At 39.0% G+C, this 122571-nt stretch overlaps 3 protein-coding genes and 1 long non-coding RNA gene across 4 annotated transcripts; 1 reads left to right on the top strand and 3 right to left on the bottom strand.

Annotated features, from left to right (window-relative positions):
• Positions 1–1133: 1133 nt before the first annotated feature.
• On the bottom strand, positions 1134–24030 carry acsl3b (acyl-CoA synthetase long chain family member 3b). Its single transcript, XM_088346464.1, has 15 exons — positions 23827–24030; positions 18842–19273; positions 17339–17516; positions 17159–17268; positions 15817–15955; positions 13317–13467; positions 11937–12060; positions 11777–11848; positions 11574–11713; positions 9734–9906; positions 7641–7715; positions 7334–7525; positions 4132–4246; positions 3909–4066; positions 1134–1471 (listed from the first exon to the last, which is right to left on the bottom strand). Exons 2-15 carry the CDS (start codon positions 19190–19192, stop codon positions 1311–1313), a joined length of 2139 nt encoding a protein of 712 aa, XP_088202590.1. The 5' UTR covers positions 19193–19273; positions 23827–24030; the 3' UTR covers positions 1134–1310.
• A 20943-nt stretch (positions 24031–44973) lies between these two features.
• On the top strand, positions 44974–83983 carry pax3a (paired box 3a). Its single transcript, XM_088319680.1, has 9 exons — positions 44974–45195; positions 45269–45504; positions 47963–48092; positions 48265–48402; positions 66697–66896; positions 68988–69153; positions 69623–69849; positions 77136–77399; positions 83059–83983. Exons 1-9 carry the CDS (start codon positions 45111–45113, stop codon positions 83074–83076), a joined length of 1464 nt encoding a protein of 487 aa, XP_088175806.1. The 5' UTR covers positions 44974–45110; the 3' UTR covers positions 83077–83983.
• A 23031-nt stretch (positions 83984–107014) lies between these two features.
• LOC148376345 (uncharacterized) lies at positions 107015–109785 on the bottom strand. Its single transcript, XR_015847072.1, has 2 exons — positions 109497–109785; positions 107015–109421 (listed from the first exon to the last, which is right to left on the bottom strand). It is a non-coding gene; the product is annotated as an uncharacterized LOC148376345 (long non-coding RNA).
• A 3377-nt stretch (positions 109786–113162) lies between these two features.
• LOC148376344 (uncharacterized) lies at positions 113163–120966 on the bottom strand. The gene is made up of 10 exons (XM_088319661.1): positions 118695–120966; positions 118497–118541; positions 118314–118373; positions 118139–118198; positions 116142–116201; positions 114739–114798; positions 114389–114448; positions 113592–113648; positions 113433–113462; positions 113163–113300 (listed from the first exon to the last, which is right to left on the bottom strand). The coding sequence occupies exons 1-10, from the start codon at positions 118704–118706 to the stop codon at positions 113169–113171; spliced, it is 576 nt and encodes a 191-aa protein (XP_088175787.1). The 5' UTR covers positions 118707–120966; the 3' UTR covers positions 113163–113168.
• Positions 120967–122571: the final 1605 nt, after the last annotated feature.

The raw sequence follows: 122571 nt of genomic DNA, 5'->3' as shown, positions 1-122571 counted from the left end.
ACATATTTTGAACATTTTCGGAGCAACACTCCTTACGCTTGCTTTTTCAAAATAAAATACTAAAAAAAAAAAACTATTCCAGTGGGTTCTATGGCTATGGGCCACCCAATGCCAAAGGGATTTTTTACAAGTGGATTATCTGGGGGAAATTCTTGGACATTTTAGGGCTGACACCCCTGAAGCTTGATTTTTCAAAATAATTATTCTTTAAGAAAGAACAATTCTAATCTGCATGTGGACCTTAGGTGAAAATGCTTGGACATATTTTAAAGATTTTTGTGTCGACACCCCTTATGCCTCGATTTTTCAAAATAAAATAGTCTCCTAAAAACCCTGTAGTGGGTCCAATGGCTATGGGCCACCCAGTGCCAAAGGGATTTTTGTATATGTGGATTATCTGGGGGAAATTCTTGGACGTTTTTGGGCTGACACACAATTAGCTTTATTTTTCAAAATAAAATATTCCTTAAAAAAAACTACTATTTAGTGGATTCTATGGCTATGGGCCACCCGATGAGGATTTTGATGTATGAGGAAATTTTGGGGGAAAATCCTTGGACATACGTTGGCCATTTTTGGGCCAGTATGCTTGACTTTTCAAAATAAATATTCTTCAAAAAAGACTGGTTCAATTCTATCCATCCATTAGCAGCACCGCTTATCCTCAGTAGGGTCGCGGGGGTGCTGGAGCCCATCCCAGGAATCATTGGGCAGTGGGCAGGGGACACCCTGAACCGGTTGCCAGCCAGTCGCAGGGCACACAGAGACAGACAACTCACTCGCTCATTTACACCTAGTGACAATTTGGACCGGCCAGTTAACCTGACATGCATGTTTTTGGAACGTGGGAGGAAACCGGAGTGCCCGGAGGGAACCCACGCAAGCACGGGGAGAACATGCAAACTCCACACAGGAGGTTCGATCTCATGACCTCAGAACTGTGCCGCCGTGCTGCCCGGTTCTATTCTAGTGGGTCTACAATTTATGAACAATGGGAAGGTGATTTTTCTTTGTATGTGGACCTTAAATGAAAATGCTTGGACATATTTTTTTTAACATTTTTGGGCCGACACCCCTTCTTTCCTTCAAAATAAAAGATTCCTTGTGCTCGCTTGATATCAATCTTTAACCACTGATGAACCGGCAGATTTGAAAATCTGCCACTCGCATTTATTTTTTCTAAAAAGTCCGCAGATGTAGTGCCGCACCTCGACCTGGTCGTCGCCGGTGTCCTTAGTTGCCACGGCAACTCCGAGCCGAGCGGGAAATCGAAAGGTTTTTTTCCCCCGTGCGTGTTTTTGCGTTTGACGTCATTTCCCTCCGTACATCCTCTCGATGTCTTCCTGGTAGTGCGTTTTCAGCTCTTTGCGTTTGAGTTTGAATGCGTCCGTGACCAGGCCCGTCTCCGGCGTCCACGCTTCCGAGCTCAGCCGAACCTTTTTGGGGATCTCGAAGCGTTCCAGCAGGTTGGCTGCCAGAGGAAAAGTCAAGAAAGCAGAGTGAAATTCAGATTCTTTTTTTAACATTGTTTCTTAATTGTACTTAAAAGCGTGGTTAAGAGTTTGTTGCCATCTACTGGTAGGTCATTACAGTACACCCCTGGGTTATAGTGTCACTAGAATACGATATTTTCACATTAGAATTTGGAATGACGTTCTTTCGACTCCTTGTTTTGCCGTTTCCCCCCACAATTATTTTACGTGCATCATACGTCTTTAAGATGCATGTCTGCTGCTGGTCAATGTCATGTAGACACTTGTCTCCTATTGTTTTGTTTTGAAATGCTGATATGCTACTGGCTGATCTCCCTCCCAAAATACCTTTCTCTTTCTTCATAAAGACTTTCAAGTTGGCTATAAAATACTGTATTTTTTTGGTACTGTTTTTACAAGCTATGGGTCCAAATGGTGCAGTGATGCTAAAGGGAGAAGTAAGACAATGCCTACGAAGCTTGCAATTATTAATATATCTACATCCATCAATAAGGAGGCGATTAAAGCCCCAAAGACTTCTAAGAGCATGACAATCCTTGCAAACGGAAGTTTTAATTTGCATCTGCCCACGAATCCACTGTACTAGTTCAAGTCATGTCACACCAAAGGTGAATAGAATTTCATTTTTCCTTTACATGTTTATTTCTAATGTCTTTTAATCATATTGTTTACACGTAAATTACAAAAAAGTAGTACTAACTATATACTATTTTGTTATTTTAATGTTTTTATCTGGGATAACAGAAACCGTTAGCGAATTACCCATAGGTTTCTCTGCGTAATTTTTCCAATTTTACGACAACCCCAAAACAGGCCAGGATCCCGCAACAGTGGAGCAAGCTGTCCAGAGTTGCGTCCTCAGTGGAGCCTCGAAGACCCAGGCAATTAATGGATCCCAGAACCGCTACTATATTGCAAACATTTTGGCTAAAAATGGACCACATAATTTTTATTCCACTCTGTTTTACGGATTTATAATCCAAGAATTCATGCTTGTGTACATGCTAACTTGATCCTTTATGATCTACTTCGCACAAGCTAACTTGATGATTTATGATCGTTTGCGTACATGCATAAGTATACGCTAACTTGATGCCTTTATGATAAACAGTATAGTGTAATCTAAATTGATGGCTGTGACATACCGTGTTCATGCTGACAACAAGGTAACTACATGTCACAGCCAAAGCTGGGAGCAAAACAATACTTGCGCTGGTCAGAAAGCTGAGGAAAAGAAAGCGGCCATCGGTGCTAGTTGTCGTCATGTAGTGTGTTTCGGTGCCAGAATCTTAGAAAAAACATTAGTAATCGTAAAGGATCCAAGCGATACTCCTGATCAGAGAAAAGAGTTGTGGTTAATGCATTCAAGCTGAAAGATTGGACCGAGGCACTCATCAAAAATGATCGGGCTTGCAATACACACTTCATATAAGATGAGAAATACGGGTATGGTCCAAAGTAGTCGTCTCTGTCTGAAGTTGCTATGTGTATTGTGGGTAGATCGAAGACATGCATTTGCTCTGAAAGGCCTGACTGAAACCACATCACCGTTTTGATAGTTCTGTTATTGTGATCGTGCCATGTTGCCATGAAGAAAATTGGTGACTTATTAAAAAAGACAATTGATAAATGTTATTATATCTTTTTAGTTCGAACATATTAAAATCTTATTAACACTTTTAAGACTTTCGAAACTTGGATTTAAGACATTTTAATGCCAGTTAATGCCTTATCTTTTGAATAATAAATTGAATGTCTTTTAAGATTTTTCAAAGATCCGCGGGAACCCTGTAGTAAATGGACTTGATAACAACAATCATAAATGTTTAATTCCTCTTACAGGATATAAGAGTGCGTTGCAAACCCGAGCATTGTTGATGAGTGCCTCGGTCCAATATTTTCCCTTTATTGCATTTAACTAAAACTTTGTTGATAGGAAGTGTCCGCTGGGATCCTGTAAAACTTCAATTTAAGATCACTAACCTTTTTCTTCGATTCTGGCACCAAAACACACATGATTGACAGCTAGCAGCAACAAGTCTTCTGACCAGCGCAAGACTTGTTTTGCAACCAGCTTCCGCGTGACGTAGGTTATTAAACCGTAATGAAACAGAGCTAAACATTTAGCGCGTACGCTTTTAACGTATCGTCTCACAGTAGTTTTTGCCTGAGGGCTAAGCCCCGCCTTCCGGATACGTCACAATGTTTACAAACAACTTAAAGGGGCCATTGTGTAAATGCTAACTATAAGCTAATTTGCCGCTTGAGGATCTGTCGCATAAATGTCAACTGTAAGTTACCTTCATGCCCAATGATCGATCTATAATGTACTCTGCTGACTTGCTATTTCATGATCTATTGTGTTCAGGCTAGCTTAACATGTTATTTCATTTTTTTCTACGGCGAATTCCCCACATGAGACGGCAGCCTCGGTGAGAATGCGTAGCACTTCCGTCTCCATCTGTGGGTGGTTACAGATCTCCTCCCAGGTGCCTTGCACTTGCAAGCGCTCTGCCAATGCAGTCAGTACTTTCTGGTTGGGCACCACGAAGCTAATCACGTACGATTGGTCACTGAAACACAAAATGTGGAAGGATAAAGGCGATTTTAAAGAATAATGGATGTTTTCGTTCTCTACCTGTTGGCATAGGCACAGATGTTGTCGATCAGTGGGCAATTCTTCAGCACGGCCTCCACCTTTCCCAAGGAGACGTACTCGCCTGCCTGGAGTTTCACCAAATCCTTCTTGCGGTCTGCGGAAAGGCAATGTGTCGTATAATAGAATTGATACCATTTATTCATCACTTACAACTATGTTTTATCTTTATTTTTATCTTATTGCCTTAACTCAACTCAAGTTAATCTTGTATTCTTTATCTTTTAAAATTCCAAATGTTATTTTATGTATACATGTATATAATTTCTTGAGTTTCTATTTTTATGCTGGTAACTGTGTGGACATCAAAGTAAGAATTTCATTGTGCAGGGAAACGTGGTTCTTTACTGTGCATATGAAATTTAACACTTTGAATACGTTATTATTATTTATAAAATTAGCTGGAAACTTTAAAGTGAGGGTAGGAATTGAGCCATGTTTCTAAATTGTGATTTTTAAAACGGACGAATAACTTGTTACTAATCCCATTGAATGCCACAATTAACTGATTAATTAACTATTCAACTAATTAATTATCTCTGGCTAGCCAGCACCGGCTTTTAGTCGTTTGAATCAACCCCTAAATCTGATATTGAAAGTGGGAGTTATAAGAGTCATTTTGAATTACCAAAAGCAGGTGCTGACTATCAATTTATAATTCGTTAGAGAATTAGTTAATCAACTAGTTAATTGGTACATTTAAGGCCATTCGTATTTTTAAGAATCAATATTTACAACATTTGCAAAATATTTTGAATTATGGAATTTAAGAGTTAATTTGAATTACTCAAAGCAGGTTATGACCATCAAATGATAATTAACTAATGAGTTAACTAGTGCAGCACGGCAGCGCACACAATTTTGAGGTGCCAGATGAGATGAGAGATGGGATCAAGCCTTCCTGTGTGGAGTTTGCATGTTCTCCCTGTGCTTGCGTGGGTTTCCTCCGGGAACTCCGGTTTCCTCTCACATTTCAAAAACATGCATGTTAGAGGTTTATTGGCCGGTCCAAATTGTTTCTAGGTGTGAATGAGCGAATGAGTTGTTTGTCTCTGTGTGCCCAGTGACTGGCTGGCAACCAGTTCAGGGCGTCCATTGACATAATTGTTTAATTCTTGTAAATTAAGGTAGGAATTTAAGTGTTCATTTGAATAGGTCCTGACTATCAAATGAAAGTAATCTGAAATTTGAGGGCATGTGTCATTTTTCAAAATAATCCTTTAAAAAAATGGTTATATCTCATAGTAATTTAAGATGTAATTTGAATTATTCAAAACAGGTAATGTCTATAAAATAATAACTTAAATATGGTGGCAGTCAAGCACATTAGACACAAGCGATTTGTCTTCAAAAAAATCCTCAATTCATAATTTTGTTAAATTCCTACCCTTACTTTCAAGACTCACGAGTTAATTTGAATTATTCAAAGGTGGCACTAACTATTAAATTACAATTAACTAGTAAATAACAGTATCATTTAAGTACATTAGTCACAAACTATTTGTCTTATTTAAAAATCAATAACAAAATGTGTTAAATTACTACCCTCGATTTCAGAATTTAAGAGCCAACTATTCAAAGCAGGTTCTGACTATAGAAAGATTATTGAGTAGTTAATTAACTAGTTAGTTGTGGCATTCATGCAAATTAGTCACAAGTGGTTTGTCTTTTTTTAATTCCCCATTCAGAAAACCTTCTCAACAAAATTGAAGAGTTTAAGAGTTAATTTAAAATACCTTTGTAGGGTTTGTTTAATTTGTGTAATCAATAAAACTTTTTCAAAAATGTGCATTGAGTGGAGTTTATCTATTAAAACCGTAATCTTTCAGACCAGGGGTATCAAACTCATTTTAGCCTGGGGAGGTCACCTTGTAGAACAGACATTCTGACGGGGGCCAGACTAGTACATGAATGGCATAAAAAAGTGTGCCTTAGTTGCGGGGCAGGGGGTGTTTTTGGAGGTTCACAACTAAATGATGATTCATGGATGTAAGATTTGATTATAAATGGATTATCTAGGTATTTATTACTTAATATGTTTTCCTTCAATCTTGTAGTGTGCAAAACAAAATTTGAATTAATTTCCGCTAGTATTTTTAACTTGGGGAAACTCATGCAGACTGGAATGTGAAAAACAGAATAAAAACACAAATTGAAAAAGTAAAGTAAAGTATTTTTGCTGTCAATTTTAGGTGGTAATGATTACCTGAATATAGGGACTTGGTTGTTAGATATGACAAATAATATAGAAAGGAGCTAAAGCTTGTTTAAACTTATACAAAGACACCCAGGTGCTTCCTTTTTTAACTCTATATTTTCCAGAATGCCTTGAACAGAGCCTCTCTGACTTGTTCATGTAAGAAAACATGGAGAAGAGTTTTCTAAAATGTTCTTTGGTTGATTAATGATAGTCAACAAATACAGCTACAATGGGCGCTTTGAGACTGGCACCTGGCTTTGGCGTCATCCATTGGATATATTTAAAACTGCAGCTTGATGTTTGACTCATTTTTATCTTGAGCTCCTTTGAGCATTGTTTCGCAGGCCGCATAAAATTATGTGGCGGGCTTTGGGTTTGACACATTTGTTTTAGACTTGGTGATGTAACTCAAAATGCTATCATTTGTCTGGGCTACTGTAAAACTAAACATACAATGGAAGGTCCATTTTAAAGCACCATGAATTTTCTTCTCAGTCCAATTTTCCTTTTTTCCTGGTCTACTGCTGGTTTACTAGTGATCCCAAGAGCCAAGAAGAGATCCGAAGGTTCGAGAGCCTTCGTTCGGGCCCCAGTGCTGTGGAATGCTCTTCCCCCTGAGATTCAATCGCCAACCTCAGTGGAACTGTTTAAATCTAGGCTTAAAACACACTTCTATTCGATAGCATATGAATAACCTATATTTTATGTTGACAATATCTGTGTATTATTTGTCATTGCAACATCCATTGCAGCCTGGTCATCCTGGAAGGGGGATAACCTCATGTGCGGTTCCTTCTCAAGGTTTCTTCATTTTCCTCATGTTGAGGTTTTTCTTGCCCTTGTGTAGGTTTTAGATCAGGGGATGGTGTAATGATAGTCAGTGGTTTGCAATAATCTGTGGTCTGTGCAGCCTTTTGAGACTCTTGGTGATTAAGGGCTATACAAATAAACATGACTCGACTCCCCCCCATTTCCTAAACTCACCGATGATTTTGAGGCAACCATCACGGTGAAACTCTCCAATGTCGCCGGTGCAGAACCAGCGCTGTCCATTGACGTCCACAAAAAAGTCCTCGCGGTTTTTGTCTTGGTTTTTGTAGTAGCCCATGGTCACGTTAGGGCCACCGATCAGGATTTCCCCTCGTGGGTTGGGCTTGTCCGTGCTGTAGTAGCCTCCTGCATACAGATGAACATTATCTTTTTTTTAACGTTTTATTATATTTTCAAAATATTCTTACATGCATTAATACTATATTTTTAATATTTGTATTTGACTTAAATCTATTTGTACCTTCTTCCCAGTCCTTGAGCATGATTTCTGAGCAGACAAGAGGCGCGCCTACCCGTCCGGTGCTGTAGTCCCAAACTGGAAAAAAAGGTCAATAAATAATAAATAATAGGTTTTGCTGCTAAAATGAATTTGATTAACTACAACAGGACCTGTTAAAAATCTACAAACTAGCTCATATATTTTTAACCTTTATTTTCAAAATGTAAACTGTGCCTTTCCACCAGTGAAATTGTTATTCGTGCCCGGCCCGAACCCGGACGTGATGATTGACACTTTAAGCCTGGCCCAAAGATCTTCCATCAAGTCCTAAGTGTCGTATTCAATTTTCTTCTGTAGATTTGTAGTTAAATTCCTATGAATATTTGCGTGTGCCTGTCCTGATTAAAATATACAGAACCTTCTGTGTAAGATTAAATTGTGCCTCTAAACACACTTTAGATTTTGAGATTAATCACAAGGTTCGCCAAAAGCTTTTCCTGACAAAAATATCCAAAAATGGCTTTGGTGCTCCAAAGGGCAAACATTTGTTTTGCCTCCTTAATCAATTATTAAATCATGTTGATTTATAGACCTCTCAAATACGCGATACGACCACATTTTCCTGATTATAGGTCGCATTCTTTGTCATAGCTTGGCTGGGGGTGAAACTTTTACTCTACTTCATCGATTTATTCATATTCAACTGGTCAACTCTGTTCAGACTCGGGTAGCACAATACGCTACGGCGTTAGCATCCATGAGTACTTCTGCAAACAATGGACGCATTGCGTGTAGCGTCACATGTCCACTTCTGCACAAACAAAAACTTGTCGCATTCACACAGGAGATCGCATAGAAATCACACGCTTATTCAGGGACGATTTGGACTGACCTGTCCACCTTTCATTCATATTTTTGGAATCCTGGAGGGAAAACACGCAAGCACAAGGAAAACATACAAACTCTGCACAGGGAGGCTGGGATAGCTGAAATAAAACCCTGGACCGTCGCACCGTGGGGCGTGCGCTATCCACCCGGTCGCCGAGCTGCCCAGTATATCATCTCACACATTATTTCCGCACTAAACCACAAGAGGACGCTCTAGGCCAGTGAGGATAAATTCATTATGCCGGTGTTGTGCCAAAAAATGTCCCCCTGCGTGAAATGCTCCCCCCTAGCAGTTTTTGGGGTAAATGTAAAGTAGGCTTAAACTATTTCCTCAAAAGTGTGTATTTCTAATCAGATTGTATCACGTTTTTCTGTTTTAAAATGTTGGTACCGCCTCAGGGGGAGGGGCAAAGGGGTGTTTCTTTTCTTGTTTGTCTTTGTCCAACCTGTTGTGACTTAAATAAAATACAGTGTAGTGGGGCAAGGGCTTCAGAGGGAAGGAACGCGGCCAGAGAGATGAATGCGGGTACATTTCTCCTCTCCTGGCCCCTCCCCCTCTCCAACTGGCAGTTGTAAAAGTCTAATGCCTGGTGTATTTTTTAGAGCTAACTTTTAAAAAGCTCTCCCACATGTGGGAGGTCGATTTAGACCCCACAGTAATGTAACAGAGCAATAAAAGTTCATTAAAGTTCACAGTTCTGAGGTCATGGGATTGAACCTTCCTGTGTGGAGTTTGCATGTTCTCCCCGTGCTTGCGTGGGTTTCCACCCAAATTCCAAAAACATGTATGTTAGGTTAATTTACCAGTCCCTAGGCGTGAATGAGCGAGTGAGTTGTCTGTCTCTGTGTGCCCTGCGACTGGCTGGCAACCAGTTCAGGGTGTCCCCAGCCAAACTGGCCAAAGATAGCTGGGATGGGCTCCAGCAACCCCGCGACCCGACTGAGGATAAGCGGTGCAGATAATGGATAAATGGACATTTCCACCAAAATGTGACTTATACACCAGTGCGACATATGTGTTTTCCCTCTTATTTATTTTTTGACTGGCGCAATTTAGAATCCCGAGTCATTTATATTCCAAAAGACTTTGTCGAATATTGAAAATGTATTTCATAAGGTACTCCTACTATTTCAACTTGATGCACATTTAAATCCAGGGAAAATTGCATTCATATAAACAACATAAGATAATAATGGTTAATTAATATAAGAACAATGTTGCTTACCCTCGCTGATTGTCCCGGCGCCACAGGTCTCGGTGAGTCCGTAACCTTGTCCCACAGGGCAGCACATGCACACGTTGATGAAGCGCTGTGTGGCGGCCGACAGAGGCGCGCCTCCCGACAGCAACACCCGCGTTTTGCCCCCGAGGAGGGCCCGCACCCGCTTGAAAACCAAACTGGACAAACGGGAAAGAAATTGGCATCAAAAACAGACGGAGAAGCGGATTCAGCAAGATAGCGCTATCTCATTTGAAATATAAAATACAAATCATGGCTCGGTTAGTGGCAAAGGACGAGCATTCATTTAATAGTTTGTGCACAAAAAAGTGTATTTTTCCTACAAGTGTTTCTTTTTTTTCCACTCCCATTTTCTCTGTCTGTTTTTATCTCGGTTTTTTTTAGGCTCTCGTTATTTTCTCGCCCTCTTGCTCTTTTTTCTGTTCCTCCTTTTCCATCTTCTTCCTTGCTCTTTTTTGTCTACTCTTTCTCTTGGTCTTACTTTCTCTTTTGCTGTTTATTTCTCAAACACTTTTTTCTCCCCTTTTCTCTCTTTGTTCTTCTTTGTCTAATACTGTCTCTCTAGTCTGTCTCTTGTTTTTTTCTTTTTCTCGCTTACTCTATTGCTTTTCCTTGTTTCCTCTTGTTCTTTGTTTTTTTTCTTCTTCAGTAACTGTTTCTTTTTCACTCCTTTACTTTTCCTTTCTGTCTTGTACAATTTCTCGCCCTAACTTTTCTTTTTTTCCATTATATTTGTCTTTTTCTTGCCCACTCAGTCTTTTTTGCTACTGTTTTCATCATTTGTCTCGCTTTTGTCTTTTCTTATCACTTCTTTCTCGCTCCCTCTTTTTTCTACTTCTTCCCCACCTTTTTTCTCTTCTCCCTACTTTCCCTTCTTATAATTCTTTTTTTTCCGTCTGTTGTTTTCATTTCTTTCTCTTCTTCTCTCCCAATAACTTATTTTTTCCATGTAATTGTCTTTTTCTTGCCCTCTCGATCTCTTTTCCCTTCTTTTTTGCTCCTGTTTTCATTATCTATTTTGTCTCACTTTTTTCTCTTCTTATCACTTCTTTCTCTCACCCTCCCTTTACACTATTTTCTCCTTTTCTATCTTTTTTCTCTTTCCCTTCTTATCATATTCTTTTTTCTTTTCCTCCTTTGCTTTACTTTTCTCATCGCTTTCTCTCCCCCTTTCCCACTCTTTTATCATTTTCTTTGTCTCTACTTTTCTCCTTCATCTCCCTTTTTAGCTTTTCTCTGTTTATTTTTTGTACTATTTTTGTGTCTCTTTTTTTCTTTCCTAATCACTCTTCTCTCGCCCTCATTTTCTACTCCTCTTGGCTGTTTTTCTATCATTTTCTAGTTTTCTTTTGTTTTCTCAACCTTTACTCTTCATTTTCTGTCTTTATCTAGTACTTTTTTCTCCGAATTTTTTTTCTTCTTCAAATAGCCTTTCTAATTAGACTCAAAAAACACCAACCACTGTTTCCCAGTTGCTATGGTGACTCTTTACATTGAGAAGCCATTAACGCAGTCTTTTGGAGTCATCGTGAGCCATGCAAAACCACATTGCGTTGCTCGAAATTTCTCAGATCTGCAGCCCTGTAACCTAAAAGCCAATGTGTACTATATTTGGGTGAGGCAACTCAGAAGTTAGGGTTTGTTAAACTTCTATATTTCCCTCTAAGTAACCTTTCTAATTGAAGACTCACAAACGCCACCCACTGCATCCCTGTTGTCACGGTGACTTTTCAAATCAGATCTTCATCAGTATCGTCTTTATAGAGTGCCGGAAAACCTCTATTGTCAAACGGACCCCAGATAATTCTGTTCCTTTTGACCTCACCTGTCACAGAGAGGCGTGCCATAGCCTTTGGATATCTGCTCCATCTTGTAGTTGTACGCCAGCGCAAAGAGAGTCTTCTGGAATCTGCTCATGCCCTCCACTTTGGTCATCACATTCTTATAAATACGGTCCATGATTTCCTAGAAAAAAATCAAATGTTCACACCTGATTCATTTGTAGAGTGTCGAATTTAACAAGCTTACCGGCACAGTGGCCATGAGTGTCGGTTTCAACATGCTGGTGTCCCCTTTGCTGCCCTTTTTGATTTTGGTGGACTAAAACGTCATAAAATAGACAAAAGAATTCCCTGTTAAAATAATTTATATAGGTAGAATCCTCAGTAGTATGTTTCCAGACGCCCACCTGATCGGCGAGGGTCTGAGGGGAAGAGTATCCAATGCGGCAGCCGTGGGAGACGCACACAAGTTCGGCGCTGAGCTCCAGAACGTGAGCCAAAGGCAGGTAGCCGATATATGTATCCGTTTCGCTGCCACGACACAAAAACATTACATTTTAATTTTATTCAATCAGTTTTTTCCTAATATGGAAGATTTATGAATTGATAAAAATCGCTTGGTTTTATAAAGTGACTAGAACTGTCAACCACTACACTAGAATTGGCACACAGCATTTGCTGCTACTCTCACCGAAAATTTTTTATTTCCAGTAGAACTAACAAAGACTCAAGGTTACAGCCTTTCCATGTTTTTATGTTACGATGTGGAATTCTATGTTTTTTCGACCCTTCATTACAGCATTTTCACCTGCACACAATATCCATAAATACTTTTGCGCACCCAAAAATGTACAAAATTCAAACTTTGTTGGGTTCATGTGTATCTCTTCAACTTGCATTCCTTATACGCCTCTAAGATGTCTTTTGGCTATGGGATGCTGGTCTGCTATTTGTTTGTCTTGGCGTCATGACGATGCTAATATGCTATTGGCTAAACTCCCTCCCACAATGCCCCTTTCTTCTCTCTTCACCCAGTTCAGTTAAGAATCCTGTGTAAACCACTTGTTTAGCTATGGGTCCCAAGACTTGGAGTAATGCCTAAAGGAGAAGCAAAATAACTATGACCATGGAAAGTGAACTTGAAATAATAAAAGCCCACTCATCTTTGCCCTTTAAGTAATATGGCCTTAACCATTATACGGAGCCCATCCCAGTCATCTTCAGGCAGTGGGCAGGGGACAGCCTAAACTGGTTGCCAGCCAGTTGCAGGGACAGAGACAGACAACTCACTGGCTCATTCACATCTTGGGACAATTTGGACGGGCCGATTAACCTGAATGTGGGAGGAAACCGGAGTTCCCAAAAGAAACCCATGCAGGCACGGGGAGGACATGCAAACTCCACACAGAGAGGCTGCGGTAGCTGGACTTGAAACCTGAACATCCGCGCAGAGGGGCTGCGTCCTAACCACCCAGGTGCTGTGCCGCCCTGATTTTTAAAAAAATTGTTTTTTTTTTACAAAAACAAAGCCAAAAAAGGTAAGTAATGTAAATGCTTAATCTGATTTTTATTAGAAATAGAATTAAGAAACTGGTTAATGAAATTTGTTGTATTTTTTTAATGGTTATTTTTTTGTAAAACATGTTTTTTTCTGTAAAAATTAGAGATTGGTTATTTGAAACTATTGTCTTTTTTAATTAGTATTTTGGCATAAAATCTCCCTTTCCTGTGTGTATCTAAAGTGGCAGCCATCATGCGACTTTGCGGTGGATTTGCTTTTAGCATACTTGAGGTTTGGGATCCTTTGCGCCATCCCGGTGATGCCGGCGATGATGTTGCCATGAGAGATGATGACGCCTTTGGGGATGCCGGTGGAGCCGCTTGTGTACATGATGACCGCAATATCCGACGACCGAGGCTGCTTGCGCTCTGTCGATACTGGGCACAAACACACCACATGGCAGGTCTGGCTTAGGAGACCTTTCATTTTTCTAGAGAACAATAATTCTTAATTTAAGGAAACCAGATTGGAATCAATAATACAAGAACAATCTGTTTTTTTCCTACCAATAATGATAACCGATAAGATAAGGTTTCTGGAGACCAATCCCATAACTCAAATTCAATTATCTTTTTGGTTTACGATTTCAATAACATTGTACAGCTTCGGTTAAACATGATTGTAAAAAGTAGTGTTGGAAAGCGTAAAATATTTAAACAAATCACTAAATCCCTAGTTTGTCAGGATTAACTATAATGACAGTATATTCTTATGAGCACCATAACACTGACATAGATAGTGCATATTATTGTGTTTATTATGTATAATGTTTAGGAGTGATGCAAGCTCACAAGTTCTCCCATACAGACGCTCCCTTAATTACGACCATTCGACTTACGTAAAACGGTAGATATGAACATTTTTTGTGATGTCGAAGGATTTCCTGTAAGTTAGATTTTGTATTGTGTGCACCTTTTTCTGAGTGCAGGACATTATTGTAGTGCTTCTATCCAGCATCCACCCCGAAGAAAAAAAATCAGCTTCCTCTTCCTAGTTCGTATGTAAACGTTCTATACTGTATATCTGATCTAAAGTGTAAAGAAGAGGCGAGCTCTTTCCTTTGAAATGAAAGTGGAATAAGAAAGCTTGATGCGGTTGAGAAAATGGTTCGATCGCTTTTTCCGGCCACTCTCTACCACAAAGGAGGACCTCTTGAAGCTTATCTTCCAAAAGCAAGTTAAACTTCTCTTTATTTATCTTTAAAGGGCATATTAGTTCATGAAAGGTTTATTAAACAATACAGGTTACTTATACAAGCTTTAAACATACTTATATAAAGCTTAAACATACAAATTATAGCACTGAAGCAACTTACAAACAAATCCAAATTACGAACGATCGTTTGTAAGTAGGGCAGTGTCTGTACTTGGTCACAGTTTTGATTCCCGGCTCCCCAGAGTTATATGTCGAAGTGTCCTTGGGCAAAACACTAAATCCCTAATGCCCCCAAATAAGCAGGTAGGCGCCTTGCATGGCTGACTCCCTATTGTTGTGTGAGTGTGTGTGTGAATGGGTAAGTGTGAAGCACATTGAAAAGCACCTTGGGAGGTCTTCATTGACTTGAAAAGCGTTATATGAATACAGACCATTACCCATCTACCATTTACACGTGCCTTGGCAAAGACAAATCTTATAAATCTTGGCTGTACACACAAGTAGCTAAGATAAATAAAAACGTTTGTACAAATGCTAATGCAACTACTTTGGAAATATGTAATTTTTGGCCCAAAACATCGATATGCATCTATATGCACTACACTTTGTGTATATGTGGCACAGAGCATTAACAGAAACACGTTTGTGGGCAGCTGTCAATCTTAATCAAAGAGCTGTCAATCCTGTGTTCATGCGTAAACACAAGGGGGAGTAAAACAACAACAAAAATCATGAAATTTGCAAGAACTTTTCAGCCTTCAATGTTTCCGGTGAAGGTATCACATGATTCGAGTCATCGTGGCAATCACGAACGTGCATGAAACATCATCCCTCTCTCTCCTGACAATGATGAAGGGACTTTGTCATCTTTTTTCAAAAAGAATAATGCTTTAGAGCGTTGATTATTGGGGCGGCAGTAGCTCAGGAGGTAGAGCGATCGTTTTAGGATTAAGGGATCCCAGTTCGAATCCCGGCTTGTCCGTGTTACATGTCGAAGTGTCCTTGGGTAAGACATTGAACCCCCAATTACCCCCAATAAGCAGGTTAGTGCCTTACATGGCTGCACAGATCACGGCCGCTATTGGGAAATGTGAAGCACAATGTAAAGCGCTTTGGGAAGTCATTGACTTGAAAAGCGCTATATAAATTCAGATCATTTCATTTCATGATTATCTGTACTTATATCTTTGCTTTTCCCACCACAATGCGCGTACTGTAATCATCTATCATATCGTAATCATATGGTGGAGTGATGAAGAAAAACTAGAAACTAAGCGGGTTTACAAAGATCTGATCAATGCCATTCCTGCCATCTAGTGGTAATTTTTCATACTGAAATCATTTCAAACCTTATAGCACTAATTGAGTTAAGAGGAACATCAATGTTTCAAATCTTTCTAACAAGTAGCATCAGGTGGTTTGATATAATGTGGCATCAAGTGAATATCAGGTCGTTTTGGTCCATCAGCCTGATAACTCTGTAGTCATATTTGGTGGTTAACGGATTACCCCGCTCACATCCACCACAGCAGAATGAAAAAGCTTTGTAATGGTGTTATGCTAACGCTCACAGTTTTCCGGCTTGGATCCCATCTCGATGACTGCGTCCAGAGTGTGGACGGTAATACCTCTGGGGATGTCCTGCCAGCTCGACAGCTTCTTGTCCACGACAATGACGTACTGCAGCCTGGGAATGTCGCCCAGGATGGCCTGATGGGAGCAACAAAAACTGATTTTGATGCGGGTTTACTGACCTTATATTGAGTCAAGATTTCACTTATGCAAGGTGTCATCTTTCATGTAACATTGGGGAGTATCTTCCATGCCCAAGTCATTATTCAAAGTCCAGTTTTCATTGTTCATTTGTTGTGTCCTTATTTTTCCTGCATTCAATTTTTTTTCCACTTGTCCATGAATTGAGTCGCCTGTATTTTAATTTGAAATGTGGTCCATTACAAATAATTCTTCCAAGGTCAGGGGCTCTTGATTATACCATAATCTTGTTATTACTTGTTTGCTAGCGGTTAGAATTTTTTTTGTTTCAGTAGTTCTTCTGTTAGTAGAGTATTAGTTTTATTTTTTAACGGAATATTTTTTTTTAAACTAAGAAACAGTTATAAATATTCGTTTTACAAGTATATTTTAAAGTTTGGTAAATGGTATTGCAGTCCTTTCCACTGCAATACCGTTACAAGGCAAAATTCTTTCATTGCACCATTTTTATACTTAGGCCAGTCTCTAAGCACTACTTTGTTAATATTTTTGCCTATTCATCCTGACAGGATTTTATCTCATTCTTCTCTTTGTAGTCTGCGTCACATGTTTATCCTGGAGGGCCATGTCTAATCTTACTGTGTACAATGTTTCACAACATTTGATATTGATGATAAGGACAATTCAATCTACATGTTACATTTCTTGTTCTATTTGTTTTGCTAAGATTCGTATCATCAAGTTGGTTTTGAGACAGAGGGGACATTTAAAAAAAAAACACATTTTACCATGCAATTTTATACAGGATTATCGACATTTTTAGCTGTGTCTTTTGATAAGGCACACAATTTTAATGTCCAAAATATACATCCTGCAATCCCTTTTTCAAATATATATATATATTTAATATATATATATATATATATATATAAATATGATATCACATGGTAAGTCCCCTTTTATAAATAATGTGCTTTTGTGGTTGACTGAGCTCTTTTTTAGCCTAACTTGAAATAATTACCTAGTAATAACATGGTAACAACATAGTAATGACAAGTTATTTTGGAAATTCATACCAAACAGGTAGCCCTACGCATTGATCAGTAAGAGTAGCTCGCTTGAAAAGCGCTATATAAAAGCAGACGATTTACTCTCAATGTGATTGAATCTACAAAAACCACGAAAGATACAAGCAAGTACCTTGAGCCGTCTCTGCAGCAGGTCTTTACTGGTGATGATGTGCGTGACCTCGGTCTCGTTCAGTCCATGGGCGATGGCCAAAGGTCCAAGAGTGGCGTACAGTGTGACCACTGCAGGAAAAATACATCCCAAATCAGAAAAAGAACATCGACATCCTGCTTGGGTGTGTTTGTGACTCACGTGGGAAATTGTACATGAAGCAGGCTTGAGCCGCCACAATCCACTCGGCTCTTGTCTCGCAGAAGATTGCGATGTTGCATTGAGGTTTCTGGCCCAGGGACGCAAGCCCGCTTCCAAACATCCGGGCCGCTTGGTAGGTCTCGTCGTACGACAGCCAGTTGTAGTTCCCCAGAATGAACTGCGCATGTGAAAAAGACACTGCACGTGTAATTTCAGATCATCATGAAAATTTTAAAAATAAAAATATAGAAAAGCCTTTGGACGTTTTACACTAGGTTCAATCATTGTTGGCTGAAGACAGGGTAACTTTGTCCACATCTAGTCAAACAGTGGCCCCTACTGGCCACTCACCGCCATAACAATGACTGTCCCGAGTGCACAAAAACTGCTTTTGTCTTCTCTTGTATAAACTGAACCCAGTGTTCTTGTTTGTGTAAGCATGCTAATTGATTACACAGTCATGGAAATGATGGAAAACATTTTAAATTGTGGGTTAGTAGTGTAATAAAGTATCACCCTCCTCTCTACTAGTCCAAAAAGAGGCAGAAAAAGTACAATAGACCCCTGGGATACAGCAACCCGCCTTACGACAATTTCACTTTACCGTGTGAAATACGATGTTTTTTTCCCGGCCCCTTGTTACAGCATTATCACCACTATACAACAAATTATTTTGTGGTGTTTATGCATATGACGAGTCACTTCTATAATATGCCTGTCGGCTATTGGTCGTTTGCATGAAAGACTCTGGTCTGCTATTGTTTTTTTGTCCAGCATTATGAAAATGCTTCTATGTTAAAGGCTGAACTCTCCTGCAACGCTCCATTCATCTCATCCTCAAGTTCGGAATCTCACCTCCTTCGTAAATACTGCGCGAGTTACAGGGGAAAATACTGTATTCTTTAATTAAGAGTCCCAAAATTGTCAGTGATACAAGAGGGAGAAGCGTAAACATGATAAGCAAGGAAAAATTTCCGCAATTATCAAGAAGTACGAGAAAAGAACACACATAGCTACCTTTTCTAAGTTCCATGGCTGCTACCAATTGACAGTCCAGATAATTCTTAAAAATAAGGTAGAAATTTAAGCACAGAGATCTTTCTAAGGGCATGACAAACTTTACAAGTGGAGGTTTTATTATCCGTCCACTACTCCACTGTACCAGCTCAAGTCATATCACACCAAGTATAAATACAATTCGATTTTTATTATTAGTGTTATAGTGATTTCAGGCATACGCATGTGGTTCTTTTATCTTAGGATGAAAATGGTCAAAGTAAGAAAAGGAATGTTCTAAGTACAGTCCAAATGACAGCACAAACCCTAAAACGATTTTTAAAGGGAGTCTGTTCGAGCACATGGAAGAGAGTAACATACTTGCACGCTCAAACACAAAGAAGCTTGACAGAGGCTGAAATGATGATTTCAGCCAAAAGATGTACAATATTTTGAAGTTACGGACATCACCTTCAAGTGTAATCCCCAATCCGAAAGTTCTCTCACCTTTTTAAAGACTTTCCCATTGGGTTGGAGCTCGTCCTCCTCACTCAGCACTTCCCTGGTGCCCAGACAGTCCCGCTGTGGGAACCTTTTGGCCGCATATTCAAAAACTTTATCCAGTGTGTCCACTCCAGGGTGCAGCCAGGCAACCAGTTCGCTTTGGCTGTTGACGGCCCGGTACGGCCCGGCCGGGTTCCCACTGATGGAGCGTGCCTTGATGCGGCGGGCCCGTTCCAAGTTGGTGCCTGCCCCGGAGAGGAAGTACCAGGGGATGAAGGTGATCACAGAGTACACCCAGACCACAGATCGAAAGACCTGCAGGAGGAGAGGGTTGATGTCCTCCTTGAGTTTCATCTTGAAATATCACTTCCGGCTGACGAAATCTGGTCGAGAGGTGGCGAGTGAGCTTGCTTTCTGTGAATGAGTCAACCCGACCTGCAACAGAAAGGTGAACCATAGAAAGGACAACATGCATCAGCAAAATCGAAAAGCGGAAAAACGATGCATTCCTGCAGACAGGGATATTAATCCTTTACGCCCACCTGTCTATTTTTAGCAACCCTTTCTGCCAGCCACATTATTATAGCGGACCTAAAAGTGGCTGATATAATTTAGTATCAAGGTGACAGAGTAATAATTCCTTACTAGAGGTCATTGTAGCGAAGAATGGAGCTGTGTGTACATCCGAAAAAGAAACTATGGAAGCCAAAACTCTTTTCCCTTTTTTTTTGTGAGAAAACAGATGAATTTCAGGCAGCAACAAGACATGAAAGCTGGTAAGTGACAACAAAACGACCGAGCAAGATGGGTACACCTGGAGCAGCTGAAAAGAGAGAAAGAATGAAACGTAGGGAAAAAAAGAGGAGGATGTCTGAATGACAGGAGTCTGCGATGTTCACATAACCATTAGATGGAAGGCGAGTGACACTGAAGGACAAAGCAGGAGCAGCTAACAAGAGTGGGTAGTGTCAAGCCATTGCCTGCAGCCATGTGGATACCATGAGAGTCAAGAGAAGTAAACAGCACAAAATGACAAACGCCAGTAGATTGAATAACAAAACTAAAATGAATGGCTAGAAAAGAAAAGAATGGGAAAGGCGTTGAGACCCTTAACAATGTAACTGACTATGGTAGGCAAGCTACACTGATGGACAAAGAAAACATTATTTACAAGGGATAGCTAACAATAACAATAGTGGTTAGCTATGAGCCATAGCCTAGAATCAATGGCTACTGTTAGATTATTTAATGTGTCACTGGTAGTGTTATCATAATTGCATGAGTTTTCCTGTTATATTAGATACATTATTTAATCATCACAACATTACTTTGATAATAACACTATTCATTTAGTTGTTATAAATGCACATTTTGTTTATCCACATAATTAAATCAAGTATTTACTTTTTTGTGTTGGGTTGTGTTGCTTTTCATTCAGAACTTTCCAAGCGATGGTCTTCTGATTAATATATCCTTAGCTTATAATACGGCCTTCAAAAATCCAGCTGGGTCCACACACCTCTTTCCTATAAAACAGTGGCAGGCCATTTTTTGATACTTTTTTGAGGGAGTTTTTTTCCCCTTGTAATGAAAGTCCTCAACTGAACTGTTCTCTTCAGCTCTTTTTTTCCCCTTTTTTTCCCAAATACCTGGTCCTAATCTCTGAAGTTGAACACACAGCGAGACACAGATTGACAACGCCAACACTATCTTGAGTGGCTGGAGAAGGAAATAGTTGAAAATAAAAGTGGAAGATAACAAGCACCAGAATCGAAGGAGTAAAACAAATGGCTGGTAAATGAAAAAATAGAGAAAAAGAGCAACAATGGAAAGTGTCGAGACCCTGAATCATGTGACTTATACTAATTTACTTGCATAACCAATCCTGGAAGCCAAGTGACAAAGATGCAAGAAGCAAGCTTTATTTACAAAGAGTCGCTAACGATGACGATACCGGGTAGCGACAAGTCATAATCTGCAGCCAAATCGCTAACATGAGTGGCTAGAGAAGAAAACAGTGGAAACAAGCAGAAGATGCCTAAGAAACGGGACTCAGGAACCCTAACATGCAGGGCTCAGTTGTGTGGAATTAAGGTATTTTAAATGCTAAAAGCACCACTGGGACAAGGTACTTTTGCAAAACTGTCATTTGGGCTTCTGTAGTAGTAAGATGGCCACCAAACAATTTTGCTTCTTCAAGTTGTGTAATACAACTACAAATTTCTAAACCTTAAAATCTCTGAGTGTGTTTTGCTTATTTTATGAATCAGTAATGTTTTACTATAATTAATGAAGTATTTTTAAAACACTACAAGACACTTAATAATACACATTAAGGGCTTTAATGAATGTCAATGTATTTAATGCTTCCACCATTTGATCATGGGAGCCGATAATCCCAGTTTGACCCGATCTTTGATGCCGATATGAAATAATGATAAACTAAATGCGGGAGAGTTCTGAGGTCATGGGATCAAATCCAGCTACCAGCCTTCCTATGCGGGGCTTGCATGTTCTCCCTGTGCTTGCGTGGTTTCCAAAAACATGCCTGTCAGGTTAATTGGTGACTCCAAATTGCCCCTAGGTGTGAATGAGTGCAAGAGTTGTCTGTCTCTGTGTGCCCTGCGACTGGCTGGCAACCAGTTCAGGGTGTGGGATGGGCTCCAGCACCCCCGCAACCCTACTGAGGATAAGCGGTGTGGATAATAGCTGGATAAATGTGGGAGGAGGATGTTGGTTGAGTTTCATCAAAATAATGTAACAGCCCCTAGAAGAATGTAACACTGCCCAACTAAAGGGTTGGGCAAGCGTGATAGAATGTAAACTATCTCCAAGTATGTGGTTAGAGAGCATTCTCTATTTAGACTTAGTGATTTAATAAAAACAAAACGTGATTGTGTCCGTTCCTTTAATCTGGATTTTATTCCTGTTTTATTTCCACTTCTCTGATTTGTGTGGCATTAATTGTAATACAGTAGGCCCGGATACAGCGGAATAACTATAACTATTACTATAAAACATCAATAACAAATTATTTTGCGTGCCCAGAAACGTACAAAATTCAAACCTTGCACTGATCATACATACATATATAGTTACGTCTTAAAGAGGCCTGCCTGCTATTAGACAAATTAATTTAAAATGCTGGTCTGCCTGCTTAAAGAAAGGGCAAAATTTGCTATTGGCTGAACAACCTCCCACAATGCCTTTTTCTTCATTCAGTGTCAAGTTCTTTGCAATAATTACCCGAGTTATAGATATTTATTTGCTATGGGTCCCAAGGCTTTTAGTAATGCTGAAGGGGGAGGTAAGAAACATGATTATCGCAAACTTCGTTTCTATGGGTATCATGCAATACGGAGAAGGTACTCAAATTGTTACCACTTAGGAATACGACCATTACCAATAAGCAATCAGGTCAATTATTATGAATAAAGAGAGAATTATAACAAGAAAATCCTTACAAGTAAAAGTTTTTGAATTACTTTAGTTTTAAACCTTGGGCAGGATACTGCATCCCTAACGCCCCCAATAAGCAGGTTGGCGCCTTGCATGGCGGTACTGCCGCTATTGGTGTGCGAGTGTGTGTGAATGGATAAGTGTGAAGCACATTGTAAAGCGCGTTGGGAAGTCTTCATTGACTTGAAAAGCACTATATAAATGAAGACCATTTACCGTTTAAAATGTCTCATTCTCCAAAAGTTTTACCATGTGACTCCACTTTACCAGCTCGAATTACATCACACTGTCATTTTTCCTTTATTCGTATATTTATTCAGGTTATTCGGTACTATACACGTATATTACACATAAATATAATTTAATATCTTTTGTTTTGTTATTTTAATGTTTTTACTTTGGGAACCAGGGGTTATGAACGTAGTAACTACGCATTTCCATAGGCTTCCATCACCCACTATACACGAATTTCACCTTGCGATCCCCACTTAAGAACTGATTGTATCCTGGGGTCCACTGTACTGATATTTGTAGTCTTATCAAAGCCTGAGTGGACTTCACTACTCTTTAACACCTGTGGGCCTGGTGAGAATATTTTGTGATAAAAGACTATTGAGATACACTGCAGTGGTTAGCACATTTGTCCAAAATGCGAAAGGTCCCTGGTTCGAGACATGTTGGCCCGGAAAGGGATGGGTGCCACCAGGCTGTACTTGCCCAAGACAGACCGCAGGCAATGACCCCTAGTGGTTAAGTGATCCAACCAACCAAACTGTACTCTGCTTGACTTCTAATCAAGATGATCTGATCAAGTATTGATTGCTTTGGTCGTATGAGACTACTTGATAAGGCACACAGACTTATACTGTAATTAATTCGGATGCATTCAAGATGAAAACATACAGTTTTTATATAAATACATCGCATACTTAATATAAAGTACATGAAATGAATGAACAAATAGGGCAGCACGGCGGCGCAGTGGTTAGCGCGTGTGCGGCATAGTCCTGAGGTCGTGAGAACTAACCCCCTGTGTGGAGTTTGCATGTTCTCCCCGTGCTTGAGTGGGTTTCCTCCAGGCACTCCGGTTTCATCCCACATTCCAAAAACATGCTTGTCAGGTTAATTGGCCGGTCCAAATTGTCCCTGGGAGTGAATAAGCGAATGAGTTGTCTGTCCATGTGTGCCCTGCGATAGGCTGGCAACCAGTTCATGGTGTCCCCTGCTCAATGCCCAAAGATAGCTGGGATGGGCTCCAGCACCCCTGCGACCCTACTGAGGATAAACGGTGCAGATGATGGGTGGATGGATGAATGAACAAATAAAAACTGGCATATTGGGGGCACGTACAAATGAACGCATCTTTTATATCGAATTCCATTCACAATAACATCGGCTGAAGATGTGATTTAAAATAAGTTGCATGCACGAAACGTACATTTTCCTTTACACTTCGTCATAAAATCGCAGAGTGCCGCGCGTTTTAGCATCCCGCATGCTAACATGCAACCTTTTTAATACATTCTCACCTCGTCGCTACGTCGCAGCGTCCGCCGGTTCGATCCAGGTACCGCTATCCTTCAATGCAACATTCCCTCATTATCTCGAGATGGTTTTAAATGCACTGCATATTCAGTTTCAGTAGAACTTTAAAATTATTTATAATAAAAGGAGTAAAAACGGAGAAAAACAGTACATTTTAACGGCAACCAGGGTCGCATCCAATCCCGGAAGCGATGATATGACGTAGTAAGAATTGGCGGCTTCTGATTGGTTTAGTGTAGGTGGCGCGTGCTACGGGAGCGAGGACGTCAGTAGGGTTACTATCGGTCAATATCACAAAGACAGGCGGAAGTGGGACGCGGTTTATTAACCTCATCTTTTTTCGCATCGCATTCATTATTAAGCATTGTGTTGTATTTTTTTCGTGACTGGTAGATGAAAAGTCATACCAGTGGGATGCTCTTTTTGATTTTGCTTTTATATTATCATACCTGTCAACCTGTACGGTTTTGCCGTACAAAGTACGTTTATTAGCATTTTAAAACGTGTACGACGTACGAGAAAATCTGTATGGAAAAACGCAAATTTATCAATGATGGGTACCATCCGGTGTACACCGACTATCACGAAACGGCAAATCAATCAAGTCAAACGAGTTCGCCGTTTTTTCTTTGCAAACGAAACGAGCGGTTTGATGTAGTGAAAGGAAGTCAGTCTCTTTTTAGAGAACCGGCTTTTTCGGCTCAACTCATTGAAGAGAGACGGCTTTCAAACGGCTCACTTGCTTTGATGCATTATATTACGAATTATTTTGTTGTATACATGTAACCCCGGTGTACCTGTCCCACCAATGATCCACATTCACGCTGGACTGGATGATGAGGTTTTTATTACAGTTGCTGCAAATGAATGAGTCACAACACAACACGTGGTAATCTTTCTGCCGGCTTTGATCTCGTTGGCAGCTCGTTGTAGACTGCCCAAAACATATCAAAGCGCTTTCTTTTCAGTTTACACAAAATACATTTTAGAATATCAACCATCACAATACATGTTTACATCCATTTTAACAAGATACTTTTAACAAGAGATCGTATAGTGGCTTTTTAACGTTTACAATGAATTCAACATATTTTTCTTTAGTCTGAATTTCCACCAACACCATCCATTTTATATATATGAGAAAATAGAAATAATAACAATAATGAGTATAAAAACGGGTACAATTTACCTGCAAATGAATGAGTCACAACACAACATGTGGTAAGCTTCTCTGCTGGCTTTGATCTCTATAAGGGGAATTAGCATTTTAGCACAACATGCAACGTCCGGCAAAACTAACATAAAAGGAGACAGAAACAAAACAAATAATCCAAACAGCTTGACAACATCAATCACACTACTGTGCATGTTGAGAGATTTGTCAGCTGTGGTTTTCATGTTTAAAATTAACTTTTTGCGGAGCACCAAAAGATCGTGTCTTACCGTTGGCAGCTCGTTCTAGACTTCCAAAAAAACCCACCTTCCTGTTGCAAAGTCTAAAGCCAAACCAAACCTTACCACATACCAGCAGGTGGCACTGTTGGACTCATCATTGCAGGATACTTATACAGGAATTTCAATAAAACAAAAGTTATTATTACACCCGTTACATAAAGATGTTAAGAAAAAAAGGAAGTATAAAATGAGAAAATGAAAAAAGAAAGGTTTGTGGTTATCCCTTTAATCAGTATATTACCAACAATGATTTAATACAGAAAATTCAAAATTTGAATAAGAAAATGTATTATTATACTTAATTATATTTGCATGTATTTTTCTTTCTACAGTGAATGTCCAAGCTACATAATTTCGGAACTTTTTTTATGATAAATCTCATTCATGTCGAGCAACTCAGGATCTCACAACAAAATGATAATTAACAATATATATGATATAGCGAAACAAATGTACAACATAACATGTTAAACTACAGAAATGGAAAAAATATGGTATAAGATTATTTTGTATTTTGTAAGGGAAAACACGACCGTTTGTAAGGGCATGGAGCCGTGGAGGTTGACAGGTATGTATTATTTTAAACCAATCTGCTGTGTAATGTTTCTTTCGCTTTCCAAGAATCACATTTTGTCTAGACAAATATATTCTTGAATCAAAAAAATAATCAGAAATGTATCCTATCAGTTCATCTATTTATATACGTATCTATGTATCTATTAATCTATTTACCAATTTATTTATCTATCCATCAATTTCCCATGTATCTATCCATCTATTTTTCTATGTATCTATTTACTTATTTTTCCATGTTTCTATTTATCTATTTTCACATGTATCTATTTATTTATTTTTTCCAAGTACAGTAGTTACTTCTCTATTTTTCCATGCATATATTTATCCCATTCATTTACGGAATTATTTTTCTGTGTATATATTTATCTATTTTCCCATGTTTATATTGATTTGGGCGTTGACCGTACAGTACAGTGCATTACCAACGAACATGATGTTGATATTTTAATATAATAATAACGCATGTGTGATGTGATACTCTTTGTTGCAGATGCTGCTACATCTCTGTTTTGACGCTAGAGAGCAGTAAACATCATATTTTGGATGGACATTTAACATCAAGCCAAGCGTGATTTGATGTACAGTACTGTAACCTCTAAATTTTAGAGTCTAAAACCAGGGATAGCCAACCTTTTCGACACTGAAAACTATTTTTTGGGTGACTCAGTTTGATATGTATTTACCCAATAAATATATTGTGATATCAAAATATTGTTACAATGCTATTTTATTAACGGGTTGTAATTACTGGGAGTAAGGGGTCATATAGGCTCACTCATACACGAAAACATATGCCTTGTGTTAGTGTTCTGAATATACCACATAGATTATGAACTAATTCTAAAAATAATTTGGGAGGAATTGATAGTGTATTTAAAAACACTAATCATGTTAATGACTTGCCAGTTAGGGATCCAATTACCTGGAAAATCGAAGGTGAGTTATTTTCAGAACCGGTTCGCAGACTATCTAGCTGTTCTCAAGGAAATCTCATGCCCGCAGACACTACGCTTATGACCCTGGTCTAGTTCTTTCTGCCCTACCTTTAGTTCATGCTCATAATTTCTCAGCAACCATGAAAGTTTCCAATACCTCTCAACAAGTCTGGTATCAGAGCCCGAGTTGCGTTTTGTAGTCAGAACTGTCTCAACCTTCTCTGTCTTTATGGTGACAATCTGCATCCCTTAAGCCAGCTTTTCTTCTGACCATACAACATACCCCACACGCATGTTGACTCCATGCAAAAAGAATGAATCCTGTCTTGGCCACATAGGTGCAGACCCTGCTACCTGTAACTGCATTTGAAAGGAAAACCCTGGTGACCCACCTCCCTCTGCATCCCACACCCAACACAACAAATGAAAACAAAAAATAACCCATACTTTCCTTTTGGCTCTTAACCAGGCTTGACACCATAGGCAAAGACTCACTAGCTGGTACTCACCGTAATAGCTCCAAGCTGGATACCTGGCTCCAGGTCACCCACTTCCTGGCCCAGGCCTACACCCAATATGTTGAGTCCCTCTTAAAAGTGGTAGTAACTATGCAAAAACAACCAATCCTTTACTTTTAGATGATTTACAGATTCAAAATGCATACCTGGCTCCAAAGCGGAAACCCTGGTGACCTGTGTACAGGCAGAGAACACATTTTATCTTGACCCTTACCTTGGATCAGTCCAAAAGTGACCCTACAAGTTTTCACCCGTTACTCAGTTGGTACTGTATGTTCTCCCCTTTGGCTCTGTAGAGAGAAACTAGTAGCTAGCCCCTCCAAGTTGTTTCTCCTAAGCATTCTCAGGAAGTGGAGTGGCTTCTGGGCCTTGTTTTTTTTCACCACAGCTCTGGTTTTGGCAGACCAGAAGAGGTCATCAGAGATTTGCGCACCCAGGAGTTTGAATTGTTCCTACAACCACATGACCAAGTGCATAAAAAAATAACAGCGCTCCCTGGGGCTATGTCCCAGTGATGGTCTTTGACAGGGTGCAGATGTTGATCTCAGGGAGGACCACTTTCATCCCCCTCCAGTGTAAAATGTGTGTTCAATCAGATAAGGACTTGAAGATGAGCGACACGGGCCGACAGGAAGCAAGTCTCTGTCGGTGTCTGTTTCTGGTGACCTTTTCTTCCTGAAGCGTTAATCGCTGTTCCTTGGGGAAACACCTTTGACTGAAGTGACCTGTGTCCTGTGACTTGTTGGGTTTTCACTCCAAGACATGGAAACAGCTGATTATTAGAACAAGAAGTTGGTGGGGGTTAGGCAGATGGGAGGAGGGGTGGTGGGGCAGTGGTGGGGCAAGGAAAAATAGGGCTGGGGCCAGTGAGGGCCAGAGTGGATAGGCCCGGCTACATAGGTCGGTGCCGGACCGGGAGTGGATGGCCGTACCGTCAAGGTTGCTTCGGGCTCCTGGGCCGCTTCACTGGCCAAAGCTGTTGCCAGGGGTGGGAATGGTGTGCCCTGTGCTGCCACCGAGGCCTCAGTAATTGGTTGGTTGGTTGGCTGCGTGGGAAGGGGTATCACCACTTTTGGTCGTGACCACTCAAACCCCGCTTCTGGTTACCTGACTACTTGAGTCAGCAGATTGTCAAAAATATGCGGGGATGGCTGAAGATCCAAGGAGTTGCCAACTTGGGCAAAAAGGCAACTTTGGTACGTATATTTCAACCAAAGCCAAGCAGGTGAAAGTCTTTTCACTTGTAGCTTGATTCTGAAGCCCCTCGAAGCCTCGCTTCTGGATATATGATTACTTGAGTCTGCTGGGGGAGGGAAATATGTAGGGACGGCCAAAGAACCAATAAGTTGACAATCTCGTTACATAAACTCCAATCAACACCAAACAGGTAAAACTCTTCATCGTGTGGCTTGATTCCAAAGCCCTGCTTCTGGTTACCTGATTACTTAAGTCTGCTTGGAGACGAAAATACACGGGAAAGACCATAGATCTATAAAGTCGACAACCTTGGCAACAAAGCAACCTGGGTACGCATACTTCAATCACAGCCAAACAGGTAAAACTCCTAACTTGTGGCTTGATTCTGAAGCCCCTCTACATGCAGTCGGACTTGAGAGAGAAAAAGGGAGGGAGGGTAAGGCTTGTGAGGAGATTAGGGAACAAAAGGATCCTTCTCTGTCATCAAAGAGGATCGACTCCCGACTCATCCCCTGCTCCGCGGCGGCGGCTTTTTCTTTTCGGGGAGCGACGGCTGGAGGCTGAAGGGAACATGCAAGCGGGGGCTACTGCTGAGGAGTGTGATGGCGGGGATGGCGATTTCAAAGTAATCTTTAACTTTAAGCCCTGCGGTCCCCTATGAAATGAAGCTGGCGGCCCCAGACACTGTGTTGCCTGTGGCTCCCAATGGTAGGCTGCCACCCCTCCTTTTCTCTGCAGCTTTAGTCACGGTGGCATTTAAGTGGTATTACTCACTGACTGGATGACCAAATGAAGGGGTGCCTTTGAAAACCTGAAAGAAGTGCATTTTTTGGGGAGGGGGGGATCTTGAGACCAGTGTCGCCTCTTAAAACAACACTAAGCCCAGATAAATGCCCAGTGTGTTAGTTGGATTCCACCAAGTTTTAATCCAAAAGGAGACATCTTTGTGATCAAATAACACAAACCTTGATTACCAATTTTGGTTTACAGCAGCAATTATGAGTGAAAAATGATTTAAATCATGGGAATGCACTTACGGTAGACCCCCAGGATACAACATGAATCTGTTCAAAAATGGGTAGCACAACGTGAAATTACCATATAGCAGGGATTAGGAATTTATGGCAATTATCCCTGAACCACCAGTACCACAAAAATATATTGAAAAAAATAGTATATGGGAAGTACTACTATAACATTATAATCACATTTACATATAAAGGTAAAATAAAAATTAATTTACCTATGATGTGATCAGACTTCAGCTGGTACAGCGGAGTCTGCGGGTGGATGCAGAGGGAGGAGGAGATGGTACATGAAAATTAAACTGATATAGAAAATTTCATCTGGGAGGATTGCCATGCCTTTAGACTATTTTGTGACTTTAATCACATTGCTATTCTTAATAATGTTCGGTATTCGTAAATAATGTCAATTGGTTCCGGCCGTATTCCTCTGCCATGTGTAGCAATGCATGTGCCTTCTTTGCATTTCTTGTTAATTATAAGATTTGTTTATATGGTTAACATGTTTTTGCTACTACCTCTAGCAGTCTGTTGCTCAAAGTCTCTCTGAAGCACACAAGATTCTGAAATGAAGAGATGGGAATTGTGGGGGGTAATTCAGCACATAGCCTATTGGAGATATCATGATGCCTTGGCATAAACCAATAGCAGACGAGCATTTATATGACGTCGGCTGATAGCAGACAGGCATGTAACTCATCAAATGCACGAACACCACAACGTTTTAACATTATTATTGTATTATTATTAATACAATTTGGCGTCTAATTTTTTTATTAATATTATATATAGAGGGGACAATGCCATAAAGAGGGGCCACAAATCTTATTCCACACGCTAAAGTGAAGATATTGTAAGGCAGGTGGCTGTGTCCGGAGGGTTTACTGTACATAAAATAATAATTTTTGAGACAGGAGGTGTGTCTGGATGATTATTTCATTTTTAAATGTATCAAAATAGACTCAAATATTTTTTTGAACTTGTTTTACACGTAAAAAGAAATATAATACTTCAGATAAAACTGTCATAGATATTTACATATGCAAATAAATAATCAGATTAAAAAAGGATTCTTAATTCAAGCAATTTATATGATAATTATAATCATTCTTTTCACTTTAAAATATTTTCCATAAAATAAGTTTAAGTATAGGAAAATGAAAAATATATGCAAAAAGAGTCAAGAAACATACATTTATTAACTCCATAAAAATATGTATTCAAAATATCATCAAATTCAGAAAACAAATGATAAATCTAAGAAAATCGGGTAATTCTGCTTATTTTAAAAATATCCCATATAAAAGAGGTACATAAAGAAAAGAAAATATATATTTTTACTCAATAAAAACACAATTGAAAAATATGATCAAACTAAGAAAATAATCCCTGAAAGGAGCAAAATAGTTAAATCTGCTCATTTTAATGAACAGCTCATAGAGTTTAAAAGATAAGCTGTGGTTTTCATGTTTAGAAAAAATACATTAAAAAAATAAATGGAAAAAAAATATATAGTTTGACTCCATAAAACGGACAAAATGACCTGTTAAATGGGATATGATTTTCCTCCCACCGGAGTGTTTATCACTTTCCCTCACCATTAATTTTCGTGGAGCATATCAGACAAATTGTGCTTCCATTTTGATATAATTACTTAAAACAAGGGTGTATAGTTTTCACAGGGAAAGAAAGTGTGCACCAATATCGAGCAGTTAATGTTTTCTCCCCACCAATTTGTTGTCATTTTCAAAATATTCCAAAGTCCCCACCATTGACCAAGAATATACAGTATATATGCACCCCTGCGACCCTACTGAGGATAAGCGGTGCATATATATATATATATATATATATATATATATATATATATATATATATATATATATATATATATATATATATATATATATATATATATATATATATATATATATATATATATATATATATATATATTTATATACAGTGCTGTGAAAAAGTATTTGCCCCATCCTGATTTTTTTAAAGATATATTTATCACTCACAAAGTTTTCAGATCATCAAAGTAAATTTAAAATCGCAAAAAGCCAACCGATTCAAATGCAAAATGCATTTTTGAAAGGCACAAAACAAAAATCAAAAAGTAATGGCCCCCTGAACCCAATAGCGAGTTGGGCCACCTTTGGCAGCGCTAACAGAAATCAAACGTTTCTGATAATTAGTAATGAGTCTTTTTCAATGCCGTGGAGGAATTTTGATCCACTCTTCTTTGCAAAACAGTTTCAAATCTGCATATCGGAAGGTTTCCAGCATGAACTGCTCGTTGGATGTCACTCCAAAGCATCTCAATTAGATTTATATCCAGACTTTGACTTGGCCACTCCAGAACGTTTATTTTTTGTTTTGTTTGAGCCATTCAGAGGTGGACTTGCCGGTATGTTACGGATAGTTGTCCTGTTGCACGATGTAAGAACGCTTTGTTTGAAGGGACGAACTGATGGCCGGACGTTCTTCTTCAGGATCTTCTCTTAAACACCAAAATTCATTATTACATAAACCACAACAAGTTGCCCTGGTCCTGAGGAAGCAAAGCAGCCTTAATAAATAGAATCAACATTATAAAACTGAATTTTGGATTTCCTTGGGTTGTCTCTCTGTGATATTGAAATTGGTTTGATGATCTGAAACCCTGGTGAGTGATCAATATGGAAAAAACACATAAATTAGAAGGGGATAAATACTTTTTCATGGCACTGTGTATATATATATATATATATATATATATATATATATATATATATATATATATATATATATATATATATATATATATATATATATATATATATATATATATATATATATATATGAGTGATGTCGTTAGCTGTGTCATCCCAATCTTAAAAGTTATACGACATGCAAAACAAACTTAAGGCGGCGAGATGATTGCCGGGCCCGGGAGGTCATCGCCACTTCCTTTGTCCCACTGGCTTTACAAGGCTTCTTATTGGGGGCCCCCTGCCCCAAAGTTATTCCTCTCATCTGCCGAGGGCCCAAGGCCCTTCGGGCCCCCACCATGTTGCCACACCGTGGGGAGCCGGGAAGGAAACTGCGACAGGACTTTAACTGAAACTGATCACTTAATTTAGTTTAATTTTTCATTTGAATATTTATTAATTTAGCTTTTTCTAAAAGTACTTAAATTTGATTATCTCCTATGTGAGGGGTTGGCAAACTTTTGGAGACACTGGTGGCGTTGGGTCCCAGGGGCCCGGGCCTGGAGACCAATCATTCTTATTTGCAATAATAAATAAATGTGCTTGTTATTTTCTTTTAATGTATGTTTTAAAAAACCTTTTATCAAATTGATGTCAAAACTCTCATAATTAAAGCAAAATAATACACTGACTTTCTGTTTTAAGTTCGTTTTTTTTTTTTTTTTTGCATTTTTATATTTGTTTTTGTGGTATTTATGCAGTATTTCTCTGGCATTACTGTTGTAGTAATTCTGTACCAGTAATTTTGTAGTATTTCTCCATTATACTTTCGTAGTAATATTTTTGTGGCATTTCTGTAGAAGTATTTTGTAGTATTTCTGTAGCAGTGTATTTGTAGTACAATGTAATATTACTGTATTGAATATTTGTAGCATTTCTGTAGTATTACTGTAGTTGTATCTTTGTAGCAGTGTATTTGTAGTGTTCTGTAAAATTACTGTAGTTGTATATTTGTAGCATTTCTTTAGTATGATTGTAGGAGTATTTTTGTAATCTTTCTGTAGTATTTTGTCGTATTAATGTTAATATTTTGTAGTATTACTGTACTTGTATTTTTGTAGCATGTCTGTGGCAGTATTTCTCTTGTAGTATTTCTGTAATAATTGTTTTGTAGTTTCTGTAGTTTTAGTAGTATTACTGTATTTGTATTTTTGTCGTATTTCTGTAATTGTATTTTCTTAGTATTTTTGTAGTATTCCTGTCGTATTTGTAGTATTGCTGTAGTATTTTGTAGTTGTATTAGTAATATTTAATTGTGCTACTGTGGTTGTATTGTTGTATTTCTGTAGCATTTTGTAATATTACTGTAGTTCTAGTTTTGTAGCATTTCTGTAGTAGTATTCTTGTACTTTGTAGTATTAATGTAATTGTCTTTTGTAGTATTAATTTTGTTTTATGTTGATGTTTTGATATAGTTGCATTTTTGTGACATGTATGTATTAGTATTTCTGTAGTAGTATGTGTAGTGGGGTGGCACGGCGGCAAAGCAGTTAGCGCGTCCGCAGCACCGTTCCGAGGTGGGAAGAAATCCAGCTACCAGCCTTCCTGTTTGGAGTTTGCATGTTCTCCCAGTGCTTGTGTTGGTTTGCTCCCATATTCCCAAAACATGCCTGTCAGGTTAATTGATGATTCCAACTTGTCCCCAGGTGTGAATGAGCGAGCGAGTTGTCTGTCTCTGTGTGCTCTGCGACTGTCTGGCAACCCTGTCCACTGCCTGAAGATATCTGCGACCCTACTGAGGATAAGTGTTGCAGATAAAGGATGGATGGATATTTCTGTAATAGTATTTATGTGGTAATAGTTTTGTAGTAGCACGGCAGCGCAGTGGTTAGCACATGTGGAGTTTGCATGTTCTCCCCGTGCTTGCATGGGTTTCCTCCGGGCTCTCCGGAGGAAACCAAAAACATGCATGTCAGGTTAATTGGCCGGTCCAAATTGCCCCCAGGTGTGAATGAGCGAGTGAGTTGTCTGTCTCTGTGTGGCCTGCAACTGGCTGGCAACCAATTCAGGGTGTCCCCTGCCCACTGCCCGAAGATAGCTGGGATCGGCTCCGGCACCCCCGCGACCCTACTGAGGATAAGCGGTGCAGATGATGGATGGATAGTTTTGTAGTATTTATGTAGAAATAGTTTTGTATTAGTATTTATTCATATTAATGTACTTCTATCACTGCAATAGTAATTCTTTATTATTTTTGTTGTACAGTATTACTGTAGTTATATTTTTGTAGTATTTCTATAGTTTGTAGTATTTCTGTTGTATTTTGTAGTATTACTGTATTTGTATTTTTGTAGTATATCGGGGTATTTCTGTGGTAGTATTTTGTCATAGTTTTGGAGTATTTCTGAAATAAAAATAATGTTGATTTTTATCTCTTTGAATGTTTAAATGACGTTACACTAAACTAAAATACTAGAAATACCGCAACTATTTTTGCCATTTTAAAAGATTCAATATGATTTTGTTTTAATTTATAATTGAGTTGTCTGTTATGACAGTAATCCGTTCATATGACTTCCAAAGTGAGGTGAGTTCGTCAACGTCCTCATTAGGTCATACAATGAGTAAATTAGCACCCTCGTGTGGCTCAAAGTCATAGTTATTGAAGGGGAAGAACATTTTTTTTGATAAAAAGACGTATAGAAGTCACAGGAGTTTGCATACAAGTCACATTTAGTTGGAAATGTGAACAATTTCACAAAAGCATCGGATGTCCTCCAAAAATCAAAATTGAGCACTAAGCTCTGCATTGAACCTGGCTTTATATACACACACGCTACCACCTCACCTTTAGCGGGGACACCCACAATTCACCCTTTAGCAGCCTCATAGTGTCCTCAATAATGTTAACAGCCTTATATCGCACACAGGGCGCATTGCACGATAGGGTGCACCGCACAATTTGAAGAAAATCTGAAACTTTTACGTGTGGTCATGAAAATGCGGTATATATTATAGATGTGATCCATATATCATCCATCCATTTTCTGCGCCGCATAGCCTGGGTGTCATATTTGACCCTAATCCGTGCTTCCAAACGCACGTTAAGAATATAACTAGAACGTTTTTTTTCTATTTTTGCAACATTGCTAAAATTCGCCCTATGTTGTCCCAGTCGGATGCGGAGGTTATAATTCACGCGTTTGTTACTTCCCGTCTCGATAACTGTAATGCACTACTCTCCGGTCTCCCGAAGTCCAAAATCAAAAGCCTTCAGCTGGTGCAAAATGCTGCGGCTAGGCTTTTAACTAAGACAAGAAAGTTTGATCACATTACCCCGATTTTAGCTAACTTGCATTGGCTCCCTGTTAGCTTAAGATGTGATTTTAAGCTTCTGTTGGTATTATACAAAATCATGCATGGACTTGTACCCTCATATTTTTTAGATTTAATTTCCCCCTAAGTTCCGGTCCGGAGCCTTCGCTGGTCTACTAGTGATCCCAAGAGCCAAGAAGAGATCTGAAGGTTCGAGAGCATTCTCCATTCAGGCCCCGGTGCTGTGGAATGCTCTTCCCACTGAGATTCAATCTGCAACCTCAGTGAAAATGTTTAAATATAAACTTAAAACACACTTCCATTATATGGCATATGAATAACTTATATTTTATGTTGACAATATCTGTGTATTATTTGTTGTTGCAACATCCATTGCAGCCTGGTCATCCTGAAAGGGGGATTACCTCATGTGCGGCCCCTTCTCAAGGTTTCTTCATTTTCCTCATGCTGAGGTTTTTGAGTTTTTCCTTGCCCTCATGGAGGTTTTAGATCAGGGGATGGTGTAATAATAGTCTGTGGTTTGCAATAATATGTGGTCTGGGCAGCCCTTTGAGACTCCTTGTGATTAATGGCTATAAAAATAAACATGACTTGACTGGGGGTGCTGGAGCCCGTCCAAACCCTCTTCGGGCATAGTGGGCATGGGTCACTCTGAACTGGTCGTCAGCCAGTCGCAGGGCACGCAGAGACAGACAACCAATCATCATGCACCTTGTGGTTGCTGCCAGGCTGCCCAAGACTCAACACTTGAAGCGATGCCCCGACGACCCTCTTGGTTAAGGGATCTGTGATCCATGAATAAGTCCTTCCTTTAAGAACAAAATCCGCCTTATGATGGGAAAACCTGTGGGAGTCACAGGAGACACAACAGGCCACAAAAATCCCCCCATTCTTTCACACTCACAAGTCGAAGCAGATAAGAATCTCTGCTCACCTGTTCTCCTCACGTGACCGTAAAAGCATCATCTGAGCGTTTCCACTCCTCGTCAAGGTTTAAGCATTCCTGCATGACCACAGGCTGTACTGTTAACAAGTCGTGCTCACCTGGCCTGGACCAGGTTTACCAACTCTCCTCCCCCTTCTTTTGTCCTGGTAAGACCACCCGTTGTGAGCTCCAGCCCTCGGCCGTGGGTTTCATCACATCAAACGCACCCGCAAAAAGTACAGCCATCGTAAGGATGACAAACCCCCCCAAGGTCGGACAGGTGCGCCCCCCTACCTTTGGCCCGTCAATGCCCACTTGATGGAGGAGAACCATGCTCGAAAGGTGAGTTGTTCTCCTGAAGGTCTACGCACCCTTAACATGATACATTTGACTACAACTTTATTGATACAACAGGTCAAATTGACTTATTTTGTTGGCAGATCATTTTGCTCATTTGAAGTATATTTACTTTATTGTGTTGCGTTTTTATTTTATTATATTATAGCTCACAAACAAACACACAGGACATTTTTTTTAGCTTTCAGATACCATCTTTTGTTTCTTTTCTTTTTTTGTCTATTTCTGTCATGAACCAGAACCGGATCAGGACCCAAACGCGTAACGTTACCTACACAAGCCTTTTATTTTACGGGAAATGGGGAGTATTGCACGTTAGGCAGCAGTCTGGCGTGAAATGATAGGAAGCCAGAGGCCGACGGGATCGATACCAATTGCCCGAGTTGATCGATGACAGATGCGGTCGATATCGGACAGGACGAGACAGACAGGATAGATAATGAAACAGGATATCGAAAATAAACAGGACAAACTAGACAGGAACAAAAACTGGAGGGAACAATAAACAGGACAAAAATTCATGGGAACAATACCGGACAGGTAATACCAACAGGAAACCGGACCGGGTCAAAACCCACGTTTTGCGGGGCAGAGGTTCGTTGACGGACTGACAAAGGAAAAATGAGAGCACTGAGCTAAAATGTACGGAAAGCCAATCTGTCAATGAGCCGCAGCTGGCGCCACTCGGGTAGGGCCAATTGGGCGCCATGGCAACGTGATAATTTCTTCTCTTTTGATGCTTTCTTTTTCATCTACATGTACTTTCCAAATTACATTGATTTCTCTTCTTCTTAGCTTTATTTATTTTTTCTGAATCTTCTTATTATTCTTTTTATTATTTTCTTTTTTTGTCTTGTTGTATTTCCTTTATTGTTTATAATTTTTTTTAGATGACTTTTATTCTCTTTTTCACTTTGTCAGGTTTTCCTTTTCTTACTTGTTCTCTACTTCTATAAGTTTGTCTTTTACTAAATCTGTTTTAAAACTTCTTCTTTCCCCTTTTCGTATTGTTCTCTTTCTTTTTTCTTTTGTTCTAATTTGTGCTTTTCATCATTTAACATTTTTTTCTCATTGTTCTTCTTTTGCTTCTTTTGCTTTTCCTTTGGCTTATTCATCTTTTTCTATTGATTCTTCTTCTCTTCTAATTTTTTTCACTTCCAATTCTTCTTCTGTGTCATGTAGTTTCTCCCCGTTTTCGTCTCATTTTTGTCTTTTTCCTCACTCATTCTCGTTTTTTATTTCTTTCTCTTTTTCAATAGCATCTTTTTTTATCTTCTATTATTTTTTGTCTTTTACTTTTTCTTTTTTTCTTTTCCTCTTCTTTTCAAAATTCTTCTTTCTCTCTTGGGTTTCTTCTTCTCTTTTTTCTTCCTCGTTCTTGTTTTTCTCCGTTTTTAATTTCAACTTATTTTTTTGCTTTTTTTATTCACCTTGCTTTCTGGTAGAATAAGAAGATTAGGGGAGGTCTTGAATCTGTTTTTTCTTATTCTCTTGTTCTTCTTTTGTTCTTCACTCTTCTTCTGATGCTTCTTTTGCTGTCTATTCTTCATCTTCTCTTTCTTATTCTCATTTTTTTTCTTATGCTTCCCTCTTTTCTTTAATTTCTTTTTCATCTCCTAATTTTCTTCTTCTGTTACTTTGTCTTACTTTTTCTTCTTCATTCTTTTTTTATCTTTGTTTTATTGTTTTTCTTGGTTTCATTTTCTTCCCTTTTCACTCGTTTTTCTTTGTGTCTTATGCTTTTTCGTCTGCGATAATTGTGGTAAAATAAGTCAAGTATTCACTATTTTCCAAAGATGGGTCATTTGGCTCGTTTTAAATACAATTTCATGCTTAATCGAAGGAGTTATTTTGAGAAAAACTGGATAAAAAGGACTTATAATAAGCAAAAGTATAATCAATCTGCCTCGTTGGTTAAAAAACGAAAAAAGCTGAAAATATGTTTATGTACACATAGTTTCTGCTCACATAAGTAATATTTTCCTCATTTTACTTCACGTTCTTTCTTCTCCTCCTTCTTGTTATTTTAGGGCCATTTTGTACTTGATTTTGTGTGTGTTTTGTCCACCGCCACAGAACATTTTTGACTCAACTAATTGATTTGACACGCTGGATCCAATGTCCTTTTCATGATAGGCAAACTTTACTATGACTTTTATGGACATATAATGTTTCCACATGTTCTCTGTTCACACAGCGGTGCCTTATTCTTTTCAAGAGGGGGCCGGCATCTGCCCAAAGCATAATGTAATCCAAATATTGGATACAAAAATGGGGAAAAACTCACAACCTTTTATCCAATCACATCTAGGATACTCGATCTCTATTAATAATCGGATCGGAAAATGCGATCCCTCACTCGAGTGGGGATTGTCCTGCGGGGGTCATGAGCAGTTACATGTGGAGGACGCAGGGCCCACTCAGGGGCCTATTGTCTTATTCCTGAGGGATAAGGGGTCCGAAAACGTATCGGTCTGTTAAACACGGCTAATTATGATAATTATCACGACTTGACAAGACCTCAGTAAGTCAAATGATCCCTCATGTGCTTCTATGTGTCCCTAATCGAGCATTTGCACGGCTGTGTTACACTGCCGTGTGTCCCCCACACATGGCCTGGGCCCCATTGTTGCTAGGGGATTTTTTTTTTCTCGCCCGGGTTAAAAGAAAAAAATGGAAAAAGAACTTGTTGTAATGTGAGTAACATGGCAGCATTTTGTAGGGTGTTCATAGCCACGTCGTAACATTTTAAATTAGGGATGCGCCATAACTTATCCATCACGATAAAACCTCGCATCTAGAAACTGGTAACCGATATATTTTGTTTTTATTAAAACTGCATACTGAAAAACAAGCTATTTTCATTTGTGTATTCCTTTTTGTTTACAAGTACAATCACATTTATTTGCTTCCGTGAACATGTCTCAAAATTAAATTTTTAGAGACTCGAGCTTGACTTAATGAATCGATCAGTCGATTAATTGATCAATATTCCCTTTCTCAGTAATAACTGTGAAGGCGTGACACAGTACACTGACATAGATATTAGAGAAAGTGAATACGATTGGGGCAGCACGGCGGCGCAGTGGTTAGCGCGTGTGCGGTACAGCTCTGAGGTCATGAGATCAAACCTCCTGTGTGGAGTTTGCATGTTCTCCCCGTGCTTGCTTGGGTTTCCTCCGGGCACTCCAAAAACATGCATGTCAGTTTAATTGGCCAGTCCAAATTGTCCCTAGGTGTGACTGAAAGAGCGAATTGTCTGTCCCTGTGTGCCCTGTGACTGGCTGGCAACCAGTTCAGGGGGTCCCCTGCCCACTGCCCGAAGACAGCTGGGATGGGCTCCAGCACCCCACGTGACCCTACTGAGGATAAGCGGTGCAGATAATGGATGGATGGATGAATGCGATTACGGGTGTTCTTATGATGTGTGAAAGTTAAAATGTGCAAAATGATTAAAACAATATATTAAAGAGATGTGTGAGAGAGTGTGTAATATTTAGTTGCTCCTAGTGGTCCAAAAACTTTCATTCAGTAAAAAAAAAACACATTGATTTGAATACAAGGCAAAAATACATGAATATAATACCAATGTGAATTTTTATTTAAAAAAATCATAGGTCTGGAAATGTGTATTTTAGTCATATTTATTTGTATAGCCCTTAATCACAAAATGTCTCACAGGTTACAATTACACCATCCCCTGATCTTAAACCAACATGCGGGCAAGGAAAAACTCAAAACCTCAGCACGAGGAAAATAAGAAACCTTGAGACGGGGTCTCACAAGTGGTAATCCCCCTGCCATTCTGCTGCTTGCTGTGGCAGTGTTTTTTGTCCGCATTAGACAACAGTGCCATCTAGTGGTCAAATATTATACACTGGGGCTTTAATGATATATTATAAGTGCATAGTCACAATAGCAGCTGTACTGTAGATCGTACTCTTGCATGCTGTACATGGGAGTTCAGAGTAGTCATTGCTCTTGGGAAGAAGCTGTAGTAGCGACAAGAAATGACAATAAAACCTGAAGCATTGAAAGAAAACCAAACCAGGCACTTAGGTTACACAACTTGAGACACTTATTCTCCTCCATGATCTTCTACCTTACCGGGGTGGAGGAGTTTGTGTGTCCCAATGATCCTGGGAGCTATGTTGTCTGGGGGCTTTAAGCCCCTGGTAGGGTCACCTATGACATACAGGTCCTAGGTGAGGTGCCAGACAAAACGCAGATCAAAAGATCACTTATGACGACACAAAACTTTGTTCCACGATTTCCTTCGCCGCGGGTTACCGGGGCCCCTGTCTGGAGCCAGGCCTGAAGGTGGGGTCCGCTGGCAAGCGCCAGGTGGCCGGGGCTTTGCTCACAGCCTGGAGGGATGGCGTGGGTTCCTCTTCCCATGGGCTCACCACCTGAGGGTTGGGTGCGTAGAGCTCTGGGTAGCAGCAAAAGTAGGGGTCTTTGGAGCGCCGATCCCCTGCTGCAGAAACTGGCAGGAGGCCCCGTGGGACGACCCCAGGACACGCTGGAGAGACTGTCTCTAGGCTGACATGGGAACGCATTGGGATCCCGTCGGATGAGCTGGAAGAAGTGACTGGGGATAGGGAGGTCTGGGCTTCCCTGTTGAGGTTCCTGCTCCTGCAACCCAACCCCGGAAAAGCGGAAGAAATTGGGTGGAAGAATGGAGACACCTTTTGAAGAAGCTGCCATGTTTGGCAGCCATTTTACTTCTACAGAAGCCCAAATGTTGATTTTGCTAAGGTAACTTGTGCCAGGAGTACTTCCAGCACTAAACGGCCACCTAGCTTCCACAGCTGATTTTTTCACAGAAGAGTCTCATAGCGAGTGGAGGGGAACGGAAAGGTCAACAGTAGAAACTGCATAACCCATCAACAATTATAACAACAGCGGAGCCCTGCATTTGGTGGTCGGAGAGTCTCATGATTCAGGCATTTTCAACTTTTTTCACATTATTTTCTTCTCTGGGTTCTTATGTTAGCTACTTGGCTGCAGGCTATAGCTGGTGGTTATTCTTACTATTAGTTGCTCCTTTTTCGTTCTTAAAATTCACTCACCTTGCTCAGCTGAAATACGTCATTCAGTCATCTTCGACTTTTTTCCTACTGTTTCCTTCTCTAGCCACTTATGTTAGCGACTTGGCTACAGGTCTTGCAAGTAAGCTGCTGAGTTCTGTAATTCCGGGTCATGATGCTTGAAAAATGTTGCTTTGCTTTTGCAATCTTTTACTAGGCTTTTGATAGCCGCTAAAGTTAGCCACTGACATAAGCTCTGACCAACTCCAGCTATCGGCTCTTTTCAGTCGCTCCGGGTATATCCAGCTCAATCGGTCTTTTGTCAGCGCTGGTTTTATTTCCTGTCACTGGTTGAAATATATCCTTGCTCATGCAAGATAATATAGAATTAGGTTTTTGAATCTTGCCAAGTGGTATGGGCTTCCATGGTGTGTCTTCTTCCAATGCCTGTGCTTCAATTGAAAGAAAAAGTAATAAAATTGTTTCTGTAACCCAAATCTTTTGAATTTAACGACTGATAATGGATACGGACTTTGTATTCAAGTTTGCAATGACACTTTTTAGTAAACACATTTTAGTGAATATGTTCTTCGAAACTATAAGACACTTCTGCTTCAGGCTCCCTCTGGTGTTACCTAAAGGAACTACACTATAGGAGTTAATTGTATTGCACTTGTTTGTAAAATAAACAGGCGTGTAAATTTGGATTTTCTTTTCATTTTAAAACTTTTTTTTTTTCAAACCAACATGTGGTTAAAAGTCCTGGTTCCCCTTTCATGTTTTGTTGCTTTACAGCTAGTTTGTGTTCAAACATGTAGTAATCTCCATGGGTCTGCTTAATTTCATGTTTTGTTCTCTTTTAGTGTGTTGCTATTCAAACACTATGTAGTTAATCCATCCAGTATACCTTCAGAAACATCTTTTTTTCATATTTAGCCCTGTTTGAAGTAGCTAGTGTCATCAAATAGTTTTTATGTCCATGCAATGTTTCTTGTGTCGTCTTAATTTTATGTTTGTTCTATTTGAGCTGGTTGGTGTCGGAAAATCATGGAGCATTACATTTTCCAACACCATTCAGCTCTTACAGAAAAAACATGAAAAATAAGACAACGGAAAAAAAAATCCCACACTTAGCCATGACAACTGCATACTGTTTGAACACCAACCAGCTCTAACTGAGCAGACCATAATATAAAGGGGACACAGAAAGCGTACTAGATACAATTACTTTATAATGTTTCAACACCAACCAGCTGATACAGCACAAAACATGAAATTAAGACAACATGAGAAACATTCCCTTACATGGACATAGGCACCCATGTTTTTCTCTGCTAGTTAGTGTGTGTTTAAACATTATATAGTTGTTTTCTCCATGTGTGGGAATTTTTCTTGTGTCTGCCTATTTTCATGTTTTGTTTTCTTTTAGCTTGCTGTTGTTCAAACGTTATGTAGTTATTCTACCCAGTATGCTTCTTTTAACTTTTTGCTTTAGAGCTAGTGGTCTTCAGACATCTGTAGATTTTTGTATCCATGTGTGGGAATAGTTCTTATGTCATCTTTATTTCATTATTGTGCAGAAGTCTGGGGCAATAATTACAAAAGTTCACTACAGCCCCTTTTTATCCTCCAAAAACATTAGAACCATACAGAGGGTAGGATATCGAATTCATACTAATATTTTATTCCTGCAGTCCAAATTATTAAAATTGGTTGATTTAGTAAAAATTTTCACTGCACAACTGCTATTTAAGGTCAACAAAAACATGGTGCCAGAAAACATCCATAAATTATTCATTTGGAAAGAGGGAAATTATAATCTAAGGGGCTGTAGTAAATTCATAATCCCAAAGGTGAGAACCACCAGGAAAAGTATGTGTGTGTCTGTGTGTGGAGTCAAACCTTGGAACAATTACAAGACAATATCAAACAATGTCCAACTATTCACTTGTTCAAATTTAAATACAAAAAACATTACTGGCGGAATACAGAGATGTAGAAAATGGGGTATGAGTAATACGAGAGATTGGGAATAGTGCGTCTAGAACTATAGGTTAACTTTGTGTTATTGTTGCTATTGTTATATCATAACTGTTGTTATTAATATTATTACTATTGTTGTTATATCTTTGGTGTATTCAATAGGGAAGATGAAGGGGTAGGGAATATAAGCATTTGCTTCTTACCACACCTTTTCAAACATATTATGTAACATTATTTTGTTGTTGAGTTATGTTTTTGTTCTGTTTTCTTTTTTGATGTTCGAATAAAGTTTTCATTCATTCATCCATTCATGTTTTGTTCTGTTAGAGCTGGTTGGTTTCAGAACATTATGTAGTTTTTTTTCTAATCAGTATGTTTCATGCATCTTCTTCCTTATATGCTTTGTTTTGTTAGAGCTGCTTGTTGTTTGAACATAGTGTAGTTGTTATGTCTATGTGAAAATATGTCTAGTGTTGTTTTGATTTAATGTTTTGTTCTCCTAAAGCTGGAACCTTATGTAGATAACTGTATTATCCAGTATGCCTCGTGCATCTTCTTCCTTTCAATTTGTGTTCTATTAGAGCTTGCTTGTGTTTCGAAAATAGTGTGCATCCTCGAGTTTCATGACAGTGTCTGAAAAATGCAAATTGATCTTCTGTGTTATATTATTGAGATATAAAGAATTGTCATTAATGAACTTTAAATTACATTCAATCCATTTTACTGAGTTACGGTGCATGGTAGCCTATTCTTAAAATCCAGATAAAAAAGACTCTCAAATTAGTGAATTAGACTGTAAATCCCTCGAGGGAGGCGAACTCTAATCACAAGACAATGAGTAGGGGCCTGCAAGACAAGAAGAGGGTAAAAATTGTCCGTGAAAAGTTTTTACGCATTGCACTTGTGACATCATGTCCAAGTGACTATCATGGGGTCACAATAATCCCCCCCGCCCCAAACCAATCTTGTGGGTCCAATCAGAACGCTTCTAGATGTCCGGACTTGGAACCAATCAGCGGGCTCGCCTGCCAATCACAGGCCAGATAAAAAAGTTCGAGTGTTCCCTATCCTCCCTAAACGGTCTCGCAAGTGGATCTAAAACGCAACTGGGTCTTGGGTTCGGTTTGGACTCTTGCGGGGAACCCATTGAGTGTTATTTTTTTATTTTGGAGTAAAAGTGGGATTGAAATAAGTTTTATTTATTCAGTTTTTGCCTGCCAGACGGTGAAGAGGGCATGACAGCACTCGCAGGAGGTTTGTCCAGGATGATGCGACCCGGTCCGCACCAGAACTACCCAAGGGGAGGATACTCACTGGAGGGTAAGTGCTTTAAAAGCTGTTTTTTTTACAATAATTTAAGAATTCTCAAGTCATTTTTCATCACTCCACGCAGTGTCAACACCCCTGGGCCAGGGTCGCGTCAACCAGCTCGGCGGGGTCTTCATCAACGGTCGGCCTCTTCCGAACCACATCCGCCACAAAATCGTGGAGATGGCCCATCACGGGGTTCGGCCTTGCGTCATCTCGCGACAACTTAGGGTCTCCCACGGTTGCGTGTCCAAAATCCTGTGCCGGTACCAGGAGACCGGATCCATTCGGCCCGGGGCCATCGGAGGCAGTAAACCTAAGGTTGGTACTTGGGGAGAAGAAAATACCCAATTTCTCCTTTCTTATGTGTTTCAAACGATTTTTTTTCCGATTAGATATCATTTGTTACTATCTTAAAATAGGTTTAAATTGGTTTATCTAAAAGAAAGGAGCGAATTTCGTTTCTAAATATGCGCAAAATGGCCAATCTGAAATAAGTAACCCAAACTAGTGTCAAAAATAGACTGATGTATTAAAGTATACGTTCAATATATCATTTTAATAATCAGTATTCATTTTAGCGTTATTATTATTATTTTTTACGACAAGATATGTTTTTGTTTTGTACAAATTGGAGTAATTTGGAGGGTCAAAATGATAATAATAATAATAATACGACTACTACTAATAATAATAATAGTAATAATGGTAGTAATAATAGTAATAATATAGTGATGCTAATAATAATAATCATATTTTGATAGCTTTTAAAAGGAACACATTACTCGAAATAATACAAAATAAATTCACCGAAAATGGCATACAAATAGAACTAACAGTTTAATCCAACTTTTGGGGTTATTTTGCACCAAATGAATTAAATATTTTGAGTATTTTGAAACAGTTTTGGAGTTTTTTTTATTACAACAGGAATTTAGTTAGTTTTAGGAAGGCAGGGGCTTGTTTTTGGTATCCAGTCAAGTCAAATAATAGTTATGTGTATAGCCCTCAATCACTAGAGGCCTCAAAAGGATGCACACACAACAAACTATTATTACATGGTCCCCTGATCTAAAACCCACATGATGGCAAGGGAAAAACTCAAAACCCTTAGCATTAGCGAATTGAGAAACCTTAATAAGGGGCCGAAAGTGGTGTAATCGCCCTTCCAGGAGGACCTGGCTGCAATGGATGTTGCAAGGGCATCAACGAACAATACACAGAGATTGTCAACACGAAATATAGGTCATTCAAAATGAACTATAGAACATAAGTGTGTTTTAAACCTAGATTTAAACAGTTTCACTGCATGGTTTTGCAGATAAAATCTAATACAAAACGACCTTTTACCACCAAATAAAAACAAAAATAGATTTATTCCAATTTCATCCAACTTTTGTGGTTATTCTGTATAGATTTTGAATTTGTTTCAAAGCAGTTTTGGAGTTTTCTTTTCTTGTTTTATTACAAGATCTATGTTTTTTGCACGAGTTTAGCTCATTTTAGGGGCGGGTTCTTTTGTACAAAACAACCGTTTACCCCCACAAAAAAACAAAAATAGATTTATTTCAATTTTGTTCAACGTTTGGGGTTATTTTGAACGAAACATATCCCATCTTTGGAGTTTTTCTTAATAATATAAACTAGTTTCGAGGTTGTTTTAGTTTTTACAACATGATCCATGTTTTTTTTTTCTCCAAATGTTGAGTTAATTTTGCCACTATAACCCAGGAGGGTAGGTCAAATTATAAACTAATAAAGTAGAATACAATATATACATGAAGAAAACAAATACATATATCGGAAAATCAAAGTATTTCTTCTATAATAAATGTAAGTACTTTTCTCGTGTGCTTCTTTTTCTCTTTAAAACATGGTCATGAAAAAACACAACACGGTTGGATGGTAGAGAACAAATCTGCTCACTCAACAATGGGTCATTGTAAATATATATGTGAATAAATACTTTTTCAGTTTTAATATTATTTTAATCCATACATGAGAGCAGAAAACATATATTTAAAAATGTTTTTCTTCCATTAAATGCTCCATTCAATAAGGTTTCTATTTTTGGTTAGTTTTCATTTAGATGTATATTTAGTAATTATAATTTGTATGGCCTTTTATTTTTGTCCCTTTCAGAAAAAAGGAAGGCCCTTTTTGTATTAAAACATTTAAGTGTACTGTATTTACATTTTTTAAAATCTTTAGTTCGATAATTCGTACTCATATTCAATTAGTTCAGTATATATGGCTTGTTTTTTTCGACTGTTTCATTAAAAAAAGCATTATTATTTTCGGGCAAAACGCTTCATTTATTTGTTTTCTTGTTTTATTTCGTTTTGATTTATTCTACATATATTTAAATTCAAATGACCTTTGTTGCATCCAGAAAACATTCAAAACGTACAAAATCCTTATAAAACCTCAAATAAATAGTTACACATCACAATACTTATCAAATTATTTCATGCATTAAAATTTTGTTGTTTGGTGTTTGTTTTTGAGTTTTATTAGTTTTAATTTATGAGCAATAAAACGTTTATTACATCCAGAAAATATTTTTTATTAGAGAAAAAGCTTCTAAAACATTTGACTATTTACAAATATTAAAGCATACTAAAAACAGCATTATTTTCCTGCATTAAAACGCTCCATGTGGTTATGTCTTTTGATATTTGGACACAGATTTTTTTTTATTTTTTGCACATAAAATGCTTTTAAAACATTTTCAAAACGTAATAATAATAAAAATAATACAATTCTTTCCCCCGTGAAGCAAAGCGCTTCTCCAGAACTGGACAAGAAAATTGAAGAGTACAAGCGGGAAAACCCGGGAATGTTCAGCTGGGAAATCCGGGACAAGTTATTGAAAGACGGCGTCTGTGACCGGAACAATGTCCCTTCAGGTAACCTGAAAATAATAATAAGAAACGAAATAAATGCATAATAATAACAATAGTAGTTTGTTGATTTTTTAATCGAATTTTTACCTGTACAAATGAGTGTATTCAGTTGCTATGCTAATAATAATAATGATAATAGAACAATAACAATAATAGTTTATTTTCCTTTATTTAGTAAGCGCTATTAGCCGCGTGATGAGGTCCAAATTCGGCGGTTCAGACGACGACGAAAACGACGAACTTGTCAAAAGAGAAATGGAAGAAAACGAACCGAGGACTAAACACAGCATCGATGGAATCCTGGCTGATAGATGTGAGTCTAGATTTTGAAATGATCGCGCTAATTTCTGATCCTTTATTGATTTATGTTTTTTTTTTCGTTGTCGTTTTGTTGGTTAAAACGTTTTGGCTGTGTGCAAATATGAATTGATCTTATTTTGGAACGAACATGGATTATTCCAAATTTGTCTGGAATGCAAACGGAAAGCACCTGTTGATTTATGACCTGTTGGATCTTCTCGAATGATTGATGACGTCTGCCACTGCAAAACGGCGGGTAGATTAATCGCATTTTCCTGCCTCCGCCTTTTTTAATTTATAGAGATAAAATATTTTGATTGATTGACAAATTTTCAAGGAAGAACGAATAAACTCCCAAGCTTTTTTTCTTCTTCACTTTCATCTCTAACTATCGAACAGTTTTATTTTATGTATGTCAACCTTGAAGTCAAAGCCCACCTTATTTAAGAAAACAATTCAAGACACATTTTAGGTATTTTAAATATAGGGAATAAAAAAATATCCTATATCAATTTATTAATAGATTGGAGACGTTTTTATTAGTTCATCTTTAAATTGATCATTGTTATTCTTTTACTTCTAAACATAAAACAAGTGTTTCAATACTGAATGTTACAGTTGTCTTGGCTGACAAAAATAAATAATTTATTCTTACCAAGTAGCATTATCCTCACAAGTGTAAAATTCAGAATAAATAAAAATGATATTTTTTACCTTTTGGTACGAGGGAAAATATTACAAAACTTCAGAGCAAGTATTAAAATGTATAACATGATCTAAAATGGTATATTGAAATCTTTTAATAGCTTAATGGTTTTTGATTGCATCCCTTGAACACTTGGGCCGTAGGGGCACCATTTCCTGTGGTGTGTCTGGGGCAAGTACAGCCTGATGGCGCCCATCCCTCTCCAGGCCAACAAAGGTTTCCACCCGGTCTCGAACCAGGGACATTATGTGTGTGTGCACTATGGATATCCAAATTTCTTACTTAGTTGTTTATTAATATTTAAAAAAGAACATTTCTATTTACTACATTAAACAAGTGTAAGGTTGTTTCATTTTTCTCATGCTGAGGTTTTTGAGTTTTTCCTTGCCCTCATGTAGGTTTTAGATCAGGGGATGGTGTAATAATAGGCTGTAGTTTAGCAATAATTTGATTTTTTTTTTGTGATTTAGGGCTATACAAATAAACATAACTTGACCTGACTCCAATAACTATGCCTTGATCAATAAAAACATACCACTTATTCTTATCAAATTGCATTATTCTAGCTAGCGTCCTATTTAATTAAAAAACCAATACACCTTTTTTTAACATATTTGTTCTGATAAAAGAGTGAAAAATGTTACACAACCCTAAAGCACATTTCCAGAAATATTTTAGGACAATTTAGATTTTTTTAAACAATTACAAATTTCTTAATTATTTCCTTTTGTACTTTGTTTCATTCTAAACATTATACACCTTCTGCAATACTTAATGTAAAACATGCCTTGACCAAAATACAGTAGATCACTCGTTCTCATCAAGTTAGCTCAAAACATTAGTAGCTACTGTATATCAAACATAAATAGTATACAAATTCTGAAACATGTTTAAATTGTCAACAGTCAACGTAGAGTAGTGGAAAATGTAGTGGATGGAGCGAAAATTAACGGTAAATACAAATAAAATATTGTTTTAGATTTTTGTTCTGGTAGAGCAAGAAAGATTATAGTTTAAATGGGCAAAATTATTTTCCAGTGGACATACGATTGATAATATAAATACATAATAATAACAGGGGGGATGGGCTCTGGTACCATGCATTGTGTATCTGTGTATAGATAGATGAATGCCAATGCTAGCTAAATCGCTTGCTAACTTACTATAAAAACAGAACAAAGCTGAAGAAAAAAATGTATGGAAGTAGTTCTGACACATACCAAATCATTTAATTATATAAAATGAAATCTAAATTAATTATTTCTAATAATAAGAGAATAGAATAATGTCTAGCCTATGCAATGGCTAGCCAGCTAAAGAGGTAGCTAACAATCTAGCTAATACACTTAATTAAAGCATGCTAGTTCAGAAACCACAAAAATTTGCCTTGAATTAAACGTTGAGCACAAAAGAACTATATAAAATATATCTACAAGTAATTAACTCAATCGACAGCTCGGTAACGGTTAGCTTGCTAATGACTTAATTAAATTGTTAATTAGCTCCAGCTCAATAAAAATAACAAAGAAGGGCAAAAAAGGATAAAACGAGAGCTTGCGTTCGTAAACTGTAAATACAAAAATCATTAACAGTATTCACTACGAACAGATGCTCTAGTTAGCTACCAAGAGCCAGCTGAAAAACATAGTCAGGCTATCATAAAATCTCATAAACTTAATCTAACATAATAACACTTGCAATGCAAGGATGAATACCAAGTGTCTCGATGACATCATGCTCGATTGCTTTTCCTGCTATTGATATACTTAGCAGCAGTATATCTTTCTTGTGTCTCTTTGTGGAAGTAGTTGTTGTTTTTCTCTTTTATGGCTCCTCATTAGAATGTGAAAAGGGGGATTTAAGAGAGAGGGGGTCTTTGAGGGTTTTCTGGCCAAATATTGATGAAGTAGGTGTTTGCAGAGGCCATTGTTACTGCGCTGAGAGGCCTGTTGCTCTCTGCCCCTTTCTCCTCCAGAGCTATTGTCGCCTCACTTTTCGCCATCACATCAAAGCCGGCTCATTTAGATTTATTTGTCTGGGAAAATCAAAAGTATCGGTTTGGTTTGCATAGTGAGCCCTTTGGAGAATCTTAGAAGGGATTTTTGGGTTGGTTTCAGGGATGCAATACCAATGCCAACAACGTTTTGTTTACTGTATGTTATATTGAGGAAAAAAACACACACCCGAAATCTGTTACGTGGAAGTATGTTACTTATCAACATGATACAAGTTTTCCAATACTTTAAGACACACATGCCTTGGCTAAGGAAAGATATAACTCATTCCTATTATTGAACACATTAGTAACTAAAGTAAAAAGAACTAAATAGCATATACAGACGCTCCCCTACTTACGACCATTCGACTTACGTAAAACGGTAGATATTTTTTTCGGGATGTTGAAAAATATCCGTACGTTGCTGTAAGTTAGATTTTGTATTGTGTCCTTCTTGCTTGAACATTCAATACTGTATCTCCAGCACACTAAGAACTCAGACACTTTTATTGTTTAATAACTCGTGAATCCATTCAAGATGGTTGGTGTAAAGTGTAAAGAGGAGGCGAGCTGTTTCCTTTGAAACGAAAGTGGAATATGAAAGCTTGATGCGGTTGAGAAAATGTTTAGATTGCTTTTTTTTTTTGACACTCTCCAACACCGAGGTGGACCTCCTTGAAGCGCATCTTCCAAAAGTAATTTTAACTCAACTTTATTTATCTTTATAGCGCATATAATTTCATTAAATGTTTATTTTTTAGTACAAAACAATACAGGTTACTTATACAAGCTTTAAAAATACTTATATAAACCTCAAACATACAAAATATAGAACTGAAGCAACTTACGAACAACTTCAACTTACGAACGATCGTCCGGAATCTTGTTCATAAGTCGGGCAGCGTCTGTATCAGGAGTCTCCAATGTGGTGCCTGCGGGCACCTGGTACCCTCTAAGTACAGAGATCAGTTTAGAAAACAGTTCACCAGTGTTGGGTCATTGTGATTTTCTTGTAAAATATGTTTTTGGAGGTGGTCCATTCAGCCACATTTTCACTAATTAACCTGGTAATAACTTGATAATAAAAATAATAATATTTGTTTATTTTTTGATACTGATAAACGAGGAAAAATAATACAAAACTCCAAAGCAACTTTCAAATAGTTTTAGAGTATATTGAAAGTTTAAATGTATGAAATTATTGTAAAATGTAATGGTTAAATGTCTTAATAGTTTAATAGATTTCAAAATGTCTCATTAAGTTCATCTTCAATGTTTTCTATACACTACTACAGTATACAAGTGCTAAGGTTTCTTCATTTTCCTCATGGTAGGGTCTTGAGTTTTATTTAGTGGTTATTTTAAAAAGGCATAACAAACTGGTAGTCCTTTGCGCTACATAATAACAGAAAGAAGCCCTCAGCTTCAAAAAGGTTCGAAACCCCCGCTGTATATACTCACAATTAAGCCTACATCGCATATAAGCCGACCCGCTAAATCTGCTTTAAAATAGCCACATGCTAAAAGAAATACAATATTCATAAAACGTGTTTGTAAAGAACAATAATTATTTAAATGTTTAGATAATAAAGATTAATACACTGGTAATAAACATGAGAACAAAACTGCCTCAAACCATGGATTGTAACTTCGAGTAGCGCCTTGAGGGTGGAGGACACCATTTTCATATTTCGCAATCATTTCTTACCTTAACCTTTGCTTTCGTCACTGTTTCCCACGTTTCCTTATCACTAACCTTTTTGAGGCCCATTGGTTTCTGCAAAAAGGCAACAAAACACACAAAGTCACAATAAAATGAGATGTGGTCCCTCTCCAACACAATCAAGATGTCACTGATTGATTGAACGCGATGAAGGGATTGGACGAGGTTGAGCATGCACACAACATGGCCGTAGACCCCCCTTGTGCCGACCCTCTAAATTCAGTTTTGTATTTTATAGTCTTAAATTCGGCTTACACAAGAGCATATACGGTAACCAAATTATGATGTCTAAGGGGAAACTACATTAGGCAAAAGTAGTATTCAGCCAATTACTGTTGTAGAGGTCTCATTGCAGTGCATGTAAAAGGCAGAGTTTGCGTGCGTTACTTCCAGTGTTGGGAATAACGCTCTAAAAAATAACACGGTTACATAACGGCGCTATTTTTTTTCAGTTATGGGGTAATTTAACTTATTATTTTTCCCGCCATTACAACAATGTTAGTTACTGATGCCTGAAAGTGATGCTTTACTTTAAATAATTTGAAGAAACTACCCACCATAGAATCTGCGTTTGAGAATATTGTCATAGAAGCCAAAATATTACTGTCATTCATTGCTATTCTTGTGTTGTCCATGGGATGGCACAATTTGGTGATGTATTAAGGTAGAAATGCTTGAATTGTCAGGCAGGTATCTGATCTGGTAGGGCAAAAGGTTTTTTTGATGGCTACGCTAGGCTGAGCTATGTGAAAACTGGTTTGTTGTTAACCCTTGGTTCGAGTGTCTTTTGTGTTGAGGAACAAGCTATCTAACGAGAGGTTTTAGAAGATTCTGCTCCTCAGATACAATCACTGGTTTGAGAAGGGGTAGGATAGTCTGGTTGTCCAGATACTCGATGGAAGAAGTACAAAATGTCTCATTGTTTTAGGTTGTTGGGTTTTAGTGTTGAACACTGTTTGTTGTGTGTATGATGGCAGAACTGTTTACTTGTTGAAAAAAATATTTGAAGTACAGTAGCATATGTCTACTTGACCAGTTATGTGACTTCAGACTGTGATTTATGCTGCAGAGTGAACCTCACTTCACATTGTTTTACTATTAACTTTGGTGTGTGCTTTGCGAGCGATGCCTGGCTTTGGCGACATCCAGTGGACATATTTAAAACTGTCATGGTTTGCCAACTCATTTTTCTCTTGTGCTTCTCTCAACTTTGTCTTGCGAGCCACATAAAATATTGTGCCGCAGGCTAGTGTCCGAACCCATGCCGATATCTGATACAAATACTATTGCCTTTGTTATCTTGTTTACATTGTTGTGTGTCAAATTCAAATGCCATTTATTTTCCCCAAAATGTAAACAACAGCATCCTCGCTCCCGTTTAGCTCTGTTTGCATTTCAGCCTCATTGAACCTTTTGAGGAGACGGGTCGCCACTCTCGCATTTGCTGCTTGGAGGGGGGGGGGGGCATGGTTTTAGCCACCGCCTTAAAGAAAAGCTAACAGCCAAAAGGCTAACTAACTTTTTTTATGGTGGAGGACGTCCCGCCGTGCCAGGCTCAATGAGGAACGGCGCCTTAGAAATGCGCCATGGTGAAGGCAGTCAACGCGGAATAATTGGGCTCATTGAGGAATCCGGCCTCGACAAAAACAACAGAACAAAAAATGAATGAAACGTAATCGGATTGGAAAGTTTTCTAACAGGGAAGATTAATACCAAACTTATGGCCAATTTGCAATGTTGATACAACAAATAGTTTAGGAAAATTCAGGCAAATTTACGTTTAGTTAGTATATTAGTATATTTTAGCCGGTTTTCAGACAGAGTTTACATATACTCTGTTAATGTGTCAAATGTGTTAACACCAAGGAACGTTTATTTCACAATTTTCAAGGTGTAATTATCCTTCTTGGAAATCTACAATGTTCGGATTTTACCCAACAAATGAACACCTCAAAAAGGTCAAATTAACACTCTTCCTCTATCCCTCTCCTTCCTTGTTTTACTCCCCCATTTTAACTTTCTTTCATCCTGCCTCACGTACTCTCTTCATTTCGTTCTATATTTTTATGTCTTTTTTCTTTCTTTCTCTCTCTGGCTGATGCTTTATCCTTCTCTTGCTCATTTGCTTGTTTTTTGTTTCTTTTCTACCTCCAATCTCTACCCCCCCTCTCTCGCTCCCCCATCTCTCCCCTCTTACTGTTTTCTCTCTCTCTCTTTCATTTTCTTCTTTTCCTTTGCTCTTTCTCCCTTTTGATTTTCTCTCTCTCTTTGTTTCGTTTTTCTTTCTCCTACCATGTGTCTCTTTCTTTCTTGTTTCTTGTTTTTCCTTGCCCTCGTGTAGGTTTTAGATCAGGGGATGGTCTAATAATAGTCTAGTCTGTAATAGTTAGTGGTCTGTGTATCCCTTTGAGACTTCTTGTGCTACAAATAAACATGACTTGACCTTTCTTTTTTTCTTTCTTTCTTTCTTTCTTTCTTTCTTTCTTTCTTTCTTTCTTTCTTTCTTTCTTTCTTTCTTTCTTTCTTTCTTTCTTTCTTTCTTTTGCTGTAGTTCTCTTTCTCTTATTTGTCTGTCCCCTCTCTCTCTCTCTCTCTCTCTCTCTCTCTTTCCTGTTCTCTCTCTCTTTCTCTCTCTCTCTCTCTGTTTCTCTCTTTCTCTCTCTCTCTCTCTTTCTGTCTTTCTCTCTCTCTCTTTCTCTCTTTCCCTTTCTCTCTCTTTCCATCTCACCAATACTTAATAAAACTTAATATAATAACATTTGAAAATGTTAAATCATATATATTTGATTAGCATTAGCGATTTCAATAAAAAAATCCTCTGTGATTGAGAAAATCTGCCTAATGCATACGCTGTAACATGTATTTTATTATTGATTTAATAGCGATTTGCCTTCCCGCCGTCCTCCTCCTCCTATCCAAACACACTTAACACTTTCCCCGCAAGCATTCTCAAAACTCTTCCTTCCGTGAAACTTGAAAAAAAGCAAATCCACTGAAGCTGATCTGCAAGTGAATGCCACTCTATGCTTCATTAAAGCCTCTTTCTGTGCCGCTCCCGCCATTGTGATCCTCCCCATATTAATTCAAAGGACAATTAATGAATTCAGGCCAACTTTGAAGTGAGGGGCCGGGGTCCTGCCCCGGGCCGGCCCCCAGAGCGCTGATGGACTCTCTGCCGCATTCTCTGGACTAACCTCAGAGACAGCGTGAAAGGGAAACCGTGAGCAATGGAAGGTCAAGGAGAAAAGGAGCTCTCTATTTCCTCGCCGGTTTTTGCCCAAGAAAACCCTCTGATGAGGAGATAAAGGAGTGGGAACAGAAAATAAGGGGGGTTCGAGTGGGAAAGGTTTTGGTGCTAAGGGACTCTGCAAAGAGGAGGACAATGGGATGGTTAATTGACTAAGGCCAGACAGCGTTGTCAATCACTTAACTTTGTTTAGCCTCCCTCTTTCCTTTCTTTTTCGTCCTTTTTTTTTTCATTGGGCAAGTTGCCCGTGATGGACAAGGGCCCACGTTCCGAGTTTAGCCTTTTTCTGCTGGTCTTCGACGGAGTCTTTTGGAGAACACTATTCGAGAAACCGGCAATACTAGGGATAAAGATGGATACTAGAAGTTTGTAGCAGTTAAAAATAAGTTTCCCTTGAACAAAAAGGATGTTGGAAATATGACCCATTGTGGGTCAAAATTAGATTGATTTTATTTGTGTTTTTGTGGTTATTGTTGATTGTCCTCTTTTGACAAAAATAGACAAATCAAACAAATAAACAAGGAAACAAATATGATATTAGTGTAAAATGGGCCAAACCAGTTAAGATGACAATTGTTGATTTTTCTTTGTTACATAACAATAGAATCAACAAACAAACAAAAGAAAAAAGAAATTATGCTTGTATTAGGTGTTTGTACTTACAGTATTACAAAATATGGTTTGTGTAAAAATGACAAATTTTGGGTCAGATGAATATTTTATTTTTTTGGGTGTTTTTTATGGTTCCTAATTTTTTTTGTTATACAAAAGATAAAGATAAAGATATTGGTTTAAAATCAGCCAAACGGATATTAGATGTTAATATAACAACATTAAAAAATATTGTTTTTAAAATGATGGACCAAGGCCCACGTTCTGAATTAAGCCTTTAGTCTGTTTTCGGAGGATTCTTTTAGAGAATATGGTTCAAGAAACTGGCAAGACTAGGGATAAAGACGGAAACTAATAGTTTGTAGTGGTTAAAAATAAGTTTTCCTTGAAGTCAATACCAGTCAAGTCATGTTTATTTGTATAGCCCTTAATCACAAAGAGTCTCAAAGGGTTGCACAGACTACAGATTATTGCAAACACAGTCTCATTATTACACCATCCCCTGATCTAAAACCTACATGAGGGCAAGGAAAAACTGAAAAACCTCAACATGAGGAAAATGAAGAAACCTTGAGATAGGACCGCACATGAGGTAATCCCCGTTCTAGGATGACCAGACTGCAATGGATGCTGCAATAACAAATAATACGCAGATATTATCAACATAAAATGTAAGTTATTCATATGCTATAGAATAGAAGTGTGTTTTAAGCCTAGATATAAACAGGCTTAAACAAAAAGGTTGGTGGAAATATGACCCATTTTGGGTAAAATACGATCAATTTCCTGTGGTTGTTGTTGAGTTTTATTTTTTAACATAAATATCGTACAAACGAACCAAAAATAAAAGTGGCGCGTAATTTTATGCAAAATAAATCAGAAAGTTGGGTCAATCATTCCCTAACAGCGTAAACAGATTGTTTTTTTTTTGTAAGATACAATTTCTAATTAAAACGAGCCAAAAACAAAAAAGACAACTAAATCTGATCATACAATATAGGTTGTTTGATTGTTATTGTTATTTTAAAGTCTAAAAAACCTTAAATAATTGGTATTTCTTGGTTTAAAGAAAAAACATTTTGTTTTTATAAAAATATAGTTTGTTTTATATTAGCCAATACAATTAACCAAACATTTAGTTTATTTTTACTATAAGCCCATCCTAACTCTTCTGAAATGTAATTTAGATTTCTAATATAAAAAAAATGACCCCAAGTATTGAGTTTGCCCTTTTTAGAATGTATTTTTATGTGTATATTTTAAGACTGTCTTAGTTTTATTTGCCATCCAACCAATTTGAATTTTTTATTTATAAATCTGCGATTATCACTGAACATATTTTGGCTCTATATTTCTATAAAATGCAAATGCAATTCAAAGAAAAATCAGCCAGTTTTGATTAATTTTCCGAGGTTAAGAAACCATTGTATGTTTTTCTTGCAGCATAAATATTTACGCTTCAGTTTGGGACTGTACAAAAATCTCATGGGGTGGATTTGGTCATGCTAAAAAACGACCACCCAGTCAGAGTTGAAAAAAATAAAAAAATAAAAAAGACAATAAAAGTAGCTATGGTGCTATTTTTCGAACACCTGAACGCATCTTTGCAAAGCGTGCATAAGGGGAAAGAATGTAAGGGTTGCGCAAGAACTCCCTAGAGGTCAGGGGTCAAGCTAGGGTCGCTCGACTGCTAAAACTATCAGCCCCCGTGGACCAGGTTACCATAATGTTTAGACGAAACAACATAAAACTGTTAAAATGAGCACTGCGTGAGACAACAAGAAATAAGTATCTCTCTTTTGTTATTCAAATCTTCAATCTCATCCAGAATTTTCTGTATTCATGCGTTTGTTTAGCATTAGCAACTCAAACAAAAACAATCGTGATTGAGAAAATATATCTTCTCTCTGTAGTAATTATTTAATTACCATTACAATTAGCGATTAAAAAAAAAAGAAATCTGTGATTGAGGAAATCGGCCCAATATAAACTCTCAGATATTTGATTAGCAACGGTATAAGCAATTCAAAACAAAATAATTGTTATTGAGGGGATCTGTTAAATCTATACGCTATATTAAATGTACGATTAGCATTAAGATTAGCGGTTAAATCATTTGTGATTGAGAAAGACCGCTCAATTTCAGCTCTAAACCCTGTGTTTCAATAAAAAAATCGTTTTACTAGAACATCACAATGACCCAGCACTGGTCACCTCAGCTGTCTTATAGGGCACCTTGGTGCCCACGGGCACCATGCCGGAGACTAAATTATATATCCTATTAGCATTGGCGATTTGCTTAAAATTAAATACTTTGTTTTAGAAAATCTGCCCAATTTGTACTTTATATTGCTTTGCTAGCATGCCAAAAAACAATAGTGTGGTGTGGTTTTATTAGATAGATAGATAGATAGATAGATAGATAGATAGATAGATAGATAGATAGATAGATAGATACTTTATTCATCCCTGCAGGGAAATTCACAAATAATGTCATAGTGTTAATAATCAAAGTGTTATAGTTATAAATACATAGTACGTGTCAAGAACCGGAACATGATCAGGACCCAAATGCGTGACGTTTCTCACACAAGCCTTTTATTTTACGAGAAATGGGGAGTCATGCACGTTAGGCAGCAGTCTGGCGTGGAATGATAGGAAGCCAGAGGCCGACGAGACCGATACCACTTGCCTGATCAGATATCGGACGGATGGGGTTGATACCGGACAGGACGGGACAGACAGGAACAAAATCAAAACAGGATATCAAAATTAAACAGGACAAACTAGACGGGAACGAAACTGGAAACCGATATTAAACAGGACAAAAGAAACGGGAACAATACCAGACAGGAAATACCAACAGGAAACAGGACCGAGTGAAAACCCACGTGTTGCGGGGCAGAGGTTCGTTGATGGACTGACAAAGGAAGAGTGAGAGCACTGAGCTTAAATAGACGGAAAGCCAATATGTCAACGAGCCGCTGCTGGTGCCACACAGGCGGGGCCAATTGGGTGCCATGGCAACCGTGACAGTATGTATAGTTTTAGTTTAGTTATAGTGTTATAATGTGCATAGTCTTTTTAAAAATGTATGTATTTTGTCAGGGGTATGAATCAAATGACTAACCCAAGGGGCTTTTTTGCTATAAGACAGATAACTGCGATGTTATATTTGTCCGTTATCAATCCGCTAACTACCAGCCTGATAAGTTTCGTGCATCCCTATTTTTTTAACTCACAAAAAAATTATTTCGCCCTTAAAAACGCCCCTCCAAAACTATTTTATAATGCGAAAAATCCCGTTCAAATTCTCCGTGACTGCACTTTGGTCCACCTTGCAGGCTAGTTAGCGCCTGTTGCTGAGCGCCACCGTGAAAGTGTTCCCCTTTAAACGCGCCACAAGTGGAACTAAATAATGAGCGGTGCACACCGGGCGCGAATAATACCCACGCGGCGCTATTGACGAACACCCGCTAGCTGTTTGTAGCGCTTATTAACTCCATCTTTTTATGCGCGTCATCAGTATCATTGCCCCCCTTCTCCCCCTTGAAAAAAAGGAAAAAAAGCTGCAGCTGCAGGTTCCTGCTCTTTAGCAAGTCAAGTGAACACCCCTATTTTTTCCACCCCCCCTCAAATGTTAACCCTAACTGAGCCTATAAGCTGTCAGTTTACAATTCTTTCTTTCGCTTCTGTGCATCTGCCGGCGATTTTTTATTGAGGGGCCCCCACTCTCGGTGTGAAAATGGGGGCCTGATCGACTTCTCTGGGCAAATACGGAGTTCATTTGTCTCTTCTGCCCTTTGTTTTGCACCGGGGACACATGTCACAAGCTCAATTACCTTCGCTATTAACAAGGCTCGGAGGAAGGGCCAACCGGCCCCACCACCCCCTCATCGGGGCCTGGGCTGTAAAGTGGCCCCATATGCCAGGCTTCTTTTTTGCTTTCCGGCGCTGTCGCTTTTCATTTTCACTCTCAGTAATTCACTTCCCTTTTTGAGGTGCTTTAGTTGTATCCTGAACGCAAAATAATAAAATAGAACATAAATCAAAAATTGTATTGTTCTTGTGCGTTTTTGATATATATACATATATATATATATATATATATATATATATATATATATATATATATATATATATATATATAAATTGGAAAAAGTTAAAATAGTGAATCATCCTGATTCAAATTATGCATTATTAATTATTGCCTTCACGTAATAATAAAGAAATAACTGACTAAATAAATAAGTGAATAAATAACGAAATAATTGTAGAAATGAGAAAATTAATGCTTGACAAGTTAAGTCATTAAATGAATGATTGAACAAACACATAGACAAAAAAAAAATCAAAAAGCTTCTGATATTTTATCTTCAAATATATATTTTTGCTTGTGATTCCATACTTTAGTTATTCCATTTAGAAAAAAAGAAAACAATCAATAGCTAAAACACAAACAAATCTTTAAAACAGATACATCATACACTTTACGAAATAAAATATTCTACAACTTAATTTATATTTAATTTAGTGAATTACAGAATTCTTAAAAAAAGTATTCCCAATCAATGTAAAAGAAAATACGGAAAATTTGTCATATATTTTTTTATAGCTTTATTTAAAAAAAACGCATAAATGAACATAAAAAAAAAGCCAAATACAATAAATGTATTTGGAATTGTATGTATTTTTATTTTTTTACAAGTAAAAACTGAGTTGAAATAAATACTTTAGGTTTTGGGGCGGCATTAGCTCAGGAGGTAGAGCGCTTGTCTTAGGTTGCAATATCGATTCCTAGCTCCTCTGTGTTGTATGTCGAAGTGTCCTTGGGCAAGACACTGAATCTCTAATGCCCCCGATAAGCAGGTAGGCGCCTTGCATGGCTGACTCTCTATTGGTGTGTGAGTATTGGTAAGTGTGAAGCCCATTTACTAAGCAAAGAGTTACTTTTGGGTGGTTGAATAGCGCAAAGGTTTACCCGTTTTATATGCACTTCTAAAATAACATCCTATTATGTCATTACTATGCCACTATCCGGTTTTAATGATTAGAAGTAGTGTTAAAATTGTCAACCACTAAAACATCATACCAGTGAGAATCCAATTTTTCCAGAAAATCACAATGACCCACTAAAGTGTTATTTTCGTGATCTACTCAGGTGTTTTGGGTGCTACCTTGTTCCCGTAGGCTTTATGTTGGTGAGCCGTGCCTCAAGCAAGTGTAAAAATGTATCGTCTAATTCTGGGAATTATTTCTGTTTTAGGGGACTTACTGTGGGCCCCTCACAACTTATTGAAGTCACCTGAGTCGAATTCCCCACTGTCCCACTACCCGGCGTCTTATAAACGTCTGTTTTCTGACTAATTCCACACCAGCCCCGATTTCCGCCCTCGGGGTTGTAATCTTTCTATCGAGGTTCATTTGGCGAAACAGCTAAAGTATTTTCGGCTCCCCGGAGTTTTAGCCGCAGCGTAAAATTTGATTTGGGTGTTTAAGTAAGAAGGGTGGGGGGCAGCCCCTTTATGTGTTTTGGATCCTCTTTTGTCGCTTTTTTATGTGTGGGAACAAATTTGCTAAATTTGGGAAGGTGTTCCACCTCCAGGGTGGCAGGCGAAGGGTGGCCCCAAATTTCAGGTGCCACCGGCCTCCTTTCCTCCTCCCACCAACCAAAGCCCATGCCCTGGGGTAGTGGAGGGAGGGGCCAATCCCCTGCTGTGCCCCCTTTGTGGCCCTTCCACCCTCCACCCCTCCTCTTCTTCCTCCCCCACCCTTCCCCCTCCCACTCAGTTCCCTGCTGGGCAGGTGACAGGCCCCTGAATGCGGGGCTCGGGCGTCCCTGATGGCTCCTACAGATGGAGCGTGGTAATCGGTCCAAAAGAGGGCCCGCCACGGAAGATACAAAGGCTTGGCTCCATCACTTCCACAAAAAAAAGAAAAAAAGAGTGAAGGAGGAAGAGTGCTAAAGCACAGGATGACAAAAGCAACACTGTCATCTGCTATTAGGATCATGCCGATGATGGAGTGTTTTCTCCAGTTTATAATAATGTAAAACAAAGGGGAGGGAGGTAAAAGGGTAGTAAGCTCCGCCCCCACCCGAGTTTCTCTGCCAATTTTTTACTTTTTAGATGATTTTTGTTTAAATAGTAATGTTTACAGAGCAAAATTTTCATAGCAAAAAAATGCCTCAGCCCGACCCATTGCTGGTGCTAACTAGGCACACTTTATCAAACAATACAATAAAGCAAACAATAATAAACACAAATTATAAAAAATAAAAAATTCACAAAAGAAGGTCACAGGTCACACTGCGACAGACAACTCACTCTCTCATCCAAGCTTACGGACAATTTGTACCGGCCAATTAACCTGACATGCATGTTTTTGGAATGTGGGAGAAAACACGGGGGAGAACATGCAAACTCCACAGGAAAATTTGTAGCTGGATTTGAATACATGTATACTGTATACTGTATATGTGTGTATGCATGATATTAAAAAATACTAAAAAAACACTACCACTTTAACTAAATTAATAAATTAATTGATTAACACATTTTATTACTAAATACATACTGTAATTATATTGAAGATGTGTCTTTTTAAAATAAGGAAAAAAATAAAAATAGGATACTAAAAAAATTGTGTAACTATAAATAACTAGATTTACCCAAAACAAATACTTTAGAAAATATGATTAAAAAATAAAAATAAATGCTACTTCTTTAAATAAAAAGAAGCTAATATGAAATGACCACAACATTTTTTGCCCAAAAATCAAAACGAAACAAATATAAGACAATAGAAATTTGAAAACAAAATAATAACTCTGTCAAAAAAGACTTCTTTCCAGCATAAGGGAATTCCCAAATGTATGCGTTATGCCAGGCCAGATGCGCGCTAGCAACCGGCTTAAACATTTCCTGCTTGGCTCCAGGGGCCCGGGGAGACTCACAGCCGCTCCCCCTCTGCCTGGTCTAATGTCTGACTTGGCAGTTTTTTAATTAAAGCTTTAAATCTCATCCATTCTGGGTGGGAGAATTTGCCTCTTCACTTATTGTTTTCCCAGTGTCTTAACTAGTGGTGAGACACCTTGGATTTAATCCAGCCCTCTGAACAAAAAGAAGAAAAAGTAGAACTAAAAATACACTTATTAGTGAGTAAACTAAAGATACTTGTGAACTTTGATAAACTAAATAAACAATAACCGTCTTTTGGGCTAGCTGCGGAAGCCCAATCATTATTTAATAGATAGCTAAGCCCCTTTTCCTGTTCCTGGATTTGAAGGCCTTCATTGATTCGATTCTTCTGCTATATTGGACCCCAAAAGCCGTCATCGGTCGCCGTCTGGCTCCGACCAGCCTTCAACTGAACAAACAGATTAAAAAGCACCTGCCAAGGGCCGAGGACCCGGTAGAGACACAGTGTCCCCGGGAAAAGGACGTCCCGGTGAGACAGAACCCCCTTTAATCCGTGTTCAAGCAATCTCCGGCTTTTGATCCCTTCAGGAACCAAAGAGGAGTTAAAAAAAACTGAGAATACAATTTAAAGCGGCTCGGTAGCAGCTACAGCTTTATTTTTCTGGCTTTATTTTTCGATCTGGCTTTTGTAAAGCCACCCCGCCCACACCTAAGAAACAATTTATTTGTTCTTTTTTTGGGTTCTTCATATAGGGTTAGTTCAACACAATTTTGGCTATATACAAAATGACGTGGGCAGCACGGCGGCGCAGTGGTTAGTGTTTGTGCGGCACAGTTCATGTCATGGGAACCTGTCGTGGGTTCAAATCCAGCTCCAGACTTCCTGTGCGGAGTTTGTATGTTCTCCTCGTGCTTGTGTGGGTTTCCTCCGGGCACTCCGGTTTCCTCCCACATTCAAAAAACATGCATTTCAGGTGAATTGGCCGGTCCCTAGGTGTGAATGAGCGAATGAGTTGTCTGTCCCTGTGTGCCCTGCGATTGGCTGGCAACCAGTTCAGGGTGTCCCCTGCCCACTGCCCGGAGATGGCTGAGATGAGCTCCAGCCCCCCCGCGACCCTAATGAGGATAAGCGGTACGGCTGATGAGATGAGATGAGACAAAATGACGTCCACCAACAAACATCATTGTTGGTGATAGGAATGAGTGGAGAGGTGTTGTGAAAGGATAGTAAGATGTTTGGACGTGTTCTAAGGGATGGGCTGGGCACCTGTATGATGCGGCAGGGGTAAACCAGCGAAAGCTGTCGGGCCCTGCTGTTGAACAGAAAAGTGTGTTGTGTCACCCTGACCCGAGTGACATGGCCGCTTTCTGGTGTCCTGTTTCATCTGGAGGGACGAAAGCATGACCAACTTGGATGCCGAGGTGTTTGGGAATTTTGGGTTGGCCATGGTCCAAAAAATTGTTTGTGTGTTTTTTGCTACTTTTCCCTTTTCTTTTTTTCATTTTCTTTGATATTCTTTATTTTTGTATGTGTTTGTCTTACTGTCGGTCACCGGGATATGACCAGGGTAGATAGATAGATAGATAGATAGATAGATAGATAGATAGATAGATAGATAGATAGATAGATAAAATGACGTTCCATTAGTGCCAACAACTATACCATGGTGTAGTTTGACAATGTCATTCTGCATCTGTAAGGGTTGCGTGTCGTCTTCGTTTACCTATATGTGTCATCGTCCGTGTCGATGTTGGTTAATGTTGTATATGTGCACGTGTAACACTATGGTTTCCACTTGTGCCAAAACCCTCTATAGGAAATATTGTGTATAGGTCAAGTATTATTTGTGTCAGCTGCTGTTGTATATGTATATGTGACATGTACTATAGGGTTATTTTGGTGCTAAAAGTCAGTTTATGCATACAATGACGTTCAATTAATACCACATTTCTGCCAATGTGTAGTTCGACCATGTTGGTAATGCGTGTCGCTGCTACGTTTGTATGTCAAGTGTCGTTGCTGGTGTTAATGTTACCTTTTTTTGTCCATGTGCACATGCTACAGGGCATCTACATGTACAAAACACATAGTAACATGGCATAATATTTCCGTTTTTGATGAAACAAGGGCAAAAAAGATTTAAAAAAATGCTGAATGGATGAATTAATTAATTCATTTGCTGATTTAGCTATTCCTCAATCTATTTGTTTGTCTATCCATCTATTCTATTTTTCTCATGCTCGTTTGTCCGTTTATTTTTCCACGCCTTCTTTATTCATTTGTCTGTCCATTCGTTTTGTGTTTGTTCGTCATTTTTTTGATTCATTCATGCGTCTTTCCGTCTGTCGGTCCCTCCATCTATTCATTTATTTATTATTCATGCATCAATTTATCCATTTTTGTATTTGCTTATGGTTCATTTACTGATTTGTTCATCTTTCTGTCCCTTGTGTCCATCCCTTCATTCATTTAATCATTCATCCATCAATTATTTTACTTTGGATTTGTTTTCTGTTCATTCATTCATTCATTCATTTATTTAGTTACAGGTTCACGCTAAGAAACTTCTCAACTCTTTCAGCAATATTTTACATAGCAAAATAGTTATATCAACAGTGCACGTTACACATATACAACGTCAAATGAGGTCAGCATGGGCAATAAAACTTATCATATTAACACAGCAAGTAACATAACATGCACAGACGCCGTGCCATTGGACTCATAGACAAAATTTGGGACCTAATTGTGCACATGTTTTAAATGCACATGCACAAAAGCAACTGACACAAGCAATGTCACTTACCATATGCACAAAGCAAGTCGAGTCACATGTGCAGAAGACATTACATTAGGGCCATACCCAGAATCTTGCCACTTATGGGACCTATAATACATGTTACACATGTATATATACAAGAGCAGCTGACATTACAAAAGTAATGACACTTAATCATATGCACACAGCAAGCAAGCCAAGTCACATGCGAAGACGACATGTCAATGGGTGCATAGACAGAAATGTGGCACTAATGGAATCGTATTGTGAATGTTACTCTAACACATACACGATGACGCTAACAGACCCCCATATCTTCCCAGCCAGTCACTCGGAGGAGGGCTCAGACGTGGACTCGGAACCGGGCCTGCCGCTCAAGAGGAAGCAGCGGCGAAGTCGGACTACCTTCACAGCCGAGCAGCTGGAGGAACTGGAGAGGGCCTTCGAGAGGACGCACTACCCCGACATCTACACCAGAGAGGAGCTTGCTCAAAGGGCCAAACTCACTGAGGCCAGGGTTCAGGTCAGCTTGTCAAAAAAAAATCCAATCTTGACTGTCAGGCGATGAGCTCTTCTGTTATGGATCACGCGGGTGTTAAACGGCCACGCATTCCATACGGCCGCAAGACATGTGTTAAAACCAAAAGCCTTAGAACCCCCCCTGACTCCCCTCCCTGACCTTAAAAACACTACGCCCACTGTATGTGAGGATAGCTTCCTATTTTCGTCAGTCTGTATGTAAGGATCCCCAAATTTGTCTAATATGGTCTTTAACAGCTGGTACCCCACCCCCCTGGGTTGTTTCAGACCGGGTGACCCGGCCCCCAAGCGCCGCCAGGCCAGAACACGTTTGTGGTTTTTCAGCACGCTCCCCATGTTAAGATCTGTATCAGTTCAGCTCCTTGTAATGACACACAGACACTATTCTTTCTTCACCCCCAACAAGAGTTTTGAAAAAGTCAACTTGTCATCAGATAAATAACTCTTTTGCGATCTTTATCAGCGCAAGGCGGCTGTTTAGAAAAAAAAAAAAGTCATGGCACTCTACCGGAGAAAAAAACTACAGAAATGAAAAAAACATGAGGCATTCATTGAGTCATTCCTTATTTTTTGTTTATCCATCCATCCATCCATCCATCCATCCATCCATCCATCCATCCATCCATCCATCCATCCATCCATCCATCCATCCATCCACTTATTTTTCAATTATTCATCAACTTATTCTGTTATCCGTCCCTCTTTTGTCCGTCCATCCATCCGTGGTTTGTCCATCTAACCATTCGTCCATTTTGATGCAGAGGAGCAGTGATTACTGAGCTTCTCGCCTTATCTCTAAGGACAACACAGCCAGCCTGCAAAACTCATTTCAGCTTCTTGTATTCGGGATCTTGTTCATTCAGTCATGACCCACAGTTCATGACCATAAGTGAGGGTAGGAACGTAGATTGACCGGTAATAGAGAGTTTGGCCTTTTGGCTAAGCTCCTTCTTTACCACAACGGACCGGTACTGGGTCGGCATGAAGGCAGATGTTACATCGATCCGTCTCTCGATTACCCGTTTCATCCTACCCTCAGCCGAAATACTTGAAATCCTCTACTTGGGGAAGGATCTCATCCTCAACCGAGAAGGAGCATGCCACCCTTTTTCGGCTGATAACCATGGTCTCACACATGGAGGTGCCAATCTTCATCCTGACGGCTTCACACTCGGCTGCAAACCGCTCCGGTGAGAGCTGAAGATCATCATGGCTCGAGGAAGCCAACAGCATTACATAATCTGCCATAGGTAGAGCTGCAATGCCGAAGGCTTCCAAATTGGACCTCTTCCCCGCCGAGGTTGAACCTAGAAATTCTGTCCACAAAATTACGAACAGAATTGTTGACAAAGGGCTGCCTTGGCGGAGTCAAACTCCCACTGGAAACAAATCCGATTTACTACCGGCAATGCGGACCAAACGGCACTGAGCATACAGTGACCGCACAGCCAGGATAAGAATTTGACATACACAATACTCCTGAAGCCCCCGCCACAGGAACACGGTCGAATCCCTTCTCCAAGTCCACATAACACATGCAGACTGTATAGGCTGACTCCAATGCACTTTTTTAGTCTGATCATTGTTTTTCATTTTGTTTTTTTATATTACTTCCTCCGTTCCTCCGTTAGTTAGTTTGTTTTTTTGTTGATTGATTCATTTGTTTATTTGATTGTTCATCCATCCATCTGTTAATTTATTTTCCGTATGTTCATTGTTTTTTATTGTTACTCAATTTCTTTCATGTATCTGTTCGGTCCATTCATTCATTCATGCATTCATTCAATTTATTGGTTAGTCTATCCTTTTTTTGTACATCTATCTGTCCTTACATCCATCTGTCACTTTGTTTGTTCATCCATCCATCCATCCATCCATCCATACATACATACATTATCTCATTTGATCATTCGTCAGTTTATTTGTTTTCACAATTTGTTTTCTGTTCATTCATTCTGTCAAGTATTCATTCATAGGTTTACTTGAGATACTGCTCATCTCGTGGGAGAGAATTAAACTCTCTACTATTTGTTACACACACAAATAGTTGAAGTAAAATCTTCTCTCCTCTCAGGTGTGGTTCAGCAACAGGAGGGCTCGCTGGAGGAAGCAGGCGGGAGCCAATCAGCTGATGGCGTTCAACCACCTCATCCCAGGCGGGTTCCCTCCGTCCGCCATGTCGGGCCTGCAGCCTTACCAGCTTTCCGAGAGCCCTTATCCTCCAACTTCCATTGCTCAAGGTCAAGATCATCATCATTCGAATTCTTCTATCTGATATTCTAATATTCCTGCAAGAGGGGGGGCAGCAAAATGCATCTTTTTGGCTGTTCTGTCCATCAAAAGGTGAACTGCACTTTTGTGGCCGCAATTTATCATCTTTCATTCCGTACTGCTACAAGAAGAGTTGAGCAGAGCACATTTTTGTCAGGGCTGGCGTCTGCTTTTTGTCGTTACTTTAATTTATCCCCAATGCCAGGGACCGTCAGAAGGTATTTTGTATAGAGGTGTGCTGTTTTGGCTCATCGAGAATAAAATGCACGGTTGTGGTCTCGATCCATTATCGCATGTCTACTACTTCTGAGAGCAGAGCCCAGCAGAGCACATTTATCTTTCAGTTTGGGTCATTGAACTAGCCATTATAGACTGTACACATTTCTTTTTTTTTCAAATCAGTTCAAGTGCAATTTATTTTCCTTTTGTCGCCAACAGTTTCCGAGCAAGCCGGCACGGTGCACCGACCTCAGCCGCTGCCGCCCACATCGGCGCACCAGGGCGGAATGGTCTCCTCGTCTGGCGCTCAGGACGCCACCAGCTCCGCCTACCATCTTTCATCCGGACGTCACGGCTTTTCCGGATACTCAGACGGTTTCGCGGCATCGACCGGACACGCCAACGCCGTGAACCCAGTCGGCGTCGGAAACGGCCTCTCGCCGCAGGTTGGTCACCGCCGTCTTTACGGTGCGGGAATGGAAACGGTAACATTTGATTTGCGCTCATCCAGACGGGCTGATGAGTTTGACGGGCGCCAAATGTCAGTCAGATAAGAGAGCGTGCGGCGCCGTGACGTAAATCGAAAGTGAAAAGACAATTATGAGCGATTACACAGTCATCAAGGGCCCATTAGGGGCTCCCCAGCGGGCCCCGAGATGGCCTAACAGGCGTAAAACGAGCTTTCGGCCCCCACGAAGGGGGCTTTGGCCCGGACGCAATGCATGTTGGGTATTTGTTCCCAGGAGAGGGGCTCTTGGTGTCCTGGCCGGCGTCGATAAAAACAAAGAGCCTCGAGCTGGTTTGATAGCAAGGTGGACGATGGAGTTTGCCTGAATTTAAATATAAAGAGAGGAAGGGTCTGATATTGACAAGAAGGTGGGACTGTTTTTTTAATTTATTTTATTTTTTGAAGATTAACAAACGCTGCATATTGACTTCAAAAAGTTAGAATGATTTGGCAAAATCTTTCGGTTGGTTCATTTTAAGTAGGATTTTTTTCATTTTCTAGACTGATTATTGGTAGAACAAAGCATACAATTTCGAAAGAGAAAATATGTTTTGTAATACAGTATAGAATAATAATAATGGGCCTTTCTTAATGTGACTTTTTTCTTCTTTAACTAAAAACAATTCATCAAATACCATTAAAAAAATAAAAACCGAAAAAGAAAACTAGAAAAATCACATGTTAGATGCCTATTTTAAAAATATATTTCTGTCATAATAAAATACTTATTAATTTTCTTATCTTACTAAATATAATTCCTAAAATACTTAAAATGAACAAAATAAATAAATAAGTTTTTTGTATAGGCCTATTTTCCAAATATTTTTAAATAATTTTCTTATAAAAATAGAGATGAAAGTATTGTTTTATCGTTCCTAAAATAATTCCTGAAATCCGTTAAGAAATAAAAATAAAAGAAAAATATGTTATGTTATTTTGTTATTTTGAAATAAGGAGTAATATAATTTTTTTTAATTAATTCTATTTTATAGGCCATTTTTTTTATTTGTTATTTTGAAATAGTAATGAAAGTATTCTTTTATCTCATTCAAAATAATTAGATTATTTTTTCAAAAGAATGATATGTTATTAGAACATTTTTTAAATTTCTATGATTTAAAAACAACTAGAATTATAATTTATTATAAGTACTTTTCCCCTTATCTTATTAAATATAATTCCTGAAATTGTCACAAAACGGAGCGGGAAACAGGAAAAAGGGACCCATTCGCGTAGACGTACTCACAATTTATTGGGGGAAGGATGAGGAGGGAGCGCACACTCGATCCAGGGAACGATGGTCGCGGTGTGGATTAGAAATCCAAACAAAAGGAAGTTGTCAAAAACAAACAAACGGATCAGACCAAAAACAAAACAGGATCACATACGGGCAGATTCACAGAAATAGGCATTTAACAGGTTTTAACAGAAGTCTCACAGAAGTTTCACGGAGTTTACTCAGGTTTAACAAACGCTTCAGCAACGCACAATACAAAGGAGCGCGCTTAAGTACTCCAAGAGCAATCAGTCCAATGCGTCTCAGGCGGTGTCAAGGGGCGGGGCCAGCTGGGCGCCATGACAACCGTGCAGGACATGACAGAAATACTTAAAAAAGCACACTATCTTAGGCATATCTTAAAACATTATGTTATTATAAAATAGCAATTTAAGCATTATTTTTATAATCTTACTGAAAAAAATATTTCTAAAATAATTCATCATAATTCTGTCATAAAATAATAATATGCACATTTTGTAATTTATTTAACATAATACCTAAAACGCCCTTTTTTTAAAAAAAATTTCATTTTCTATTTTAAAATAAATAAATTTTAATAATAAATGTGTATACAAAAAAAGATTCCCAACAAAGTACTGTGGTTGATAATTGTAAACATTTTATTAAAGATATATTTATTGAAGATAACATGTATGATCAGTATTATTTTTTAATAAAATCACATTATTTTTATTATTGCCTTTATTTTTTTAAATATATTTCTCAAAAGAGATTTTGGAGGGACAAGAGCTTGACTTTATTGACGGATAAATACTTTGTCCAATACTTTGTCAGTAATAATGTAATGGTAAGAGCACCATAACCCTAACATACATATATTGCAGAAATTGTTATTATTAATTATTATGTGTAAATACATCCCTACTAGACATTATACATGTGTTTCAATTCTTAATCTCAAGCATGCCTTGGTCAAAAACCAACATTCTTTTTTATTCATTTTGCATTGCTATAAGTCAAAGTAACCCTTTCCAGTAAGATTTTATACACTCCCAGGGTCACCGAGTTACTGGCATACCAATAAAAAGTTCAAAGGTCGTGCGTCCCACTGGCTGGTTTCAGCATTAACCTTTAGCGGGCCAGCCGTCACTCGAGCTTTCGTACGTATATAAGACGAATCTGGAATGTCGGTCTGGAATTGCAATCTCGCCGTCTTAATTGAAGGCAATGAAGGAATGGCTCCTCTTGTAACACGCTGTGTAATTTATGCAAATGAGCCACTTTGTTGGCAAATGTCTTTTAATTTGTGTATTCATCGCAGATGTTTGAAAAAGCAGCTTGCTCCGTTTCCGATTAGCAAATCATTTATTATCCGATTCGGGCTCACTAAGAGAGCAGGGATTGATTGAGTTGAATGACTTTGAGAGGTAATGAAGAACTTCACAGTCTTGTTTTGTTGGTGGATTGTTTTTAGCTGCAATTAGAATAAATATAGACTCATTCATCGCATTATTTGAATAATTGTAAGGAAAACGGAATGTTGAAATGAACAGTTTTAGGGGAGGGAAAATTGTTCAATGTCAAATACAACTAGTATTTCTAACTGGTATCAGAATTCGTCAGTATTGATTTCTGTCCTGAAAAAGTCTAACTGCTCTAATTTGAAATCTAAAACCACATTTTTAGACCTCTTGAAATGATTGGACGTTTTTTACATGACTTTTGCGATGAAAGTCATTCAATTTGTTTCAATCAGTTAATTTCCCCCTCTGATCCCATCTGGAGCCTTTGCTCAAACAATGATGGTCTACTAGTGATCCCAAGAGCCAAGAAGAGATCCGCAGGTTTGAGAGCATTCTCCATTCAGGCCCCAGCGCTGTGGAATGCTCTGACCTCTAAGATTCGATCTGCAACCTCAGTGGAACTGTTTAAGTCTAGGCTTAAAACACACTTATATTCTATAGCTTATGAATTACCTAGATTTTGTGTTGACAATATATGTGTATTATTTGTTATTACAACATCCATTGCAGCCTGGTCGTCCATGTGCGGTCCCTTCCCAAGGTTTCTTCATTTTCCTCATGTTGAGGTTTGGAGTTTTTCCTTGCCCTCATGTAGGTTTTAGATCAGGGGATGGTGTAATAACGGTCTGTAGTTTGAAATTATCTGTGGTCTATGCAGTCCTTTGAGACTCCTTGTGATTAAGGAACTTAATTGAACTTAGTTGGGCAATGTTCACACAAACTCAATAGAGTAAATGTTTTATTTTAAACTTTTTAAATACACCTTATACTATGCACCCCGGCTTTAAGTTAGACTATTCGGAAATAAATAAATAAAATATACATATTTTGAAGTAGATACTTAAAATGAGAAAAAGTTATTTAAATAAACCTTAAATCTAAACATTTATAAATATTTGATTTAAAATTTGTATTAAGATGCAAAATGTATATTAAAAATCACACAATAAATGTAATTAATAAAAAAATAAAATCATCTTTTGATCTTTTTAATTGCTGTATAAAATACACTATACATTTCATACAATTTTAGTCTATATGACACTTAAACATAAATATATATATATATTGAACATTTTTGAAATTAACTTTTAAAGTAAAATTTAATAAAATATAATTATATTTAAGCTATTCTGAATGTATATATTGGTACCAATTTACAAGATTTATACCTGATATCAAACTTTATTTATTAATTTGAGCTTTTAAAAGTATCAGGATCTGATGCTCCATTTCCAAAATGAGGGGAGTGGCTGCCAAAATGAGGGGAGTGGCTGGAGAGCACCCAACAGTACCTAATCAGTGTCCGCAACTGCACCTCATTGTTTTTGCCCCTTATAGGTGGTCTTGGGTCATTGCCGTTGTTGTGGTCATATAAGGTTTGATTTTCGCTTGTTTTTTTCTTGTTAGTGAATTTGTTAGTTGTTTTGAAGCCATTTGTCTTTATTTATGTTTCTTTTGTCCTGGCTTGTTATTAAACAACCATCTTTTTTTAGCATCCCATCCTCAGTCCTTCCTTCTTCACAATATGAGTACATCTGCAAATTTGTGATGGAAAAATACCTCCATTTATGTAAAACTACAGGAGGACAACCATCAAAACAAAGCAAGCCCAAGCTTGGAAAAAAGAACTGTCACGCTTTTTTACATTCCTCTGCTAAAAAGCCCCGAATATATTTTTTTCCACCAGTGATAATCTGTATCATATACAACCATGTTTGAACAAACCATTCTATCCCTGCCAACCTTTAAATCTCCAATCTTTTCTTATCTGATGCTCAATTTTCTCAATTTTCTGAGTGAGCCAAATTTGTCCCTAATTCCTGTCCGTGATCGGATCCCGACGATCAGACCGCTCCAGATATGGTCATATCTGCCTATATATAGCTGAGATCCTTATCGGAGAAACGAAGGCCTCGGTCTTGCCGACCAAAGTCTTCAGCATCTATCTGCTCACGCGGTCCGTTCTCACCAAGAAAGACGACCGCCGGGATTGCGCCCCGATCAAAACTAATCCCCGGAACCACCTCTAAACACATGTTGCCGGGAAAATAGCAAACTACAGAGTGTTGTAATGTTACAGTATCTCTACTCAACTGTCTGTCTTTTATCTGTAGTCAGTATCTATCGGTATCTCTATCCATCAAGTTCTACTATTTTTTTACCTATCGTTGTCTTACTGACATTGTTATGTTTCAGACTGAACTTGAACCAGGGCTTTGAGGGTCTTTGTTTGAATTAAAATCAGTGCGGTTCGCATGGGTAGGCACTATTACCTGTCGGACGATGCAGCTGTCATGTCAGAAACAAGGATCCCTGTCCGCTAAAGATGCAGGAAGGGTCAATAAAACCAAACTGTTGTGCTAATAGCCAATCAGCTTGGAGAATGGTCAACTACTTCAGAAATATTGTAAACATACTTGCATGGAAAAAATGTTTGTCAATGCAGTTGGAGGATGCATGGAACAAGAACACGACACGCATAAGCACGCAACACCAAGAATCTTTTCACATGGTTGGTTTTTTAGTGAGTTTGTATATTTAATTACAGGTTGAACAACATGATGTTATGCATTAAACGTTACGATAGCGACAAGGGTGTGTAGCTATTAGCACAGTTCAGAGGTTGCGGGTTCAATTCAAGCTACCGGCCTCCTTATGTGGAGTATGCATGTTTTCCCCGTGCCCTTGGACACTCTGGTTTCCCTGCACTTTCCAAAAACCTTGGCTGGGAAAGGGCCAAACACCCCGCGACTATCGTTGGTATAAGTGGTTAGGAAAATTGATTTTGTGTGATGTTACGAGGACATCTAAAGGTTGCACGTGACTACGCAGTGGATTTACGCTTATGATTATTTATGTTAGTATTATAATAAATAATATGATTGTTGGAATTTCTATCATTATTATTTTAGAAAAAGTCCAGCTATGTCCGTGGTGCAGAAAAGGTTGCCCACCACTGATCTAGAAGACTTCGTGTTTGAACAAGTTACCAGCTGTAAATAAATAGATAAACCAATCAGAACCAAATTCGTAAATCCTCATTGAGGCTTTCAGGTAGTTCTGGTATCATTTTGTCAAATATTTTCATGGAGCCCTGTCAAATATGCCAATGGTGCAACTTTGAGACGTCCCAAATTTATGTTTACTCTCAGTCTGGTGCATCTGCTGCAAGGCACGCCCTCTTTCACAATCTCTTGATGCCCTCAAATCACCGTGTCCTTGGGAGGCCTTCAGGCCAAGAGGGTACGTGGGAACCAAGGTTGGGGGGGTTAGGGTTCGTTTTATTTGTATGTGTTGTGTGTCTGTGTGTGTATGTGAGCGATGTAGCGCAGCTCGTGTGCGTTTTTTCTTTGCAGTACTCATGTCAGCCGGTGGTGATGCATCACTGACAGCTGTATGCAGGTTTGCATGAGAACGAGTATGAAAGTGTTTAAAAAAATGTCTTGGAGGTACAGCCAGTGAAACAAAAAGAAGAGAAAGAGAGAGATAGAGAGAGAGAGAGAGGATGAGCGAGAGGTAGAGACAGAGAGAGGGAGAGAAAAAAAGGATTAACAAATATGAAAAATGGGGGCAAAAAAAAGAAAGGCAGAATTAGAGGGCTAAAAAGAGGGAAATGTTGGTAGAAAAAGAGGGTTGGGGATAAAGTGACTGAGATAGAGAGAAAAAGGAATAGATAGAAAAAAGAGACAAAGAGAGAGAGAGCAATAGCAAAATACATAGACAGGGACATCGATGGACAGAGAGAAATAGAGGGAGAGAGAATGAGAGAAATAGGCAGAGCTAGAAAGTGAGAGTTGGAGGGATAAAGAGAGAAAGAAGTAAAAAAAAGAAGGATGAGCAAGTGGGAGAGAGAGAGAGAGAGAGAGAGAAAAGAGAGATATACAAGGAGAGGAAAAAGAGAGAAAGAGAGAGAGTGCAATAGACAAAAAGACAAATATGCATAGAGAGAGCGCGGGCAAAAGAAGGAGAGTGAGGGATGAAAAATTGGACAGAACGAAAGAACTGGACGGACAGATAGAGAAAGAGACTGAGCAAAAGAGTGAGAAAGAAATAGAGGGAAGTGGACAGAGAGAAATAGACAAAGACAGAGAAAATAAGGAGAGAAAGAAATAGAAATAATGAGGATAAGAAAGCTATAGACAGAGATAGAGAAAGATAATTTGACAGAGGGAAATAGAGAGAGAATATAGAAATGAAGAGAGAGTATTCAGAGATAAAAAGAGAGAAATGGACAAAGATGGGAGGGAAAAGTAGGGATAGAAAGAAAAACAGAGCGCGAGAGAGACAGAGAGAGAGGGAGAAACAGACAGAGAAAGGATGGATAGATAGATGGATACTAAATTTACAGATACTAATTGACATTGACAAATGAAGACACCTTATTTTCTAAAGCCCACCTGTGTAGACAAGACAGAACGTGTTCCTTTCTGGATTCTTAATGCTCTGTGCTTCCCGCAGGTGATGGGCCTTTTGAACCCTGGCGGAGTTCCCCACCAGCCCCAGAGCGACTTTGCTCTGTCCCCCCTGACGGGGGGCTTGGAGCCAAACACCGGCGTGGCCGCCAGCTGCCATGTGTCCCAGCGGCTGGAAGCTCTACCGGGTCTGACCAGCGTGCCAGCCCTGCCCAGCACCCAGTCGTACTGCACGCCCTCCTACACTTCACCCGCCTACGCCGTCGAACACCATCCGTCCTACCAATATGGACAGTACACTCAGAGCAAGGTGGGGCTTGAAATTATTTCTCTAGTTTATTTATTTTCAGTTTTCATGAAAGACATCTTCTACTAAAGCCAATTTTTGTGAAGACAATAGTTTGCCCTCAGATCAGACGCCTGTATTTTCAGGAAAAAAAAGATAGATAGCTAACAAATGAGGCATAAAATATTATTTGTGCACAATCTTTATCTCAGAAACCAACAGCGGTATATTGGCTCGAACATGTAACGGATTTTCAGTGATACACTCGAGCTAGTCCGTACGGTGTCGTATTTCCGACTAACATAAACCTGGTTAATTGCGCCGAGCCTTCTGATGAGCAAGCGTCCGACACGGGAGGGGGCCGGCCCCCCGACCAGCAATCACACGTGCCTCCGTTTACATTACGCTCATCAAACGGGCCATGTTAGATGGACACTGAGACGTTTCAGGGGTCCCTCCTTGTCCTCTCCTGACCCCGGTCGTGATGAGCTGGCCCGTCAGAATCGAACGCGCCTCACCTATCCATGTAATGACCCCCGCCCCTCACATTGGCCTACCTCAAAGAAAAGCGCCACTTAGCAAAAAGTGTGTTTGACAAGAGAGGGGGTCTTTCTGGCCCATCATTGGCTACATCTTGAGCTAATTCATTTAGCCCAGGGGTCTTAAACTCAATTTACCTTTGGAAACAGAGTATGGGTAAGCTGGGCCGCATCAGGTGTTTCAAAAGAAAAACTCTGATAAAGACATTCCTAAGTTCTCAAATATTATTATTTTAAAACACAGAATGAGACAAAAAAAAATAAACATTAAAAATTATAAGAAAATGCATCATTTAGGAATCTATCTAATCTAAACTACCTAATGCACCCTGCATGTGTGTGTGTTTGTATGTGACTTATAGGCCCTGAAACGCTGATCTGATTTTTTAGTGAAAATTTACAAAGTTGTACTTTAAACCTCCAAGAGTGCCTTTAGCCAAATTTTGTGTCAGGGCACCCTTAATAAATAACAACAAAGTTGATCAATATCTGCTTTCATGGGCTCTTTAAAGCCCCTTGGCGGCCAAATTGGGCACTGCCGCTCTCAAGCATTGACCACTCGAAGTAGCCGAATCCAATCTTTTATCGAAACCAACACCTTAATTGATGTACAGAGTTCCCTCTGTTTTCGCGGTTAATGAGAAGTAGTGTCGCTTCTTTTGTGTTTTTGCTTGCCGACTTGTTGACCGAGAAACAGAGAGAGAGAAAGAGAGAGCAAAAACAAACTCAGTACCTATTCTTGATTAGTTAACTTTGATTTTTTTGCACTGACTGAAGCCCTGGGGAACAAAAGCCAAACAACAGCAAGAGAGAGAGAGAGAGAGAGAGAGAGAGAAAGAGAGAGAGAGAGAGAGAGAGAGAGAAAGAGAGAGAGAGAGAGAGAGAGAGAGAGAGAGAGAGAGAATGAGAGAGTGAGAGAGAGAAAGAGAGAAAGAGAGAGAAAGACTTTGGCATGACACCATGATTAAGGAGTGGGACACAAACCCATAGCGAGATGCAATGAGAACGCAGAGCAGGTTTCCGGTCAGTCCAATACAATATGACTTGGCATCAGAGATCTCAAGTCAGAGGTTGCTGGCCGATCGGCATGAATCTTGGCTGCCGCTGGCACCCCACTGCCCCCCCCCCCCCCCCCCCCCTCTTGCGCAGTCGCAAGAGCAGAGCGGTCACTGTGGGAAGCATTCATTGTTTTTTTGTTTGTTTTTCTATTACATTATTTTATTACATCCCAAAAACATGCATGTCAGGTTAATTGGTCAGTCCAAATTGTCCATATATGTGAATGAGAAAGTGAGTTGTCTCTGTGTGCCCTGCGACTGGCGAGCAACCAGTTCAGTGTGACCCCTGCCCACTGCCCAAGTACAGCTGAGATAGGCTCCAGCACCCCCGCGATCCTTTTGAGGATAAGCAGTGCAGATAATGGATGGATGGATTACTCAAACGTAAGAACATGAAAAAAAAGTGACTGAAAAATCACCCAAAATCTAAAAAATATGACCACAAAAAAAATCCAACTTAAAAACCAAAATTGACCAAAAAAACAAACTTCAAAACAAAAATGTACCCCCCAAAGAAAAAGAACTACAGCAAAGCCACCCGAAAAATGCCAGAAATTAACCCCCCCAAACCTCCAAAAGAGGATCCCAAAATGAAAGGTACTAGATTAAAAAAAAACCTCCAATCTAAATATGTCTGAAATTTGTGAAAAATAACCGGAAATCACTGAAAGGTATGGAAAGGGCACAAAAGCTCGTGAAAACTGTGAAAGAGTACTGAAACAGAACCAAATAGGGGCGGCAGTGGCTCAGGAGGTAGCGCGCTTGTCTTGGGATTAAGAGATCGCAGTTCGAATCTCGGCACCTCCGTGTTACATGTCAAAGTGTCCTTGGGCAAGACACTGAACACCTAATGCCCCCAATAAGCAGGGTAGCGCCTTACATGGCTGCACGGCAGCTATTGGGAAATGTGAAGCACATTGTAAAGCGCTTTGAGAAGCCCTGACTTGAAAAGTGCTAAATAAATGCAGATCATTTCATTTCAAATAGTATGCCAAGTTCTAAAAGGCATGATAAAGTACCGTATTTTCCGCACTATAAGGCGCACCTAAAAGTCTTAATTTTTTTCAAAAGCTGACCATGCGCCTTATAATACAGTGCGCCTTATATATGGCTCAATATTAAATTCGCAAGGTCTCGCAACTTACGCAACAGCCGCTGACTCGATTTTCCCCCGAACGTGGAGTAGTCCGCTGTGTATGCTGGGATTTATATACCGGCGTTTCATTGGCTAACCAATGTGTCAATCATCATTTGAATCGATCGCTATTGGCTAAAGTTATTCGGAGCCTCGGATTGGCTAGAGGGCCAAAACAAACCCTGCAATTGGCCGAAAAAGATGTGTCAATCATCTGTTAAATTTATCGCTATTGGCTGAAGTTATTCGGAGCCTTGAATACGCTAGAGGGCCAAAACAAACCCTGCAATTGGCTGAAAAAGATGTGTCAATCATCCGTTAAATCGATCGCTATTGGCTGAAGTTATTCGGAACCTCGGATACGCTAGAGGGCCAAAACAAACCCTGCAATTGGCCGAAAAAGATGTGTCAATCATCCGTTACATCGATCGATATTGGCTGAAGTTATTCGGAGCCTCGGATACGCTAGAGGGCCAAAACAAACCCTGCAATTGGCCGAAAAAGATGACTGAATAGCAAGCTTGCTAAACTACGCCATAAAGAAACATGTTTCATTAGTCTGTATTTGTAAATATTCTACTCTCCTGGATTTACTACACTCACGGTTGTAAGAAGACCATGATTGCGTATCATTATTGAACGTGAGAACTTAGGTGAGCTATGCGGCTTTATATTTTCCCGGTATCTTGATTTAGAACGATCTTGATGTTGCTGTGATGAGTTGAGTGAATTAAACTCAATTCCAAGTGTTTATTGTCATATGCACAGTAAAGTTGCGAACGAAAAAGAAAATAGAAACTAAGGAATGGTTGGCATTTCTTGAATTCCAAGACTTTAACCTTCCGAATGATATTTGAAATGACGCATTTAAGTGACATCGTACGGACACCGCATCCGCACGTGTCTACGACACGTATTTGCTTATTTGCAAGCTTTGGGAATGTTAAGGGGGTAATCAGTTTGACTGAATCATCTGACTGTTTTGTCGACGTTCCCATTGTAGCGCCTTATAATCCGGTGCGCCTTATCTATGGAAGATATAGGACCAAAAACTATATTTTGGGGGTGCGCCCTATAACCCGGTGCGCCCTATAGTGCGGAAAATACGGTACTGAAAAGTATGTTAAAGGGCTTAAAAGTAGTAGTACATATTAGTATAATAATAAACAAAAAAATACCCAAAAAGTGACCAAAAGGTGACAAAAAGACCCCAAAACAATAGAAAATTTCCAAGATTTGACTAAAAATCGACAAATAAAATGAGTAAAGCGACCAGAAAACAACCCCCAAAACAACCAAAACCACATAAAAAAACAACAACCCTACCCCCAAAAGCCCCCAAATTGTTTTAAGACGGGGGCCCACAAACTACCATCTCGCGGGCCGCAGTGTTTGAGACCACTGATTTAGCCCGTCCTGGGGGGATATAAACCATATTTGTGTGTCTGTGTTTTCAGGAAGGGTGTCTTTAACGGGGGTCGATTGTGACCCCTGGCAGGCTATTATTGAAAGCATGTGTTCAGCAGGAGGTCGGATTTAGTTATCGATCAACAGGGCAGAACGAGAGAGATCCAGGTGGGGCAGGGGGGCTTCTTTGGGGTTCAAAGGGGGTCTCAAGAGATCCACAAAGGTCTTCACCTGTTTTTACTGGGAAGGAGGGGTTTATTGTTCAACCCGTGACCTTGCTTTCCACTCTCACCTGCTCTTAAACACATCACACCTCCCATGACAGAGGTAGCAAAAGGACTTCTAAAAAGTGAAACAATTTGAATACAGTACAACTCAACTCATGGTCATTTATATAGCACTTTAAGAAACTCACATTTGATGTGGCAACATGGAACCCCAGGGTTTAACATTAATTATGAGGTGGGGGATCACTAGGTGAAATTGTCATATGGCTGGGTAAAGAAACCTATGGTAATACATTGTTAACCACCAGTGCTCCAGGTAAAAAACATCATAATAATATAGTGAATAGTAAGTACAACTTATATGCAATATACTTGCTTATGATTAAATTATAGATAGATAATATGGGAAACTTGTTTTATATTTACCTTTAGTGCGATGTGACTTGATCTGGTACAGTGGAATTAGTGGGTGGATGCACAGGGGGGAGGCAGGTTAAAAATAAACGGATTTGAGAACCAGGGCACCATTTCCTGTGGTGTGTCTTGAGCAAGTACAGCCTGGTGGTGCCCGTCCTTCTCCAGGCCAACATATGATACCGATGTTGGTTTTTATGAAAAAAATAAATTATTTTTACATAGTGGAATCCCTACCATGTCGCTGTCATGTTTGTCTGGTATCTTGCTGCTATTCTGTGCTCTGTGGCAATGGTTCTTGCTCATATTAAACAATACAGTTCCATCTAGTGGTCAGATACAATACATGGCGGCCTTAAATAAATAAATAACTCGATTGATAAAAAATGAAAAGGCTCCTTCAAAAATTAAAGATAAATGATTCTAATTATAATAGTATTAAAGGAGTTACTACTTTTTCGCCTATCATGGGTTCTCTTTGGAACATAATTCGAGTCAAGTCATGTTTATTTGTATAGCCCTTAATCACAAGGAGTCTCAAAGGGCTGCACAGACCACAGATTATTGCAAACTACAGACTATTACACCATCCCCTGATCTAAAACCTACATGAGGGCAAGGAAAAATTCAAAAACCTCAACATGAGGAAAATGAAGAAACCTTGAGAAGTGGAAAACAAGGATCCCCTGAAAAAAAACAAGCACGATTATGTGCCATGTGCTTTATCAGATTTGAAGTTTTTGTTTTTATTTAATTACTGGAAAAAAAAGGGTACTTGTATTAAAAAACAACAATGAAATGTTACACGGGGGTAAAAGGGTTGTGACCCTTTGCTTATTACTCCCTCTGCCGAAACATCCTTCATCACTTAACCCAAATTTTGTCTTCCCTTCACATCCTCAGGTGCCTTTTATAATCTAAAGCCACCTTCTAAAAAAAACAACATCCCGTCCCCCTACCGGACCCCAACAAGGACCCCCAGATGCCACCCCGAGGCTGCCCGAAGGACTTCCACAATACGAGGCGTTCCATCCAAGCTGGACGGGAATAATTAGGACCAAAAGGAGCATGCGGACTCTCCGGTTACATCCGCGGACCAGAACCAGGAGACTGAAATGCAGGATTTCGGGGTGGGGGGTACAGGGTTTCAGAGGGGGGAACACATCCTTAATCCATTCAAGATTCTGTACTTGATTTCTGCACACAATGGCGACTTTCCGAACAATTACCGTCAAGAAGTCAAAGTTTCTAAGGAGTACCGCAGTAACAAAAGGGGTTACGTCAAAAAAGGGGCGGGGCCTAATGCTACGGAACCGTCACCTCATTGGAAAACATTGGGTTTTTTTCTCTCTGGGACAAAATTCGCAAGGGGAATGGCCAGATGTTCTCAACAACAACAGAAGAAGTGTAAATCTGCCAAGAAGGGGTTTCTCGATTTTGAACACGCGTGTGAAACTAACCCCCCCAAACCCCCTTCCTGCACCGATCCCTGCCCCCCCTCCCCAAAAAAGTGCAATACTTTCATACCTCATAATTCAGGTGCTGTCATACAAGAAATGCTCCAGGATTTTTTTATGTTTAATTGTTTATATTATGGGTTGAATATGACCAGTCAGGGGAACTAGTTAAAAATGCTGAAAGTAGCCAAAAACGGAAGAATTAAATGTAACAATGTGTCGAATCTATTTTTATCAAGATTTTTGTTATGCATCATTCCTTATTTATTTTTGTTTTTCTTATTTTGTTTTGTAAATTACACAAGCGCAAGTTCTTATGTTTTAAATCATTGTTTTTTTTTCCACTCAAATGTTTTTGTATCATTCTTGTTTGGCTTAAAAGTGTTTTTTTGTGTACAATACAGCACTATCTACTATTTATAATAAACAATGTCAATTTTTTTTTTGCCTAAATGAGATGTTATTTATTTAAGTTATTATCCTTTTTTTGCATTCCGTCATTTTTTATATGCACAGAAGCATGTGGGATGTGACATTTTTCTGTTCTGAGGTGGGGATAGCAAAGAAAATGATATATATATATATATATATATATATATATATATATATATATATATATATATGTATATATATATATATATATATATATATATATATATATATATACATGTATGTATATGTATATGTATATGTATGTGTGTGTGTGTGTGTGTGTATACAATGAAGAACATAAGTATTTGAACACCCTGCTATTTTGCTATTTCTCCCACTTAGAAATCATGGAGGGTTATGGCATTGTCATCGTTTCCGGCGCCGTCACGAATGGCAGCCACTCCAGCAGCTCCCGTGTTATTTTCGATTGTTCTCGATTGTTCTCAGCTCAGGGATGCTGCTGGAAATGTGAATTTCCCTTCGGGGATGAACAAAGTATCTATCTATCTATCTATCTATCTATCTATCTATCTATCTATCTATCTATCTATCTATCTAGGTGCATGTTCAATGTGAAAGAGATAAACTAAAAAGAAAAATTCAGAAATCATATTGCATGATTTTTATAACACTTTTTTTGTGTGATACAGCTGCAAATAAGTATTTGAACACCTAAGAAAATGTTAATATTTGTAACAGTAGCCCTTGTTTGCTATTACAGAGGTCAAACGTTCCTGTAGTTTTTCACAGTTCACACACACTGCAGGGGAGATTTTGGGCCACTCCTACACATAGATCTTCTCTAGATCAGTCAAAATTTCTGAGCTGTCGCTGAGAAACAGGGAGTTTGAGCTCCCTCCAAAGATTTTCGATTGGGTTTGGGTCTGGAGACTGGCTGGCCCATGCTAGAACCTTGATATGCTTCTCACGGAGCCACTCCTTGGTTTTCCTGGCTGTGTTCTTCGGGTCGTTGTGTTGGAAACCCAGTCACGACCCATCTTCAATGCTCTGACTGAGGGAGGGAGGTTGTTCCCCAAAATCTCACAATACACAGCCCCAGTCATCCTCTCTTTAATGCAGTGCGCTCATCCAGTCCCATGAGCAGAAAAACACCCCTAAAGCATGATGCTACCACCCCTATTATTCAGAGTAGGGATGGTTTTCTTCGGATTGTACTCTTTATTCTTCTTCCTCCAAACACGCTTAGTGGAATTATGACCGAAAAGTTCTATTTTGGTCTCATCCGACCACAAATCTTTCTCCCATGACTCTGTATCATCCAAATGGTCATATGCAAAATTAAGAAGGTCCTTGACTTGTGCTGGTTTAAGCAGGTGAACCTTTCCTGCTATGCATGATTTCAAACCATGACGTCTTAGTGTATTACCTACGGTAACCTTGGAAATGGTGGTCCCAGCTCTGCTCAGGTCATTGACCAACTCATGTCATGTTGTTCCTGGCTGATTCCTCACCTTCCTTCGAATCAATGAGACCCCACGGGAACATTTCCAGCATGGGGCTCCACTCCGATTGAGATTGACCGTCATTTAGCTTCTTCCATTTTCTAATGATTGCTCCAACAGTGGACCTTTTTTCACTAAGCTGCCATGCAATTGCTCAGTAGCTCTTTCCAGCCTTGCGAAGGTGTACAATTTTGTTTCTGGTGTCTTTGAACAGCTCTTTGGTCTTCACTATGTTACAAGTTGAAGTCTTACTGATTGTATGGGGTTGACAGGTGTCTTTATGCATCTCAAACAGGTACATCTGATTCAGGATGATACATGGAGTGCAGGTGAACATCTCATGAGCGGACTGGCAGGTCCTTCAGGCACAGAATTCTAGATGATACACAGGTGTTCAAATACTTATTTGCAGCTGTATCACTCCAATAAATTGTTGAAAAATCATGCATTGTGATTTCTGGATTTTTCTTTTCATTGTTTACTTCCTCACAGTGGACATGCACCTACGATGAAAATTTCAGACCCCCCCATGATTTCTAAGTGGGAGAAATAGCAAAATAGCAGGCTGTATACATACATACACACACACACACACAATATATATATTATATATATATGCGTCACAGAAATTTAAATGTTAGTATAAAAGTAAAAACCCCATTTAATGTATTTTTTGAAAGACTTGAAAAATAAACTATTATGTTCTTTATGGGTTGCCCACTTGTGAAACAAAATAAGTAACAGTGGCCTTTGAGGCAATTCTTTGCCTTTAATAAATCGTTCACTGTGATTATAGTATAGCACGAGGCTAAATCCGGATGTAATTTTATTAAAAAGTGTTCTACCTAAATATTTCACGTTTATTTGATATTTAAGTTAAAAAAGATGGTGATATGATACATCCCATATGTGTCCACGGCAACTTCCGGTTCTGGCAATCTCAAAGTAAACAAGAAAATTCATGTTATGGCTGACGTAATGTTTGCATGGTCAATCCGTTTCAATCCATGATGAAAGCTTAACAAGGTAAGTTTCTGAACTTCTTTATTTGATGTCAAAACAACTTTATTTGTTATTTTTTGTGACTGATGTAAAGTTTATGCACTTTATTTTCGCGAACATATCGGCAAATGGTCTCAATACACTCTATTGATTAGTTGGAGATTTCACAATTCAAAGAAGGGAATTAGGGAATCCCTGACAGGATATTTTTTTTCCAGCAGTCAAATTGATAAAAAAAAAATATAAAAAATAAACAGACTCCAGCTGTTTTGCTATAAGCGAACAATTAAACTTCTTGAGTATTTGTTCTGACAGCCTTCACAGCGTGAAATGCACAACTGGTGAGTCCTAAATCATAAATAGATCCCATTTCATAAGCACTTCTTTTCGACAAATTCCTGCTCTCGGGGGGCTCTTTCGCACCCCCTTGATGACTAAAGCAGAGTTGCTGTAAATCACTCGGCCAGTCACTCGGACATCACTCATTGACATGACCGCTTGAAGGTTCAGAGGCTCCTTTTTTTCTTTTAGGCCCCACCAACACACAAAAAAGCGGGGGGTTGCTTCAAGACGCCTCCTCAAAAGCTTATAAAATTACTGTTGAGTTTTTATCACGCCAACTAATATTTTTTCTTTCTGTGCGAAGGATTGAGGTATCAGGTATGCAGCTGTTAGCGTCATTCATGTGTGGGAATACGTACACGGAATGCACATGCTACTTTAACTCAAAGATCTTTTTTCATTAAAGCCTTCGTGTGTATGATATAGTGACCCCTAGTGGTGTAAAAATGTGTCATTCTTTAAAAATGAAACATCCATCCATCCATCCATTATCTGCACCGCTTACCCTCAGTAGGGTCGCGGGGGTGCTGGAGCCCATCCCAGCTATCTTTGGGCAGTGGGCAGGGGACACCCTGAACTGGTTGCCAGCCAGTCGCAGGGCACATACGGACAGACAATTTGCTCACTCATTCACACCTAAGGACAATTTGGACCGGCCAATTAACCTGACATGCATGTTTTTGGGGAAGTGGGAGGAAACCGGGGTGCCCGGAGGAAACCCACACAAGCGCGGGGAGAACGTGCAAACTCCACACAGGAGGTTCGATCTCATGACCTCAGAACTGTGCCGCACACGCGCTAACCACTCAATCGCCGTGCTGCCCCAAAATAAAAGATGTTTTATTCAAATAATAAGCAAAAGCACATGTATTATCTTCAAAGTACTCAACTGCCACTTATCGGATACAGCTGATCCCTGGAAGTCCCAAGTTCTGGGATTCGGCATCTTCAACTTTTTTTTCCCACAGTCTCCTTCTCTTGCCATTCAAATGTTTGCCAGGATTCTTTTTTGCCTGCAGGTTATGGCTCGCTGTTATTGTTAGCTGTTCCTGCTTTGTGCTTTGGTATCACTGACCTTACACAGTTAGTCATGGAAGCAAGCGTTGCAGAATCCATGATTCTGTGACTTTTTTATTCTGTTTCATAATATATATTGATCAAAGTATTAATTACAATGTAAAACACAAAAATAAAACATTTATTTAAATTTCTGACCAGAAAAGCTTCGCTAAATCTCTATTTAAAGGTCTCTCTCTGTCTCTCTTGTGGCAGTGATTAAAATTAGGACACAATTGTCCATCGGTGCATTATGTATACAAAATATAGTTTTTGATAACATTTTAATCCGGGCAGCACGGCGGCGCAGTGGTTAGCGCTTGTGCGGCACAGTTCATGTCATGGGAACCTGTCGTGGGTTCAAATCCAGCTCCAGACATCCTGTGCGGAGTTTGTATGTTCTCCCCGTGCTTGCGTGGGTTTCCTCCGGGCACTCCGGTTTCCTCCCATGTTCCAAAAACATGCATGTCAGGTTAACTGGCCGGTCCAAATTGTCCCTAGGTGTGAATGAGCGAATGAGTTGTCTGTCCCTGTGTGCCCTGCGATTGGCTGGCAACCAGTTCAGGGTGTCCCCTGCCCACTGCCCGGAGATGGCTGGGATGGGCTCCAGCCCCCCCGCGACCCTAATGAGGATAAGCGGTACGGCTAATGAGATGAGATGAGATGAGATGAGATGAGATTTTAATCCTGCAAAGTAATCCTTATTATGTCTTTTTTCTGTAACTGTAACGGAATACAATTACTTTGTTCTTTTTGTATTCTGATTCGGTATCGTAGGTATTTTCACACACACACACACACACACACACACACACACACACACACACACACACACACACACACACACACACACACACACACACACACACACACACACACACACACATAAATATTTATATATTAATTGGTTATCATGATTGTAGTGTACGGGGTGTATTTCTGATAAGTTTCATGTTATTGTCATTGTTCTCCTAAATTAGCTAAGTGGTCCTTTTTGCAGTGAAATCGCCAAAAATGAAAATTGAATGTATTTAATTACTAATCTATTAATTATAAAATAGCTATGCTGAATTCGAAACATTTTTACTCACTGTTGTCATTTACTGGCTTTTTTTATCATTGCAACCTCTGTCAAACTCCTTTTGTTGCAAGTGCAAGTACAGGCATTTTGTAGACACACTGGAATAAATTTTTCATTTTTCATTTTTCTTGCGTTTTGGGTTGGCACTCGAACTATGCTTGAAACAGGCCTTTTCATACTTTCACCAATTTCATGCTACACTTAAATGTAAACAAAAAAACCCTGCAGGGACAAGCATGACCTCACTCTCTAATTCCCCCCCCCATTCCTCCCTACCTAATGTGTTCAGCCCTGAACAGCTTTGCTAAAAGTAAGATGAATTAGCCGTGGTGGTAAAAAAAAACCATAAGGGCTCAGCAGAAATTATTTAACTTTCAACGTTTTTAAGGACACTACAAATGACGCACGCCACCTTAAACTACATTTTCTAATACTTATCACCTTAATTCTCTAACCAACTTTTGCTGTGCCACTCAAAAAAATGACAAATGATTATGGATATTTATTTCATCTAAAAACCCTAACGATTAAATGAAAAAAAAAAAACAACAGACATTCTGTTCCATTGAATACCATTTTGTTTTTCTGTGTGTTTTTTTTCTCAAGAAGCACTAAACTTTCTAACACAATGAGTGTAAAAGTGCACGAGTGAAGCTTTGAGGTGTCGTGTCAGTCAAGCGGCAAACACACTGGAGACAACTTAACCTTTAACCTTAACTCTCTTTGAAATAAGTAGACTACTTGACCGGAGGTGACAGCAAGCTTATGAGTCGTCGCGCCTTCCCAGCGCTACGATTCAAAATGGACAAAAGAGTTGAAAAAGAAACCTTGCCAAAAAGGAATAAAGAAGGCCGGCGCTTTGAATCGCAAATGTCGGAGCGGAATGTTTATGGTAGGCCAACTTTTCCCTTTTTTGACAGTACCTTCAAAAAGAATAAAAGTAAGTCACGGGTCTTCTAGTAGTTTTTTTTTCAACGTTGAGACCTTGTTTGGTTTGCAATTGAACATTTTTAAGTCTTATATTTGCCAAAAAGTATGCCTTTGTTCAGTTGTAACAGCCATCCATTTGAATAGGTGGCAGCAGAACACTATTTTTGTTCTTTTTTTATGTACTCAATATCTGCTCATGAGGCAGTACAGCGAACTATATTAAATTATCATTAAAATCATTAAAAGAAAATTGTTTAAGAAGACGGTGTCTATTATTCGACCACTAGATGTCACTGTAATGTATAGTGCAACCAAAAACAAAGCTTATGGAAGAATACAGACTATGGAGAATCCAAGTGACCAAACTGCATCATTTTTCTTCAAATTTTTTTGCCCAGCCTTTCGCAAGGTTTTGGGTTTTTGGTTATCTTTAGAAGCAAGATGGTGGACAAATATGTCAGCCCCCGCTAGGTGAGGCTTATAATGTACAATTTACAGTGTGTATTTTCCGTATCACTATTTAAATACTCTATATTGACACGTTATTGGGTATTTTTGTATTCTATATCTTTTATTTTATCATTTTATTTTTCAACACAAGGATACTGCTGGAAGTGTGAATTTCCCTACGGGGATTAATAAAGTATCTATATATCTCATGTTTGTTTGATAGTTCATATTGTCTTGCTTATTTTTTTAAACAATGTTTTTATAAAATTTAAAATGTAATGAAAACATTTTTTATCACAAGGAAGTGCTAAACAACGCACACTATCCCTTTAATGAAGCTATTGAAGTTTGCACTGTAAAAAACAAGATAAATCAAAAAAAGTAAAAATCGGGCACCTAATTTTGTTGGTTTGACTTATTAATTTCTTATTTTACTAAAAAAATAAAAAACAATACCTCAATAAAAATAAAAAAGTAAGAAAATGTTTTTTGTTCAATTGGCAGATCGTTTTGCTCGTTTATGTAAATTTTTTTCTTAAAAAAAATAAAATAAAAATCTTTTTAAATTCTAAATGACAGCAAAGCTTTCAAATACAATTCCTGATCCACAGTGACAAATATGATAAGAGAAAACTTTATACTGTCAATTTAATCTATAAAGTAAAGCTGGTTCAAGGAATTTAATCTTTTAACTGTTTCCACAGACGTTGTGCCTTAACATTTCTTGATGGAGAAAAGTGTGCCTTCACTCAAAAAAAGGTTGAGAAACACTGTGAAGTCTGATTTGTTTGCAATTCAAGCATGAACAGTGACTACATTTTTTTGTAATTTAAAACTAACCATCACGGATTTTGCCTATAATGGGTTCTTTGTGGAACGTAACCCCCGCGATAATTGAGGGATCACAGTATACAGACCGATTTATATTGAAAACATTTAAAGATTTGAAAGTTTGGTGCATCAAGATAACATCAGATAAAATAAACTTAAATTGTAACCCAAGTGAACGGAGCCAAAACGAGTCGTTTTACTTCATAAAAATAATAAAGTACGTCATGTAAGACTTTTTGGAGGTGACCGCATTCTTCCATCTTCGCAACATTGCTAAAATTCGTCCTATACTGTCTCAGTTGGATGCGGAAATCATAATTCACGTGTTTGTTACCTTCCCTCTTGATTACTGTAATGCACTACTCTCCGGTCTCCCGAAGTCCAGAATCAAGAGTCTTCAGCTGGTACAAAATGCTGCAGCGAGGCTTTTAACTAGGACAAAAAAGTCCGATCACATCACGCCGATTTTGGCTAACCTGCATTGGCTTCCTGTTAGCATAAGATGTGATTTCAAGGTTCTCTTAATATTGTACAAAATCATACATGGACTTGCTCCCTCATGTCTTTCAGATCTGATTTCCCCCTATGTTCCGGTCTGAAGCCTTCGTTCTGAGAGCGCCGGTCTTCTAGTGATCCCAAGAGCCAAGAAGTGTTCAGCTGGTTCGAGAGCGTTCTCCATCCGGGCACCGGTGCTGTGGAATGCTCTCCCCCCTGAGATACGACCTGCAACCTCAGTGGAAATGTTTAAATCTAAGCTTAAAACACACTTCTACTCTATAGCATATGAATAACCTATACTATTCGTGGACAATATCGATGTATTATTTGTGATTGCAACATCCTTTGCTGTGTGGTAATCCTGAAAGGGGGATCCTATATGTGCGGTCCCTTCTCAAGGTTTTTTCATTTTTCTCATGTTGAGGTTTTTGAGTTTTTCCTTGCCTTTAAGTTGGTTCCAGATCAGGGGATGATGTAATAATAGTCTGAAAAATAGACTGTGTAATAACCTGTGCAGCCCTTTGAGACTCTTTGTGATTAAGGGCTATACAAATAAAGATGACTTGACTTGACTTGACTGAGCCACCTTTTTTGGAGGGATGCAAAACCTACAACAGAATAATACTAAAAATAATAATGGCTGATAAAAATGGTAAACCATCCAAGATTTTACTTGTGGCCTATTTGAAAACCAGAGTGGACTTGGGAAATGTTTTGACAGTCGTGAGCCAAAAAAACGTCAGCACGGATCACTTCAGCCAAAACCTGCTTGTGATTTGACCAAAAAGAAAAAAAAATTGTACTGAACCCTCTCTCTCTCGCAACTAACAATCAGAAATGTGACGCAAGCCGGGCCGCTGGCAGGAACGGACAGCTGCCTCTGATGATGGTTGGCCCAAAAAAACGAAGTTCGGGTCAGCGGTAGGCTGGAATCTCCTTCCCGTGAGGCCCAATCAGGATCAATAACACAAAAACAGACACACTGCACGGTGATGCCTACACAACTTGATATTGCCTGGATTGAGTTTTCATTTGACCAAACTGACAGCTTCTAGTAAACTTTTGTTTGACTTAAGATCTAAAAGAATAAAAATAATATATATGTAACATTGCGTTTGCTAATTGAGTTAGAAGGCTAATTGAAGATAAGAAAACCCTTGTACAATGATAATAGCACAGCTGAAAACAGGTTAAAAAAGGTTAAAAAAGCTATAAAACAGATCTTTCTTTGAGCTAGTTGACTATATGGATTACCATGTTTGTGGGTGTGATTAATCTTTTAAGATGGCCCCCAAAAAAGAGAAATTTTGTGTGAAACTCCGTTCTTGTTTTAAGAAATGAAAGCTATTCCATGCGAGCAATCGCCAAGAAGCTGAAGTTCTCCTGCAACGGGGTTTATTACTCCCTTCAGAGAACAGCACAGACACCAGAGTAGAAAGAAGCGGCAGGCACAACCAAGCAAGAGGACAAGTACATTAGTTTGAGGAATAAACGCCTTACAAGTCCTCAACTAGCAGCTTTGTTAACAAGTACCTGCACCAATGTCAACATCTACTTAGAAGAGGTGACTGTGGTGCTTGCTTTTGAAGCAGAGTGGCTAAGAAAAAGCCATATCTGAGACTGCCATACAAGATTCATGTGGGCAAAATAACTCGGACGTTGAACAACTCATTTCATAAATAAAAGTGTGACTTTTGCATGGAAAACAGAACATTGTCTGGGTGACCCGACACTTTTGAACTGTAGTGTATATACAGGGTGTTTCCGAAAAATGTATACATACTTTGAGATCAGATTTTTTTTGTAGTACTGATATGATTTCGGATTAAGAATGACGGATACTGGGCTTACCCAGCTATCCATTCACTGCACCACTTATCCTCACTAAGGTCGTGGGGGTGGTGGAGCCCATTGGACAATTGGACAATTGGACACCAATAACTGGTTGCCAGCCACTTGCATGGGACACAACAACATACAATTCACCCGCTCATTCACATCAACGGACAATTTGGACCTGCCAATCTAACTTACATGTCTATGAAACCTGGGAGGAAACCGGAGTGCTTGGAGGAAACCGACGCAGACATGGGGAGAACATGCAAACTTTGCACAAGGAGGTCTGTAGCTAGATTTGACCCTGGTGCTCTGAACTGTGGGGCTGATGCGCCAGCCGCCCTGAAAACATTCTGAAAATGGGAAGATAAAACTGATGTGGATAGGGCAAGGCAATTTTATTTGTATAGCACAATTCATACAAATGGCAATTCGAAGTGCTTTACAGAAATGGCAGACAGGTTAAAAACACACAAAAGACATTGAACATTTAAAATGTGGTTTTTAAAACGCATTAAAACCACAGATAAAACATAATAAAATCAATTAATTAAAATAAGGTAAAAGTGAAGAGTGCAGATTGAACTCTTTCAGTTGTATGCACAGTTGAACAAAGCTGTTTTCAGCCTGGACTTAAACACTGTCAGAGTAGACGCCTGTCTGACGTCATCAGGAAGACTATTCCAGAGTTTAGCTGCATGGAACTGAAACGCACCCTGTTTAGTCCTGGCTCTGAGCACCAGCAGAAGGCCTGTCCCTGAGGTTCTCAGGGTCTGAGATGGTTCATATGGGACCAACATGTCACAGATGTACTTTGGTGCTAGACCATGAAGAGACCTATACACTAGTAGAGCTGTTTAAAGTCTATTTTCTGAGCGACAGGAAGCCAGTGCAGAGACTTGAGCACAGGACTAATATGGTCGTACTTCCTGGTTCTAGTCAGGACCCGAGCGGCAGCGTTCTGGATGTTCTGCAGCTGTCTTACAGCTCGTTTAGAAAGTCCAGTCAGAAGGCTGTCACAGTAGTCTAACCTGCTAGAGATAAATGCATGGATAAGTTTCTCTAAGTCTGGTTAAGACAGTAAACCTTTGATTCTGGTAATGTTTTTGAGATGGTAAAAGGCTGATGATGTTATGGATTTAATGTGGCTGTTAAAGTTTAGGTCTGAGTCCATTATTACCCCGAGATTTCTAACCTGATTTTTAGCTTTTAAACTAAGTGATTCCAGATGACTGATGACACTTTCTCTGGGTTTTTGTGGGCCAAAGACAAAGACTTCAGTCTTGTCTGCTATATATATATAAAATATATAAAGCTCCAACCCAGATGCACTTCAGTTTTATTTTCACATTTCCAGAATATTTTCATAACATTATCTAACATTACTACTCCTAAAACAATGTTGAAATGGAAAAATAGTCTGCTGTTATTTAAAGCAAAATACTTGTTTTTACTATTTTTTTTCTATGGCTTTTGTCCCTTTAATTGTGTTTTTGGTCTGTTTCATTTAATATTTGTTTTGGTTTTCAAAATATTTATTATAACTTTAAAAAAAACCCACTGTACTGTCTATTCTATTCTATTCTATTCTATTCTATTAAAATTAAATTCAAAATTAGCAAAACAGCCAACCAATGATAACCGAAGCGCGAAGTACCAAGGATTACTGTTATATATATATATATATATATATATATATACACATGCATGTCAACATTACTTCAAGATTCAGCACATTGACGTCCCACCGTCGAATTGGTTCTGATTAAAGCCACACAAAATGCAATGGTCACCAAGACCGGGTGACATTGCTCCAACATTACATTGTAACTGATCTTCAGCGAGAGGTTGCCATCAACCTGGCGCTGACCTCCCAAATGATCTAAGTTTACAAAGTGGTGACGAAACGTGAACCATGCTCTGCAGAATTAACTGCAATTGCACAGCCAGATTGCAAAAGGAGTGGGGTAGTGGGGGGGACTGGAAAAAAAGAAGGGGTGGGGGGTTAAAAAAAAACGCACTTGTAATTTGTGCAAGAACATTCATTCATGAACTGCTAAAAAGTCTTATATGCAAAAATGAGTTGTAACAAGAAACAAATGTGATACTTGAAACTACTTGTTTTTACATTTCCCTACATTTTGCAAGATTATCTATCTGTACTTATTTAGTTCTTGATTTTTAAATCTGCTTTTTTTAGTTTTAACAATAACAGCCATAGCCTGCGGAGAATTGGCTAACACAAGTGGCCAGAGAATGAAATCGCGGAAAAAAAGTTGAAGGTGACAAGCGCTAAATGTTAAAAGTTAAAAAAAAAAAAAAAAAAAAAAAAAAAGAAATATAACACAGGAAAAATACTTTGTGTTTACAAAAAAGATCTGTCTTTGGAGCACTCATTTATTTTATGCATTTATAAACTTTTTTTAACATTAAAATAATATTCCCAAGTATAAGGGGCCGGTCACACAGACATTTACGGCTGAATCACGGCCAGAAATTTCTGCCTTTGAGGCGGACGCTATTGGACGCATTGAGTTCGCCATTCAGACGAGATACAGCGGTGCTTAACACGAGGTCGGAAATTCGCGCGCGGGTGGCAGCACGAAAAAGTTTTGCGCTGCTAAATTCTTCAGAGCGCGGGTACACAGCCTTTCACGAGTGTATTAAGGCTGAACCACGGCCAATAATTTCTGGCCGTGAAGCAGATGCTGTTGGGCGCTGTTGGACGTTTTGAGACCGCCATATAGACGAGATAGAGCAGTGCTTTACTCGCGGTCGGAAATTTTCACGTGGTTGGCCGCGTTCAAAACTTTTGAGCTGCTCAAAAGTTTGAGCACGTGTTAAACCGCGTGCCGCACACGTGGTCAACACGAAGTAATGACGCGGAACGACGTGCTCTGGCCGCGGCCAGGGCGTGGTTACACATGGGTAGGACGGGAAATTTCAGCGGGTAATCGTGGGTGGAGCATGGTAATAGCATGTTCTGCGCCTGTATCGCGGTGTTATTACGTGAAATTAGCGTGTTACGCGTGTGACAGTCAAACGCCTTTCTCCGCGTATATACAGCGCGATTTGCCGATCACACGTCATTTGTGCTCGTGACGTCAAGGGGGTGAACATGGATCCCCGTTAGGGGCGGCAGTAGCTCAGGAGGTAGAGCGCTCGTCTTGGGATCAAGGGATCCCAGTTCGAATCCCGGCTCGTCCGTGTTACATGTCGAAGTGTCCTTGGGTAAGACACTGAACCCCTAATACCCCCAATAAGCAGGTTAGCGCCTTACATGGCTGCAAGGCCGCTATTGGGAAATGTGAAGCACATTGTAAAGCGCTTTGGGAAGTCATTGACTTGAAAAGCGCTATATAAATGCAGATCATTTCATTTCATTAGCGTAGTTTCTCTTCATTTCGAATAAATCTTTCGGTGCATTCGCAGCAAGGCTTTAATTCTGGGACCTTAGCTTGGCCTTTTGGTTGAGAGTAAGAGTCCCGGCTCCTAAGCTCTGTAGCGTATTATGAACTGATCGATAATGCATAATGAATAAAGAAGATAGAACAATCACCCTTAACCCCCGCCCCGTCAACGTAGTGATCTCGTCTTAATCCATTTTTACTTTTAGGCATTTCTTTTCAAGATAATAATATAAAAATGATGCCATAGCTTGAAATCTTGATCTTCACGGGACTGTGTCTTGTGCGGTTATGATTGCTACAGCCCGGTGCCGAGATTTGCATCCCCTCGCTAATACAACCACCTTTACCTCGTTTTAACTCACTTTTAGGGAATGTAATGGCGAACGTATTAATCCACTCCGTCTTTGTTTTTGTTGAGAACGTAATCGAACAGTAATGCACACCGTGTATAAAATCCTCCCCCCCCTCGCGTGAACGCGCATTCTGCTGCGCTTCCAACGAAAGCGAACGTATTCTATATAAAACGCTTATTAAAACTATAAAGCGAGCTAATTATAACAATTGGGAGATCCTAGTCTATATAACGCGTTTATTTAAACAATAAAGTGCGATCGTATTCTACAAAAACAAGTAAAATGCGTTTGTTAACGTGGATGAAAAAGTCACGCGAGGGGGGGTGGGGGCGGTGTGGGTGTTGCATAGGAGTCGGATTTGGGCACAACACCGGCTCGGGAGCTTTTATACCCGTGGTCCACACGAGAAAATGACGCAGAAATGACGCGATGAGGAAGCGGAACAGTCGCCGGCGTCTGTTTTGCGGGCATACCACCGATGAACAGCGGGTTAGCCAATTTTGCGCATTTTCCATCCCGGGCAACCACGGGCAAAAAAAAAAACGCAAAATTTTAGCCGTGATTCAGCCGCAAACGGCTGTGTGACCGGCCCCTAATTAAAAGCACCACAAAGACGAGCTACCTTTGCAAAATGGTCATTCAGGCTTTTCGTAGCTGTTAGATAGCAGTGTCAATTTGTTCAAGTTGTGTAACATAGTTCCAAACCTCTATGTTAAAAAAAAGAATTACAAGATAGTACATGTTTATTTTCTTATTATTCGAATGTTATGCACCACTTTGGTTCTCTATATATTACACCCGTTGGCTCTAAGGATAGCAACAATAAATCACTGAAGTATTGATGCTTTGTTTTCAATTTTATCAACATTGTAGAGCCTGAACTGACATTTATAGGAATAATATTGTATACATGTGCAAGGAAATTTTCAGAAACGATATATTTAAACCTTGTTTCTCAATTTAAAAAAAAGGGGCTCTAATATTGCACTCATTTACACGCGTTCTTGGTGTAATTAAACAGAGAGGTCAAAGGTTTGCGAGGACAGCTAGCACTCGTCTAATTTGAACTATCCGCCCGGAGAAGTTGCAGCGACCCCTGGGGCCGCAGGGGACCTTCCACTTCCTAACTCCTAATTGCTTTATCCTCTTTTAGAGGTATGGGTCACCGTATAGAGGACCCACAAACCTCAAATCGTCTTTAAGGAATTGTGTTGATTTTCTAAAACAAATTCCACTCACCCAAGTTAAATTAAGTTTCCTTATTATTTATCACAATGATTTTTTTTTTCATAATTCTTAAAATGTCATTAAACTGCACTAAAGTTCAAGTCAACTGGATGGAAATATCGTCGCTGTCAAGGGAAAATAAATCTTTTTTGTTTGCTTTTTACCAAAATTGTCCTCCAATGGCTTCTTTAACAGTTATTTAACTCATTCAGTAACATAACATATAAACCTAAGTGCCAAAATGTAAAAATATATATTTTTGTTTTATAGTAAAAAAAATACTATAGCTTTGGTGCAGCTTTGGTGCAGTATCAGGCCTCAGGGAATGATTCCACTATAATAATCACCACCAGATGGCAGGACCGGCTTTGTTCAGATCTTTGTCCAAACTTTGTACTGTTCTCAGCTCAGGGATGCTGCTGGAAATGTGAATTTCCCTTAGGGGATGAATAAAGTATCTATCTATCTATCTATCTATCTATCTATCTATCTATCTTAGAGGTAAGATCGGGCCAAAAAAAAGCACCCGAGCCCGACGCAGGCCCGAGGGGTATTAAACCCGACCCGGACCGAGCCCGACTAATTAACTGGATTTGCTGGCCCGGCCCGAGGGGGCCCGAAATTACATATTTTATTTATAAGGAGGGGTGATTTATGATAACAAATTAAACTCTGCCTTTTGTTACAACATCTAGGCCTAAGTTAAATAAAACTGTATAAACATTTACATCTTTTATATTTCTGTGTCTGCACTGCAGATGTTACATTAAGCGACAATCTGTCATTGACGTTTTTTTTTTTTTTGAGGTAGCGAAAACATTTAAGGGCGTCCGTCATTTTGACGACTTGATCATTGGGCCATAATCCACAGCAGCAGTTGTAGTACGTCCTTAAGATTTTAGCGCAGCACTTTCATTCAGGGGGTGTTGACGTGTTGTGCCCTTTTCCGACTCCTATGCAAATTCCCCCCGCCCCTGATCGTATTCTATATAAAACGCTTATTAAAACAATAAAGCCAGCTAATTATAATAATTGGGAGATCCTAGTCTATATAACGCGTTTATTTAAACAATAAAGCATGATTTTATTCTGCAAATTGCGTTTTTTAACGCGGATGAAAATGTCACCAACGTCAATGTACGCTTCCGACAAAAGCGATCGTATTCTATATAATACGCTTTAAAACAAAATAAAGCGAGCTAATTATAATAATTGGGAGATTCTAGTCTATATAACGCGTTTATTTAAACAATAAAGCGCGATCGTATTTTACAAAATGCGTTTGTTAATGCGGATGGAAAAGTCACCAACGTCACTGTACGCTATGATTTCCGCAATCACAACTAATTGTACACAAATAATATTTATTTGATTTACTATATTCCTTGGTCTAGTATCCATACATAGTTTAAGTATATATTTTTAATGAACATATATTTATAATTATTAATTAATTAAAAAAAAAAAAAAAAAAAAAAAAAAAAAAAGCAGGACCGAACCCGACCCGACCCGACCGTATGACTGACATTTCAGGCCCGACCCGGCCCGAAATTGCCTCGGGTTCGGGTTCGGGCTCGGGCTCGGGCCATAAATCTTAGGTCTAATCTATCTATCTATCAAACATTGAAATGCCCCCACTTCCTTGTGTTGCTTCCTCTATCCGGTGTTTGAGAGAGTGTGTGTGGCCCCCGAGTGAGGGAAATAGTGAGATGACATCAATGGAAATATCCAACCCTTAAAAGCTATTGGAAAGTTTGTGCATCATTCATGCATAAGTTCATTGTTCTTGCAATTAAATAGTATTTTTGCAAGCAAAGTGCCTTTGTGTTTACAGAAAGGGAAAGTTCTGCTTGAAATCTATCCTTTCACTAAGAGCAGTTTATCTCAGACGTTTTCTTGGAAACAAGTACTCTAGAAACTCTGCAGTGCTCAACTGGTGGTTACCAAACTATGGTTAATGCTAGAAACTTTGTTATCTAACGAAAACTTGAACACTCACCTTTCTGTTGATGTGTCCTGTGCCTATATAGCTACAAAACCTTCTGTAAGCTTCAGAAATCAGTCAAAATGGCAAAAACTTTATTTTTAATTCATCTAAATTTTGCCCATGAGTTTTATTTTCACATAACAGCGACGATATCTTTGCAGTCTTTTTCAAGTGGGTAAAACCGCGCCCCGTTGACGGGTAACAACTTTTCGATTTTTCTAAACGGTTGTGGTCGTGGGTGGAACTGCACAGGAACTTGACGTCAAATTGCAGTTCAAGTCCTGTTCACTTTTGGTTTAAACAAATTAAAACAGTCGTACAGGGGTATATGAACCAAGCCAGCGGCAACGTAGTCTCAAAATGAAATAGTCAAAAACAACAAACTTATCAAGAAAAGTCCAATGATAAAGCACTAAGAATTTTCAACAAGTGAACACTTTTATTATTTTCTTTGTTACTTTTATAGTATCGATACACAAATCAATTTGACCAGAAATACATGAATATTTGGTTTTTGTAAACAAAATTTGGCCACTACTTCTTCATTGCATTCTAATTATTATATTTATAATAACTTAGGCCAGTTTTTATGTGAACTATGTCGTAATGATTTTTTTTTTGCCTAGTCATACTTATACAGTGGAACCTCGGTTTTTCGAACGCCTCTCAGTTCGAACGAATCGGAGTTCGACCAAAAATTTCGAGAAATTCTTGCTTCGCTGTTCGGTCAAAAATTCGGAGTTCGAACGCCGGTAATGCGTGAGTGCGTACGCTAGAGTGCGATGCTGAGCGGCGTACGGGTGTAGATCGTGTAGATCGCCCCCACCCCTCGTGACCAACTGTTATGACGTGCACGGTGCACGCTTGCCTCTTTTTGCTTTCGCTTTTAATATCGGTGAACGGAGTGTTTTAGCCCCTAACTGTGCCTCCGAAGAAGGTCGGTGCAAGCAGGACAGGTGAAAAAAATAAAAGTTGTTCGTACAACTATTGCCTTTAAGAAAGACATAATAGCTAAATATGAAAGAGGTGTGCGAGTTTCCGATCTTGCTAGGGAGCACAGCATGCGCCTTCTGCTGACCACCACAAAGGTAAGAAATCCTATTCATAATTCTATTCTTTATCTTTATATATATATTTTTTTACAGGTCTAATCTTCCGTACAGAAGATTACGCTAACGCGAACGTACAATTAGCCTGGGTTAGCTTTATGATTCGGGGTAAACATTCAGGGTGTTGGAACGGAGCCCCCTTTCCAATGAAGCGCTAGCCACTTGTGGTGCTAAATGACTTGTAAACGACCTGATTTTTCCTATTTTTACACGTTCATGTTAGCGTAATCTTTCGTACGATAACGCAAACGTACGATTAGCCTGGGTTAGCTTCACGTTAAACATTCATGGTAAACATTCAGGGTGTTGGAACGGATTCAAACGATTTACATTATTTTTAACGGGAAAAAATATTTCGGTGATTGAACAAATCGGTTCTCGAACAGGGTTCTGGAACAGATTATGGTCGAGAACCGAGGTTCCACTGTAGTCTTTTATATTTTTTTTTCGTCAAAGTCTCATGTTTACTCTGGAGTGCTTGCTCTAATGTTGCTGCATACACCATTTCACAACGTTGATATCAATGACAATTAGAACAACTCTAATTCTAAAACGGCCAGATTGATTCCAATTAGAGATTTTTTATCAAGACCAAAAGCAGCAATTACACTTCAACTAATAGATCCGACAGTGCTGTTTTCAGCCAATCAGAACGAGAGGTTGACAACAGCCCTGCCCCTTTTTGTATCACACACAATGCATGGCATGCTTCACTATCACCTCAACGAGCATAGGATCGATGGGAACCGGAAAAGTTATTTGTTCTACAGTGTTTTATATTATTACGCTGCTGTTGTGTCGGTTAGTTGTCAGTGAGAGAAGTTTGTAAGTTACTGCGGCCGCTTTACTTACACTTTCTTTGAGTTTATGATCACGCTCTCGTTAGCATAACTTGTTAGCATATGAATAAAAAACAAGTAAAAGCGATGGTGGCATTTCGTAATCAGAGTAAAACTTGTAAATGATGGGATGGATAGGATGTGCAGTTCTTGATGCGGTGTATCTGGTTTGTTAGGCTTTTGATGTAGTTTCAATATATTCTTCGCTGGAGACTCGGAACGATGGAGATGGAAATGTGCTGGGTCACTCATTTGGATATCCTCTATACACCATTATCTCCCACAAATCTGAATCCATTAGATTCGATGTAGCTTCTGACTTCCTCATAGATAGCCAACATTTTTATTAGCGTCCTTCCACAACTTGATGCCCTAAATATGACTCTTGTCTTTTGTGTTTTGCGATAAGTTTGTGTATAAGTAAGAAATTATACGGCTTTGTTATCCGGAATAGTGACTAAAGAGTCGCTCGCTGTTGCTTTGACCGCTCTATTTGCTATCTGCTTCATACATGGATACCGTAACTATGGTGGGCGCGGGCTTAGCGCTCTCTGTCAGGTCTAATCATTTCAAGGATTAACGCAGTCTTTTTACGACATATTTTTTCAGAAAGGTTGCATAATTGAAAATTGTGATATGTCTTCTACGTTGATTTAACTTACATGACGTAACAGTTTGTTTCTCCAGAAGAAAATAATCTTTCTTTTGCATCTTTTTGAGGGTTTGGGTTGGCATTTGGACTATTTAAAACAGTCCTTTTCTGATTTGCACCATTTTCATCATAGAATTAAAGAAAACCAATCCCCAGTCCTCCTTTCCTCTAGCGTAATGTGCTCCCTGGCTGGAACACAGAGGGTAAACGTAAAATTAAAGCAGATAGGCGCAGTGGAAAAAAAATATATAGTCTCTTTGAACTGTGTCAAAAAATACGTCCAGTTATGCCCATGGTTTAAACCAACATTCATGAATCCATTTTTTTTTTTTTATAAATATCCTTAACTGTCAGAACCTGAACAGATAAAGGACCTAATCGCTTTACGTTTTCACACAAGCTTTTTATTTTATGGGAAATGGGGAGTCATGCACATTAGGAAGCCGGTCTGGCGTGGAAGGACAGGACGCCAGAGACAGACGAGATCGATAACGGATCAGGGTAACGAAAACAAACAGAAGAAACTAGACGGGAACTAAAACTGAAGAAACTAACCAACAGGACAAGAATAGACGTAAAACAAAACTGGAACACGAAATTAAACAGTACTAAAATAAACGGGAATAATACCGGACTGCAGATATCACAGGAAAACAGGACAGAACCCACATCTTGTGAGGCAGAAGTTCGTTGCCAGGATAACAGGACAGAACCCACGTCTTGTGGGGCAGAACTTCGTTGACAGGAAAATAGGACGTATCACACCTCTTATGGGGCAGAAGTTCGTTGACGGGCTGACACTGAGGCAAGAGAGCGCTGAGCTATATATAAACAGAAAGTCAATCTCTCAACGAGCCGCAGCTGCGCCACATGGGCGGAGCCAATTGGGCACCATGGCAACCGTGACACACACACACACGGGTGGGGCCAATTGAGCACCATGGCAACCATGACACACACGGGCGGGGCCAAGTGAGCGCCATGGCAAACATGACATTAACATATTAATAACAGAACACATATGTTTTGAGTAATGTCAAAGTGATTTTCGATTTGGTCATGAAACTAAAGCAATTAAAGTTTCTTGTTTTATACTTTTTCCCAAGCCCAGGAGATTCAAGCTAATAAGATAAGGCCTGGTCACACAAAAATATTCGCATCTTACATTTCGTCGTTGGAAACGACCCCCCCCCCCCAAAAAAAAAAACAAAACAAAAACAAAACAGCGACTTCGACTTTGCTCCAGGTATGTTAAAAGTCTGATTTCCTGCCATTTAGCCGCATGCTAGCAAAACTAGCCGCTAAACACTGGTATGTACTGTCACTGTCATGTGAAAAAAATGATTCTTCAAAATTCAGGTTTTCTCGCTCATAACCTAAATTGTTCTTCAAAGGTTCATTAAATATTAATTTAAAAAGTATATTATTTTGGAACTGTATTCAATTTTATTGTTGTTTTCGTGTGAATTAAAATAAAGTAAAATGTATATCTACAAAATTCATTTTAGGGAAATAATAATGATTTTTCATCTACCCACTAAAACTAAAGCAAAAAAAAAAAAACCAGTACTTTTTTCACATGACATTGATAGCATGTACAGTAAATACATTATTGTCATAAAGTTAGCCACGGTCTGTCCTTTTTAGAGCCTTCCTAGGGTCACATGACTTTTAACATGGCTTCTGTTTTGGATTGTTAGAGGTAATTAAATCTACATTATAAGTTTTGAAGTCTATATACAGGGAAAAGTGGGGTAATTAACAACTTCACCCCTATTTTTTGAAATACGACAAGTTGTCATCAGATCCCGGCATTTTCCCAGCAATTTTATACTCGGACATCTTAAACCGCTCGATATAGTGACCAAGCCTGTACAACCTCGAGTTTTGATGCTATAAAACCCCTTAAACATAAAACCAGTTTAACTGAATGAAAGAAGTAAAAGCAACAAATCATTGATCCTCGGACAGGTAATTTGGAGTATTGTAAGTTTAACTACCGTAGCAGTTGTCAACCTCAGCCACTTGTTCCCCTTATCGCAGTCGCAGGGCACACAGGGCCAGACAACTTGCTCGCTCATTCCCACCTAGGGACAATTTCAAAAGGCCAATAACCTGACTTGCATGTTTTTTGGAATGTGGGAGGAAACCCACGCAGGCATGGGGAGAACATACAAACTCCACACGGGGAGGCTGCGGTAGCTAGACTTGAACCCTGAGCTTCCGCATTGTGGGGCTGCGCGCTAACCACCCAGCTGCCGTGCAGCCCCATAATGAGATCGGTCTTTTTTTTTTTCGTACAAAAACTGTTATACAGCAGTAGCTCAGGAGGTAGAACGCTCGTCTTGGGATCAAGGGATCCCAGTTCGAATCCTGGCTCGTCCGTGTTACATGTCGAAGTGTCCTTGGGTAAGACACTGAACCCCTAATACCCCCAATGAGCAGGTTAGCACCTTACATGGCTGCAAGGCCGCTATTGGGAAATGTGGAGCACATTGTAAAGCGCTTTGGGAAGTCATTGACTTGAAAAGCGCTATATAAATGCAGATCATTTAATTTCATTTCATTATACAGCGTACAGAATTTAAAATGATAACAAGAGTATAAATTAAGGAAATCGTTTAAGTCGACGGGTATGATCAGGCATGAAGATTTCTCACCTTTAGGAGAAATTCACCGTTTTGTAAAGAAAAAGGGTGACCTATGTGAATTGTATAGTTGCAAAGAGAACATATTTTGAGGTTGGGATGAGCGTAATGTGAGATTTCCCAGAGTAGATTAGGCTTTTGAGTTGTTAGTATTGTATTAATCATATGGTAAAGCACATTCAATTGTATCTCATTACCACACTATTTTTATTCAGGCTACCAGAGAGGAATATTAGAGAATGGAGAAAAGAGAAAGCCCTCCTTAAATACATCAATAAACGCAAACAACTCTGATGTATCTAAAGATGAATCGGACTTTGAAGGATATTAAATAAATACATCCTGAATTTCATGTTGGTCATGTTGCTTCATTGTTTCCAATAAATTATTTCAATCATGGCCGCAGATATTCAACACAGTGTGTCACTTACAATGCATAGTTTGAGCTGAGAAAAAGTCGAACAAAATTTAATACCGATTGATAATCAAGAATTGGAGATGCACGTAGTACACAAATAAATACGATATTTCCTCCACACCCTTCTCACCTTTTTATTTCCTGACCTATTTTCATACCTGGGAACTATATCAGTCTCCCAGTGAAGTACCAGATACTTGAAATGTTCACTTTCATGTTAGTAAAGGTTTAACGAGCAGTTTAGAAAGTATCCAGTTACTATCTTTTCATTGTACTTTCTTCTTGTAGTTGATAAACTTTTTTTGTATATCATAATCTTGCGTTTGAATCAGTCTGGGAGTTTTCTCCAACTAGTTTTCAGCTATACCTTATGTTATGTTCTTGAGTCTTATTTGAGACATACATTGTCGAGGGTATACGAGATTCGGTTGGTATTTCAAGTAGTTGATAATATCTGATTAGGAAATTGGTGGTAAAGCGCCGGATTCCGATGAAAACATACCATAAAATATGGGTCGATTGCGTTAATTACCCTCAACTTTTCTTTAAATCCAGTCTTTAAAATCCCACTTTAAATTGCAACGCACGAAGGTCAATTTCCATTATACAGGCAGTTGCTTAAGTCACGCGACCATTGGAAAGCTCTATTAAAATGCACTTAAATTCATGTATCATGGTATCAAGCAGTAACATGGTAAGTCAATTACGTTAATTTCCTGTTGACTCATTTACTGTTCAAGGCTGAAAAAATAGAGCAGTGATTGTATGTTAAACAGAAAATTCCCCCAGGTCAAATCTATTCCTGACATTGCATAAAGTGAGCCAACAGACCTTCTCAAAAACAAAGTTACAAGTTTTTATTTTTTAATGACATACAGAGCACTTCTTTTGTATCTGTCACTATTATAAAAGTCCTCAACAAAACTTGTGAAAAATGTCTAAATAGTACAAAAAAATGAAAAACTGCACAATGTTTTTGTGCCAGACAAAAATGAAAGCGCCAAAACAAAACAAAACACTTCCCTTTAGATATAAGGAAGTTTGAAGTTAAAGGCGTGCCTGATGCATAAATAAAGCCGGCGTTCCTTTGATGTCGTCACATTCCAGTCTAGCCAATTGTGCATCATTACTGTGTCGGAAGGTTAATTATGTCATTGAGTGATGGTTTGAGCTATTGCTGTCAACGGATTTCTTTAGGGTTTTGTAGCAGTAGCAGCTCTCTACCAATACATCATTTGTGAAAGCCAAACTACTAAAGTGCAACAGTTGTATATAAAGACAAATTAATTTAGAATGATGGCGGTTTTATCCTGATTTGTTTTGTTTTTTTGCTGACACAAGTCTTTGCGGTAAATTGTTTTCTTTAGTATGTACCTGATAATAAATAAATACGAGAGATCGACAGACGGGGCGGTGCAGCGTCTGTCGTCATTCGGACCCTGTACCGGTCCGTCGTGGTGAAGAGGGAACTGAGCCGAAAGGCAAAGCTCTCGATCTACCCGTCGATCTACGTTCCTACACTCACCTATGGTCATGAACCGTGGGTTATGACCGAAAGAACACGATCCCGGATACAAGTGGCCGAAATAAGTTTCCCCCGCAGGGTGTCTGGGTTCTCCCTTAGAGAGAAGGTGAGAAGCTCAGTCATTCGGGGGGACTCTGTGTAGAGCCACTGCTCCCCTGCATTGAGAGGATCCAGTTGAGGTGGCTTGGGCATCTGATAATGATGCCTCCTGGACGCCTTCCCCGGGACCCAGGACACGCTGGAGAGACTATGTCTCTAGGCCCGGGATCCCGTTAGATGAGCTGAAGGAAGTGACTGGGGATAGGGAGGTCTAGGCTTCCCTGTTAAGGCTGCTGCCCCGGCGACCCGATCCCGGATATGCGGAAGACGATGGGATGGTACCTGATAATTTGGTGGTTTAATTCTACCGGAGCCATATCCCCCTTGTGGGAGGTGGCTAGAGTCAAGAACACATTCGCATTTCAGACTTTTTCTGGGAGATTGATACAGAAGGGGGGATTTCCAGCCCCCTTGCTCAACCCAACTGATGTGTTTGGAGTCATTAGGTGACCAACCCCCCCTCAATTCCAACCCCTAATGCTGAGCGCCAAGCAGGGAGGTAATGAGTACCAATGTTGTAAGTCTCGGCCGAGGATTGAACCAGCAACCGCCCAGTCTCCCAGCCTCCCACTCTCGGGGCGGGCGCCCTACCCGTCAGGCCACCGAGCCATTTTTACATAGGCCTGTATAATTTTTGTGCCATAATAAAAAGAATCAAGATTTCAAAACTACATTTTGCACTTACCCAGGCGTGGTTTAAACTACACCTCAATTGATACCCTCTGCAACTGTGACAAATTATTTTCATTAAAGATGTATTCAGTTAAAGTCCCAGTAGATCTGACTGGATGTGACATTAATCTGTTCTGCGGTGGGCATTGCAAAGTGAAATTGCTCTATAAGTATCTCCTTAAGCACTTTTTCCTTTTTTAAATTTTTTTACACAGCTACTTAGTGTTAGTGTAAATTTTGCAAATGCTTTAGAAAAGGTGTGTCACAGTCAAATGGACACAGGGACAAATAAATATGTGGCTCCGAGCCAGGGGTTCGGCTGATTGAATGTTAAAAATCTTTAGACTGGCGCATATAGTCTCTTGAACCTAACTGAACCTACTGAAAGCCTAACAAATATATTACAGTATGGTCAGATAATTAAAGCAATTGTTAGTATTGTCCAGGCGCCCCGAGTGGCCTAGTTTTGCAAAAGTAGGCTAAATTTACTTGAAAGAATAAAATAACACTAGCAACTAAATTTTTTTAAAACAGATTTTTTTTACTAAATACACTAGGGTAAAATATAAACTATTAAGAAAACACAACTTTTATCAAGGACAGTGAAAAAAATACTCAATAAATCTTGGTCGATGATAAAATAATAAATCAAATTCATCTCAGGGGATGTAGAAAACCTTCTCGTGGGTCATAACCAGCCCACCGGCCCCATAAATATTTAGCTTCTAGACACTGTATGACAGTAAATTCATTAAATCAATACCCCATATACTGACTAAACATGCATTGAAATAAGCTCACACATTTCTCGATAAACTGAAAACGTTGGAAATTCCTCAACTTTACAATTTCAACTTTGTCAAACTTGTTAAAGCTGGTCTGGGGATACTGTCGTATTGAAGTCAATTCGGCAATCGTTGCAGAAATCAAGAGTTGTATTGCGGAGGAACTGCCAGAGAGCAAACATTCGCAATGAGAGCAGGAATATGTATTTCTATGCTACACACAAAGGACCTTCACTCACTTGTTCCAGTATTTGCTTCACGTCCACTCCCAGGTTATGTATAACACGAATGTTTAAATGCGCGTACACTGTAAGGGAACATGAAGAAAGGTTGTCATCAAGGGACCGAACTTTTTGGAATACAGTAGATCTTCGGGATATGGCGTCCCTACTTTACAACGTTTTCACTTTGTGTTGTGGAACGAGATGTTTTTTCGGCCCATCGTTAAGGTATCTAGCCTAAAATACGACATCAAAACAAATTTGTGTTCCCAAAAATTTGCTATACTCTAAGTTTGTGTTGATAGTTTGTATGAATGGTTACATCTCTATGATGCCTGTGCCATTAGTTGACGTCATAAAAAAATGGTCTATTAGTTTGTGTCATGGCATCATGAGAATACCAATGTGCTATTGGCTGAAATCCGTCCCACAATGCCTCTCTCTTTCTTCCCTCAGTTTATAATCTCATTTGTTTCGTAAGGAATTTGCAAGTCGGCGATATAATACTTGTGTATTTCATTCATTTGCTATGAGGCAAAGGCTTGAAGTTACGCTAAGGGAGAAGCAAAACATGATGACCATGGAAACAAAGCTTGGGGTGATCAAGAAATATGAAGTGGGCAAATATATTGGTTCTCTCGTTTAAGAATATGTCCATAACCAACGTTTATTAAGAAGATGGAGGTGATTAAAACATTTGTTGGCCTAGAGAAGGATGGCTGTACTTGCCCAAAACACAGGTGCCCCTACGACTCTAGTGGTTAAGGGCTCCACCCACCCAATGTGGGTTCAGAACAGATGAGCTAAATTATGGGTTTCAATTCCCTGCTACACGTCGGTTTACATCATTTACAATTCTGAATGAAAAATGTCGTATCCTGGGGGTCTTCTGTCCTTTTTTTGTCTGAGAAAGAATCATGCTGACAGTTGATATCACAGTTGTTTCATGGGTTTCAACTAAAATGCATTTAAGTGAAATCTGGACAATTCTGGGACTAGTAGCAATGATTTGTCGATGGTGATTTGCTTTCTCTACTGGTAAAGCCATAGCAACGCAATATTGTTTTTTGAGGGTGAAACAAGTAGATTTCCTTCGCCCTGGAGAGGGATGGGCGTCTACAGGCTTTACTTGCCCAAGACACACCATAGGAATAGTGTCCCTATCACCCTAGTGGTTCAGAGATCCAACCAACCAACCAATCAATTGACAGCTCAGTGAGTTTGTGTTTGTAGAGTTGTACTTGCTGAGATACTTTACCTCTTCCTTCCACGGTGGGACCATTATCTACCAAAAGAAAACAGAATTCTTTTATTTCATATTTGATGGGCAGTAGTCAACATTTATAGAGTTCTCTGCAGTTTTGCACCACTTCTAACTAGGCATCTTACTGATTATTTTGCTCATTTAAAGAATTACCTTCCTTATTTTACTAAAATCGATAGATAGATAGATAGATAGATAGATAGATAGATAGATAGATAGATAGATAGATAGATAGATAGATAGATAGATAGATAGATAGATAGATAGATAGATAGATAGATAGATAGATAGATAGATAGATAGATAGATAGATAGATAGATAGATAGATAGATAGATAGATAGATAGATAGATAGATAGATAGATAGATAGATAGATAGATAGATAGATAGATAGATAGATAGATAGATAGATAGATAGATTTTATTTGAAATACTTGGATTTCAGTTAGTGAATGTACAATGCATTAAGTGTTTTGGTGAGAAAATCTATCTATCTATCTATCTACCTTGGTCATATCCCTCAAGAGGGGTGACCGACATCAAGAAAAACACATACAATAACAAAGAAAATAAAAGGGAAAAAAATAGCAAAAAAACACACACTAAATTTTTTGGACCATGGCCAACCCAATTGCCCAAACACCCAAACAAGTTAGGCACCTCGGCACCTAAATTGGTCATGCTTTCGTCCCTCCAGATGAAATGCGACACCAGAAAACGGCCATGTCACTCGGGTCAGGGTGACACAACACACTCTTTTGTTCAACAGCAGGGCCCGACAGCTTTCACTGGTTTACCCCTGCCGCATCATACGGGTGCCCAGCCCATCCTTAAGATCGCATCCACAATCCCACTATCCTTTCACAACACCTCTCCACTCCTTTCTATCACAAACAAGAGCTCTAGCTTCCATTATATTTAGACCTCTTTCCTGCAGTGCACTCATAACACCATCCATCCACGTCAATCGCGGCCTTCCTCTTGGTCTCCTTCCATTGATTTCTGCTCTGTAGATCCTCTTCAACATTCGCTCCTCATCCATCCTCTCCTTCTTTTCAGCATTTACATGCTTCCATTAGGTGATATTATTCGCAAGTACAATATCAGCTTCCACTGCTACGCAGACGACACTCAACTATATCTTCCGTTGGAGGAATCTCCCACACTAAACTGTGGAAATTTAGAGGCCTGCCTCATTGAGATAAAAGAGTGGATGTCACTCAATTTCTTGCGTCTTAACTCTGAAAAGACTGAAATGTTAGTCATTGGTCCATCTAAATGCCGTGACTTATTCTCAAAAACTGCTGTGAACATTGACAAATGTCACATCACACAGAGTGACTCAGTTAAAAATTTAGGTGTCATATTTGACCCTGATCTATCCTTTGAAATGCATGTAAAGAAAATTACTAGAACCGCTTTCTTCCATCTTCGTAACATTGCTAAAATCCGTTCAATACTGTCTCAGTCTGATGCGGAAATTATAATTCATGCGTTTGTTACCTCCCGTCTCGATTACTGTAATGCACTACTCTCTGGTCTCCCGAAGTCTAGAATCAAGTCACTTCAGCTGGTACAAAATGCCGCAGCGAGGCTTTTAACTAGGACAAAAAAGTACGATCACATAACACCGATTTTGGCTAACCTGCATTGGCTCCCAGTTAGCCATGGATGTGATTTCAAGGTTCTCTTAGTATTGTACAAAATCATACATGGACTTGCTCCCTCTTATCTTTCAGATCTGATTTGCCCCTACGTCCCGGTCCGAAGCCTACGATCTGAGAGTGCCGGTCTTCTGGTGATCCCAAGAGCAAAGAAGTGTTCTGCTGGTTCGAGAGCGTTCTCCATCCGGGCACCGGTGCTGTGGAATGCTCTTCCCCCTGAGATCCGATCTGCAACCTCAGTGGAAATGTTTAAAAAACTCACTTCTACTCCATAGCATATGAATAACCTACTCTTATCGTCGGCTGAAAAATAGTCTGTGTAATATAGTGTAATAATCTGTGAAGCCCTTTGAGACTCTTCGTAATTTAGGGCTATACAAATAAAAATGACTTGACTTGACTTGACATGTGTCCAAACCAACAGAGTACTCTCTTATCAACACGTTTGACATACCTCCAAGCTGTAATTCACCCTTTCCTTTCATCTTTGTTCCACTCAAGGCTAACACATCAACCTTTCGTTTAGTCATCATCCTTCCGATCTCCTCTTTCTTCTTCTCAGTCGCTTTACTTCCACATCCTCTCACATTTAGTGACCCTATAACTAGGGTTTGCGAGACCTTTCGGTCTCCCGCCCCCCTTTCTTTGCCTTGCTGTCTCTTAGGGAGTAAAGGTAGAGAGGAGAGGATCCCCAGTCCTCCCGCTCCCTCCACTTTAGTCGCCTCTTACAACACACAGCGGAACATGGTGGGAGAATTCTCTTACCTCTCACAAGGAGAGGGCCCCTCACCAGTGAGAAAATAGTTGCGAAAAAGCCTGGGTGCAGATGTTACCTGTGGTGTTGATAGCTGCAATTCTGGTAGTAACGCTGCCTGATACTGTGCTGCTTGTAGCTGTAAAGTTATTAATGCGGGGTTATTTAAACTTAAATAAAATGAGACACACTATACCTTAAGGTAAAATTTGTTATCTGGTAAAACACAAAAACAAAAAAATAAACAAAACAATCACTGCGCAGCTGTTACCTGTGCTATTGGTAGCTGTGCTGTCAGGATCTGAAAAGCAAATATAGGATAAATTAAAGCAAGTTATTGTTATTGTATTATTGAATAAAGTCTAAATCGTTTAAATACATTTTTCGTTTTTGTGAGGCAAATTAATTTACAGCTGAATGCAGCTATTACCTTCGCTGGGAGTAGCCATATCAACGACAGGAGCGATGCTGGAGTCCGTACTGTTAGCTGAAAAGTTGTTAAAGTGAAAATATTTACTTTTTTAAATCGTTGACTACAGTATACACAATACCTTATAAATAAAACTATAAACTCTTTATTTGGTGATTTAAAAACATACAACAAAAAACTGGTTGCAGCTGTTACCTGCACTGCCAGTAGTTGTACTATTGACAGCTGATTAATAAATTAGACAGAAATAATGTAAATTATTGAATTGCTAAGTGAATGCGCACCGGAATTAACAACAAATTGGGTATTTTGTTGAGAAAAATACTAAATGCAGCCGTAACTGCAATGTTGGTAGCTGACACATTCTAAAAGTGTGATTTTCTTTTTGTAAATAAGATAATATACCGCTTTATCTAAAATTGGGTTATTTGGTGAAAAAAAAACCTGGGTGCAGATGTTAAGTGCACTGTAGGTAGTTACACTGATGTTTACTGTGCTTTTGGTATCTAAAAAGTTGTTAAAGTAGAAATATTTGTTTCTATTAATCAGTTACTATCGTCTATACCTTATCAATAAATAAGATATTTGGTGAGAATAAAGGTAAAGCTTAATGTAGCTGTCACCTGCGATGTCGGTTGCAGCGCTGGTTGTATCTGCACCACCAGGAAGTGTGCTCCTGGTAGCTGAAAAGTTAATAAAATCAAATAAGTCTTTTCAAAATCAGCGAATATGCACTCTACCTTAACTAGAAATTAGATGATCAGTTGAGAATAAATGTAAAGCTTAGTGTAAATTACCTGCCACGTTAGTTGCGGCGCTGGTTGTATCTGCACTACCAGGAAGTGTGCTTCTGGTAGCTGAAAAGTTATAAAAATAAAATCAATTTTTCAAAATCAGCGAATATGGACTGTACCCTAACTAGAAATTAGATGATCCATGAGAATAAAAGTAAAGCTTAGTGTAGGTTACCTGTGATGTCAGTTGCGGCGGTGGTTGTATCTGCACTACCAGGAAGTGTGCTTCTGGTAGCTAAAAAGTCATAAAAATAAAATCCATTTTTCAAAATCAGCGAATATGGACTGTACCTTAACTACAAATTACCGGTAGATGATTCATGAGAATAAAGGTAAAGCTTAGTTTATGTTACCTGTGACGTTGGTTGCAGCGCTGGTTGTATCTGCACTACCAGGAAGTGTGCTCCTGGTAGCTGAAAAGTTATCAAAATAAAATCAGTTTTTCCTTCTAAATCAGCGAATATTGACTGTACCCTATGTAAGAAATGAGATTTTTCGGGAGAAAAAAGGTTAATCTTAACGTAGTGTTTACCTGCTATGTCGGTTGCAGCGCTGGTTGTATCTGCACTACCAGGAAGTGTGCTCCTGGTAGCTGAAAAGTTATAAAAATAAAATCCATTTTTCAAAATCAGCGAATATAGACTGTACCTTAACTACAAATTAGATGATTCATGAGAATAAAGGTAAAGCTTAGTTTAGGTTACCTGTGACGTTGGTTGCAGCGCTGGTTGTATCTGCACTACCAGGAAGTGTGCTCCTGGTAGCTGAAAAGTTATAAAAATAAAATCCATTTTTCAAAATCAGCGAATATAGACTGTACCTTAACTACAAATTAGATGATTCATGAGAATAAAGGTAAAGCTTAGTTTAGGTTACCTGTGACGTTGGTTGCAGCGCTGGTTGTATCTGCACTACCAGGAAGTGTGCTCCTGGTAGCTGAAAAGTTATAAAAAATAAAATCAGTTTTTCCTTCTAAATCAGTGAATATTGACTGTACCCTATGTAAGAAATGAGATTTTTCGGGAGAAAAAAGGTTAATCTTAACGTAGTGTTTACCTGCTATGTCGGTTGCAGCGCTGGTTGTATCTGCACTACCAGGAAGTGTGCTCCTGGTAGCTGAAAAGTTATAAAAATAAAATCCATTTTTCAAAATCAGCGAATATAGACTGTACCTTAACTACAAATTAGATGATTCATGAGAATAAAGGTAAAGCTTAGTTTAGGTTACCTGTGACGTTGGTTGCAGCGCTGGTTGTATCTGCACTACCAGGAAGTGTGCTCCTGGTAGCTGAAAAGTTATAAAAAATAAAATCAGTTTTTCCTTCTAAATCAGTGAATATTGACTGTACCCTATGTAAGAAATGAGATTTTTCGGGAGAAAAAAGGTTAATCTTAACGTAGTGTTTACCTGCTATGTCGGTTGCAGCGCTGGTTGTATCTGCACTACCAGGAAGTGTGCTCCTGGTAGCTGAAAAGTTATAAAAATAAAATCCATTTTTCAAAATCAGCGAATATAGACTGTACCTTAACTACAAATTAGATGATTCATGAGAATAAAGGTAAAGCTTAGTGTAGGTTACCTGTGACGTTGGTTGCAGCGCTGGTTGTATCTGCACTACCAGGAAGTGTGCTCCTGGTAGCTGAAAAGTTATAATAATAGAACATTTTTTTACAAAATCGGCGAATATGGACTATACCATATGTAGGAAATGAGATTTTTAGGGAGAATAAAGGTTAAACTTAACGTAGCGTTTACCTGCGATATCGGTTGCAGCGCTGGTTGTATCTGCACTACCAGGAAGTGTGCTCCTGGTAGCTGAAAAGTTATAAAAATAGAACATTTTTTTACAAAATCGGCGAATATGGACTATACCAGGGGTCGGGAACCTATGGCTCGCGAGCCATATATGGCTTAGAGGTAAGATCGGGCCAAAAAAAAGCACCCGAGCCCGACGCAGGCCCGAGGGGTATTAAACCCGACCCGGACCGAGCCCGACTAATTAACTGGATTTGCTGGCCCGGCCCGGAAGGGGCCCGAAATTACATATTTTATTTATAAGGAGGGGTGATTTATGATAACAAATTAAACTCTGCCTTTTGTTACAACATCTAGGCCTAAGTTAAATAAAACTATATAAACATTTACATCTTTTATATTTCTGTGTCTGCACTGCAGATGTTACATTAAGCGACAATCTGTCATTGACGGTTTTTTTTTTGAGGTAGCGAAAACATTTAAGGGCGTCCGGGGGAATTTGCAGTTCGTCAGTTCTCCTCTCTTGAGTTTATCCTTAACTTCTTGTTGGTCCGACTCCATATCGGGGATACCAGGCCAAAATCACGCGAATTTGCGGAGGGGAAGATTATTAAGAGGACAGCATTCACGTCACGTCACGTGCACAGAGCAGAGCATGCTCTGGCTCCGTTAAAAGCAATTACAGCTCCTTCTCCGTTTTATCCAAATTATTTATTTTATAACAAGTATTCCTTGGTCTAGTATCCATACATAGTTTAAGTATATATTTTTAATGAACATATATTTATAATTATTAATTAATTTAAAAAAAAAAAAAAAAAAAAAAAAAAGCAGGACCGAACCCGACCCGACCCGACCGTATGACTGACATTTCAGGCCCGACCCGGCCCGAAATTGCCTCGGGTTCGGGTTCGGGCTCGGGCCATAAATCTTAGGTCTAATATGGCTCTTTCCATGAGTATCTGTGGCTCAGAGACAAATTTGCGTGCAAAAATTCTCCATCCTGTTCAAAACTTGAGAAGTCTATTTTACTCAGGTACACGCAAAGTCAAACCAATATTATATAGAGGGGCATTACTTCGCAGTATATATAGGGCACGTTTTTCACTACAATTTACAGTCAAGGTGTCACACAAAAAAAGGGGGAAAAAAACTCGTTTTGGCTGTACAACGCTAAAGAATCCTTTCTATAAAAGTTCACTATATAATCTGTGTTCAGTGTTCAGATACCTTATGATGAATCCACAGAACTGTAAATACGCCAAAACACCGGAAGAGAACTTAGTCATTTGATTGGGTGAGTGGGAGGGATGGGTGGAGCTATGCAAAAAGTGCAAGCACTCTCTCCCATCTCTCGCCCCACTCCGTATGCGCCAAAAGTAAGCACATCAGGCTCCCTGTTTGCAGAATGTTGTCACATTTTTACAAAACAACTGCTTGCATCTGGTTTTGAAACCAATATGTATGAAAAAAAGGGTCAAAATGAGTTTAACCGATCTTGAGTCATTGCAAGAAAGACACAAGTTTAAAGTGGTATGTTTGTTGATTTTGGGACAGGGGCTCTGGTATTATTCTCTTTTCATAATTTTTATCAAATCATCAAAAATAAATGTGCTGAAGACTAAGCTTTTGTCTGGGGCGCGGGTTTAGCAATTTAGTAAATTTGTCTCATAATATATGGTGTGGCTCTTTCCCAAAATAAAATTAATATTTTTTGATTTATGGCTCTTTCAGTCCAAAAGGTTCCCGACCCCTGGACTATACCATATGTAGGAAATGAGATTTTTAGGGAGAATAAAGGTAAATCTTAGTGTAGGTTACCTACGACCTCGGTTGCAGCGCCGGTTGTATCTGCACTACCAGGAAGTGTGCTCCTGGTAGCTGAAAAGTTATAAAAATAGAATATTTTTTTACAAAATCGGCAAATATGGACTATACCATATGTAGGAAATGAGATTTTTAGGGAGAATAAAGGTTAAACTTAACATAGCGTTTACCTGCGATATCGGTTGCAGCGCTGGTTGTATCTGCACTACCAGGAAGTGTGCTCCTGGTAGCTGAAAAGTTAGAAAAATAGAATATTTTTTTTACAAAATTGGCAAATATGGACTATACCAAATGTAGGAAATGAGATTTTTAGTGAGAATAAAGGTAAAGCTTAGTCTAGGTTACCTGCGACGTCGGTTGCAGCGCCGGTTGTATCTGCACCACCAGGAAGTGTGCTCCTGGTTGCTAAAAAGTAATTAAAATTAAGCTATTAGTAGTATTATTTTTAAGTCTGCGAATATAGACTATAAATTATCTAGAAAATAGATATTTGGTGAAAAATAGGGTAAACCTGGGTGCAGCTGTTACCTGCACTTTCCGTAGTTGTACTTCTGCTAACAGTGCTCCTAGTAGCTGGAAGTTATTTAAAGAGAGATTATTATCTAGCAATTAAATTATACAGAACACATTTAAGAAAAAGAACGAAATGTGTGGCAATGGAGAATCACTCTAAACAAAGTACCAGTGTTATTATGAAATGCAATGACTCCATAAATGCTACATCACCTGATCCACCATCGTTAGTTTGAGCTGGGAAAAAAAACAAATGAAGATACAGTATATTACATGTGAATTGATGACCTTGTACTATGTGAAAAAAGTAGTAAAAAAGAAGCATTGACATTTTCAATAATTTTCAAGCCAACACATTACTTATACATCTTTACCATATTTTATTTTTAGTTAGATCACACCATCATCACTTGACTAGGCCAACTCACTGCGACATAGTATGGTCGCCATGGTAACATGAAACAAAAAGTTCTGTGTGCATGCTACGTATTCAAAAATAACAACTCCCCAAAGAACATTGTTACTCGTGAAAGGTATGTTAGTGTTGTGTGCCATGCCGGAGAGACTAATCAGGAAGAACGGGAGATTTCCCGTAGGGCGGGCTCATGTCGAGGTTGAGTTTGGGTTGTCTGGATAAGAAAATAATCGTAATATGTATCATTTGTACTATCTAACCTTAGTTGTTTATTTTTCTCGTCCATTTTGTCTGTTTTAGAGCATCCCTTACAAGCTCAAATAAGTTGGTATAGATGGGAATTCCATCTTTTTTTCTGAAAGCGGCTCTTTTCAGCTTGGCTCACTAAAAAGACACGACTTTTTTGGCTCATAAAAGCCTGTTCATATTGTTTTTGATGCTTTTATCTATATATTAAACATGATTGTGTAGAATTATACAAAAAAACAACAACTTTTGGAGGACAAATGAAGTTCAAAAAAGACAATGAAAAGAAACAATTAGAAGAAAAAATAGAATAAAGGCAAACAAGAGAACAAATAAGAAACAATAATAAAGGAAGAAAAAATAAGTAAAAGGCTAGAAGACTCAAAAGAATACAAGAAAATAAGAAAAAAAGGCAGTTAAGAAAGAAGGAAAACAGCTGAAAAAAATAGAAGAATAAAGCTTGAAAAAAGAAAACAGAATAAGACAAAAGAAAAGAGAAAACAACAAAATAAATGAAAAAGAAGAAAAAAGCTTCTTACTATATATCCTCACAGAGATCTACCATGTCATAGGGCTGGCATATAAGTTCCTGTTGAGCCTTTCCTGTACTTTGGTTGCGTGTGCGTGGAGCCTCTCTGCTTTGTGTGAAGAATAGGCCAAAATGCTCAATCTCTTCATGTTGATGAACAATGACAAGGAAATCCTCATGTCTTTAGACACATTGTCATCAACAAAGTTGTAGATACCTGAGGATTTTGATGTTTTAGGCAGCCTACTCAAAATATGTGTAATGAAGCTACTTCATAAGTCATAATAGTTTAGTGTAAAGCCTAAAAATCTGTTGGGAAGGCAAATGCAATTTCGATTTCAAATGACCAATACTGTACATAGGTAAAAACGTTTTCATCTATATCAGAATCTTTATATCTTTTTTATTTGAAATAAAATGGTAGTGTTTTCTGTTATTTTACCAAACATACAACTCTTCCCAATCAAATTTCATCATCAGAGCTCGCTGCTGTTCAATTAATTCTAAATCCTCCTCCATAGCTAAGTGGGCTGGCTTTTGGTTGAAAACTCCTGGGCTGAAAAAGGAGCCTGGTTGTTTGGTCTCCGTGCACTTCCTGCTGTTGACATGGGCAGTGCTACCTAACACTAAGAATCATCTGTAGTTTACTACGCCAGTTTATAGCAATTTGCGAAGTACAATTTTCATGAAAACTACCAGAATAAAAAAAAAAAGCAACACGGCGGCTGAGTGGTTAGCGCATCCGTGGCACAGTTCTGAGGCCCTGGGATCAAATCCAGCTACCCGTCTTCCTGTGCGGAGTTTGCATGTTTTTCCTGTGGTTGCGTGGGTTTCCTCGGGCACTCCTGTTTCCTCACACATTTCAAAAAACATGCATGTCAAGTTAATTGGGCGGTCCAATTTGAATTACTGAGGCCAAGCGGTGTGGATAATGGATGGATGATCTCTAACACAGGTGAGACTGCCATATTGGTCAACTGCCTTGCCTTGGATGCATTTCCTAAGTCAGGTCTATGAATTGAGATTTAATTCATTTTTTGCAGCTTTTTTTTTTTTACACGTTCATGTTAGCGTAATCTTTCGTACGGAAGATTACGATAACGCGAACGTACGATTAGCCTGGGTTAGCTTTATGATTCAAGGTAAACATTCAGGGTGTTGGAACTGAGCCCAAAATTCAGGGTGTTCGAACAAAGCCCCCTTTCCAATGAAGCGCTAGCCACTTGTGGTGCTAAATGACTTGTAAACGGCCTGTTTTTTTTTTATTTTTACACGTTCATGTTAGGTAACGCGAACGTACGATTAGCCTGGGTTAGCTTCATGTTTACGTTAAACATTCATGGTAAACATTCAGGGTAATGGAACAGATTAAAACAATTTACATTATTTTTAATGAGAAAATTGATTTCAGTGATTGAACAAATCGGTTCTCGAACAGGGTTCTGGAACAGATTATGGTCGAGAACTGAGGTTCCACTGTATAAGAAATGCATAATATGGAAGCCATTATTCTCCCCTGTTTATATATGTATTACACACAAGGAAGGGACAGAAATACTGCTTATTTGGTTTTAATCAACAGTATACAAAGTTCATTCGAGACCTGCACAATTTAGAATCACTCAAGCCTTTAAAATGAACGTAATGAAGACTTACCGTTAATCACAGAAATAAATAACAGCATACAGAAACACCAAAGTAATCGATCCATCACTGCGTCTCGCAAAAATGACACATTCAGAAGTAACTTCATGGTTTAGGCTGCTGTTCATTTGGCGTGAACTAATTTATTTCTTCTGTAGGCACGCCCTTTGCTTTAAATTAAAAGGAATGTTGTTCGGTTACCAACAGAGGGAAGTAAAAGTTTTTGTATTGCAATGTTTGATTCCCCTATGAGACAAAAAGGATGCATATTGCATTTACTTGAAAATGAAAATTGAAAAACAATTTAATTTTCTGGAGCCTTGATGAGAGAGTCATTTCCGTCATTTAATGTTCATTCAGATTTGTTTTTTTTCTGCTTACTTAGTGTGGTTCTTTTTTGACGATTGACTACCAGCAAGATTGCTTATGATGCTGGGTTTGGGTTATTTTACTATTATTAAATACGATTGTCTTCTATTTTGACTATTCACTGTTTTCCATACCATATAAAGTTGCTGGCTGGCCGCCAGGGTCTAATTGTTTCCGCAAGCGTCTTATTAATACGTGTGCTTCCATCTCTGTCACTGTGCTCATTTTAAGGATATGGACCAATATGGGTTTTTCAGGGTCAATATGGATTATTAGTTTTAAGAAAAGGCCGATAACCAATATTTGGAGCCAATATTTTTTTACTGTAAAAGCTTTAAAATTGACAAGCAAAATGTTTAATATTGCAAATAGAAACAAAGAATACTTCTTATACATTCAACTAAAACTTGAATAGGTCTCTGAAACTCTTACAGTAAATGAAAGAACACGACTAAGGTGACTAATCTTGCACTTAAACCAAAATCTAACAGTCCCGGTAATAAAATTAGGCTCATCAGCAACTCTTATAAAAGTTTAAAAGACATAAGTAGCTCTCTGAAACCTTATATAGGAAATACTGTAAATGAGAATTTCAGCTCAACTAGCATTACCAATATTTTATTTCAGTTAAAACCGAATTTAATTAGGCCTATGAACAACAAGTATACAGTAAATCAATCGGAAACAAGATGGTGGTATTTCCACTGGGAATTTCTGCCTTTGGAATGGTAGTGTACCCTGAAAACTTAGCCCTGACTGGGTCATCAGCTGGGATCACCGGCGATTGATGTTTTGTTCTTTTAACCCCAGGGCATCGCCTGGTGGCGGAGCAATTCTTGGGAAGCTTTTCACTGACTTTTAAAAATCTCAATATTATCAGTGGTCTC

Source organism: Urocampus carinirostris, chromosome 1 (assembly GCF_059441175.1).
Source record: "Urocampus carinirostris isolate Australia breed hairy pipefish chromosome 1, RoL_Ucar_1.0, whole genome shotgun sequence".
NCBI lineage: Eukaryota > Metazoa > Chordata > Actinopteri > Syngnathiformes > Syngnathidae > Urocampus > Urocampus carinirostris.
This window is presented reverse-complemented; position numbering and strand designations above follow the sequence as displayed.

What these genes read in the sequence shown, in the direction of transcription:
- acsl3b (XM_088346464.1), bottom strand. Translation starts at nt 19,192, where the DNA reads ATGAAACTCAAGGAGGACATCAACCCTCTCCTCCTGCAGGTCTTTCGA. An exon ending in TGCTGCAGAGACGGCTCAAG is followed by an intron (nt 15,956 to 17,158) that starts GTACTTGCTTGT and finishes TGCTCCCATCAG; the next exon opens with GCCATCCTGGGCGACATTCC. An exon ending in CACTCATGGCCACTGTGCCG is followed by an intron (nt 11,714 to 11,776) that starts GTAAGCTTGTTA and finishes ATTTTTTTCTAG; the next exon opens with GAAATCATGGACCGTATTTA.
- LOC148376344 (XM_088319661.1), bottom strand. An exon ending in CGCTGCAACCAACGTCACAG is followed by an intron (nt 114,449 to 114,738) that starts GTAACATAAACT and finishes ATAACTTTTCAG; the next exon opens with CTACCAGAAGCACACTTCCT. An exon ending in TATGGCTACTCCCAGCGAAG is followed by an intron (nt 113,463 to 113,591) that starts GTAATAGCTGCA and finishes TTTGCTTTTCAG; the next exon opens with ATCCTGACAGCACAGCTACC.
- pax3a (XM_088319680.1), top strand. Translation starts at nt 45,111, where the DNA reads ATGACAGCACTCGCAGGAGGTTTGTCCAGGATGATGCGACCCGGTCCG. An exon ending in GGGAGGATACTCACTGGAGG is followed by an intron (nt 45,196 to 45,268) that starts GTAAGTGCTTTA and finishes CACTCCACGCAG; the next exon opens with TGTCAACACCCCTGGGCCAG. An exon ending in GAAACGGCCTCTCGCCGCAG is followed by an intron (nt 69,850 to 77,135) that starts GTTGGTCACCGC and finishes TGCTTCCCGCAG; the next exon opens with GTGATGGGCCTTTTGAACCC.